This window comes from Typopeltis vanoorti, chromosome 23, assembly GCF_054136105.1.
Source record: "Typopeltis vanoorti isolate ZY-2024b chromosome 23, IOZ_Tvanoo_1.0, whole genome shotgun sequence".
NCBI lineage: Eukaryota > Metazoa > Arthropoda > Arachnida > Uropygi > Thelyphonidae > Typopeltis > Typopeltis vanoorti.
Window position 1 is genome coordinate 80,329,937 of NC_143571.1, and position 144,179 is coordinate 80,474,115.

At 35.3% G+C, this 144,179-nt stretch overlaps 1 protein-coding gene across 1 annotated transcript; it reads right to left on the reverse strand.

Moving 5' to 3' along the window:
* Positions 1–29,684: 29,684 nt before the first annotated feature.
* Positions 29,685–118,056, reverse strand: LOC150094027 (dopamine D2-like receptor). The gene is made up of 4 exons (XM_090412939.1): positions 117,625–118,056; positions 51,073–51,182; positions 31,671–32,533; positions 29,685–29,905 (listed from the first exon to the last, which is right to left on the reverse strand). Exons 1-4 carry the CDS (start codon positions 118,054–118,056, stop codon positions 29,685–29,687), a joined length of 1,626 nt encoding a protein of 541 aa, XP_090269065.1.
* Between the last annotated feature and the right edge of the window lie 26,123 nt (positions 118,057–144,179).

Genomic DNA, 144,179 nt, shown 5'->3' on the forward strand with positions numbered 1-144,179 from the left:
TTAGGTGGGAATCTATATACAGACCGAGGTATTTTGCGTGTGTCAGGTTTGATTTCGGAACATTAGCAGGTATTTTTGTTGTTAATGCAGCGGTATGTGTGATAGTGTATCGATAGTGATGCGGAGCGTATGATTCTTGGGTTGTGTATTATCAGCATCTGTGTTTTGGTGCCGTTGATTAGAATTGCGTTTTGGTGGAAGTATGTTGTGATTTCGTTTAGGTCTTGTTGTGCTTTGCAGAGAGCTGTGTTAATGTCTGTGTGGATTACTAGTAGTGCAGTGTCATCTGCGTATTGAAATATTTGACTTCTTATGGATATGTTATGAACATCGTTAATGTATATGTTGAATAGAGTGGGTGATAATATGGCACCTGGAGATACACCGTGTTTTACTTGTATACTACGACTGTGACATGTACCTATTTTTGTTACTTGTGTTCTGTTTGAGAGGTAGTTCTTGAACCATGTATGCAGTGTTCCTCTTATACCTATTGAACATAGTTTGGTGAGTAGTATGTCGTGTTCAAGTATGTCAAATGCTTTGGTTAGGTCCAGCAGTATAAGGACGGCGTACTTGTTTTTGTCGAGAGCTTTGTTTATTGTGTCCGCGATGTCTTCTAATAAAGTAATGGTGCTTTTTGTTTTCTGAAAGCCGTATTGGTTTTGTGAGATGGTGTTGTATACTTCTGTAAATAGTTCTGTAGACTGGTGGGTGTTGTTTTTTTTCCAGAATTTTTGAGATGACTGGTAGTGTAGCTATTGGTCTGTAGTTCTGAGTATCGTTTCTTTTGCCGTGTTTGTATATTGGCGTAATTACTGCAGTTTTTAGTTGTTGTGGAATAATGCCTGCTTCGAATATTATGTTCACGAGTTTCAAAAGTATTGGATTTATTTGTTCAAATTGAACAAATAAATCCAATTTTGTCTTATTTTGTCTATTCCTGGAGTGGTCTTTGGTTTCAGTTTTAGGAGTGCTTCTTTCAGTTCCTGTTTTGTTATGGGTGGAAAATACATCGTTTGTTGTTGGCTTTGTGTCGGTAGCTTTTTCTTGATCGTTGGTAGTTTGTCTTTTTTGAGTTGTATGATGTTGTTTGTGAAAGCATGGTTGAATGAGTCTGCTAGTTCCTCTTGGTTTGTGTCCTGATAGTGTGTGTGTGTGTGTCCTGATGGTGTGTGTGTCCTGATAGAAGCTTTTTGCAATACGATCTTGTGCTGAAGTTTTCTTTTTTCGGGTTACTAATTCGTTGAGAGTAGCCCATGTTTGCTTAATGTTGTCGTTATATTCCATGAATTTTTGGAAGTAGTAACGTTCATTTTGCCCTACGAATTTTTTTTTGTTAGTTTATTTCTTGTGTTTTTGTTATAAGGTTTTGAGCATGCCGAAACCCCCTGCCTCGAAATCATTAATACCACGAATACACAGCATTGCATAATACTAAATGCTATTTACAGGCCACCAAACCTAAACATGATATAATTCTTACACGAACTCAATTGCTGGTTTTCGAGCCAAGAAATATGCTCAACCGAATACCTAATGATAATTGGCGACATAAATATAAATATTGCAAGCGAAAACCAGAACAACACTGTACAATACCTAGACACGCTATCCATGCATAATCTAATACCAACAATAACATCATGTACTAGAGAAGAAATATTCGGAAATACTATCACTGCCTCCTGTCTAGATCATATAAACATCTGAGCACCACCAAACAGTTACACTGCATCTGTCATAAAGTGCAAAGTAGCAGACCATTACTTCACCGCTCTAAACCTGCACACCAAGACAATACCCATGCAATGTCCCACAGAAGAAAAACGACAGAAAGCAATAATAGACGAGGAAATAGTCAACCACGAAATAAGAAAAACAGACTGGGAACACCTGGCATCAGATTCAGCAGATATCTTATACAACAACATTAAACTCACACTGGAGGAAATATATAAGAAAGCTACAAAGAAAGTCCGCATTCGATCAAAAACAGCACAAAATCCTTGGATAACACAAAACTTAATCCTAGAAATACACAGAAAGGACGCTTTATGGAAAGAATTAAAGCGATATCCAAATAACACAACTTTAAAAACTGAATATAAGATAACAAGGAATCGCCTTACAACACAAATCAGAAATGCAAAAAGAAGCTACTACAGAGACAAACTAACCTCCGCACAAAACAACATGAACCAAACCTGGCATCTGATTAATGAGATGCTAGATTCTGTTACCAACACCACTGCCTCCGAAACCATAAAACACAGCTTCATGAAAGACGCAAAACCTATCCAACAACTAGCAAATGACTTTAACCAATACTTTGCAGACTCCATCCAAGAACTGCACAGAAATATTCCCACAATCACAAAACGAGACCCTCCACTTGGACCGCGATCAAAACAGACATTATGGTTCCCAACCATAAAAGAAGCAGAACTTCTCTCAGCAATACATCAAATCAAACCAAACAAAGGCCCAGGAATAGATGGTATCAGACCTAAAGATATAAAGCAACATGCAACTAGTTTAAGTCCTACCCTACTAAAACTAATAAATAAAATATTTAAAACAGGACAGATACCAGGTATGCTAAAGACCGCCATAATTACACCCATATACAAACAAGGAAAAAGAAATTTAAACAGCAATTACAGACCCATAGCATCATTACCAATTATCAATCAAATTATGGAGCGGATCATACTGAAGAAACTCACAGCATACACTGAGATCTTTCATATTATCCCCAAAACACAATATGGTTTTCAGAAAAATAAGGGAACAACATCTCTCTTGGAAGACTTTACAGACATAATTAATACCGCCTTAGACAAAAACAAAATTGCCATGGTAGTCTTTATAGATTTAACCAAAGCATTCGATACACTTATACATCAAACCTTCTTAGAAAAGCTGAGGCATGTTGGAATAGACGGGCCTCTTCACAGGTGGTTTACAATCTACCTCCAAAATAGAAAGCATATCAACCGTATCGGATCAAACCGAAGCAGAGAGCTACCAGTAACCTGTGGAGTACCACAGGGAGCTGTACTCTCCCCAACTCTATTCAACATTTACACGCACGATATTAATCAGTTACCACTCAAAGGTAAGATATTCCAATACGCAGACGATACAGCAATAATATCCATCCATAATAACGCAAGCATAGCCCAAACAAATATGCAACATGATATAAATCTGATCATAGACTGGCTCACGAAAAACTGCATACACCTAAACTCAGAAAAGACAAAATTAATGATATTCAGAAATCCACTGACTCGACCATTTGATAACAAATATATAACCATCTAACATCCACTTTCCAACACAAAAAACACACAGAACAGCAAAACCACTACAATCACTCAGGTTGAAACAATACGATACCTTGGAATTTACCTCGAAGCAGATATGAACTGGAATAGCCATATAAAACATCTACACAACAAACTCCGAACAATAAGTGGCAAACTCTACATTAAAAGACATAGTTCCCATACGCCTAAAAACACTAATATACAAAGCACTATGCCAAAATATACTAAGATACGCTATAACAACGTATGCTTTCCGTGCACCCTACAAATTAAATAGATTAATGTCACCACAGTACAAAATGACAAAACTGATCTTTTGGGAACAAAGAGAAAATCACGACCTTATAAACATTGCAATGGCAGAACACAAAATACTGACAGCAAAACATTTATGTCACTATGCAGCCTTGCTAAAACATTACTTCGATGCCAACTACAGGACAGTCAGAAATACATACCGTATAACAAGACCTCAGACTACTAATTATATCACATATAAATACAATAATCACTACGGAAAGGCCACGCGAAACTTCTACATCCCAGACATGATAAACAAATTACCTTTTGAATACAGAATACTTAACAAACTACAATAGCCTGAAAAGAGCTCTAAGGACATACTACGAACAAAAAACACGCACCCAAAATACCATACAAACTTAATGAAACACAATATATTCGCTCAGGCTTCCAGTTCAGCGACGCATCAGTGCATTCCAATTTATTGTGTGTGTGCGTGTGAGTGCGCGCGCGCGCGCGCGAATTTCTCAATAGTAGATTTCGTAGCATCCTAACACAGCAAATAAAAAAAAAAAAAAAAAATACATAATAACCAACTGGTGTCATCCTCAGATAAGCTTACATTTAAGCTTCGAGGATGAAAGAAAAAAAAATTGGAATACTCATCCAAGATGTATCATATGTAACGAAATGCATGTAATGTACGTATTACAAGAAAACCAATGTATGTATTATATGTAAACCAATGTACGTAATGTAAATATCACATGTAAACAAATGTAAGTAATGTATCATATGTAAACAAATGAATGTAATGTATATAATAATTGTAACAAATGTATGTAATGTATATAATAACTGTATCAAATGTATGCAATGTAAAAAAAAAAAATTTATCTTAAAAGTAAATCATGAGTTTACACCGTATGTTTGTGAAAATAAGGACACATAATATTCAGATTGCATATGTATAAATACTGTTGTATAATCACACCTTTTCAAACTTGAAAAAAAAAATAGTAAACCACAACATGTAATATTATACAACTTATGTAACTCTGAACAATATAATTGTAAATTATTATTATGATTGTTATATAAAAAAAAACTGTTATCATCATTACAATTTAAATCTCATTATACGTAGCACAAAGTGCTGAACCTTGTAAAATAATATACTGAATAGATGATCATTGTACATATGTAAATATTTGAAAGAACAATAAAAAAATAAATAAATAAATAAATAAATAAAAAAGTATTATTATTATTATTATTATTATTATTATTATTATTATTATTATTATTATTACTCTATTATTTTTCTAATTATCTGAACTATTTACTTTTTAAAAAGATGCTAATTTATAAACAACGTATTTAAAATCTAGCTATTTTTAAAATATGAGGCTAAGGATCCTTACTTCTGTTCTAGCATATCATTATGAACAAGAAATGTTTTCTTTACCAAAAGGGAAAAATAGTTAATACAATAAATGGTAATTAATTGAATCGATCTACAATGTTTCTTTCATTTAAAGACTACAGCTAGATGATTCTTATGATAAAAGAACACGGCTTTAAACGCTGACACTCGCAAATCATATTGTCGATAAGCACCCAAAACATAATTACTCAATTGACTTCAAATTAACAAATTTACAACCAAAGCGAAAAGATGCATTGATTATGAACGCAAGTAAAGCAGACTTTATTGTTGATATGGAAGCACGACGTCATATCCGTTTTATTCGACAACAAAGAAACAAGTATTTTATTATATAAAGGTTTTATTTTTTTGAATATGTCGATGGATTTAATAATAATAATAACAATAATAATAATAATATTTTTTATTATTTTATTTTTGTATTATTATTTCTCAGATAAATTACATACATTATATGAAGACAATTATGCATAACAAATACTTTCTCGTACATAAAGTTTTTTTTTAATAATAATAATAACAATAACTGTTTACAACATATATTATTATAATATTCATAATGATGATTATTATAGATGTTTCTTTGCAATTTTACACTCTATATATACAATATCAATGGATATAATCACTCTATATTGCCTACTTTTGTTACAGTTATTACATACATTTGATTACATATAATACATTACTTACATTTGTTTACATATGATACATTACATACATTTGTTTACATATAATACATAGATTACATACTTTGGTTTAAATGTGATACGTCTTGGATGAGAACTACTTTCTTTGCTTTCATCCTCGAAGCTTATATGCAAGCTTATCTGAGGATGACACCAGTTAGTTATTATTTATTGTTTTTTTTTTGTTTTTGTCGCTGTGTTGGGAAGCTACGAAATCTATGATTGAGAAATTTGTGCGCGCGCGCGCGCACACACACACACACACACACACACACACACAATAACTCGGAATGTATTAATGCGTCGCTGAACTGGAAGCCTGAACGAATATATTGTGTTTCATTAAATTTGTATGGTATTTTGGGTGCATGTTTCTTGTTCATAGTATGTCCTTAGAGCTCTTTTCAGGCTATTGTAGTTTGTAAGTATTCTGTATTCAAAAGGTAATTTGTTTATCATGTCTGGGATGTAGAAGTTTCGCGTGGCCTTTCCGTAGTGATTATTGTATTTATATGTGATATAATTAGTAGTCTGAGGTCTTGTTATACGGTATGTATTTCTGACTGTCCTGTAGTTGGCATCGAAATAATGTTTTAGCAAAGCTGCATAGTGACATAAATGTTTTGCTGTCAGTATTTTGTGTTCTGACATTGAAATGTATATAAGGTCGTTTTTGTCTCTTTGTTCCCAAAAGATCAGTTTTATCATTTTGTACTGTAGCGAGATTAATCTATTTAATTTGTAGGGTGCACAGAAAGCATACGTTGTTATTGCGTATCTTAGTATATTTTGGCATAGTGCTTTGTTTATCAGTGTTTGTTTTTAGGTGTATGGGAACTATATCTTTTAACCTGTAGAGTTTGCCACTTATTGTTCGGAGTTTGTTGTGTAGATGGTTTATGTGGCTATTCCAGTTCGTATCTGCATCGAAGTAAATTCCAAAGTATCATATTGTTTCAACCTGAGCGACTGTAGTGGTTTTGTTGTTCTATGTGTTTTTTATGTTGGAAAGTGAATGTTGGATGGTTATATATTTGTTATCAACTGGTCGAGTCAGTGGATTTCTGAATATCGTTAATTTTGTCTTTTCTAAGTTTAGGTGTATATAGTTTTTCGTGAGCCAGTCTATGATCAGATTTATGTCATGTCGCATATTTGTTTGGGCTATGTTTGCGTTATTATGGATGGATATTATTGCTGTATCGTCTGCGTACTGGAATATCTTACCTTTGAGTGGTAGCTGATTAATATCGTGCGTGTAAATGTTGAATAGAGTTGGAGAGAGTACAGCTCCCTGTGGAACTCCACAGGTTACTGGTAGCTCTCTGCTTCGGTTTGACCCGATACGTGTGATATGCTTTCTATTTTGAAGGTAGTTTGTAAACCACCTGGGAATATTTCTGTGCAGTTCTTGGATGGAGTCTGCAAAGTATTGGTTAAAGTCATTTGCTAGTTGTTGGATAGGTTTTGCGTCTTTGATGAAGCTGTGTTTTATGGTTTCGGAGGCAGTGGTGTTGGGAACAAAATCTGGCATCTCATTGATCAGATGCCAGGTTTGGTTCATGTTGTTTGGTGCAGAGGTTAGTTTGTCTCTGTAGTAGCTTCTTTTTGCATTTCTGATTTGTGTTGTAAGGCGATTCCTTGTTATCTTATATTCAGTTTTTAAAGCTGTTATTTGGATTTCGCTTTAATTCTTTCCATAAAGCGTCCTTTCTGTGTATTTCTAGGATTAAGTTTTGTGTTATCCAAGGATTTTGTGCTGTTTTTGATCGAATGCGGACTTTCTTTGTAGCTTTCTTATATATTTCCTCCAGTGTGAGTTTAATGTTGTTGTATAAGATATCTGCTGAATCTGATGCCAGGTGTTCCCAGTCTGTTTTTCTTATTTCGTGGTTGACTATTTCCTCGTCTATTATTGCTTTCTGTCGTTTTTCTTCTGTGGGACATTGCATGGGTATTGTCTTGGTGTGCAGGTTTAGAGCGGTGAAGTAATGGTCTGCTACTTTGCACTTTATGACAGATGCAGTGTAACTGTTTGGTGGTGCTCAGATGTTTATATGATCTAGACAGGAGGCAGTGATAGTATTTCCGAATATTTCTTCTCTAGTACATGATGTTATTGTTGGTATTAGATTATGCATGGATAGCGTGTCTAGGTATTGTACAGTGTTGTTCTGGTTTTCGCTTGCAATATTTATATTTATGTCGCCAATTATCATTAGGTATTTGGTTGAGCATATTTCTTGGCTTGAAAGCCAGCAATTGAGTGCGACAAGAATTTTATCATGTTTAGGTTTGGTGGCCTGTAAATAGCATTTAGTATTATGGGATGCTGTCTATTGGTGGTATTAGTGATTTCGAGGCAAAGGGTTTCAGCATGCTCAAACTGATAGGCCGTTTCTTTTGCTATTAATTTTTGTTTGATAAATATTAATATTGCACCCCCTCTTTTTGTTTGGCGGCATGATCTATGTTGTTGGAAGCGTGGAATTTGGAAAGCAGTCGCTTCGTCATTAGTTATAGATAATTCTGTAAGAATCATTATATTAATAATATCAGTGTAATTTCTCAGATAAGCCTGTAACAATAACCAATGTTTTCGGATGCTTATGATGTTAATATGCAAGATTGACAGACCTCTTGCTTGTACTGTGTGTTGTTTACATGCATCAAGCGATTTCGAAAGTACAATTACTGATGTATTCTGGTGTAATTAAATCTATCTGATGGTTCACATTCATTTTTGTTGTGTTGAGATCTTCTTATTGAACTAAGTTGGAGTCTTTTGTTTCACTCTGGCAACCTGACTATATCTTCCGAGCTTTTTTATTTGTATAGACTTTGAAGTCGGTGACTTTCTCAAGAATATTTTGCCGTCTTTGATCCATAAAAATTTATACTTTTTTCTGTTTTTTCTTTTCTTGCTTGGTTCAAAATTTTCTGATTGAAAGGTGTTAAATACTCAGATAGAAAGATTGGCGTATTGTCTTGCGATGCATTTAAATCCTTGACTACTGTTTTTTTCAGTCTGCTGGCTTTTATGAGATTGTCTCTTGTAGCCTTGCTTGTCAGACGGATTATTACTGGTGCGGGTCGTGGCAAGCCTTGTTTTTTGTTCTTCCTGGGAAACCGATTTATGGTCTGAATATCATTATGCTCTAGAGGGATGTCAATTGCTTGGCCTAACTTGAAAACTACGTCTCTGAGATTTTCTGTGGATTCAGTTTCTGGAAGACCGTTTATGGCAAGGTCTTCTTTATGTTGTTGTTGGTTTAAAACTTCGTATTGTAGTTTCAGGCAATTAAATTCTTGACGGACACGATGTGTCTTTCCGATGTGTCTTTTATCAATTTGTGCTGCCTGTCAGTTAGTGCGTTAATGCTGGCTTTAATGTCTTTTACCGTTTGTAAGACTTCTTCGACTTTTGAATTATTAAATTTAACAAACTCTTCATATTCGCTAATTTTTTTGTTATTTCTTTATTCTGTTTATCAAATAGTTCTTGGGCAAGATCTACAAAGCTGGCTTTTATATTTTCTAAACCTTTTTCTAGTAATAAATTTATGGAACTCAAATTATAAGACTCACCGGTATTTTGTTGTCTGTTCAGTTCATCGTCCGATTCTGCCTCTGGCGTAATCAGTTGCGCCGTGGGTGGCGGCGTTTCTTTGTTCTCTCTACAGTTTAGGACTTCCATTCTTCTCGTTTGGCATTGGATTTGCGTTACCATATTGTTTCTGAAAGTCCGGAACACGTAAAGTGAAGATTCCTAAGGCATTTCCTGCAGGTTATATAACATCCGTCGGACGGTAATTCCTTCAGGCACTTGTTGCACTTCATGACTCACCTTTCTTCCTTTGGACAGCTGTAAAGATGGCGACGTCCTTTGTTCTATACTCGTTAGCAACCGCGGTGTACGCTTCAATTTTTAGCACACTCAGATTTTGGATTCCACTGCTGATTTCGATGAATTATATGTCACTGTCTTCAGCGTGACAAGAAGAGTTACTTTATGACACTTTTAAATTAAAAACAGGAGTTAGAACTACATTAAAACTATAAAAGACGGGACCAGCGATACAATGCAACCGTTCGTATGCCTACACAGCGCCTATTATTATAATAACAATAATAATAAATTATTATTATTATTATTATTATTATTATTACTCTATGATTTTTCTAATTATCTCAACTATTTACTTTTTAAAAAGATGCTGATTTATAAATAACGTATTTAAAATCTAGCTATTTTTAAAATATGAAGCTAAGGATTCTTACTTCTGTTCTAACATATCATTATGAACAAGAAATGTTTTCTTTACGAAAAGGGAAAAATAGTTAATACAATAAATTGAATCGATCTACAATGTTTCTTTCATTTAAAGACTACAGCTAGATGATTCTTATGATAAAAGAACACGGCTTTAAACGCTGACACTCGCAAATCATATTGTCGATAAGCACCCAAAACATAATTACTTAACTGACTTCAAATTAAGAAATTTACAACCAAAGCGAAAAGATGCATTGATTACTGAACGCAAGCAAAGCAGACTTTATTGTTGATATGGAAGCATGACGTCATATCCGTTTTATTCGACAACAAAGAAACAAGTATTTTATTATATAAAGGTTTTATTTTTTGAATATGTCGATAGATTTAATGATAATAATGAATGAAGTATGTAAAAATAATAAATTGGTAATGGAAAAGTCGTAGACAGCATTACATGAAATTTCTCATATATCAATGGTCAAATCTAAATGTTATCCTATTCTGCCATCTGGTGTCACAACATGGCAAATAATCATCCTGTCTCCTAAAATAGCTGACATATTACTTTTTGACAGTAAACAAATATGATTTAGGGCCAAGTTTCACTTAATTAATATTCTCGTCTGGGTTTTAATTAGATAAGGATATTAGCTGATAGTTTTTGCATGTTTTGCTTCAATAAGGCTATTATTAATAATATAGTTCATCTGCATTGGGTTGGCTAACTTCCATCTTCCAACTGACCATGAACGCGCTATTAATTAAAGGAGGAAATAAGTTTGTTGGCAGTAAAACAAGGCGCTTCTCGATGATTTAATAGAATCTAATTTACGAAAAATTTAATCTCCTAAAAATAAAATTGTTAAAGCAAGCGACCTCCAGTTCAAAGGGCTTCCTGCGCTTATTTGTCAGTTGAGAAATTTTTGAATTAAAATGGACAAGTGTCCTTGTTAAATTAAACTATTGAATGCAGCTAAACATTACATTACTTTAAAGAAAAATGGAAAAGGGAATAAAGAAAAAACAAAGGCGGCATTGATTTGCTAGTTATCAAGGAAAGATGGTATGCGACTTTAGCTAGGAAGGAAAGAGAGAGAGAGATGAAGGGATGAGTGCCCTCACCGCCTTCTCTCTCTCTCTCTCTCTCTCTCTCTCTGCGTGATAGTTCCGCGAATCATTCATCATCCGAAGTGATAGATGGTCTGTGTGTGTCTCCGTGTTCTTCTGACTACATGCCTTTGATTCCAATAAATCACCACATATACAGATGGGAAGATTTTTCCCTTCTTTTCTTACACGTTTATAGCATTTTACTATCATTCTTCACGTTCTCATAGGGCGTAGGGTGAACATCTTGGAAGAGTAAAATAGTTTTGAGCGAGTGCGAATGATATTATTGGGGAAAAAGCTTGAAAAGTGTACTTGGTAAATAAAGTGAATAGAATTCTTATTCGCCTAGTTTATTATGCGTTTTCGGTTGTATTTTACTTTATGATTTCATTACTTTATATAATCACAAGGTTAAAATATACGACAATTCCGATAAATATTCTCTATATTCCACTGTAAATTTTGCTGAGTTATTTTCGCATTAAAACCTAGGGTTCTTCCGAAAGGTAAAACCCTAATTGCTTGTGTTAGTAGACTACAGTAACTTTGGAATTAATTTAGCTAAAAAAACCGAGACAAATTAAGTTAAGGGGATAATAAATCCCTCATTATTTTAAAGCCGGAAACGAAACTCGGAGATCGAAATCTAAGAGTTTCATGCCGAAGAACTATCGGCGAGTCCAGGCGTAAGTGATCACCTGGGTAGTACAACACTAGGGAAACTCGTTGCAAAGGTGGAGCAAGATCCGTCACTGTCCGTAATATTTTCTCATAATGTAAAACAGCTCCTAAGAGATGTATTACTGTTTTACATTATGAGGAGAGGTCACTACCCAGACCGGTTTCGATCTTTATTGAGGTTTCATCAGTGAGTAGGTAGACCTGGAATACCAAGGTTTAAGTGAACCGAATGTACATATACCCCCACTAACGAATTACCAGAGCGGTGTACCCATATATTATTATTACTACGATAAAGAGCCAAGAGGATGTTTTTTTCCGGCGGCGTAAATTAAGTTAAGGGGATAATAAATCCCTCATTATTTACGCCGCCAGAAAATAATAGCCTCTTGACTCTTTATCGTAGTAATAATAATAATATAGGTACACCGCTCTGGCAATTCGTTAGTGGGGGTATATGTAAGTTCGGTTCACTTAAACCTTGGTATTGGAGAAGGAGAATCGACCGTGAGATGCGGTGATTAATACCCTCCTGCCATGATCAGAGCTTTAATAGCTCAATAACACCTTATCCATACACTGTCCTCTACAGATAACGGGGAAGATAAAAAGCATTCTTGCTTCTCCCCTTTAAGCCAGTCCTTATAAGGACTACATAAGGACTATAAACCTTGGTATTCCAGGTCTACCTACTCACTGATGAGATCCCAATGAGGGTGGAAACCGGTGCGGGGCGGATCTGGCTTTGAGAGTCTCCGCTTGGAGGTAGGTTTTTGCCTGTCTCTGAGTGGGGCCACCGCTGAGATTATGGCTCTGCTTGGTGGTGGGGTGAGTCTGCCGCTGGGTAGAGCCAATGATGAGAAGTTCTTCTCGGTGATAGGGTGAGCCTGTCACTGAGTGGAACAACGCTGAGTTGGGCGATCTTTCGGGATCGTCTTATTTTTAGAGCCTGCTTCACCTATAACATAAAGGGTTGAAACCGGTGAGGGGAGAATCTGGCTCTGAGGGAGGGAGGTTTTTGCCTGTCTCTGAGTGGGGCCACCGCTGAGATTATGAGATTTTGGCTCTGCTTGTTGGGTGATCTTTTGGGATCGTCTTATTTTTAGAGCCCGCTTCACCTATACAAAGGTTGAAACCCATTTGGGTAGTGACCTCTCCTCATAATGTAAAACAGTAATACATCTCCTAGGAGCTGCGTTTTACATTATGAGTGATGGAACTTGCTCCACCTTTGCAACGAGTTGCCCTAGTGTTGTACTACCTAAGGTGATCACTTACGCCTCGACTGGCCGATAGTTCTTCGGCATGAAACTCTTAGATTTCGATCTCCGAGTTTCGTTTCCGGCTTTAAAATAATGAGGGATTTATTATCCCCTTAACTTAATTTACGCCGCCGGAAAAAAATAGCCTCTTGGCTCTTTAAAACGAGACAAAGTTTTACTATTTGGGGATTAGACACTTTCGGGAGTTCAGCGAAAATATTTTGCGTGATTTTTATTATATTTTTTCAGATCATTTTCATAATCAGTTATTGAAAAAAAATGAAACAAATATTAATTAAAGAAAATAAATCGCAATAAGATTTTTAAATAACCATATAAACTACGCTTTCCGGGAAATTTTTATATCCTAAAAGTAAGACAAAAATAGGTAGTATCTATAGGGTTTTATAGATTTATAAACAAAGCTTAGTGCACGTGTGTGTGTTTTCCTTTTTTTCTTTTCTTTCCAAAAAGTACTCTCAATATAATATAATATAATATAATATAATATAATATAATATAATATAATATAATATATATATATATATATATATATATATACACGATATTATAGAACACAAATTGTGAAATCCTTTGCCGAAGTATAATCTCCACAGAAACTACACTGTAATGTTAAGGTGCGGTGTAAGATCCCACGGATGAGCAGCCCCCAGGCCCAAGTCAGAATCTCGGAGAACCGGTAGGCTTTACACCGTGGCAGGGTCCCCCACTACCGAGCAGAGCCAGTCATTTGCATATCTCTAAGGGGTAACATCCAAGTCTCAGTTAGCTTCACAGGCTACGGCATTGCCATTCACTACCCCCATGCTCAAGCCCCAGGGTGACAGCGGGAACTTGAAAAACTTCCTATTGATATAGTGGTATCAGTACACACATTGGCATATATCGGAACTAGACAAGCTATGTTGGAAACTAAATGGTGTATATTTCCAAATTTTTGCAAGGAATTCATAACGTTATCACATTTTCCTTTGTTTTCAAAAGAATATACTCGAGATAAATATAAAATATAAAATAAAAACACAATCAATATTTTTAAAAACGCTCGGTTATTTATATTTATAATACATAATTTGTGAAATCTGTGAAATTAGCTATAATTAGCTATAGCACAATTAGCTATTTCATAATTAGCTATAGCACAAGTTATAGCTAGTTATGAAATCAAAGCAGTCACTATAGAAATTATAATAAAAACTAAATGGTATATTTCTAAAATTATGTACACATATAAATTTATTTTATAAAAATTTAAAAGTATTCGAATATCAATTCATAATTATATATATATATTATATTTTATTTAAAATGTTTTTAACGAAATGATTTATGTTATATTTTACTATTCCTTTAGTACTGTAAGCTATTGCTCTAAGTATATCGTCGTCACTCTAAATCAATAGCGTAATGGGAGCAAGCTGACCTCGTAAGGATCACCCAAAACAATTCAGATCATCTAAAAAAAAGATATTAACCATCCTGAAAACGTTGTGAAGCGTTTTAATAAACAGATGGTGACATAAGCCAATTAGGGTGTTGTTATCTTAAAAAATTACTTAGCCTAACGCTATTATTGACGAATATAAACAGAACAATAATTGTGGTTGTATTGCATCAATAAGTGTCGTTTACGCCTATCTTTCAGCCTGCATGTTACTTTAATTCAAATGAAATTAGATCTGTGAATAATTACTTTTAATTACGTTGGGGTACCTATTTCCGTTTAAATCGGCCTCGACTTGCTGCGACACACCTAAGGAAACCACTGTGTGCTACGCGTGTCTTCCGGTGTGAGTGAAATCCTCACATCAGACATCGGAAATCGTTAAATTGGGTAAGGAGTAATTTTCCAGTTAGCACCAACCACAGAGTATCCAATTCCAATAATCAATACTGATTACAGGATTGGGGAGGGGAAGAGATGATATCGTGATGGCAATAGATGAGCCAATTTAGAAATATTACAACACTCAAGTTTAAAAGTTAATTTCGATCAATGGATATTATCACTTTATCAACAATAATAAATCGCGTATTTTAGTCCCTCGTCAAAGCCGTCGGGCGCATGCAACTTTAATCCATCTGTGCTTCTTCATCTATATCACGCTATTGGTAGCATTATAACATCAGCTAAAGACATTGGCTTCATTCTTCTCTTCCAGCTCCTGCAGATATTTCCATTGCCATTGTTCAACAGAACTGGCGTCCATTATGCCTCCCGTTTCTGCCAGGTTTCTGCCTGCTACTCCCGGTCATCATCTTTCATTCCTTAGTACTGTGGAACGGCCTCCCACTTGAAGCATTTTCAAAGGACTACAATCCCCAACAGTTCAAGAAGAATATAAACAAATTATTCCTGATCCTGCCTGGCATCTATTCACTATAGCCTATTATGCCTTTCGTATGTGGGAGAAATATTTTAAAAAAATCTTAGTAGCTATAGAATACATATTAAAATGAAATAATAGGTTTTTAAAATTATATGTGTGTGTATGAATAAATTCACAATTATTTCTATAATAATTCTTAATTCTTTAAAAGTTTACTTATCTATTTTATTTAGAAAGTAAATATACCCGACATTTTTACAGGTAAAACTTCATATTTTTATTTAAAATATTTCTTTCCCTAAACAAATGTCTGCTACCTCGTGACGGACGGATGAAGTAGAAAAGTCTTCTGCCGCCTAAAAAAAAGTAACACTTTATTTAAAGATAACTCCTCAAGACAACGCTATGATCAACAAAAACTGATGATTCAAATGGAATTTTGCACTTCCGCAAATGGTTCTGTTGCAGGCTTCTGCTGCTAGTTGCTTTTATAGTTTTTGTTTTCCTTTACCTTTACGGATCATGCAGTTTGTGTGTGTGTGTGTGTGTGTGTGTGTGTGTGTGTGTGTGTGTGTGTGTGTGTGTGTGTGTGTGTGTGTGTGTGTGTGTGTGTGTGTGTGTGTGTGTGTGTGTGTGTGTGTGTGTGTGTGTGTGTGTGTGTGTGTGTGTGTGTAAGAGAGAGAGAGAGAGAGGATTTATGCAGGTAACTCGTACTTTCCAAACTGATTGAAAAATGGTAGAAAAATTGATAAGCTGATTGATTGAGTTAAAGAAAAGAAGATAAGTAGGTCACTTTTATAGTGGACAGATAGCGATAGTGAATTATGAAAGGAAACACGATAGACAAAGAAAGACAGAAAGATAGATAGAGAGAGAGAGAGAGAGAGATTAAATGATTGATGAATAAAAAGCAAGAGGATATGGAAAACATATCAAAAAGATGAGAGACAGAGGTTGAGAGAGAGAGAGAAAAGTTAGATTAATTGAATGAAGAATGCTTTATGATTGAACCCTATTATTATATTTACGCTTTATTTTAGCATCTATCATTTATCTTTTCATAACTATTAATATAATAAAATGCCCTTATACGTATACCTCTTAATAATAGCTTTGATTTTCTTCATTGCAAAATTTTATATCTAGTGAACTTCAGATAATTTTTTCGCCCCCAACACTTTTTATGGCAAAAATCCTTTATACAAGTTTCTGCAGTGCATTAAAATCTTGATCAGAAGATCGTCGTGCATTAAAAAAAAAAAAATGAATCATCGAAAAGTTGATTGCCATCGCAGCATTTGCGTACTTTTGCATCAATCGGTACAGGATTGTCTCCTCCATTTACCAGACTCTGAGCTGATATAAATGCACGTGAAATCATTACGAAAATGTTTCTGCAATTCAAGTCTGTCCATAACTCGGTTTTAATGATATTTAACGAGGCTGAATGTCGTTAAGGCATTTTGTTACTTGTCATCAACCATTCGAAAGTAGAATAACATACTTTTGGAAGAAAACGGGGAGTCTTTCGCTTGGATAATTCGTTGTCCGTGTTGAGCAAATTTAATGAAATCTTAACGATGCTAATGGATTGCCAATTTCGACGGAGTTATCGGAGACACCATTCAAAGCCACGAAACGCTAAATATCGGAGGTTGTCTTAAGCGTATTACTTCGTTGCATTCATTTGTCCATTGGCTTCTTTATTAGGACCACCACTTTTGTAATTTACATAACACGGTTTGTGACGTCATTACGAGAACAGTATAAACGACATCAAGCAAGAGCGAGGTAAAACACAATAGTCTGGATGCTTTTATGTAGTTCTATCTACAGTAATAAAATGAAGGATTTTGTTCATCAGTTTACTAGACTGGAGTGATAACAAACTTTCAATAACACCTTTGGGAAGCGGTGACTATGGTTTTCCGAGAAAATCCCTCGCTGCAGGGCTCTAGTGATAATAAAAATTTTATCCATAAAAGCTCTAGTGAGAGTTTGAAGGATTTCTTTTTCTTTTTGATAACAAAAGGTCGTTTTTTTATCTTGTAATCATCCACCTTAGTTCTATTGGCAATATCACAGTTAAAATATATTTTTATGGGGTGACGTTAAATTATTCTGAATTTTTACACAAAATATAAATATATAAATAAAGCACAACTGAAATTTTAAGTTAGCATCTTAGAACTTCTTATACAAAAAAAAGTTAAAGGTGTGTTCTATTATTAGCATTAATTTCTTTGAAAGTTTGAGAACTGTTTTATTTCTATGTAAGCTTATATTAAAATATATACTAATTATTATATGTATTAAGTACTGCTGTCTGCGCGGTTAGCCAAGTGGCTATGCACTTTGTAACCATATGCCCGGGAAAGGAGTATGCTGGGTTCGATTCCGTTGCCGACGTGAGGAGCTTAAGGATCTTTCTCAGACATAGCCAAGTTAGCCGGTCTTGGACGTGGACCGCAGGTTTTCCTCCCCAGTTTATCTGGGGTTTTTTCTCCCGCAAGCAGGTAAGCCAGCCCAGTGAACACACGCATCTGCAGACCGGGAGGCATAGGGCTAGCCACCTTATCCTCGGGTCCGGTACGGCTTAGAAAGGTAAGGATAGCCCCGTAACAGGCCACTAGGCCTGTTACGGGGCTATCCTATGAAGGGAGGAAGAAGTGCTGCTGACTTATAACAATCAAAATCGTCTTAATCTTTCCATTAACAAGTTAGGATAAATGGCCTGTCAGCCAAATAGAAATTCTATTAATGTTATGATAAAACGACTTATACTATCTGCACGATATCCTATACATAAGCAATTGAGTATAATATCATACTCAAGCTCCGTTTATCTGTTTGCGAAATGAAAAATTTTCCTGCCATATGAGGACTGCTAAAAAAATTGTCCTTGTCATAGATGGGAATCGCATTCATGACACGTCTGTTTTTTTTTCCTCTGGAGAGCTTCATCAGATGATGGCAAACTATAAACAAAAAAAAAAAAAAAAAAACACCAGTTAGATCCCAAATACTAGACATTTTTCGCATAACAGAGTAAAATGCACTGTGCTGCATAAAGGTGTGTCATCATCTCTCGTATTATGTTAGGATCATCTTGAAACCCATAAGAGATATTTCCACAGAATGTCTTTGAAACTGTCGAGGAAGCATGTGCGGAAGAAATATGTTTCAATTTTTGTTTCTAACTGATCTTGCGGTTCTGACCTTCATAATAAGCTCTCTCTTTTTTAGATTGTAGGTCCTTAAGATGACTTGATTATTGAGATCAGTCTCTTCACTGGACAAAATAGCATTTTGATGTCGCGATTGCAAGCGCTTCCATCAATCTTGGAAGAAATATCTTCTATCAATGGTAGAGATGTTCATCATCATCGCGTTATAAGAAATGCCACTAAGACTAAAATACTCTATCGCCAATTCGAAACTGTCCAAGAAGCAAGCAAATGCACCCTAATTTACTCTAGATTAGCATTCATAGTTTTTTTTTTCAAAAATAATGACGATATCAGGCTGAAGACCCTATATTCATCATTAGTAGTGCATTATCTTATATATAGTGCTGAATTTTCCCACCAGATGACTTCGTTTGTTCTTTTTTATTTCTAGTTTACAATTCAAAATAATAATTAAAATTTCATAAAAGTTTCTGTTTCCAATTTCTATTTTCTTAAGTCTCTTATAATGCCTCAGTCTGAAAGCTCAATTGGAATATTTGTGATAAGTGAACCAGAACATTTGGAAGTGGAGCATCTGATCACTAAGTAATGATGATTCGCTTAATTCTTTCAATAAAATCACAAACGAAAAGTTGTGGTTGCTATAGTAACACACTTCACGTGCATATTAGTCACGTCTATACAAGAATGCTATTTGCTATTATGATTATTTCTATAACGAAGCATTTTGCCACGTTCAGAACACTTCGAGAAGGGTATAAAGGCCTAAGTATATACGAGTACAGTAAGTATTTTCAATAAAATATCAATATAATCCGCAATCATAAACCTATTTTTGTTTATCCTCTTCCAATAATATGTCACATCTATTTTTTATTGCTAATATCACTGCTAATACCACATCCTGAATACAAATGCTTTCGATTCGCTTGCATCTAACAGAATCAGTTACACTTGCGGACGATTTATGTCTCTTTGGATGCTTTATTTTTCTGCCTTGTGTGAAGATTACCCATCTTTATGTCAGCATTACCTCTCTCTTTCTGTCCTGTCTCTGTTTGATTGTCGAACATGAATTATCCATTGATCTGACACAGTCTGAGTGATGTTTGTTGCCTTATGAAGTCTTCTCTTCCTGAAAACACCCATTAACTCTTATTGTACATAAATGAAATCCTATTCCTCGCTCTTGTTGTAAACGTCCCTGAGGAAAGACGATAGATGAGAAGATAGCTATATATATTTCGTATACGTATCGTGTGAAGCATCGGTAAACACGAATCCTTAAGAAAACATAGTATCTTTCTCCATTTGCCGTGTACCTGTTTGCTGAAGAGAGGCAATATCGCCCATTCCGATATGTCATTTTTTTCTCTTTTCTTACATTTCTACTACTTATATCAGAAAGTTACTTTCCCTGGTAAAAGCAGTCGAGTTTGCTCGCTTTTATTTGTTTGAAAAAGGTCGTGATAGCTTGCTCAGTTGCCTTGAAACAGTTCTTACTAAAAAATTACACGTTGGCGTCTGTATAAACAGACAATATTTATCTTTATCTAGCAACAAATTTTGATCCGTTTTATTATGAAAGTGTCCTAAGAAATGGCCATTTGGAAAACTTCAAGAAATGTCTAGACGCTATGTGCATTGCCTAAAATAATAAATAAATAAGGAATTAACTGTTTAAAAGGCATAGTCCTATATCTGACTTGAGATAGCGCCACGTTCGATTTTCGAAAGATTTAAACAAGATAAAATATAAGTCAGATTTATATCTTTTTACATTATAATACAGAAGAAAACTGCATAGTGATATTTCTTCAAAATATTACACCGATTTGAAGAATTTAAAAGAAATTATGGGTTTTAGGGGTACATAGGTTTTATTAATACAATGTGATGTAATGTTAATTATTATTATTATCAGACTTCGATGGAATCCAGTAACTCACAGTGTGAGGTCCCACTGTTACAGACACTGTATCATACCGTGCTTCAAATATATTCACTGTCTCCGCATTCACAACACTCTCAGGCAATGCATTCCAATCGCCCAACACTCTCTATGCAAAACGCCAGCTCCTCACTTGCTTACTGACATTCTCTTTATACAGCTTCCACGAACCTTATATTTTCTCTTTGTTCTTTCCAGTTCTATGTAAAACATCATCCACATCAATCTGGTAACAACCTCTTAATAACTTATATGTCACAATCGTATTCCCCCTATCCACTAGTCTCTGCAATTTACATTTACTTAATCTCTTTTCATACTCAACATTACAGAGACCAGAAACTACCTTAATCAATCGTCTCTGGACCTTTTCAGTTATCTCTTTATCCTTTTGAAAACCAGTTGACCAAATCCCAAATCTGTGCACAATAGTCGATGTGTGACCTGATCAAAGCCAAGACACTTAGGTCTTTATTCACAATTGCTCCATAGATCTCGCATCTCCAGCACTTCCTCCAAGATTCTGCCACCAACTGTTCTCTGCATCCAATGTCGTACTAGGGGGGGGGAGCAGAAAACTTAGAGCCAATTTTAGGGCCTAAAAGTGTAAGTACGGCCCTGTCTGCATCCCATATTTGCTTTGCAAATTTTAAAGTTTCCATTTGCAACACTGAACTCTTAAACCAATCACTTGTCCATTTAGTCAGCGTATTTAAATCCTCTTGCAAAGCCACAACGTCGGCTTCATTTTTGATTGTTCTACCCCAACTTTGTATTATCTGCAAACAACTGAATATCACTATTCAAACCCCCTCCCGATATCATTAACATACGAGTTGAACAGCAACGATCCCAAAACAGACCCTTGGGGTACACCACTAGTAACTTTCCTCTTCTGGGATATCGCTCCTCCATAACTTGTTGATACCTATGAAACAGCCAATCCCTTATCCAACCCCATTCTTTCAAGTTTAATCACCTTATCATGTGGAAATCTATCAAATGCCTTTGCAAAATCTAAATATAGCTGTGTATGCATCACCTTTATCCAATGCATTGTCACCTTAATACAGTCAAGTTATGTCTCGGATCGCAAAAATAAAGAAAGGAATATTCCATAATATTGATATGGTAATATTATACCGTGGATTGGGAAATAGTGTTCACCGAAAACTTAGATAGGTTTAAGATGTGCACCATTCTTATGTGTGTAGCCGAGATGGTAAGACTATTCCTCAGGTAATAATATTAACCAAATTATTCGTAACTTCATATTCATCGAATTATTGGTAATTTAATATTCACAGAATTATGTGCGGAATGGAAGGAGGGTGTAACACTAGTCGATGCAAAAGATGTCGTGCGATAAAAGCGACAAATCAGCTTTTGTTCCCTACTACTGTTTTAGGACAGGCCGTGGAGATAGTCGCAGCAACTTTTCAGCATTCCACACCTTTCCAAAGATCTAATAATGAAATCTTCAAAAATCAATTCATCGAATAATGCAGTGTGATCCTCTGTTTCCAACTCAAAAAAAAAAAATCGAAATTATTTGTTATTTACTTCACGTGGATTGAGAACATAAACAGAATGAACTCGCTGACGTATTCAAACGTGTTTATTTGTCTTATTATTATCTGAGTAGAACCTGTGTGTGTGTGTGTGTGTGTGTGTGTGTGTGTGTGTGTGTGTGTGTGTGTGTGTGTGTGTGTGATGTTTAGTAACTGAGACGAAATATTAGAAAAATTAAATGCTATTTTTAATCCTTTCTCAGCACTCTTTCACTCCATCAAGCATCCAGTATGAGCCAATGTATCATGTCTCACAACTGCGTGCGTTTTCAAGCTGATGAGCCTGTTTCGATGAATGAATTATTTTTGGGACTTTCATCTCCGTCTTTGACTGGCAAATTCACCTTCACCTGGAAAAGCTTTATAAAGGTTCCTCGCATCTTGACAAGATTTGAACCCGGTTCATTCCAACTGAAGGACGTTGTCGATAACAAATGAGCTTTCAAAGCTGTCTGTCGACATATTTCTTTTTTTTTAAAAAAAAAAAAAAAAAAAAAAAAAAAAAAAGATTTTTCTATCTTATTCTTTTTTTTTTTTTATATTCATTTTGTTATTTTCTAGCTTTTCTGATTTATTATTTTTGCTCTTCTTTATTTCTTTCCTGTACTTTGAGTACATTTCTAAATAAACCTTATTGAACACAGTATAATATCATGCATGGTCAAAAGCACGCAAAAATATTTGATGAATCACATTTAAATGGCATGCATATTTAACACGCTACGGTCTCAGTAGCAACACGAAGGGTGGCGGAGGTGAATAAGTGAAGCACGCATTCTCTCTCTCTCTCTCTCTCTCTCTCTCAAGATGAAGATCATCTCACTCATGGTATTAGTATTTCATAATCGAGACAGAGAGATAAAGAGAGAGAGAGAGAGAGAGAGAGAGAGAGGATGCCCACTTTTAATACTTTAATTTCTACAGTGATGCAACTGCATTTCTCCGAGCTCTTGAGACAAGTTTCTAAGTTTGAAGCGGCAGACAAAGAACAAACAAATTGAATTGTTTAGGGAATTTAACGCCTTCAACTAGTTTTAGTATGTTAAATCAAATATGCACATAAATTAAGCATAATGCAATTCGACTCTCAAACAAACAAACAAAAAAAAAACTGTCGGCATTATTCTTTCTGATAAGTTTCGGTGTGCATCTGTGCTCTTTAGTTAAAAACGTAATCGATCCTATATCGCTGTGCTAGTTCATTCCAAATCACCTGTAACTGATTCTGTTATATTTCTGATAGGAGGATGCCACATAATGCATTTGGAAACGACAAGTCCTCCACAGAATCAGAATATCATCTAGAAGCATTGACAAGAGTTTTCCAACCGAAGGTACTTGAACTCTCATATGAAAATGGCACGTTTGTTTTTTTCTTTACCAAAATTTGTATTTTTCTCTCCACCTGTAAAAGCGACAACAGACTGGAAAATACATGCACGTGACTGATATCGTGCAATAGCTTATGTCATTAGTTGTAAATTAGTTGGATTTATGTAACTGTAAAACATTCTCACCTTACTTATATGATAACAACGTTTGTCCAATAATTCTTTTCCAATAAAGGAAGCCTTCCCATACTTTTGAAACTGGTATACGCAAATCATATCATTTTTATTTACTATTTCTTTCCACTGGACACATTTTAAAAGTTTAATCTTGTGTGATAAGTTTGAGAGATGATGATTTCTCTAAAATATGCTAAACAATTGAGAGTTTGGATTTCTGGTAGAAGTTGATAAGCGACTGACACGAACCAGCGGAAAAATTGGTGCACTCACAGCTTAGCAGTACAAGCCAGTAAATGTTTACTTGGAGTGAAGCTCCAACGTTTTCTGCGATCAACGTTTTAAGATAGGTAAAGCTGTCACCAGTTGACAGGAGATTCGCTGTATTTCATCGCATCATCGGCAGAGATTTATCAAGTGTGAAATTCAATATCTGCAAAATTAAAGAAAATTGCGGTTTCGAGATTAGAAAAGAAGATTAATGTGACTCTTCCAAATGGAAATCGTTGAGAAAAATCAGAACGAATTTATCAACTATCATATGAAAGTGTTCAGAAACACCTCAAAAAAAAGAAGGAAAAAAGCAAAAAAAAAGAAATCGCTGTAGTTATTGAGAATTGTAGAATGATTTGTCTTTAATTGTTTACTTGTAGTAAACAATTCTAATTCTGAAATGTTCGAGTCTATACTCAAAATCACTTCATCCATCAACAGTTACTAAACTTTTACCCATTGTTTTAAACTCAACTGAACATGAAGTTCATTCAACGGCCGCTATAAGATTGTGGCGCTTCCGGCACTGACTGAAATAAACGTGAATCATTAAAATAAAATAAAAATTAAATCTACTAGGCTATTTTTTTATTAATAAGCCATTCTTAACGTTAATATTTAATTTAGTATATTTCAAATTATATTTTTCTTTGAAACTCAGTTTGTGTCGAACTGCAAATAGAATTCGATGCTAAAAAAAGTAAAATAATTTCTGAAGTGTTTCAAACAGTGTTTAATTTAAAGCTAAAACTGGAATCACTTCATCCTAACTCAACTTCCATTACCCTTCACTAGATTCTACTTTGCATGAAGTTGCAGCTCTTAGGGATAAAACCATTAAAACACTTTTTTTTGGACTAATGCGTTTCACTCGCTGTAATTCGATTCATCCCTTCTCGTATAGAGACGGCACAAAATTTCCTTAATGCACTTGTGATAGATGTGTTAAAAGCAAAATTAACAAACCAGCACAAAAAAGGTCATGAAAAATCCGATATTTGGACTCATAAACCTTCGAACATTGTTTTTAGGGGAAAAAAAATGAATTTATGTAGCAGATTTTGTAACCGGTCTACCAATGCATGAGTGAGTGATGTAACCAGTGATCATTGGAGTGTTATTATTAGGAAAATTCTGCCATTTTAAACCACCATAACAGAATGTTTAGACAGCTTATCGATGTCTAAATTGATTACCATTTTCTCTCTCTGTGTGTGTGTGTGTGTGTGTGTGTGTGTGTGTGTGTGTGTGTGTGTGTGTGTGTGTGTGTGTGTGTGTGTGTGTGTGTGTGTGTGTGTGTGTGTGTGTGTGTGTGTGTGTGTGTGTGTGTGTATCATTCGAATAGGTACGAACTAAACACATTCCAACAACTCTACTTTCCGCTGACTTCATCTATCAAAACTGTCAGCTAATATACGAATATGCCCAGGGGTTGGTTGTTTATTTTTCATCCAGTGGATCCCATGTCATTCGCTATTTGGAAAGGATAAGTCAGTAAAGCAACAACACGATGATAGGTCTCAATCTATACATCACGTGTTATTTTACAAATATAAGTCGCGTTTTGGTGTGAAATTCTGAAAGAGTCCTTCGCTAGCGGTTGATATTACCAAAACATGGGATATTTTTACGAACATCAAAGGCGAAATTGGATGATAGGATATTTTGAAGGGTTGATAAACATTGACTCCTCTGGGTATTCATATTTCACTGGAAGCGCATCTCTATTAAGAACTTTTGTGAAAGACAGGAATAGCTATGTAGGAATTGAGATAGGAAATGAATTTTGCAAATCGTGTCCATAATACTTAAGTTGTTTGTATTTTTCCGGTAATTCCATTTCTCACGGGGTATTCAGCTATAAATAAGTTTTGCTTACTTAAGCACCGTCGATTTAAAAACGGATTTGCCGTCATAAATCGAAACATTTTAAATGCAGACTCGCATACTGCTTAAGCTTACTACCAAGGACGAAATAATACGGTGAGTTTGACGTTCTTTTAAACATTTCACTTTCAAATTACACATTTAAAAATAATTTAAAAGATAAACTTAGAACTATTGAAATTTCTGGGGAAAAATCAATTTTAAAAGATAAAAATGGTTTAATGATGAGCACTGTTTAAATAATTAAAGAATATATTTTAAGTTTATATTTATTAAGTTGAATATTTAAATTTTTTAATTTCATCAATTTAAAAAAGCAAAGTTTTTAAATTTAAAAGAAATTCAATATTAGGATTTTACTTTCTTTAAACGTGTATTTATCAGTTCGAATAATTCGAAGAGGGTGTGAATAAGTAGAATGGGAAAGTTACAAGCGCATATATGCATTCAAAACACACTATAGTCTTCAGTCCTGGATTTCTGTATACGCCAGCTGTACAATGTAATGTCTCAGAACCAGAGGAGTGGTTGGTTTCCTAACTAGATTGCTATTTGCTTAAGTGACAATCAATGATGACTCAAATACAACTGTACGATATTAAATTTCCTAATACGCAGAGCATTGTGTCTCTAAGGTTATGCTTTGTAACTATTCCGGACATGGATGGTAAATTGCCGAAATTTCACTACAAGTTCATATTGACTTAATCTTGACTTGCTGATTAAACAATATCAAGGCATGAGTTCTCTGGTTACAGTTGGAATACCCTCTCTTGTTCTAGACGAGACAAGAGAATCCGGGAATTCAATAGAAATTTGTCCAACTAAATGAGTTCACCTACTGAATTAGTAATATGAACACATACGCTGACTGATCACTTTATTAGGACCACTACTAAGAATTAAACTGTATATGGATGGAACTGCAGTCCTAATGCAAACATTCTACGAGATATTGAAATATATCTTAGAAGGACTGCGATTTAAGAACTGAACTTTTAATGACACCACATGGATATGTGGTGTCATTAAAAGTAATCTCATTGAGAATAATCTCATTGATAATCTTCAATGCGATATTCCTTCAGAGATATGGGGACCAATCTCATCTCCCTTTTCTAATATCTCAAGGGGAATGCATTCTTTTCTGATTGGACACTTTATTCCAACTATGAAGTTAGATTTGGGTTGTTTCCTCCTTATATGGACTCTAACCGTTGGCTATTTTATCTGAAAATAAGAATGCCAACGATATAGAGGACTTCCTACATTGTGACAATTTGAGGAAATTCGTGTCGAAAAAAATTAACTGGCTTGCACAGTTTTGATTTCAATTGAGCATACTTGAGAACGAAATAAATAACAGGACAAATTAGCAACCTGACTAGCGCATCCAACAATATGTTGGGAAGTGGTTATGCTGAAAGAAGAATGGTTCCTTCAAAGGAAGAAAATGTGATCTGGATCAAAGAAGAGGCCCACACATTATCTGTGAGATATGCGCAATTCACGTTTCTCTGAAATATAATGATGTCCCTGTACTTCTGTAAATATGTGTGCGTATTAAACTAATTAGTATAGCTGAATGAATTTATACTTCAGTACTTTTACTACGTTTTTATATGAATATACTTTAGTAATCAGCTAAGAAAATAAACAAACACACGCGAGGTTAAAGATTATTATTATCATACTTAAATATACATATTTTCATTTACTTTCTTCAAACTTTGAGATTTCTGGTTTTTAATAAGCAAGAGTCGTTGTACACATGTTCACGTTAACTGGTACATTGAAGAATATTCAACCTGGAATTCAGTTGCACAACGATCGATTAACTCACAACATTAATGTCCCTTATTCAAAAATTACTACCTAGTGTTCTGATATTCAAGACGAGAACATTTCCTTCAAAAATACACAGAATGAACTTCAGGAACGATCTTAGTATCCCTTATTGAGAAATATATTTTTGTTCGTAATATTATTAAGTACATCATATTGGTTCCTGATGAGCTATGATAGGTTTGAGAATAATTCTATATAGTATCGAAGACAATAACAATCAATAAAATGTTTTAAATATAAAACAGATAAACAAATTGACTAGAAAAAGCTAAGATAAATACATAAGATTATATTCTGAAATAGCACCTAAGAAGTTGACAAAACTATTGACAAATCAAATTTAAATATCCTTCAAATTAAGGAAAGAAACAAGACATAAAAAAGTCACATATTAAAGATAAAACAAAAGACTATGAAAAAGAAACCATTCATCAATAAAAGTTTAATTTATATTGGTACTAAATATACTACAATATAATAGCAATATTCTTTTTAATTTTCAGTTTTAATTATTTTAATAATTAAATGATTTAAGAATGTAAAATAAAATTTAGTAAAGTGACCGATAACTCTATAAAAGATTCTCTGAAATATACTAATCAAAATCCTGAAATAGCATGAAGCATGAAAACGAAATATTTAACAAAATAAAGTAAAGATTATGTTTTTTTATTAAAAGAATTAGCATGACTAAAAATGCAATGACTCCTGACAACTAAAACAGAATAAAATTACAAGAAGTAAACTACACTGTTCAAAGTGAAAATTTTGGATTTAAGTTTAAAAAATGCAAATTCAGGACTATAAACTACACTGTTCAAAGTGAAAATTTTGGATTTAAGTTAAAAAAATTCACATCACATGCTGCCAAGTTCATTAAATCCTTTATTGGATGAGTGTATAAGATATATATGACACGTCCTTGCATATCGTACTTTCTCATTCCTTTGGCAACTGTACTCTTAAACGAATGACAGTCTTATATGAATTTGATAGATTATTGTATCTGTAAGCAAACGTACTTGTGCTCCTGGGAGCAATTCTTTTATCACTCGTGAGATCTGTTGCCTCTATTTCAATCCAAATATCATTGTCTGAGGGATATCAGAATTCTTTGTATGGTAGTAAAAAGGAAAGACATCATCTCCATCTGTTAATCTGGCGAACTACTATCCATTTTCTATTAGTTAAGTCAAAAAAAATTATATATATTATGTTGGTTAATGTGACAGTAACGAGCGTGAAGGAAGGGCTTGTCTTAAAAATATGCTCATCATTTTATACAAATGTTAACCTCGAAATTAACTTAATAAGCGGCTAAAATATTATGATTTATTACCATATTCGGATAATAAAACGAATGCTGCATATTTAAAAATCAGTTAATATATATATATATATATATATATATATATATATATATATATATATATATATATATATATCATTAAAACATCTCACAGGATATGCATAGGAAATGTCAACTGCATGCAATTGTTTTGAGCAGTGTAGTTCACATGTATTTAATCTTGATTATGATTGAAATATATGAAAGAAAAATCGAGCCAGCATCTAGCAAATTCAACTACTGAAAAATGTATAGTACAGAGAGAGTGAGAGTGGGCAAAGAGGTTAGTAAACATAATCAATAAGCAAAGAACAGACCAATGAAATATATATCGATCAAGTAAAAAAATAACCAAGAATTGTTGTCTTTATCAGTCAGACTAGTAGTAGTAAATCTCAATGCTTATTAAGTCACGACATTTTTTTGCTGAGTCAAGCACGTCATATAACCAGAAACATTTAATAACAAGTCACAGGAGATCTTTCTCATTTCTTTGACATCATCCTTCGATCACAAACAAAAACAGGTAATAGAGTAGTGTAGGTATTCTCTGTAATAGCATTTATACAATTAACAGTTCTTATTTCATAAAGCTGATCTTCATTTCAGATTATATCGCAAACTGTAAGAATGTCCACTAAGTGTCGCCACCTGCCGTCCAATCCATATTCGAAAATAGTCTAAAAATATTTCATTTTCCCTTCACTTTATTTACAAGATGCCATAAGGATCTTTTTGAAGGCTTTTCGAAATTCTATATTGAATATGGTATAGATGACAGGGTTGACACAACTGTTCATATACCCAATCCAGGTGGTGAGAAGGAACGCTGTTACCCCTGGTCGGAAGCTGTCATCCTTTAATTTGATGCATATAGCATCCATGATGTTGCAAGTGAAAAAGGGAACCCAACAAGCCAGGAAAACTCCTGAAAAAGAAATAGAAATTGTCAGTAACACACCTCCGTAAGAAAACAGTAAGAATTTGGTGAATTTTGTTTTTCAGCAAAAAATTATGACAAAAAAAATAACATTTGAATTACTAAAGAAAGAGCCATCCGGCATCGTTTTAGCGACGTTAATTATACAGAAATAGTGGATATTAAAGATCCGAGATTATTTCAGAGCGGAATGTATACAGATACTGTGAAAGCTTCGTAAATTTGACCACAGAGTTTACGTGAATACAATCCTAGACACCTGGTCAAATTTACGCAATTTTCATAGTTTCTGCATACATTTCCGCTCTGAAATAATGTGGGATCTTTAATATCCTCTATTTCTATATAACATTTGAATTCTTTGAATAAGAAAATGATAAGAAATCTGATAAAAAAATATATTGACTCCTAAACTTTGAAAACCAAAATGTACACACTCGGAGCCAAGGGAAGAGCATTCAGTATCTTTCAGTTCTTGATCATATTTCGTACGTGTATTATTGATATCAAAAGCTGATTATATCTGATGAGTACATTACGATGAATAAACTATAAAATGATTATCTGGTGCTTTATCATAACAATAACTTATAATGTTATATATAATCTTTGTAACAAGAGTTATTAAAGATTATATCCCAATTATGGGATTTAGATTATGACGACAGATTGCGAGTATGTGGATTGCAGACTCTGGTTAACATGAGAAAGAAGGGTGATATGATAGAGGTCTATAAATTTTTGAATGGGTATTATAGCATTTCAACTGATGATTTTTTTCGTAATATGGAAGGTGGGAAGAGAACACGGGAACATCCATGGAAGTTAAGTTTGTTCATAGTCAAGAAAAGGTTAAGAGTTAGGTTTTTCTCCCAGAGAGCAGTAAGTGAGTGGAATAATTTATCCTTGAGGGTAATGAGTCCATCTAGTGTAAACGAATTTAAGGGAAGGTATGATAGTTGGTTTGGGTGATTTATAATTATTATCTGAGACCTCCCTCGATGAGTCCTTGACTCACTGGAGGTCTCAGATAATAATAATATATAGAACTTTATAGTATATATAGTGTATAATATATAGAACTTTATAATGTATATGCTGTGTAATATATAGAACTTTATAGTGTATATATATATATATATATATATATATATATACTATAAAATTTATTAAATAAAAAACAAACACTATAAAGTAAAGGAGGCTATTTAAACTTATCCAGTGCATATTATTACAGACACGCATAAGTTGTTCCGAATACGAAAACCAGCAGCTCTTGCACTAAATAAGAAGTAGCTTTTACAGAAACTGACAATCATTATAAATAATCTGTCCTAATCATTAAAAAAACTGTTCACTGAAGGCTGGGATCATTATAATAATATTTTAAGACAACATTGTCTTGGAGTAAGAAATCTGATTGATGTTAGCGACTTCGGTTAGAAATTAGGGCAATGTGATTCCACTGATTGTGAACAAGACTCAACTCGTTAGGTTTTTTAACGTCTTATTCACAAGGAATAAAAATAAATAATTAATAGTATTATCTTCAACTTCTTTAACACTCAAAGAAAAACTGAAGATAACCTATATAAGATCACAGCTAAATTAGCCGTTAGATGGCACGTATATGTTTCCTTTGAAAGCATTGCAGATAATAAGTTCTGTACTACGCATAAATTCCACTCAAATGCTTTAAAGTACAAATAAATTAAAGTAATCTTAGCTTTAAGAGATGGAAAGTATTACTTACCAAGAACAATAGCCAATGTTTTCGTTGCTTTTTTCTCTCTACGAGCCGCATTTTTCTCCCTTTTCTTTCTGCTGCTCTTCTGGTTTCGACCTAGTTTGAACCTAGTTTTCTTTTGTTTCAAGAGCGGGGTTTCTACTTTGTTCGGCCTGGAAAGTTCTGCTTGTAAAGGTGAGGCACTGACGAATGTTGTCCCATTTAACTTCTCCTGAGTGCTCACGATTTGGACGCACTCGGGATTCTGCATACAGAAATTGGTTTCGATCACACTGGAACAGCCGACATTCCCATTTGTACTTGCGGATTCTCTTCTTGGCCTCAAATTTACCGCCACCCCATGATTCCTCGTGTTTGGAATAATATGACATCCATCTTCTTTATCCTCTGCGTTCTCCTGATCATCTTCTTCATCTGAGTTTTGGTCGCGGAGACCCTCTGTTACCTTGGAAACGGAAGCCACCACTTCCTCCTCTTTAGGGACTTTACAATCAGTCGTTGTCTGCTGCAAACCGTGCGTTTGGGCCAGGTTCTCTATAACTAAGTCTGTAGTTTGAGATGTGGCCACAGGAGGTCGCTTTCCGATCACTTTCTTTGTTCTTTCGTGAATGGCTTTGAATATCTTGTAATAAAGGTAGATCATGACAAGACAAGGAATGTAGAACGAACTTAGCGATGAATAAATGATAAAATCAGGATTGTAGAAGATACACAATCGAGGAACTCTTTCTGGAGACGTGTTCAGTCCAAGCACAATTGGTGAGCCAATAGCTGCCGACACGATCCAGACAATGGCAATTGTTAAGGTCACACGTTTATTATTATTTTTGTGCTTTGAGTATCTAATAGGCTGAGTTACTGCAATAAACCTGAAAGGGAAATAGAATCATTGGCTAATACATGTATTAGAACTCCAGTGACTTAAAAATATGAAATATTAATGTGCAAACACATCGATATAAATATAAAAATCACAGCATCAAATACAGAGATCAATTGATTTTTTCTAATGTGCTAATAGAACTAAAATTTTAAATCCTGTCTAATTTACTTGCTTATATAAAACCTTTAAGAAATATGGGGGAGGGACTAAAGAAAGGGAATCCCGGCAGAAATTTGAAGCAATACAAAAAAGTATGGCACGAATTTACTGTAATAAATTTGTTTCTATTATTACTATCTTTGTCAACCTATATATGTCTATATTTGTAAAAGGAATTGCATACTGCTTGCGATGAAGGGATGAATAGACCTCGAAATATCCGATGCACCACTGAATAGAATGCATATGCCGTATAAGTAGTCAGGGTGTCACTTTGAACAAGATCAAGATCAAGATAAGGATTCGTGAGGTGATTGGTCGGACACTTTGAACAAGATAGGATAAGGATTCGTGACGTCATTGTTTGCTAAGATCAGTAACGTCATGAGTATGGAATGCTTGGAATTTCGCTGGGGGACACATGTGTATGACGTCATGTTGTCTCATTTTGTTCACGTACGCCATTCTGGGTAGTTGTTCGCGTATGGAATTGTGGGTGATGGTTAGAGATAAGATCAGGATCATATCTCTCTGTGATGTCACGTTGTGTCTTTTGGTTCGAGTATGGAATTCTGGGTAATTGTTCGCATATGGAATTGTGAGTGACATTTCCCTGGGTGACACATCAGTCAATGACATCAAGTTGTGTCTTTGGTTTAAGAGTAGAATTGTGGGTAGAGGTTCAAGTATTGAATTCTGGGTGATGTTTAGAGTATGGAATGTGTGGAATTTCCATGGGGGACCCCGTCATTGACCACGTTTAATCTTTGGTTCGAGTGTGGAATTGTGGGTAAAGGTTCAAGTATGGAATTCTGGGTGATGGTTAGGGTATGGAATCTTGATATGAGATGAGCTCTTTGTTCTCATGTGGAATTGTGGGTAATGATTAGCGATTGGAATTCTGGGAGGATATTTGGTCAAGTTTTGGGTCTTTGGCTCGATTGTTGAACTATGGGAAAATATTTCTCAATATACCAGTAGACATTTTCTAACTTAATTAGTTACTGGATATCACTGGTGTCCTTCTCACCCCCCTCAAACACACAAACACATTTTTTCTTTCATGTTTACATTTTCTAAAATAATTAACTACTGAATATCAGTAGTGTTCCCCTCTCAGACACAACAAACACTTATTTTTTCTTTCATGTTCACGTTTTCTAAAATAAATAATTACTGGAATCTCAGTTTCACTGCTTTGTTTCTTTCACATTTTTCTTGTCAATAGATTGTAGTTAGACATTTTCAAAAATAATTAATTATAGACTATCAGTGGTGTCCGCAAAAAACACACACACACAATCTTTTTTCTTACAGGTTTTTCTTGTCAAATTCATTTAACTTTAAAAATACACATTTATTTGACTGAAATATTATTTACAAGTATACTCACAATGAAAAATTCAAACATGTAATTATAATTACCTAGAAATATTTTGCAAGATTAATCTCTCTTGCTACTTTCCTGAAGAAAGAAAAATTCCAAAGGGTTTTTGGTTTTGCTCATTTTTTTACTTTATGGGATGTACAAAACAGTACAGTACAGTACAGCATAACACAACACACACACACACACACAAGATGATCTGCAGCCTGAAAGAACAAATTGCAGTAAATAAACTGAAAATGCACTCGATTATTGTTCCTTATAGGTTTCTGTCCAATGTGACGTCATTGAGTTGAAGTGGAAAGGGGACATTATTGTCGTGGGTATGTGTGACTTCCTGTGTGTGGAATCCTGGGTAATGGTTAGAGTATGGAATTCTGACAAGTGAGATGAATTTTTTTTTTGTTCGATGTGGCATTATGGATTTTTTTCCATTCCCTGCATTAAGTTCACAGTAGTGATATTTTTTAACTCACTTATTATGTTACGTATTTTTTCCAACACAAATAAATAATTATTTCAACTGAATATGAGGTCTGGTACTATAATTTTCAACTTAATTCCTCTGTTACAGCTTCCAAAGATTATACTTTAGATTGCCGTATTTTTATTTTGCATCAGTAAGTGTTGACTGAAAGGAAATGATGCAAACTAGGATTGGAAGTAAAGTCATCACTATCCTCTTCTGTTAATTTCACACAATAGTGTAACAGATTGCACAACGACTTGATAATTTGCATCCTTAAATTTTTTTGCATTCATAACTAAACAGAAATTAAGAAATTAAACTTAAGAAGTGTCTGCTTCCCCACATTTCTTAATAAGAGATGCATTTCTCATAAAAATTCAAAATATGCTTATCAAAATCTACTTTTTATGTCTTCTTCGTTGATGAAACTAGTTTTGCTTGAAACACTGTGGGGATGAACTTGTCTCTTCTAACTATTAATTTTACCTTCGATTCCTTGTGCTTCAAAGCTAATTCTGTAGCTAAAATTTTAATATTTTTTCAAAATGTCATATTTTTCTTTAGCATTAGTAAGTTTAACTAAGAAAATGAGAAAAACAAGGATTTGGACTCTGCTAGCGTTTTCTTATTAGAAACCTCTTTTACTAGCACAAATAAATAGTTATTTATTATTATTATTTCAGATCAATATTAGCCCTGCAGTATACTTTGTTAATTTCTATGTTACCAAGTTCCAAACATTTAAAACTGTGTGTATTAAAAGTGTGTGTAAGAGTCAACGGTATCGAATAATGACTCATATCCTCCCTTTTGATATTTATGTTCAGTCCTTCTGTGATGCTAATGACACCAACGTGCTAATTGAGATTATCAGTTCTGGTTTTCGAATATATGGACGAAATGTTTGCAGATAACTCAAACAATATCAACAGCTAGCATTAGATATTTTTCTAAACGGAGGCACGGTATCATATCCAGGCTGAGACCTTATCAGATATATGGAGCTCTACTTCTTATGGTGTCCGGTCTTAAGACTCTCTTGTGTGACCAGCTATTTTGATGTAATATAATCAAGAAAGAGCGTGTAACGCTCATTTTCTTTATTGAACTCATTGGAAAATGTTAAGAGTGTAATAATATTTCAGCAAAATAAAATATACATTTGTAAACTTAAATGAACAAACGTTTTGTGTTGTTGATGTGTTTTCCACGGTAAAATGTTTACTCAGTTTAGAATTTTTATTCTGTTTAGAAGTTGATATATATAAGACCATAACTTTATACCTTAATGCAATTCTGTTTAATTATTGTAAAAAAAGTTAAAATTTCTTTAGGAAAAAGTAATTAAATTTTAAGATCTAGGAAATTATATGAAGAACCATATGTGTAAAAATCGGTAACAAAAAATCTTTAAGTAGAATAATTAACACATATGATAATGCATCATAATACAAGAAAACATAAAATAAAAAAATCAGTCCTGTGAAATTATTGCTGTAAATGGGGGAAAAATTGGGGAAAACTGGTATCCTATAATTAATTATTTTAGAAAAATGTCAAATGCTACCTATTGACATTGTTTGAGTTCTCTTTAAACATTTTATCCATATACTTGAAAACCCGAACTGAACACCAACATTCTAATCTCAATTAGAATGTTGGTGTCATTAGCATGACAGAAGGACCGTGCATAAACATCAAAAAAGAGGATATTAGTCATTATTAGACACTGTTGACTTTTACTCTCACTCTAAAGTTTTAAATGTTTGGAACTTTGTAACATAGAAATTAACAAAGTATACTACAGAGCTAATATTGATTTGAAATAATAAGAATAAATAACTATTTATTTGTGCTGGCAAAAGAAGTTTCTAATAAGAAAAATGCTAGAGCAGAGTCCAAACCCTTGTTTGTCTCATTTCCTTTTGTTAAACTTAGTAATGCTAAAGAAAAATATGACATTTTGAAAAAAAAATTAAATTTCAGCTCCAGAATTAGCTTTGAAGCACAAGGAATCGAAGGTACAATTAATAGCCAGTAGTGACAACAAATTCATTCCCACAGGTTTGCAAGCAAAAGCAGTTTCTGTATGTCAATAAAATGACATAAAAAGTAGATTTTGAAAAGCATAGTTTAAAATTTTTTATGAGAAATGTAAAAGCTACAAAGCAGTTTTCATGAATACACCAAAGTTGGGATTTTGAGCTTCAGTGGCCACCAGATTTAGGTGGCCAGATTTTGTGTGTGTGTGTGTGTGTGTGTGTGTGTGTGTGTGTGTGTGTGTGTGTGTGTGTGTGTGTGTGTGTGTGTGTGTGTGTGTGTGTGTGTGTGTGTGTGTGTGTGTGTGTGTGTGTGTGTGTGTGTGTGTGTGTGTGTGTGTGTGTGTGTGTGTGTGTGTGTGTGTGTGTGTGTGTGTGTGTGTGTGTGTGTGTGTGTGTGTGTGTGTGTGTGTGTGTTATGCTGTACTTTTTTGTGTAACCTGTAAAGTAAAAAAAAATGAGCGAACTCATAACCCTTGGAAATTTTTTTTTCTTCAGGAAAATAGCAAGAGAGACAAATCTTGTGAAATATTTCTAGGTAATTATAATTACATGCTTGAATTTTTCAATGTGAATATACTTGGCCAAGTGTTGGGGTCTTTGGTTCGATTGTGGAATTGTGGGAAAATATTGTCTATGGGTGGCAGCACGAATTACTGCTATCCCCTCTCTTATCCCCCATCAAACACATACACCTTTTTTCTTTCATGTTCACATTTTCTAAAATAATTAATATTTCAGTCAAATAAATGTGTATTTCTAAACTTAAACGAACAATTAAGGTGTTGTTCATTTTCTCGATATTTAGGAATACTTATTCTGCTTAGAATTTGTAATAAAGTTAACATTTAATTACAAAAGTAATGAAGTTTTTAAGATCCTAAACATGACACAGAAGCAGTAAAGCTGAGATTCCAGTAATTAATTATTTTAGAAAATGTGAACATGAAAGAAAAAAGTGTGTGTGTGTGTGTGTGTGTGTGTGTGTGTGTGTGTGTGTGTGTGTGTGTGTGTGTGTGTGTGTGTGTGTGTGTGTGTGTGTGTGTGTGTGTGTGTGTGTGTGTGTGTGTGTGTGTGTGTGTGTGTGTGTGTGTGTGTGTGTGTGTGTGTGTGTGTGTGTGTGTGTGTGTGTGTGTGTGTGTGTGTGTGTGTGTGTGTGTGTGTGTGTGTGTGTGTGTGTGTGTGTGTGTGTGTGTGTGTGTGTGTGTGTGTGTGTGTGTGTGTGTGTGTGTGTGTGTGTGTGTGTGTGTGTGATTAACGGGGATGAGGGGATACCACTGATATCCAGTAATTAATTATTTTAGAAAATGTGAACATGAAAGAAAAAAGGTGTATGTGTTTGATGGGGGATAGCAATAATTCGTGCTGCCACCTATGGACAATATTTTCCCACAATTCCACAATCGAACCAAAGACCCCAACACTTGACCAAATATCCTGCCAGAATTCCAAGCTCTAATCATTACCCATAATGCCACACACAAACAATAAGCTCATCTTAAGTCACTTATAAATACACCCACATCCCAGGATTCCACACTCCGACCATTACCAAGAAACGTGAATGTAAAGAAAAAAAAAAAACATTAATGGCACCATCTCTTAACTCTAAATTAGAAATTCCCATTTTTAATAACAGGAATGAAATACCACACACACGTATATTGGAAAATTCGTGCTGCCACGTATAGACAAATATTTTCCCATGATTCCACAATCGAAAAAACAAAGACCCGAACACTTGATCAAATATCCTCCCAGAATTCCAATTTCTAGACATTACCCATAATGCCACATGTGAACAAAAAGCTCATCTCGTCAATGACAAACACAGCCACATCCCAGAATTCCACACACTGGCCATTACCCACAAGTCCACACTCGAACCAAACACACAATGTGACGTCACTTCTCTAATTGTTATGTTATCTACACCTCAATCTTGTCAGAATTCTATACTTTAACCATCACCCAGAATTCCATACTCGAACCTTTATCCATAATTCCACACTCGAACCAAACATATAATGTGACGTTAGTGACAGATTTGTCACCACGAGAAATTCCAAGAATTCCATTCCCGAGCTTTACTCTAACCATCACCCACAATTCCATACGCGAACAATTACCCAGAATTGCATATGCGAACCAAAACACACCACGTGACGTCACTGACAGATGTGTCCCCCAGCGAAATTCCAAACAATACACTCATTACGGCACTGATCTTATCAAACAATGAAGTCACGAATCCTCATCTTATCTTGATCTTGTTATTAGTGTGATAATTCTATGCATAGAATATGCATATTCTATATCGATGTCATATGCACATTGCATATGCATATACCATCAAATAAGTTTTAAAAACTTATGCATAAAACTCTTTTAAATGGTTTTAAAATTACAAATTACTAAATAATTTCATTGGCTGGGTTACAGATGAAATACATGAAATACAGGTGAAAAACACATGAAATATGTTCTAACACAGCGCTTTACAAACTGTAGGCCGCGGCCCCCTTAGGGGCCGTAGGTTTTGTTGAGGGGACCGTGAAATAATGAAAACAAATTTAACATGTTTTAAGACCAAGTAGATTTTTTATCTTAAAAGAAACGTATTTAATATTTATTATTTCTTTTTTTATATATATTTTATATTTTAATGGAAAAAATCACACATTGGTGCGTGTTCACAAATTTTGCTTCCTGCGTATTTCGGCGTTTAAATGATTATTAGTAAATACATGCTTATATATATGTTTCATTTCAAAGCAGAAATCTAAGAATTACAGTTTCAAATATTTCACTTGATATTGACTTTTCATGTTGCAGTATTGAAACACATCCCTCACATTAAATTGTTATTAAACTTGTTTTATGTTTTTAATTCTTTCTTTATTACTAATCGTTTTACGTTTCATGTGCTTGTACTGCAAATGTACAATAACAAGATATCTATCTATATAAAAATATAAGATAATGTGTATATAAGATGCTAAAAATGTAATATTTGCATTTGATTTTTGCAATATTCGCTGTGTATGTTTTGTATTGAATATAAATGCAATAAATATTATAATAATATATGTCTATATTACGATTTTTTTTCGAGGGGGGGGCCGTGAAATATTTTAATTTTTCCAAAGGGACCCCTGACATCCAGTAGTTTGGGAAGCACTGTTCTAACAAATAAATCTTTTGTTGCGAAACCCTCTCAGACGTTAACACGGAACCACCGGACACGGGAGAAAAGGGGGGTGGGGGGGGTTAGACCATTGGTTGGGAACGGCTTGTGTAGAATATAAAATAAAATAATATTTGATTGATGCAGCCTAATTAGTCGAAATGTAATTCCTTCTTAGATATATAAAATAATATTTAATTCTTGCATATTAATCAATATAAAATAATATTTAATTCTTGCATATCAATAAATATAAAATAATATTTAAGCAATGCAATATAAATAGTTATTTCATATAAACTGTAAAATAATGTAATATTCTAAATGTTGTTCATTCCGAATATTTCATTATTTCGTAAATTTTTTAAATAAATTAAAAAGTTTTATAAATAAATCTTTTTCTTTTTCGAATAGAATGACAATAATAATTGATTTCGAAGATAAGCAAGTGTAATCAAGAGTGAAAGCTTTATGCTACATTTATTAAAGTCAAATAACTTTTCAAATATAAAAACGTCCAATTCTACACCAGACTCATCAACCAAAAAGAACCAATAGAAAGAAATAAAACAACAATAGCATGTTGGTTTTATTTCTGGAATGATATTTCTGGAATGATATTTCTAGAATATGATATTAATCTCTCTAAACTGATATTTTATATATATTTGATGACATTTTTCTTTAAAATGATATTTGATAATAATATATGATATTTATCATAAACAAAAGTTAACAGGAGCCATGAAGTACCAGTCACGAAAGGCATACAATACTAAGATATTTTTAATATCAGAATCTTTCCTGATACACTACCATTAAGTAGTGTATCACGAAATAATTAATAATATATTCTAAAATGTTTGGAAAACCAAAATCACATTTCTCATTATCTGGTACAATTTATGATAGTAATGGATATACCTTTATTTGATGGTCCAAAAGCAATGACATCACAAATTGACTATCTGGTAATCAAGAGTGAAAGCTTTATATTACATTGATTAAAGTCAAATAACCTTTCAAATATAAAAACGTCCAATTCTACACCAGACTCATCAACCAAAAAGAACCAACGGTGCTAAGTATTATAGAAAAACAGCAACGAGTAAATACCAGTTGCAAATTAGCATATTCAGCAAGAAAACCTTTCAAATAAATTACAGAAGATTAATTATAATATTCTATAATTTATTTAAAAAATTATATTAGCAAATCCAAATTACTTTGCACGCAGTAACAGAGTTTGGATATCATTAATGAAATGAGAAATGTTGTCATTTTTAAAAACAGAAGTAAAGCACATGTATGAAGAATTATTTTTAAATATCAAGTTACAAAAGTAATATGCCTTCATTGCTAAAGCCAGTAAACACAAAGTATAACAATGAAACGACAGCTCAGACTGAAACTGTGAGTCAAACTATTGTAGAATACTGCTTCCCAAACTTCTGGATGTCAGGGGTCCCTTTGGAAAAATTAAAATATTTCACGACCCCCCCTCGAAAAAAAATCGTAATATGGACATATGTTATTATAATATTTATTGCATTTATATTCAATACAAAACATACACAGCGAATATTGCAAAAATCAAATGGAGATATTATATTTTTAGCATCTTACATACACATTTGACATGCCACATTATCTCATATTTTTATATAGATAGACATATTGTTATTGTATATTTGCAGTACAAGCACATGAAACGTAAAACGATTAGTAATAAAGAAAGAATTAAAAACATAAAACAAGTTTAATAATTTAATGTGATGGATGTGTTTCAATACTGCTACACGAAAAGTCAATATCAAGTGAAATATTTGAAACTGCAATTCTGAGATTTCTGCTTTGAAATGAAACTTATATATATAAGCATGTATTTACTAATAATCATTTAAACGCCAAAATACGCAGGAAGTAAAATTTGTGAATACGCACCAATGTGTGATTTTTTTCCATTAAAATATAAAAAATATCAAAAAAAAAGAAATAATAAATATTAAATACGTTTCTTTTAAGATAAAAAATCTACTTAGTCTTAAAACATGTTAAATTTGTTTTCATTATTTCACGGCCCCCCTCAACAAAACCTACGGCTCCCAAGGGGGCATGGCCCACAGTTTGGGAAGCGCTGCTGTAGAATACAGTTGAAAAAAAAAAATAATAATAATGAAATATATATAACAAAATTTTATATGACGTTATTTTGGTTATTCATATAAATTAATTAGTGTTTACGTAAGAAAACAGTAAAATGATGTGAATGAAGTCTTTACTGAGGTACTGCAAAAATTATTAATTTAAGAAATATAAATTTATTAATCACGTCTGGAAGAGACAGAGATACTTCCAGCTATACCTTTCTCTCGGAATAGCTGCGGATATTTACTTTAAAGATTTGACTGCTAGAGGAGCTTTTAATCTCCTTACCAGAAACGATGATAATAAATCAAACGTCAACAAACACACCGTCAAGTCATTTAAACAACTTAGATTTTATGCATATTGATAGCTAATCTGATATGACTACACAGGATGTAAGACCAATAGTCGAAATGAACAATTTATCCATCCATCCAATTCCCGTACATCACAGACGGGTTAATTCCCTCCCGCCCCTATTTTGTGATTTTAGGAAATTAATACAGTCGGTTTGCCATTCCTATGTCGCATCCATCTAAGAGTAAATATTTTATGTATACAGATGTGCGTGTTCACGGGACCAGTTTGCCTTTGTTTGTGGGATGAAAAACTCGAATTCTCGGGAGGGAAAACCTTCCAACCCGTATGAGGTTGGCTAACTCACCCACCCACTTTCGGTTAAAAAAACCCTGATAAAGGTTCTAACCATCCTTTAATCCATGCCATAGCAATATCACTTTGTTTATAGTTGGATAAGGTTTTGTATGTTCAATGAACGCCTACAAAACTATTCGTGCAATGAGTAAAAAATTCCACTTTACACTTAAAGGCCTATAATGATTAATGTAACCTATGACGACAATGTATTTGAAGCTCCTAAAAGACTAAGAAATGTTTAGTAAATGGTTTTGTCCTGTTACGTTTTTGACATTAAAATGTAAAGAGGAAAATCGTTTAAAGTTTGTCTAAAGCAATTTTTCATGGTGTTTACTTGGATGGGACACATCTGGTAGTTTTTGCTTAAGGACAATTCATACCGAAGAAAGATTCATAAATCACAGACACGAAAACCAACGATTGTTACAATGTATTGCTTTTGGTTGCCAGGATACGTCACCTATTTCACCCGGCAAAATAAAACTGGGTCCTTTGAATATAATACAGTAATCCACTTTCCAACTATTATTCAAGTATGTTACAATCTCAAAGGCAGATGCCGATGCTGAATGGGAAAAAAATAGCAGGTCATTTAATCTCGATATATTTCGAAACTCTGCAAGATTTCTTTTTTACCGCATCTCTCTTTCTCTCTGAATTCATTTAAAATGCGTGTAAATAATACACAATTCTGTAAAGAGAAAATTATTGATAAAACAGCTTTTGTGCCAAGTGACGTTTCTGTAAGAAATTTACATGTCAACTGCTAACTGAAGATGGAAATTGCTTTCATTGTGACCACTGACAGCTAAAATAAAAGGGTTGGAATACGAAAAACACTCACTGAATAAAGACAGTTATTTGATGTGGCAATCGGGGACTTAGTAAAATGGAATTTTGGCGAAGTCAAGCTGGAAAAGCAATAATGAAAAATAATCTAAACGTGCGTGTGTGCGTGTGTGTGTTTCTGTCTATATGGTGGTGCTGCAAGCAAACTTAGACATATGATACATTTTTTTAAAAACAGGTGTTTTATTTCAATATATGTGACAATTTCTTCGTTCCTATGAAACAGGAATATTAGTAGTTTTTATGTAGATATTCCAATTTCGATATTTAAGTCCGAAAAACTAAAACCTAAATAACTAAATTATTGGTCTCACAGATAGTGTACTTCTAATTAGTGCATTTATTTACTAATGATCTTACTGACCATGTTCTCAATCATTAGTGGTATTTTTGAACGCGAGTTGCGTATATGTATTCCGACTAACAGTCTCAGTATGTTTATTAAAGGTTTATTATTATATTATATTATAATAATAATAAGGCTGGCCTGGTTGGCCGAGTGGTTAGCGTATACGCTCTCCAGTCATAAGGCTGCGGGCTCGAATCTCGCCGTGGGCATGGATATTTGTGATTGTTTGTGAAAGTACTAGGTAGATGGCGTTGGTGTAGATGATGAAGGTAGTTGCGGCTGGTGTAGACGGAGAGCTGTAGAGCAGGTCTCCTCCCTGGATGAGTCTTTGGACTCCGTGCAGGTCTCATATAATAATAATATTATTATTATGTATTGTAAAGTAGTAATTTACACAGAATGGTGTGTCTGTGTTACTCCATGAAATCTACAGATCAATAATAGAAATGTTATTGATTTTCGATTCAGTCAAATACTGGATCCGTCATTGACAGCAGATATCGTAGACCCCCACCCCCCGGAAGGAAAGCGAGAATCTTGGTGGTCCGTGACTTTCCTTAGTAAGCAAGAGACCCTTTCCAGAGGTTACAGACTGTTCCGATTTTGTGTTATTTTAGGAAAACAGACTATCACAACATTATCAGGCGAAAAAAAGCGATGCTACTAAACAGATCCCGTTTCAGATCACAACGTGTGTTCCCGGAGGCGACTCATCCTCTACAGAAGCCAGCGAACTGCAACAGAACTGCTGACTTAACCCTACACAAATTTTGGTGCCCCACCCTGTCTTCTCGTCAGCAATAACCTTAAACGATCACAGCGAAGAGCACCACCTCTATACACGTGACTGTCACTGTTCTCGATGTTATTTCAATCTCAGTCTTCGCTGATTGTGTGTCTTTAAAGTGGCTTTGAAAATACCAGCTAGAGCTGGCGAAACATCGGAGTATAAATGTTTAATTTAGCTAGTAAATTGTTTATTTTTATTCCAATTCCATGTAGTCATTATGTCCGAAACTTCAACATGGATCACTAGACTGGATTCGAACTCAATCTTTTCAACTAAAGGACATTGTCGTTACTGATTAGGTACGTGTCACTTAGACGAAGATGTCACAACAGGATTGTCACTTCGAAATACTAGTAGTTATTCAGATACCCACAGTACACGTCACAAATTTTTAAAATTGCAGTTTCCCCAATCTTAACTAAGAAATGCCTGATAATTACACTATCTGATCAAAAAATATCTGGACAACCCTTCGTAGTAGTAGTAGTATATATGACTGTATACATCACGAACATACTCATACACGTATAACAAGAAGCACACGGTCTTGTAATATTTATCAACAAACATAAACAGGAAAATAAGCCGTACTCAATTCGTAAAATTTCTGCTATGCTGCAGCTGTCACGATCAACTGCAAGTCATCTCATTGCGAATTGGAAACGCCTAGGAGAAACAACAGATCAACTGCGACTTGGTAGGCTATAAATTCCCACGATGCGTGCATCGTACAACTCGCTTGTCCTCAGTTGAAACACTCACTACTGAATTTCCGAAATTCCTTTGAAAACTCCACCTAAACTGTGCGTCGGGAGCTTACGAAAATGGGTTTTTCATAATAATCGTGCAACCTCATACAAGCAAGGGTAATGCCAAACGTCGGGTGCAGTGCTGTAAGGTTCGCTTCTACTGGATTCTAGAACAATGGAAACGCGTTCTCTGGAATGATGAATTACGCTTCACCATTTGGAGGTACGAAAGACGAATCTGAGTTTGGTGGATGCCAGAAGAACATTACCTGGCCGAATGCGTCGTGCCAGCTATCAAGTTTGGTGGAAGAGGTATCATGGTTTGGGGGGGGGGCTATTTTCATGGTTTGGGCTGGGTTCCAGTAATCAGGGATTAATGACATTCTTGACAAAATTAAGTGCTTCCAATTTTATAGCAAACAGTTCGGTGAAGGCCCTTTCCTATATCAATACAACAATTTTCCCGTCCACAGAGCGAGGCCTGTGAAGGAAGAATTTGATGAAATGGGTTTTGAAAAACTTAACTGATCTGCACTGATCCCTGATCTCATCTCCATTAAACACCGGTGGGACGAATAGGAACGGCAGTTGCGAGCCAGGCCTCGTCCTGTAATAGTGACTGACCTTACTAATGCTCTTCTGAAAGAGTGGAAGAGAAATACTGCAGCAACGCACCACAAACTGGTGAAACACATTCCCAGAAGGTTGACCCAAAGGATGAACTAAATCCATATTAATGCCTTTCATATTAGAGTGAGAGTTTGGATGAGCAGGCATCGGAATATTCTTGATCAGATAGTGTGTTCGATGCTGTGTTGTAGCATTTTATATATACATAAAGACACCTGTACAATGCCAAGGAATATAGTCATAATGGAACTGGAAACTGATTTTTCTTTTATTCTCTGTCTAAACAGGGCTTTTGGTGATGTGCAATATGCGAGTTGCCTATCTTCGCATTCCTTTCTGAAGTCGATGAGGAAGAGATTGTTCAAATTTCGTCAAGGATGTCTGAAACTTTTAATAAATCTTTTCAATGCAAGCTGAATTAGCCTTTTCATCTGCCATAATCTGGTTGTTCCCACCGACAAAGTATACAGGACAACGAGAACCCTACTTAGACAAAATGGCTGTAGGTGCTTCATCATTGATTCTAAATAATTCTAAACTTCAGTAGTTTAGAACTGCGATCCGAAATGTGTCAGCTATTTGTTGGCCACTGTCAGTTGAACTGCTTAAGAATGCTTCACAATCATACGTGTAAGATGAAAGAAGCTTATGAACTTCTAAAACTAGGAATAGCGAAGTGACTTGTAATTGTGATCGCTACAACTAAAATTAAATAATGTACCTAAAATATCCAGTGTTTACTAAAAACCGCACAGTATGATAAACAAATTCTAGATTAATCGTTAAATTACAATACAGCAGCAGCAGTAGAGATCTACAGAGCTCCTCCTGTAGATAAAGTAGAATCTGCTACTGCATACCACTACTAATTTATTTAAATTCTATTCTTTGCATTATTTAGAAGAAATACTCTGTAAAGTATGATCTTAAGGTGTTCTTTTCGATTTCCTTACTCAAAAAATGGCCATCTTCAATCGATCATTTTGCACCGTTATGACAGATGCACACTGGTAAAAATATAAAAAATATAAATAATTCCGCATAAAAGCATTTTTGATATCACAACTTTCTTTAGTAGCGAAAGATTGTCCATAGACGAGCAAAACGTCTAAATATGTGGGACGATAAATGTCCTTATTCATGAAAAGAGATGCATCACAATCCTGGAGAAAATACAACAATATTCCCTCCCAATTAGACAATGTTCGTTCGGCTTTGTCTGACTGAAAAATGATTGTTTTTCATCCGTACTCCCGTGATCTGGCATCTAGAGAGAAGGCAAGGTGATTGTCTTCTATGTCCAAAGTTGGCGCAGAACAGAAGATGATTTGATGATACATTTACGGATGGAGTTTGGGGGGAGGGGGTTATGCCTCATTCTTAATCCTGGTATTTTTGTTACAAATTTCAACAGTGCAGAGTTAAACACAATAATTCTGCAAATGCTTTCAACACTGGCAAATAGCTACGGTGATGCAATCATTGGTATGGTAAGAAAATATCGTAATCTTATATATATATATATATATATATATATATACATGCGGAAAAATTTTAATCACATCTCGTATTGTATAGGAACATGTTTATATTTGGAAAGGAATTTCTTTTTCTCTCTCTTCGTGCCAACAGCGACATATTCGAAGTTCTTCTAGAGGTAATTTTCTTACTAAAAGTAAAAGAAGTAAAGAAATTGATTTCGATACACCCTAAACATGTAGTCCAGTAGCTGAAAGAAAAGGGGTCGTGTAAACACACTGGCTGTTATTGAACAGCGGGAGTCATCTATATTAACTGTCTACTGGAGGATAATTCCGAGACACGCCTGAAAGAGTTTGAAATCACTGTAAAGAGTTGAAGAGTAGCAAAACTTCTCCTTTTGCCCTCCAGTGATTGAACAGGGACAAGTAGTTGGTCGAAGCCTTGCGTTTTGGCTTAAATGAAGTATAATAACTGTGGGCTGAACCCTCTTGACAACCGAAGTCCAGCGATGTCCACCCTTTCGTCTGTCGGTAGTACGGTGTCCGCCCTTGTGTTTGGACAGCGCCAGTGCCAATCAATCACGCACCCCCTAGACTACAGTAGAAAGTTTCGTGGGAAGTTCGTAACCTGGTTATCGATAAAAGCCTTTTGGTGGTGTCAGAGGCGCCCTTTCTGGGAGGTCTTTACTTAGTGCCGACTCCAAATGTCAGAAAACTCCAGGGAATTGAAAGTTGCCAGGAAAGTTTGTTTTTATTTAAATTGTAGCACTTTGGAAACTGTTTTAGTTATGCACGATAGTTTGTACTTTAGATACGTGCGATGAAAATTACCGGAATTCACTCACACGCATATTCTAAATAAAAAGTCTGGAAACATGCATACACGAAGATAAAATCAACTCCTTTCTAAGTATATCTAATGACAGACATTATTCTGTCGAGGAAACAATCTATGTTTGATTCAAACACAATATATAAGAACATTAATAGGTCACTTACAATGAGGTGGTAAGTCTACTGATGCTTGTACCTTTGGTAAGTATTGCAATTATTGACGACAAGCGGCAATTATAGGTCGCTTTGAACTAAAGCTTATATTATGCGAAAGAGTGTGTGCGTGCGTGCATGTGTGTGTGTGTGTGTGTGTGCGCGTGCGTGCGTGCATGTGTGTGTGCGTGCGTGCGTGCATGTGTGTGTGTGTGTGTGTGTGTGTGTGTGTGTGTGTGTGTGTGTGTGTGTGTGTGTGTGTGTGTGTGTGTGTGTGTGTGTGTGCGTGCGTGCGTGCGTGCGTGCGTGCGTGCGTGCGTGCACGGGTGCTTTACTGATAAAAAAAATTCGGAGTTTCCAAGGGAGGAAAAATGTTCTGTACCTCCTGTAAGGGGTCGCACCCAGGACTTTCTAGCCAAAGAGCATCGATATCGAACGAGCTACGAAGGCTCCCATTGCCAACCAAATGTGTTTAGTCTCAAACCGATTCGTCTGTTTTGCAGAAGAGAAAGAACGCGAATTTTCGGAAGAAACGTTCTACCACCTCCGCATGAGACAAGGTAACTCACCTTCAGTAGAAAAGTGCATACGAAGATTCTCACTTCTTAGACGGAAACCAAACTTAGGTCTTTCTAACTAGCTTTTCTAATATGTCATTCTTTTGAACATGAATGGAAAACCGATTAGTCGTGACTGGAATAATCCTTGTTCCCACGAGATGAATGGCATTCCTTTTGTAAAGGAAGCATTCCTTATTTCATCAAGGTTTGCTAATAGGCTTAGAAAAATTTCTCTTGTCTCAAATGAGATTGCACCAAAGTCTCTTTCTCAGGCAAGGGATATGTGGCGAAATTGCTCAATCTCAGAATTCCCTATTTGACGTGCATGCTAATACTGTTATCGCTTCTTGAAGAATGGTAGAAACTTTTCTTTCGTGCTAATTACATGTGGTTAATGAGAGCATTTATTTTGGGGGGGTCCGGAGAGGCAGTATTTGTCGTTCTTAGCCGTCCCATCATCTAATAATGTGTGCATGGGAATTCTCATTGAATATTTTGCAATGAATCAGTTTGGTTTCATTTAGTTCTAACGCATTTTCTCCGAAGAAAGTGCTTTGCTGGCAAATCTGTGAAAATAATGAGCTCCATGATAATGGTGGCAATTAACATTCATTCAAGAAGAACTGCCAACTGAAGATTAATAATAAAGAATACAAGACAATTACGACACGTGCAGCTAAACGATGCTGACCTCAAAACGTAGATTGCTTCAATTACTTTACAAAAGTATAAAACCTATCTGACAGTTGTCAAGTAAAGACGGCTAAATTAAGTTTTCGCTTTAAGGAAGCAAAAAATTTGAAAGTCGTGATAATTTTTAATGATAAGTATCCAGTAAGAATACTGTTCCTTATTGATAAACCACTCAGCTGGTGTTCTTAGAAATTAATATATCCGAAGTGAGCTTTTATTATTCAACTTCTACTTCTTTTAATCAGTAAATGAAATGTGTAAATGAAGCAGGTGAGTACAGCGAAGGTTGGAATTTAATCACATCATCATCATCATCATCATCAAATTCCTGTCATGTACACTCAGGAGTGTACAGGATATGATAGTACTGCATTAAAAACTTACATAACCACTAACTTTCTATTGCCAATTTTCCTCCAAATCAATCTGTTGCCTGTCAAGACTCAAACATTATCAGATCTTATATTTCTGTCTTCTAAGGCACTTTTACTGTATCAATCCACCTAGATCTTGGTCTTCCTCTGGATCTATTTTCTGCCAGAAAACACTTGTCTTGCTAATCTTTCCTCTCCCATTCTGCTTAAGTGACCATACTACCTGTGATTAGCTCTGCTAATGCATTCCTGGATGCTGACAATATTGAGTTCTTTCCTAATATCCTCATTTTTAATATGATATTGCCATTGATGCCATCTGTTCATGCCCCTAATCTTTCTCAGGACTCTCATATCTGTTGTCTCTAGTCTTTGGTCAAGTGTTTTACTTCTGACCCAGCTCTCAGATCCATAAGTTAAAACTGGTTTGAATTAGTGTTCCGACTAATTTCTCTCTTATTCCATATATTATCGAATATACTCATTCGATAATTCATATATTCGTCAAAAAATCATTTTCTAAAGTTATTTGAAAATACGTGTCAGATTTATATATTTTTAAATAACTGCTGACTTCGGTATTGCACTCCTTCGCAAATAGCACTGATATATTCAAGGTTGTCCACGTTGTGGACGCTGACAATCCTTTATTGCAAATACATTTTATTCAGGCTGATCCTTATATGTAAGGGTGAGCAGAGGAAAGAATTCATTTCAGTGGCCCATTCTTTGATGCTATGTAGATAAATTTTCTGCTTGAAAAAGGTCATTTTTTTGGACCGATAAAGATAATTTTGTTTTTAATCCAGCTACGATCAGAAGTTACTGCTTTTTCTGATCATTCTTATTCTTCCTCCAACACTGCTTAAATGCTGAAGAATTCTTATCTGTAGGTCTGTTGTAAATTGTTCTTAAGATAAATCTACCGATAGGTATAATCTCTATGTGTGTGTGCGTATGTAGAAAGAGGGAGAAAGATTCATGTCATATAAAAATAGCAAACGTTAAGTTTCTTACCTGTCTATGCTGATGGCCACAAGATTAAAGATGGATGCAGTACTGCAAGTAACATCCACAGCGATATAGAAGTCACAGAGTGTGTCACTTAACTCCCAGTCCACATTAATCTAAAGATGAACGAAATCTACATTAGACAATTCTTTAATTTTGGTATTTAAGTGTTTTAAAACTACATCATTTTCTTATGTAGTAGTTGATGAATACAAAATGCAAAATACACTTAATGGAATGCGATAGAGTTTTCTTTAAGGTATCTTTAAACAAAATGCTTTTAGGTTTTAGCTTTGCAGTTTTGTTAACTTATTTTGTCTCTAATTCAAAATGCTTTACAACATAAAGACATAAAAGACATTCGCAGCGGTTGGTTCATTATATTGATCAATGATCTTAAGCAGAGATTTTTCCACTTTTTATTATCTAAAAGTGATATTGACAATCTTAATTAGAATTTTTAAAATATTATGACTCACTTGAAGAGAGAGAAGTTATGCGAGACTTTTCCAATAGCCTTAGCAACAGTCATTTACAATTAAGTAAATAGCGTTGGCGATAGCAGAAGACAGAAATTCAGAAACCAAAGAGAAATTTACTCTTTTGGAAGATGTGTTACTCTAATTGAAATCTACAGTACTCGTTAGATAAGATAGATAATTAAATAATCTAATTAGACGATGCCAGAGCCCTCTAACGAGTTGCAATCAGTTAGAAACAGCTGTCGAGAAATTACAACATCGATAGGATAGTTACTCGTATTTGAATTACTGTTCAAAGTTAATGTTGAAATTCCAATTCAAATAATTTCAAGCCATACGTAGAACCGAACCTCCAAATATGTGCAGAAGTTATAACATAGAATAAAAGCCAAAAGGCTATTTTTGGCATTCGTATAGTGAAAGTATGTAAGTTCTTTTCACTTAAACCTTGTTATCTTCCAGGTCTACTTACTCACTGATGAGACCTCAAAAAAGGTTGAAACCGGTCTTGGTAGTGACCTCTCCTCATAATGCAATTACAGTATTATATCCCCTCGGAGCTGTGTTTTTACATTATGAGAAAATATCAAGGATAGTGAGGGATCTTGCTCCACCTTTGATACGAGTTGCCTTGGTGTTGTACTACCAAGTACAACACCAACAGTAATACAAGTTACTTACACTTGGAATAGCCGATAGTTTTTCGGTATGAAACTCATAGATCTTAGTCCTAGTTCTTAGAGTTTCGCTTACTGGCAGATAAACATCAAAGGATTTGTATCCCCTTCATTATTATGTGCAGAAGTTGTTATTGCATTCGTAATAATTCCAAGTTTTTAAGTTTATTCTGTTTCGGTCATTTTAATTTCAGGTGCTTGTTAATATATTGTATAACCAATGATATACCTGGGGCAGAATCGATTACTATAGGAAGGGCTCACCGATTGATACCTCTACCATCCTCCCTCGAAAACTGGCAGTTACACAGGAAGTTTGCCGAATCAGCTGTTGCCAGCAATCGGATGTCACACGTGTTAGGATAGCAAGTGGAACAGCTGTCCGTCAACGAATGTATGAATTCAGTGACAGTACTGGGATTATGCAAAATTCATGCCGCTGATTTATTATATACCATGAACGTTGGAAAATCATGGAGAAAGGGCTTGTTTCTTTTATAATATGTGTAGAAATGCTAATGTGATTTATGTCACCCTTAAAACAATTTGGAAAAGATAAGCTACAGCTACCTTATTATTATTATTATTATTATTATTATTATTATTATTATTATTATTATTATTATTATTATTATTATTATTATTATTATTATTATTATTATTTGATTCTATAGAGAAACCTGTGGAGAATTCATGACTAAGTTTAACACACGTGAACCACAGTAGTAGGTTTTTTATTACGTAAATATTTCGTCCTAGGTATCTTAGGACATCATCAGTACAGTAACGGCAATACTAAGAATGACAAAAGAAAGGGCGCGTACGTACAAAGGAATCCAAATTGCATGCAGTGGCGCGTTGAGGCCTGAACGTAAATTAAATTAAATCGAACTAAATTACTTAAATTAAATTAAAATTAATTACAGTTAAGTTATTATTTTACACAATTTTGTATGACAATTTCCCATACTTTAGGGATGGCAAGAACATCATTATGGTTTAGATTTGGTCTGTGCAGTAGGGATTCAAGCACTTTCTTTATATAAACGTTCATATTTATATGAAGATCTGTGTAGAAGTTTCGTCTTTTTCCAATGGATCTTGTGGTTTGGGTTTTCAACTCCGTGTTGAGCAAGGCCTGATTTATGCGGTTTGATGAGGCGGATATGGTCTTGATGTTCCGAAATGCGTTTAAAAACTGATCTGCCTGTCTGTCCAAAATAAGAGAGTTTACAGGAGTATGGAACCTCGTATACACCAGGTAGTAGCATAGGAGAAAGTTTGTCTTTAGGCGAGGGTAACAAGTTTTGGATCTGGTTGATGGGTTTGTTCGGAATGACTCCAGACAACATGATTCTTGTCTACGTTGAAGTGCGGAGAAATTGCTGTTGATGTTTTGAGATTGTAACCATTTAGAGTGGCTGTGTTTTCGATTATTTCCAATTCTTATTTTAGAGAATCCTCGGAGGAGCATAACCTGTGTGCTCTGGTTTTATTTGATGATGAGCTAAAGTATTGTGAATGTAGCGGTCTGAAAATGTAGGTTTGCGATAGACAGAGGTGGAGATGGAACCATCTTCTTTTCTTTAGATGCGTAAATCCAGAAAGGGGATTCCTTGTGGGGATTCTCTTTCTAATGTAAATCTGATGCGTGGATGAAGAAGGTTGATTTTTTTCTAAACACAGAAGTAGTTCTTGTTCGGAATGACTCCAGACTGCGAAGATATCATCGACATATCGAAGCCAGACTTTTTTTTTGGGGTTTGAATGCGAGGATTTTTTCTTCTAGATGTTCTATAAACAGATCTGCCAGATTGGGTGACAAGGGAGATCCCAAGGTCTATAGTTTCTTTATGGGGAGATATTGGTGAAGAGAGAGACGATGTCGAAACTAATTAGCATGTATGTTGTCAGCAGTTGAATGGCTTTTATTTTGGTGTGAAAATCTGTGGAGTTTTTTATTGAAGAGGTTGAATGGCCTATGTGGGGACGGAGCAGGTTCGATAAAGATGTTGATAACTTGTAGGTTGAAGGCTAATTGAATCAACGACAGGTCTGAGTGGCACGTTGTTTTTGTGAAGTTTGGGTAAACCGTATATTCTCGAAGGTCTAGCATGGTATGTTTTGAGTTTTTTTGAAGTTTCTTCATCTAACGACGGTGTTTCATTGAGTAGCTTGTTCAGTTTCTTCAGCTGTCTTTTTGTGGGATCATAGTCCAGTTTTGCATAAGTATTTCGGTCTCGGAGTAGTTCGGTTCTTGATACTGTTTCATTTTTCGGTCATATGAAACAGTATCAAGAACCACTGTAGTATTTCCTTTGTCGGCTCTGGTGATGATTATGTTTTTATAATTTTTAAGGAGGTAAGAGCTTTCAAATTGCGCGCCACTGGACGCAATTTGGATTCCTTCATACGTACGCGCTCTTTCTTTTTCATTCCTAGTATTGGCCTACTGTACTGATGATGTCCTAAGATACCTAGGACGAAATATTTACCTAATAAAAAACCTACTACTGTGGTTGACGTGTGTTAAACTTAGTTTATTATTATTATTATTATTATTATTATTATTATTATTATTATTATTATTATTATTAGCTTAATTAGCTTCCTGACTTATTCTAAACCTACAGTTGTTAATTTATGGAAGCAACGCCATGAAGTTAACCACTAACTCCAGCTAACCACTACATGATTGGTTGATTATTTTATGGGGGACAGTGGTCTTGAAGTTGTTCTCTGGTGGTGTCCCTTTATCAACACCTTTATATTTCGGTCCATATTTACAGTCTCACAGTAATCCAGGTTCCCGACAACTTTGCTTCTTCGCATATACGACTTCTATATTTTAGCTCCTAATTTAGGTCATTAGCCCAGGCTCTCGGTGCAGATCTATACTTTTTCTACTTTTCTAACTACTCCAAGCCAACACTGTGCATTCTATCCAGCCGCAGCGAGCCCATTCTTGTCTGACCTCACTGTAGGTTATCAGCATGGTTTGTCCGTTTCCTTGATGAAAACAAAGTCCTGGATAGAGAGAGAAAAACACTCCTCCTCCTCTATATAAAACCGGCTAAGTTATTTTCAGTGAAAGATATTTCTTTTATTCCGAATAAAAAAATGGAATGTTCATCATATTATCACGAGAATCGAATCCCTGTCTTTTCGAAGGGCTGCATATCTAAGTATCGATTGAATTAGTTATAGAGATGTCAAAGTACTTGCGTTGGAATAAGTTTTCTCCGAAAATACATGCATTGATATTACTGCTGATCCAAACAGAAAATTTTTCGTGCTCTCTATCCTATTAAAACTAGGGACTTCACCATATATGAGAGACCATCTTTGACTGTCTGAGGGAAGGACACGATTTATGCAACTTTCCATGATTTTGTGGGACTATGAGTGTATTCCGATCTCAGTCTAAATGTTGCAAAATAGCTTCAAATAAATCGTGTATGTACTTGAGCCAATGGGAAGGGAAAGTTACTGGTAGTGCGCAAGTGTGATCACGAGTCATGACAGTAACCAAGTCAATTACAAGAATCATTATGAGATCATTACATTATTATCAATCATTATCATCATTACAAGAATTAAAAGTTACTTGCTACTTTCGATCTGCAACTTATATTCGACAGGGTTAATAAATAGGACAAAGTTCCTTGCTTAATTTGAAGTGCTATATTCAATTAACGAAAGAATCAGCGCACTGTGAAAATATAGAATACGTTTTTGTATTCTTTCTGGCCCATTCTTCTTCGGCTCTAGAAATTCCATCGTCCAACTGATTTCGACGACCAAATTTGGAATGTGATTGATTCTTATGCCTGCGTCAGTTATGAGAGTCTCCGCACAGCTGAACAAAATGAAGAAATGGGATTGATTGTATGCAGTAAAGAGAAAGTAAAAGGATGGCGACACTACCACAATTCTCATCATTCAACTGATTTCGACAATTTATTCCTCCACTGTGTTACTTTATGTAAAAGATATCTCTTTGCAAAAAAAAAAAAAAAAAAAAAAAAAAACGTACATTTAAAATAATGAGTTAAGTAAGAAGTAAACTGGCTGCAATATTTCGAAGAGTACTTGAGAAACATCATTTTTTAATGGTTTAAGATGTAAATGTTAGTCAAGTAGCCACGACTTTTAAATGGCAGAGAATAGCAATATCGCCGATATTATATTTTTTCGTTAATTCCTAATAAAGACCGCCCTAATTTTTCAGTTCTGGCTTTGCATGATTCCTAAAATTAAACACAATATACTGCTTCATGAAGAGGACACTTTTCGACGCATAAACATTGCATCACATTAATAATCTGGGTCACAAATACGGACACCTTTGATCCCTTGGACAGACGTACAGATGGCACAGTGGGTCAAATTCTTAGCGCTCCAGTAGTTTTTAACCATCCAGAAGGCGAGGTACGGTGTACACTGAGATAAAACAGTACCCAGTAATCAGTGGTTGTGATTGGTTATTGTGTCAACCAATCCAATTGAAAGTTGTCATTTGTCATGAGTTGTGTTTTGTGTTCTGAGTTTCATGTTTTTTTGCATGCATGAAGTGAATTGACATGTTTAGGACACCGATGTAGACAAGTTTTAATATATAATTTTATATAAATAATTTATAACTTTTTAGCACGTATTTATAATTGGAAACAGTGTTGACGATCTACTGAATGTCCCGTTTTCTTCCAGAGATTTCGTGGATTGTATGATTATAGAAGAGGTTGGAACTTTTGTATAAATAAGAAAAACGAGTTATTTTAGTCTTTCTTTGGATCAATCCGGAAAAATAAAAAATTTCCCAAGTGATTACTTTTTTCGGATTTCTATAAGTATTATATGGCTGTATTTAAAAACCGTATCAAAATTCTGATTATCCGCATCTCACTCTAGTATATACCAATGATAATCTAATCTCACCACGAGCGTAAACTCTGTACTACTCACATAAACGGCGAGCGTAAAGTATAGCTATTGTTCATTTGACCTTTATGCTTTCCATATTTAAAATTATATTAAATGATCGATTAAAGTATTCAAAGTTATTTCTCGATATATATATATATATATATATATATATTATTTCAGCGATAAGATACCTCGATTATGTCATGTTCACAACTCAGGAGTTCTGTAGTACGCTATGCTGGCTTCATTGAAAAAATTTATAAGAACGCTGTTGAGATGGCCTTAGGCGAAATGCCATTAAACTTAACTGATCGTTTCGTCTAGTCTAGCTCGTAGTGTTAATAGAGGAGCATTCTCTCCAGAATTGTACAAAAATAGTGACAACTCGCTAGACGCTTTGGATTATTTCTCAAATCAAGTTACTGCGAAACTAGAAATGGATTGTTCTTTACCAATTTGTTTATAGGGTACTACGTGATCCACATAAACGAATCTACGAGCTTTAGCTCACCATCACACAACCGAAAATGTTTGCTAGTTATCCATTTACAGTTCATAGTTCTTTCTATAAGTATATATCCCTAGAGTGGGATATTTCTGTGATTTTTTTCTATTGATTTTGGAACTTTATTTTCAACTGATCCACAAATCTTTCGAAAAAGAAGGTATAATGATAACTAAGAAACATTAAGTTAATGTTCAGAACACAATGTAACGTATTTATTATCCATAACGTACAAAAATAGTAATCTTTTGGAAAAGATTATATAACGTGATCTAGTTCCAAAAAAAAGAAGAAACCCCCCCCATCCAAACTCTGCTTTTCTCTTTTTTGCTCGAAATACTTCCTCATAGTTTTGCTCTGCTAAATGAATTGGTGAATAAATAAAATACACTTTAAAATGATTCATGCTTAAAATGAAGTAGTCCTTGTTTTGATAGGAAATGGTAAGTTAAAATTAAATCTTAAATATTCATTATGAATGAATTTTTGCCAATCCTAATAAAACAAGTTTTCCGTTAAACTAGAATTAGTTCAAACAGAAAATAGATTTCTAACTTGCATCTATATTTCCATATAGAAAAATTTTTTTCGAAATCATTGTAAGGTATAATACAATGTCCATGTGCTGCTAAGTACATGAAATACAACAACAACAACAACGTTACTGGCTTGCTGGGTGAAGCATAAAATGCTTTTTATTTTCCCCTTTATCTGTGTGGAGAAGCTTGATGGGGGAGGTTGTGAGACTTATGCTCGCACTTTGTGAATTGTGGAGTTAGCTCTGTTCTGCTGAAAGCAGGATTGCCTTGGGTCTTTGGTGTTTTTGATAGTCATGTTCACTATAACTGGAAGCTTGTCTGATTAGTGGATTGGGATGAGAATGTGCCTTGCTGAAGAACTTTTCCGCATGGTCATGAAGGAGAGAACGGATGTCAGGGGTTCCGGTTTCTCTGTGGATCTGCGTGTTTCTGACGAACCATGGGGCGTCTAAGATCATCCGCAGGCATTTGTTTTGTATCCTCTGTAGTTTCTGGATGTTAGATTTGGATGTGTGACTCCATGCCGGGGATGCATATGTGATTACAGGTCGAATTACCATCTTATATAATAACAGCTTGTTGCGTTTATCCAATTTGCTGTTGCGATTGATCAGGGGATAGAGTTGGGCTATGGTTCTGGATGTCTTTGTGCCTATGAGCTTGATATGGCTGTTGAAATTTAGCTTTTTGTCTAGCTGTACTCCAAGGTATTTGGCTTCTGCCTGCCATGGTATCTTTTTTCCGAGAAGTTCAATATCATCTTGGATGAAGGCTTTGCGTCTGGTGAAGAGTATAGCTGAGCTTTTGACGGGGTTTACTTGTATCCTCCAGTCGGAGAACCATTTCTCTAGCTTTGTGATAGTATCCTGGAGACGACTGATGGCCAGGTGTGGGCGGAGAGATCTTGTCATTATGGCTGTGTCGTCTGCATATAGGGCTGTGATGGTAGTCCTCAGGTTCTGTGGAATGTCAGCCACGTAGATTGTGAAAAGTAAAGGAGCCAAAAGAGATCCCTGAGGTACTCCTGCCAGGATTTTGCGCCTAGTTGAGATGGTGCCATTTATTTTTATCTGCATGGATCTGTCAGTGAGGTATGATTTTATTAGACGGGTAAGGTTTGTTGGTATGTTGGCCTGAATGAGTTTATAGAGTAATCCTTGATGCCATACCTTATCAAAGGCCTTGGCAATATCCAGAAAAACTGCAGCTGTGTGAAGGTTCCAGTTGTATCCTTGAGTGATATGCTCCACTATTCTGTGTATTTGTTGCACTGTGCTGTGCATACGGCGGAAGCGGAATTGTTCGTTTGGGATTATTCCTAATTGGTCTGATTTTTCTTGTAGTCTTGAAAGGATAATTTTTTCAGCAATCTTTCCCAGGTTGGAGAGCAGGCTTATTGGACGGTAGCTTTGCGGGAGTTGCGGATTGTTTCCTGGCTTTTTTATTGGTATGATGTCTGCTGTTTTCCATGCAGAGGGGAAGTGTTGTATCCTCAATACTGCATTGGTTATGTTAACCAGGTGCATAATAGCCTTTCTAGGAAGTAATTTGATGATTCTGTTAGTAATTCCATCTGGCCCTGGAGCTTTTTTGTTGTTTAGATGTTTTATGATGTTGGTTATTTCAACTGGAGTAGTGGGGGTGATGCTGGCTGGTTTGTCTTCGGACTGATTTAAGGTACGCTTGACCTGCTGGTGGACTTTATATATGTGGGTGATGTTTATATTATCATATGACGGGCTGCATTGTTTTTCTAGGTTTTCTGCTATTGCTTCTGCTTTTTCTTTATCCGTGTGCGCCGTTCCATGAGCAGTTTGCATGGGCGGTAGGGGATTGTGTTTAGTGCGCAGAATCTTCAGAAATTTCCATATTGTGTGATCTTCTGGGTTGAGTGATGATAGTTTATTGTCCCAATCCTGGTTCCTGTGGATTTGAAGTGCTTTTCTGACTTGGTTGTTCAACTTGTTCAGAGTTTTCTTGTCCTGTGGGGCTCTTGTGTTGTGATATCTTTTCCTGGCTTTGTTTTTTGTTCTGATGAGGTCCATTATGTTTTCTGGGAGCCGACCGGATGGGTGGTTGGTTGCGGTTTTGGTGACTGTTTCTAGTGCTTTTTTAATTTGGCTTGTTAAATTGCTTATTGCTTCATCTATGTCTTCTTCTTTGTGGATGATTAGTACAGGACCAATGTATTCTGGTAGGATTTTAGCTAGCCTATCCCACGATATGAAGGTGTGCTGGTGGGCTAGTTGATCTTGCGTGCCAAGTTTGATCAGTATTGGGTTGTGGTCGGATGATAGTTCATTGAGCGTCTCTAGTTTGTATTGATAACTGATGTTTCTAAGGATAGCTATGTCAAGTACATCTGATCTGCCATGAGGGCTGTAATGAGTGTGCTCAGTGGGTCCTGCTACCACAACTGAGTTAAGTGTTGAATAGTTGTGTAGTATGCGACCACTTCTGTTGTTGGTGGTGCTGAACCATGCTGTGTGTTTGGCGTTCAAGTCACCTACTATGATGGTGGGGTCTGTGGTGCCGAGGACTGCATCCAGGTCTGTTGTCAGTAGAGGATTGCTTGGTGAGTTGTAGGCAGCAAATATCTTGAGGCTTCCAGCATTTTTTGTGTGGACTTGTATTCCTGTGGTTTCCAGGTTTGTAGTCTGTGGGTTGGATATGGCATTGTGGTGGAGGTATGGTTTGATGTAGATGGCAGTGCCTCCCCCTCTGGAGCTGAGTCTATCCGTTCGGTATATTGTGTATCCTCTCACTTTTGGGTTGTTGGCAGGTTTTAGGTGGGTCTCGTTGATCAGCATTATGTCCGGATTGTGTCTTTGTGCGAATTCCTGTAGTTCTAATGTCTTGTTGGTGAGGCCATTGGCATTCCAGGCTGCAATTAGAAGCGAGTTAGGTTTTACTTTTGTTTTATTCATAGTTGAGTGCTGTGAGTATGGAATGGGTTCCTTGCAGGAATCTCTTTGTGGAGGATGGAGTTGGGTTTGTTCTGCTGAATTCCTGGAGCATAGTGGCTAGCGAAGAAGTCAGTATTGCTGTGATGTTGGAGCCTATTTGATTGCTTTGTATTGTGTCTTTTGGGCGAGCTGCTTCAGCATAGGTCTTGGTGGAAGGTTGAGCCCTTTCCTGACTTTTATGGCTTGGGTTTTGATGGTTTGATGACTGTGCAGCAGAGATGCTTTGATTGGTGGTCCAGATAGGGGGAGGTTGGACGGGTCTTGTAGTTCCGTGATTTCTGGGATGTTGGCTGCATCCTTTATAGTTTGCTGGGTGGGGACCTCCACAGTTGGCACATTTGGCTGGTGTGGTTCTTGCTTTTGTGCATGTAATGGTTTGATGCTTCTCGCCACACTTCAGGCATCTGAACTCGGCTTTACAGAGTCTTTGGGCATGGCCAAACTTTTGGCAACGATGGCATTGCCCTGCTGATGCCCTTTTCCTGAGTGGCTCTGTTGATATTTTAAGTCCACAGACTGCAGTTATGTCATAAATTTGTCTTTGAGTGTTCTGTATCTCAACCAGTACTAATGGCATCGGTTGTTTATCGGATCTGTACATCCGGCTGACTTTGATAGGTGATAGGCCCTGCTGGGTAAGGTCAGCCGCGATCTCCTCGGAGGTAATGCCTTCTGTGACACCTCGCAGTACAACCTTTAGATTTCTTTCGCTGCTTAGTGCGAAGGTGTGGTACTGTAGTTTGTTGTTATCCATCATTTTTGTTATTCCTCTGTAGTCTGTGACTGTTGTTGGTTGAATTTTTACACCTTCGTTGGTGTTTTTGGCCCAGGAGTATCCAATTTGATGTTCTCTTAGGTTTCTTGCAACTGTGGTCCATTTTTCCTTTTCACGGAGAATTACCGGAGGGACCTTTTCCCTTTTTTCCGGGACTGTTTGTGAGGTAGTTTCGTTTTCCACATGATCTTCCTCGATTCGCCGTCTCTTGCCCGTCTGTTCACCTGTGAAGACCGTCTGACTGGGGCTCTCGGGCAGGGAGATGGATGTGTCATTGATCTCTTCCACTTCGCCGTCCATATCATCGGATTCTTCCGGTTGGGTGTACAGGTTTAGGAAACCTGGCCATTCAGTATCAAATTTTTTAAGCAGTAATTTAAACAATTTTAATGCTTGTTCTTTGTTTAGATGCTCTAGCAGATCAGTAATATTATCCATGTCTGCTTTATTTGTTGTTATATCTCGTAGGTAGTGATCGGAAAATTGCTTATGATCGCAATTAGAAATCCCGCAGGTCTTGAGACCTGCCAGCAGAAATTTTGTAGAGGATATTGCAGATGGAAAGGATTGCCAGCAATATCGAGCGATTAGCTAAATGTACAAATTAATATTTTAGAAAATGAAGAACGCTTACCTCTATATATATCATATATATCATATAATTCACCATCAAAAATACACAACACGAAACACTAACACGCGAGACGCCATCTTTCTCTCATATTTTTTCGAAGAGAGCTACATGAAATACGGTCTTGAACAGATTTTGAAATAAGAGCTATATGCTAAAAACAGAATGGTTTCAGAATTATTTGAACTTACCTTGTGATTACAAATTCAATAAAACAAAATAGTTTATGCAATTTAGTTCATTCTATATGATTCTAAAATTATGTATAATTTAATTTAGAAAAGTTTGTAACATTTCGGAGAAATATTAAAAAAACTTATTTTAACCGATACTCCATTTATGAGAGTTTATTATTGTATGCAATATTAACATAAGTGAAGTTCAGTTACGAGTTCGTTGAGTCGGGCAATATTACAACTCCTTTAAGATAAAGATTTATTTCGAAGCTAATCTTCGTGATCATAACAATTTTTTTTTCATTTTCAGAAGTTTCTACTCTATTATACAATTCTACTTGAAAATAGCCGGAATATTTCACTTAAATTACTTCTAAGTTAGAGAACTACACAATGTCTTCGATATCTTTCTTATTACTTGGAATATCTATAAGAAATTTTAATTTCATGCTACGCTGCTGAAGTTTTGCTCGCATAAAAGCACTAAAGAAAATCGGGATTAAAAAATGCAAACCTCTAGCTGCATGCCTGCTCATGTGAAAGAAATAATCACCAATCAGTACAGAACTATTGCAGTCAAGCGAATATGGCTGGGAGATGAAAGATGCGGAGCGTGAATAAAAATAGGGGAGGAGAGAGATTTTCGTGCACTTTTTTCCCTCTGACGATAATTATTATATTCGCCAGCATAAAACGAGCAGGTGAAAGATCAATTTATTCCTCTTCATGACAATGTATAATGATGTGAATCTTTATCACTTTCTAAGTTTGATAGTTAGCGATCTTTCTCTTCCCCCACGCTCTCTTTCTCTCTCTCTCTCTCTTTCTCTTGTTGTTATCAAAATGTAGGGACTGAAGACAGATTCTTTTCCTTCACTATTTGAGAAAAAATCTAGTCGAAAGTTATTTTATAAATCTAAATGTTTAATTCATTTTTCACTGTCTTTTTTAATACACTGAGTTTTGCCTTAATTAAGAGTTAAATGATTCATTCTGCCTTCATGCCTTAGACAAATTACTTAACTGTTTTGTTTGTTTGAAATAATTTATTAATTTCAAATAAATGAATAAAATAATTTTTCAAATGATTAGCATCAAGTTGTTATCCAAATCAATTTACTCTGTTATCCAAATAGTTATCACCAGTTTGGTGTTCTATTTATTCAAATAATTCAAAAATGAAGTTTTAAAAGTTACATTCCAAAGACTTGTTATTGAAGATAGTAAGAATTTCCCTTTTTCTTGTTCCATTCATTGATGTAAAAATCTCAATCTCAGCAATAAGTGGAATAATATTTATACTGTTCAGGAAAAACAGTGCTTTGCGCGTGTTTGTGCGTGCGCACGTCCCTAAATCTAGTGATGATATAAAAAAAGAACAATGGCTTGCCAAATTGAGGGATTCTTGCAAAAAAAAAAAAATTATATAATCTTAAAACAATCCCAAAAAAAAAAAACGGAAAGGTGCAGTCACTTTACCGTACACAAAAATATCACAGATTAAGCAGGTTTGGTGCTGAAACAGCATAACATCAAAGTAGTTTCGCACCCATGAAAAACCTTTTCTGTATACTAAGATTTACCTAGGCAACCCCATCAGCCTTTCAAGTTGCCGAGTGTTTATACAGTACATTTTTTGCTCATTTGGCATGTGCTATACGTCTGACCTTCTCTTCTACGTGAAAGAACATTTCAAGGACATCGAGAAAGAGAGAGAGAGAGAGAGAGACAGATCGTAAAAGTGTGTTCTGTCATACTGCAAATAACAGACATGAGGTAATCCGGGAGTTATCAAAAACGCCGTTTATTCAGTTTAAGATTCAGAGAAGAATCAGAGATGGACAGTGTCCAATTAAAATCCAGAGAAGACATCATCCTAAACTAGCTTTGATTCGCTCTTAAAAAAGACCTGAAATTCACAGAGCTTATGATGTACACTACGAAGTACAATCAACAATAACGAAGTACACAGCATCAACTATCATTCTTTTATACAGATTCTTTCCATCTCGGTTCATGTTTATACTTCTTGTTCCTAAAGTAATGCTCACAGCGAGTAAGAAACTAGTAGAATATAGAAAAAATAAATAAAACATTTATTTTATGTAGTTGTGCAGATTATTTTAATAGTAAGGAAGCACTTATGTCTGAAAAACTATATTTGTAGAGTTCTTATTAGCTTTAAAAGGCTTTGCTCTCGCAAATATGCCACCACACTTGCTTTCTGTTACATTTGTGACTCTGTAAAAGAACTTAATGATTTTTAGTCTTCTGAGTCTTTGATTTCCAGTATACATTAGAAGGGGTTTGCGTTGTCAAAAAAAAAAAAACAAATCTCTCTCTCTCTCTCTTGGTAATCTCCTCTCCACACTATTGACTTATTCGTGAAAGAGGTCCAATTGGGATTTCCAACGAAAAAAAGTCCCAGCCCTGCCAGCTAATTTTTTCCTTCACTGGGACTTGCTAAATCTATAGCATTTCCCTATGACATGTTGTAGAATTCTCTCTGTAATTACTTTCAAGCGTTCTTTTCCATAAAAAGGACGAATAATATAAGAACACAGTAAGGATTCCTCGCGTATCTGTGTAATGCAAAATGTCATATCGCGCAAATATAATCCCAAAGTTCAAGCAAGTTTAATTCGATTTGTGTCGTTTAATGGACTATTTGTAAAGAGTGAAATGTTTATAACACTACAATTACAAAAATAATTGCTTTTATGCGTAATATTGTATAAGCGATGATCTCTATTAATGAATTTCATAATGAACATTGGTTCATTCAACAGCTTTTTATCACTTGATTTTTTGTGTTATCACTTGACTATGTTTATTTCGTGATTATGGTACAACGGCGATGTACCATAATCACGAAATATGGTACAACGGCGATGCAGCCAAACTACATCCCAACAACAACGTGTTTATGTTAGTGGCCGATGGAAGGTTGCACAACAAACATAGCGATATACTGTACCTCACTGTGCAGATTATGTTGCAGTCTCTCGCAGGGTCTTTGTACAACAGTAGAAAATCCTACGGAATTCCTCTACGTATAAGTAAAAGCATCTCCGTGTATAGTGAACGCAATAATGATGATGATAACGCACATCTTAAGAGAACATAAACAGTAGCCTTTGACGGATCCAATTTCTACAATTTCTCTCGTATTTTACGATGCTGATAACAAGGCGAGATGGAAGTAGAAGTGTTACAATACAAGCTGGAAGTAGAAGTGTTTCCTACATATAATTCTCACTGATATCGGAGGAACAATATTTGGTTGCCACAACCGATTAGGTAAAATATTACATCCAAAGTTAGTTCGTAAATTATGAGAAAATCCAAAACCCGTTGATGACTATCGACTACTCAACTGAATCAGTTTCTCTTGTAAAATGAGCAAACCAGCCGTAGAGCGCACTCAATTATTAACCGTAACTAAATGTTTGGGAATACTGAGCATATTCTATTAGTATTTTCAATAAATCGATATACAGTATAATGGTATTGTTGTGTATATTAAAGGATCACATATTATTTTTCTTTCCCAGTTAAATTAACATTTAAATGTCGACTCGAATTTGGCTGTTTCAGATTTTAGTGGTGGCTATCAAAATGGGAAGACATTAAATGAGCATTCCATCAAAGAATGGAGATATCTTAATGAGGTTCCAAAGTCCCTAAACGAACATAACACTAATAAATATAATCTGTGCATCGTCGAAAAAGATTTCAGCAAAGTTTTTCATTAATTCTACTTCTGCTTGACAGTCGTGATCATTTAGGAAAAGCCATCATCGTCCTGAACAAATATTTCGTTCTGTATCGCAACTTAACGATGCTTATAAAAGATTTAGAGAGTGGGAAAAAAAGCGAAAATCAATCAGCAGATACAGACGATTGGACGATGCTCCACATTTGTCGCCTCCGCGGTCAGATTTCAAAACACTTAACTCTAAACTTGCTCTGATGGTGCAAATCTGGGGCACGTTACACATTTCGATCATTTATTTCGTATGACAGTAACGGCAAGATTTTTTTTCTTCACACATCGACAACGTTTACCAGAAAGTTAGCCCGAAAGATTCATCTTTTGGGAACAAATTTAGTTTGGTTTATTTTTATTACAAAAGCGTACCTTTTAGTTGAATGTTGGCAGTTAGTAATGACAGAGCTGTTAGGGATGGAGGATAATATAAAAATCAGATTCAATTATTAACAAGAATTCACAAAATGAAAACAAAAACAAATTAATATCAGAAGAACATTATTTGGTCTTATCTCAGATCTTAGAGGAATAAATGTTTTAATTTGCAATCTGGTCTGTAGCACCTTTTCTGTCCTATTTGAACTACTATCCTGCCCTAATTTACGCTCACGCGTAGACCTACACATTTGCCGTGTAGGCATTCGTAACAGAAATCCTACGGAATAGGTTGGTTACTTATTCCTGGAGGTGTCCCATGTCTGTAGATGAGTGTGTTCACGATGCCGACTTTACTGCTAACACAGTAAAAACGTTACTATATATAAAACAGATAAAAATATATTAAAAAGAAGTATAAAAGACCAGATTCACCTAAAAGCCTCTTAACTATAGTAGGGATCCTGTCCAACACACAAAAGTTGGCTTAGCAATTACTTTAGGGCACTTTAAACAGATTCGAAATTTCGCACTCTGATGTTCATCGAACTATACACATGAATAAGTCCCTTTCAAAAAATAAGTTATTAGCTTAAATTAACTGATCATTAATTTAAAAAGGATAATAAACCTTCATTTCACAATCTAATTGATGGTTCCAACCTCCATTGAAATATACCTTTCCAAAAGATTTCAATCTTGAAACACTTAGAAATTCCACAAAAGTACAAGAACTGTTGATGATAGTACCATTTGGTTCAAAGGCTTCACTTCCAAATTTTCTAAACTGATGTCTTAGATTATAAAAGAATGAAAGTCGCAGTATGTTGTAAGTTGCTGCCACTTTCCTCCGTAAGACCATCGCCAAAAACAGCAATAAATAAAGTCTTCCGTTGATTCGATTACACCATGTTTAGCACCAATCAGTCACAATCATCGGAACTTCTGTAGCTCACTCGATGATAGCGAATGCCCTTTGGTTAAAGTCTAAATTCATCGTGTAGAATGCGATGAATTTTTATAAGGACTTTTCAACTGAAGGTGAGTTAGCCAAAGTCATGTGGAAATTCTAAGGTTTTTCTTCCTGAAACTCAGAACACACCGTTATTTCGGGAGAGGGATCCAGCAGAGGAATGGCAAAGCAGTTGCATTAAAAATGTCTTTAAACCCTCTTGGAGACTTACGGACTCAACTTGTCCTTGGATGAAATATATTCGGGTCACGGACGCCCGCTTTCCCTCCATACAACCTTCAAAATGATCGGTTGCCATTGTTTTTGTTTTTGTTCTTGCCATTGCCAGCATTTGGCACGGTCAATTAATTCGTTAAATGAATTTTTTATATCGGTATTTGGAATACTGTTGACGGTCGTGGTTACTGCCGCTTGAACGTTTTCAATGGTGTCGCATCGCTTTACTTTCATCGGCAAATGAAGTCGGGGGAAGAGAAAGAAGTCAAAGGGTGTTAAATCAGGTGAATACTGCTAGTGATCCAACACGCAAACTTGGTTTTTGCTCAAAAACTGTCTCACGATGTTCGAACGATGAGGTGGTGCATTATCGTGCAAAAGTGACCAGCTGCCTGTATCATGATATTCATGCTGTACGCGACGACGTCTCGCTATCAATCGCTTCAAAACTTCGACATAAAATTCACCATTGACCATTTGGCCAGGCGGAACGAATTCTTGGATAATGCCCTTGGAATCGTAGAAACAAATCAGCATTGTCTTTACTTTTGCGACTTTTTTTCAGATGCCCCTGTTCTGGTGGTCTCCACTCAGCACTCTGACGCTTTGTTTTGGGCTCATACTCAAAACACCACGTTTCTTCACCAGTAACGTTCGTTTCAAGGAAGTTGGAGTCTTTATGAGCAGTTTTAATGAGGTCCTTGCAGTGTTCAATTCGATACATTTTTTGGTCGTCGGTCAACGTGTGGGAAACAAATCGCAAATTCAATTTACAAAGGCCCAAACTCTCGGTCAAAATGTTGTGCACAGTTGATTTTGGAATCCCTAATTCATCTTCAATCAATTTCACGGACGATTTCTGGTTTTCTTTGATGAAATCACTCACTTTTTGGATGTTAACTTCGTTCAGTCCAGTTTTTGGACTGAACGAAGTTGATCCGAATCACCGGCTAACTCACCCGGCTTTTCGTCGTCCTCAAGCGTCTCACGACCACTTTGAAACAGCTTAAACCACTCGTGATCTTGAGTACGGGATAAGCATTCATCACCGAATGCTTTTTGAAGCATTTGATGCGTTTCAGTAAAACTTTTACTAAGTTTAACACAAAAGTCAATCGCAGCTCTCTGTTTGGAACTCATTTTCCGACCATTCGTCAAAACACACTGTCACTCTTGGCACTATAACTCGGCTTCTAATGAAACAAATATCATAAACAGTTGACACAACACTAAGGAAGGTTGCCGCTTTCGACAAAAAAAAAGATACAACAAATGGCGCCACTAGGTTCTTCTATTTTCGAAAAGTTCGGTTTTTTTTTTTTTGCACAGAGGGTGTAAAAGTCGATTTAACATATAAATCAAATCTTATTTCTAATTATTTATGAAATATGAAAATATAAACAACAAAGAAATTTTACGTATCTACTAAACAGTTTTGAATAAATGTTAATGTTTCTTGCTATAGCAGACTATGAAATACACTGCTCAAAACAATTAAGGGATATTTTATTTTCTGTCGGATAATTATAAATTTCTGCAAATAATTATAATTATTGGGTACTTTAGACATGAATAAATATTTCGTACTTATGGATAGGGTGTAATTGATGAGATGGTGTTTAAATAATCGATATTTATTACAAATTGTGTTACATTTGTAAATTATTTTTATAACTTTATAATTTACAAGAAAGCCGAAATATCCTCTAATTGTTTAACGCAGTATATTTTACATGATCATCTGCTTCTGTTACAGATTAGATAGCTTACAATCGCGCGAAGGAAATAACAACAAAGAACTACTAAACAACAAAATAATTTTGAAAAATGGGCATTTCTTCAGAATGCATATTATTAGGTTTTTTGTGTTACTCACAAATACGAATAGTTATGAATGTATAGTTCATTTAGTACCGTGGATGGATTAAAAGTTAGCTATTCCCTAGAACATTCATGTTCACAGTGAAATTATTCCAACCATTTGAATAATTTCAAGCCACTTCAGGCCCCCAATAAGGAAGCAGGTTTTGAATCTCACACTGGAAAATGAAATTCATCTATCACCTGAAAGACTCACAAAATATTCATGCCCACAGTGGGATTTGAACCACAACCTATTAGTCGACGATGATAAATACTGTCCCCTCGATCAACCAGACCGAAAGAAAAAAAAAAATTGCGCTCCTGTATCGGCCGAATTACCACCAATCTTTCGGTCAACAGTCGAACAGCTGTCGATATTAAAGTATTTATTTTATCTACTATAATTAACAATTTAATATCGATTTGTAATTTATTTGAATTTTGACTGTGCATTGCATTTATCTAAGCTATTAATAAAAGTTATAAAAAAGCCAACACTTCTAACGGCTGTTTCCCATACTGATAACGCAGTAGCGTATACTACATTATGAGACGTTTTACTGGAAGATGGCGCCACCTACTATACCTCTAAAACGTGATTCCTAATAAAGCACCGAAATCGTCATTGTTACTTAGTTCTATCTGAAATCTTTTTATATGATTCCACTTAATTGCATCCTTCTTGTAATTTAATCTTTTCCCTGTCACACATATATTTAGACGACAGAGCATTTGCGTGTAGCAAGATGTTTTAGTTGTGACTTAGCATATTTTAGGTCCAGTCACCAAGCAACGCTTTTTTGTGTTGTTGAATTTTTATTCCGACTACAAAGGCAGTTTTATTTTTATTGCGTCTGCCATTCCTAATGCTTTGTTGTCGCATTATTTTGTTTTATTCTTATTTTTCGTAGATGTTCCCGAACATTATTCCAAAAAACTGTGCTCTGAGCAAACATTTTATTCGGCTACTTTTCTTCGGAATTTCAACTGAAATATTATTTTTTTTTTTGTTCAAAACTTTTCGACAAACTATTGATTGACATTATTTTCTTTTCGAATACTTAAGAAGGAAATACTTATGATGCTACAACGGTTAATGCAAGTATATATTAATAATATTATACACACTTCTTATATTTGCTTTTACATTTGCTTGTGATTAATTAAGCAAGTTTCTAATCTTTAAGGATAATTGATATTCTCTTTTGATGCAAAATATTTATTACACATAATCATCTAAGGAAGAGTCTAGACGGCTTCGATTTTTTGATGCAAAAAAAAAGGAGATTAAGAATCTATTGTTCTTCTGAGCAGAGTTAATGTCTTTTAATTAGTGCAACACGTAAGGTAATCTGATTAGTTGTACTCTCGTATGATCTCTGTTTATTTGCATAATTTTTAAATTTAGAAATATTTAGCTATGAAATTATAATAGATTTTTAATATTCTTTAAGATATTTACCAAAAAAATTAATTATTGCTTTGTTCTTCCTTGAAATAATCATTAGAGTTTATCCACCAACTAATAGTCCACTTATATAGAATACAATTGTTCTAAATGTTAATCCTTGTTTTTAATGAATAAATCCAAAAAAAAAAGTCCTTTTTAGGACTTCCAGGGTAGCGAATGGCAAAATGGCAATATGCTGTAGCTAATGAAGTTTTAACTGAAGCTCGGCTATTGCCCGTTACCTAGCCATGACTGGAGCTTTTAGCTCGATAACACTCCATCCACACAGATTCTCTTCATTTAGATGACGGGATAAAGAGTCAAGGACTGTCCATCGCCCAGTTCTTTTAAGAACTTTAAGAACCTTGTTTTTAATGATTAGGAAGGAAGAGGTTAATCCACCGTGAGATGCGGTGATTAATACCCTTGGAGGGTAATGGATGGCAATGCTGTAGCCAAGAATGCTACCCTCTTGCCGTGATCAGAGCTTTATTGTTCAATATAACACTTTATCCCTACACTGTCCACTACAGATAACGGGGAAGATGAAAAGCATTCTCGCTTCGCCCCTTTAAGCCAGTCCTTATAAGGGCCTTGTTTTTAATCCAAAGCTTGAGGTAATTCAGCTTTGGAAGTTCGGCTTTATCCAACAATTACCATCCATTGGAGGGTAATGGATGGCAATGCTGTACCAATGAAGTTTAACTGAGGTTCGGCTGTTTCTGTTACCCCCTGAGCCCAGAGATTCGAGGGTTTTGAGTTCGCTCTCTTAAGGTTTTTGCCTTAAGGGAGCAATTTGAGTCTCCGGGGTAAGTGTTCTCAGGGACTGCCCGGTGAGGGGCTTTGTCGGTGAATGCTTTTCTTCTGAATCGGAATATGAGTGGTTCTGGACGGTGGTGGTGGGTGGAAGGCCATCACTGAGTGGAGCCAACGCTGAGATGGACGGTCTTTCGCCCACTATTGAGTGGTCTAGGTATCGTCCGAATTTTTAGAGACGGCTTTACCTTTAAATAAATATGGCGTTATCCAGTACCATTGGAGGGTAATGGATGGCAATGCTGTACTAATGAAGTTTAACTGAGGTTCGGCTGTTGCTGTTACCCCCTGGGGAGCAGAGATTCGAGAGTTTGAGTTCGCTCTCTTAAGATTTTTGCCTTAAGGGAGCAATTTGAGTCTTCGGGGAAAGTGTTCTCCGGCACTGCCCGCTGAGGGGCTTTGTCGGTGAATGCTTTTCTTCGGAATATCAGTGGTTCTGCTCGGTGGTAGCGTGTGGGTGGAAGGCCATCACTGAGTGGAGTCAACGCTGAGATGGGCGGTCTTTCGCCCACAATTGAGTGACCTAGGGATCGTCCGAATTTTTAGAGACGGCTTTACCTTTAAATATGGCGTTACGTTATACGTTATATAGTCATATTTGTTCAGGTCTTTGCGCAATGTAGTATGTAATATTATTTGTATTTATTTATTTTGAATATTATATTTATTCATTTTGAATATTATATAATTTATCCTATTTTCTAGAATACGACCACACAAAAATTATACTTTTCCAATGCATTTTCGAATAAACGTAAAATTTTGGGTAGATACAACAGCTTTCATGGAATACACATAAAAACACGATGAGGAAAGTAATCATTTTCCCGTTAATAAAAACACATAATACAGACACCGATAATAAAAGCAATCCATTAGAATCGCCAAAGGCAGCGTGTTTTTATAGCGTCAAGTCTTGCTTTATATTTTTCGGTGTACAATAAATAGTACTGAAGAAATAAGTTTATAAAAGTAACCAAAAAAAAAAAAAACCTTCAATCTCAAAAAGATTTTTTTTTCACTTCCATTTAGGTAACAAGATTTCTCAAAGCATTTTACTAGGAGACGATAACTAATTCCTCTTCGTTATCCCTAAAGGATGAGGTCAATTTAGAAATGAATTTAAGGCCTTCTGTTGAAGTTAAAAATAGTTCCTTTAGATGCTAATACTGTAATTGTAATAAATAGACCAGTACCATATTTTTTAAAGGAGCCTCCTAAGCTCAATTGGTATCGAGGATGCTATTTGACTGGCAAGACTTGGGTTTGAATCCTGGCAAGGATTTTATCCCGCATTTTACCCTTCAGAACACACGCAATTTACAGACAAAAAATACTAGTGGTGGTGGTGGTGGTGGTGGGCAATAGATGGCGTTGATGTAGATAATGATGGTAGTAGAGTTTCGGTGTAGTTGGTGGATGGTGGGTGAAGACGGAGAGTTGTAGGGTAGGTGTCCCCCCTCTATGAGTCTTAGGACTCCTTGGAGGTGTCACGAAATAACAATAACAATACTACTTTAGTGCACACACCCTTGATTTTTAACGATATTTGTGACATAATGATTAGAAATATATACACGTTAGCGCAAGAATAATGTTTAATTTGACAAATATTTCGGTCTGAATATTACAGACCATCTTCAGTGGCTACATAGGAATAGTTTTAAAAAACAAAGAGGAATACGAACAATTGATCATTCACACATAGAACGAGCCGCGTGATGTAATATCGCTAAGTATTAGAAGAGTAAATATTTTGTAAAAAACATAATTAAAGATATTAATTCAGAAATTCACATAATGATCTTAAATAGCATTCTATGTGTGAATGATCAATTGTTCGTATCCCACTTTATTTTTTAAAACTATTCCAATGTAGCCACTGAAGATGGTCTGTAATATTTGGCAAATTAAACATTATTCTTGTGCTAACGTGTATATATTTCTAATCACACCGTTGAGTATTTCATCAGATCTCCTATTTATCTCATTCTGAAATACTATTGCTGACTCATTACGTTAAAAAACGCATCAATGAGTTTTTATGTCTTTGTATTTTACAAGAAATTTGAACTATGTTAAAGACTCTCGTATATTAGTCGAAGTGTTCTAAACGAGTCAATAAAGACGACAGCATCCCTTTGCTATCGAATCGCCCACTCCAATCACTTACTATCAGCTTTTAAAAGATTACAAACTTATTAAAGATGATAGTATACGGTATTATCTTACTTTGGTTTCGATGATTGTAGATGCTGGCCCGATGACATTTCAATCCTGGAGGGTTGAAGTGGGTTGTTTTAAATTACAACGAAAGAATTGGGACTGGTTAATAAATTAATAATGCCGGTTAACTGCAGGTGCGGTCCTCTAGCTAGTTTGTTTTGTTTCGCAGGGTGAAAAACCAGCTTTTCAAAGGGGTGGGGGGGGGATTTCCCTACTCGTCTATTAACAACTAACTCACCTTCAGTTTTAAAAAACCCTATAAAGGGTTTTTTAAAACTGAAGGTGAGTTAGTTGTTAACATTATTTTTTTTGCGTACTAGACGGGATGCTAATCCAGGTCTTTAACGGGCTTTAAATGTGTATAAATGCTGACATCAATTGCGAGTATGAATGTTGCCTTATTTCGATGCATTGCAGGCTCGCCCTCCCCTTTTTCCGCGATGTAATGCGTCGAGATCTTTTCTAAAATAATTTTAATTTCGTGCTCTGTGTCCAGAGGCAGAATGAATCATCTTCTAGCAAACAGAGTAAGCTCGTTACTTGTAAGCCGAGTTTCAGAGTACATACACGAAAATGAAAGAACAAATCGATATCGCAAGGAAATGTTTCCGATGTAATATCACTTCGAGATTTGTTCAACGGACTTAAAATTATTTTAATGGAATAGCGAGTCGGAAGAATCTGAAAGAGGATTATCAGATCAAAGACACAAATTCTCTGCTGTAATGAAGTTAAACAAAGCAACAATCCGCAGGCATTAAAATAAAAATAAAAATAATAATAATGATAATGATTATAATAATAATAATAATAAATTGTATACTTAAAAGACTGCAATGAAAAGTTCAGAGTAATGAGAATATCGAAATAATATTTTGTGCCGCTTGTGTATTGTTCATAAAGGCCATTTATGCGATTATGAAAGCTTAACTGCGAGTGAGGTTTTAAATAACTAGCAGTTTACTGCGTGTTCTGCATTATTGAATAAAAAAGCAACCAATGCAGAAACGATCGCACAATAATAAAAGAGGAACTTTTGTAATAACATTCTTACACAGTGACGTCATTCATTATCACATCAATAGAATCTCGAGCTGTTTTTAAGCGCCTATTAGATTAATTTTTTCCATTTGTCCATTCATCTGTAAGGCAATTCATTCCAGTACCATGAATGACCGGATTTCATTGAAATTAGGTATTTGAAACCTTACGAGCATTATCCATTTTTGCTTAAATTGGACCATTTAGGAAGAAAAAAATTAAGAAAAAAAATAAATTTTTGTCTATAATTCTTATGATAAGAAAAAAAGCTCTAAAATATGTTAAGAATATTTAAGTATTTTTAATAATTCAATTACAAAACACCTTTTATGATTTATAATAATTTCTTTACTTATAAATAATTGCAAAAGGGAACAATATCGGGGTGAGGAGATGTGAAGAAAAGTCCTTTTTAGGACTTCCAGGGTAGCTGATGCCAATGCTGTAACCAATGAAGTTTTAACTAAGGCTCGGCTATTGCCGTTACCCAGCCATGACTAGAGCTTTTAGCTCAATAACATCTCATCCACACAGCTTCATTCAGATGACGGGATAAAGAGTCCAGGACTCGGTCCATCTCCCAGTTCTCTTAAGAACAATATCGGTATAGGAAAATATGACTACTCCGTTACTTTATCCTTGGTATCACCTCTGGGTCTGGCTCCCATTGAAGAGACCTCAATAAAGGTCGAAACCAGTCTCGGTAGTGACCTTCCCATAATGCATAGCGTTATACATGTCCGCAAGGAGATGTGCTTTGCATTATGGGATACTAAGCAAGTGATGTGAAGTCATACCACGAGTTACCACAGTCCTGAAAATACTTCAGGCGCAAACTTTGTTTGCTTACACTTGGATAAAGGATTTAAACCAAGTATATAATTTCATGGCATCTTTAATTTATAATATCTGTTTCTGTTCAGCGTAGTTAGTCCGTCTTTACTTTGTCAGGTGTTAAATGAGATTCCAAATCATCTCGTTCGTTATTACCATAATTTCGAATCGTTTTCTACTTTTTGATGAAATGGTCCTGCAATGCATATTATCAAGAAACGAAAATGTAAATCAAGAAACGAAAATTTATAAAATGCTTATAAATGAATCCTTTAGTTTAATTAATAAAGGTATTTTTCCCTAAGTCTGCACTTCAACTGTTTTATTTTAAAAGCAAAGATACGGTGTAAAAGAAGATGACTTATCTTTACAGTGGATTGTAATATTTAGCTGTTAGCTGTAGGGAGGGAACCGTTAGTGAAAGAAAAGGAAATGTTTCTCAGAAGAGAGAGATTTTGTGCATTTGTAGAGGAAAAAGTCAACGTGGAAATGATGTTAGTAACAGAGAATAGTTTTTAGATAGGAAGATGGTACCTCTACTTTTCTTTCTTTAACTGTCTAATCTCCTTCATGAAATATCTGTCTGTTATGGATTCTTGCTCTATAAATATATAAAATCTATCCTCTATTAAAAAAAACAAAAAACATCCGTTTTCTTGTACTTTCTTCCAGATGTAAAAACGTCAGGAAGAACTAGTTACCGAGCAGTTTTAATGATTTAAAATAAACCGAGGTTGATTTGAATCATTGATCTAATTTAGTTGGTTATTTGACTCATCGCGGCCCAAAATTTAAAATGTAAACATCCTGAAGTTATTTGAAAATTCTCAAACTCATTTGAGATTACAGTTTGGTTATCTCACTGAAAAATATTTCAATTATTTCCATTTGATTAATCGGATTACATTCAACTTAATAAGTAAATAAATCCAATCTATTAAGGTCTAGACTTGCTTTTTCGATCAACAATTTTTTCTACTTGAAATACGATTACATTCAAGCACTGTAATTAAATCCGAGTATAATAAAAAATTGTTTTGAAATAATGCGTAACTTGATCCATAACAAATAGATTTGTTGGCTGCTAATTCTTAAATTGATTACATACTTTTTGTCTTTCGTTATTCATTATTCTTGTCGTGTATTGTTAAAGTTGATTTTTTTTTGGACTGGTATCTGAAAAAAAAATCAAATTCGTTGATTCCACTGCATTTCATTTTTATTTCTATTTGTCCATTCGAGCTGCTCTTAAGTTGTATTTCTTGTCGCATGTGTTTATCTTATCAATATTATCATTAAACATATAATTAAAACGTCATATTTTTTCAATCACGCTCAATTCCTTTGAAAACATCGCAATGAAGTTTTATAAAAATAGAATTGAGGTTATAACACACGCTATACTATCTTTTAGCATTATGTGGATTTTTCATTAATCGAATTTTTGTTCTTATGTAATCGAAATCTACAATGTTTTTTCTGTAATTTCTATGAGTAAAGGAAAATGTAACGATATTCTTTCTCTCTCTACTCTTGAGATCCTTGAGATCTTACGTCTTTTTTTTTTTCTTTTTGAAAAAGTTGGGCGATGTTTTTACAGTTCAAAATCTATTGTCTGGAAACACCTCCAACATTGCTTTCAGAATAGAGTACGATTCATGATTGATTCTACAACTCGCTCAACATTTTTGGTTGACTGTCTGAATTCCCGATGTATAATTCCTTTTCTGTCGAACAAACAGATCAACAATGTCTAGAGTTTCTGACTTCGACGTTTTAGTCTCGTAGCGATGATGGATATTTTTCTATTGTCTGCTCTGTGACATATCCAACCTTTCATTCCGGGTAGGTAAAGATTCTGCTGAGCAAGCGCGATATTGCTCGTTTTTCTTTCTTTCTTTTTTTCTTTTTTTTTTATCAAGGATTAGCACGAACCTTCCTTGTCCAAATTCCCAGTAGAAATTAATTTTAGTTGTTTTAACTCGCTTTCATTTTAATATCAATACTTCTATCATTTAAAAATTAACGATCAAATGTATATCAAGGAACCTATTTCTTAGACACAGATGATAATGAAGATCCGATCTATTGAAAAATTCAGTAAACAAAAAACTGGATAAAGGGTGTGTAATGAGTAATATCAAGAAAGTGCACATGCTGAAGATGTTGAACAGAAAGGAAAAAGGGTAAAATGTCTGAAGAAAGCTTTCTGAAAAGGACCAAACCTGAAATTAGATAGAAAACTATAGATGTTTGAATGAGTTTGAAAGAGAAATCAGTAACTGTCATCGCTCTTAAATTTACTGAAAAATCTTTATGAAATAAATGCTCAAAATTTAAACAATTTTGCCTCACATTTTATTTTGTCTGTCTTTCTGTAAGTTACTGAGTGTAGTACCTGGTAGGCTGAGTGGAGGCACAGAAAACCTTATCACTTTCATATGAAAAAAGTATAAAGGCTCTTCGCTGCCTAAGCAAGTTCGAACGCAAGTCTTTCCAACTAAAAGGCATCGTCAATAAAGACTAAGCTTGAGGGCTATGAACTCAACTGTCTGTGCGATTAGGGATAGAGACCAGCTGCCCACCGATTTCCAAAATGTTCGGCTAAAAGAGTTCTGACTTCTTCCATTGAGAATTAAAAGGCTTTGCATGATGTTTATATATTTTAAAGATCATAGTTTTCACAAGTATGACTGTAAATTTGCAGAACCAGATGCTTTTTTTATGTTTTAGTGCGGCACGCTAGTATCGATCCTGAGTTTTACTGCAACATCCTCCTTCTGAAAGTTTTAGCTGATAATATGAAACTGGATCCCGCTAGTAGTAGAAAAAAGTGTTTACTTCTCGGTATGTGCATGGATATAATACCAATATATAAAGTCAAAAAGGATCTAGTTTGTAATTTAAGAATAATATATTGAAAATATTAAAGATTATGTTTTTATAGTGAAATAATGGAATCTTCAAAAAAATTTCGAACTTTACAAGAAAGTTTATGAGAATATATATAGTAGTTGCCTCGGTTCTCATAAACTCTCTGGTAAATTTTATTTTTTATTTGATTTTTTTGCTTCTTTGGCTATAAAAAGATGATGAATCTTTCATTATCATAATTATATATTATTTATATTATTTAATTTGAAAATATTCAATATATATTTATTTATAAATTATAAACTTCAGTTACAATGCACAATTTTAAAATCATGTGGTTTTATTAATTATGTGGTTACACAGATATAGTTAATTACGAGGCGACTAAAATGGGTATCCAGGGAGGGTAACGGATGGTAATGCTGTAGCCAATGAAGTTCTAACTGAGGCTTGGCTATTGCTGTTACCCTCCTGGCATGATCAGAGCTTTATATAGCTCAATAACACCCTATCCTTACACTATTCCTCTTCAGATAATGGGGAATATGAAAAGCATTCTTGCTTCGCCCATCTAGCCAGTCCTTTTAAGGATATAGTTAATTTCTGAATATATATATATATATATATATTATAATTTTGTTATAGTTTGAGATGGTTGTCTGTTCTACTCCCATAGTAACAATAAGTTCCTCACGTTTATCAAATAAACAAAGTTATTTAAAATAAATATATAATTTTAGTACCGTCTAGAAAGTTTCTGTTAAATTCAGCGCCTCGAACTATTTTAATTAAGCGAGCCTTATTGAAAATGTTTAAAAAATGCATTACAGACAAGGTACAAAATAAAAAGGTGCCCTTACCAATTCATAAAGAAAAATGCAATTGAATCGTTATTATCTCTTGACTTTTTAAAAATCTGAACCATACTCAGTCTCAAGATAGATAAATTCGCTGTAAACACTCTAAAGTATTCATAATCACAACGAAAAAAATAGTTTCGTACATAAAGGTTTAAATTAAGCATTCGTCCGTCAACCAAAATGCATTTAGTGAATTGGGGAAGGACGATAAAAACAAATCTCGATCACCTTCTTAACGGAGATTTTTATTTTCATAAAATAAATATCGCTAAGAGTCGGATATTTTTGTTAATCCCAGTGAACTGAACATAACTCTGTTAAAAGTAATACGCTAGAAAGTTGTCTTAAAGATATTTCCAAATGAACGGTTATTTTATATTCATTTATCCATTAATATAATTGACGGATAAAAACACTTAACTTTAAACTAAAGACTCGATCAAATAATTTTAATAGAAATTGTGCTTGAAAATAATTAAATTTATTTGGCTGTAAGAATTTTAAACAAGGTCCAAGAACGTTTGCTAAGTATTTAGCAAAAAAGAAATAAAAAAACGACTTACTTTTTGCCATTTAAGTTAATTACGACATTAATAATAAAAATGCAAATCCAAAGGATTGTATTTCATTTTTATTAAGTTTTCTTTGGATTTCATTGATCTGATAGCACTCTTTCCAAATCATTAATTATGTTTAGCGGTCAAAAAGAAACAGCTAACAGTGTCACTAATGCTAACACTTAAAAGAAAATTTAGTTGTTGTTTTTTTCTTTCAGAAAAGCTATCTATATACAGGTAACCCTCTTTTAACGCGGATGTCAGGTTCCATAGAAATGCCGCGTTATATAAAGCGCGTTATGCGAGACTCAGATCACATAGAAAAAGTAGGGGTAGGTCCCGAAATTCTTTTTTTTAAAGATTATATAAATAATGACATATTCAATAAAAAAATATATTTTATTTAATTCAGGTAATTCATGTAAGTTAAGAAAACATATAAAGTATGAAACAAATACATAGTATAAAATTATAAAAAAGTATAAATTGTACGTAAACTTCATTGCACATAATGCATAAACGTTTTAGGCAAAATAAAATAAAGTGCATATTTTAATCGTCATCATTGTCTTCAAAACTAATATTTCGTAGATGTTCTTTATTTACGGATGTCGTCATCACTTGAAATCTCTTGGACATCATTTGTATAATTCTCATTGCCTACTTCGGCTGGTTTAGTTATCAAGAAGTCAGTAAAAAGACCTTGCTTACCACCATGCTGCAATTTTTTATTAAGTTCATAATATGGAGCTAAACAAATATCCAATTGTCTTTTCCGGAGCGCTCCATTGAGGGATCATTATCCGTAAAATAACTTTCTTGCCAAATTCAATCCTTCTACTAATTTCTTTAAACTGAATTCTTTAACGGATTCATCGCAATCAGAATCTTCGCCAGAACTTTCCCCGCCATTTATTTCCACGTCATCTATTAATTGTACCAGTTCCTCCTCATTTAAATCTCTTTCCCCATCAATTAATTCACTAATTTCGTTTTCAACCATACCGAAAAAGCGCTCTAAGTGGCCATTACTATAAAAATATTTTTTACATAAAAAAAGCATTACATATTGTACGTAACTCACCAGAAAATAAAGTGTTCTGCTTGAGATTAACACACTTATGATTTTTAATGCGCTTTCCTGGCAGACAACGAAGACAATTTTCAACAATAACACTTTATACGGTAAACAACTGACGTACATGCGTGCTAACGGGCATTTCCCCTAATATAAATTCACTACTTAGAACTACGGTATATGCGTGATACGGGCAGACGGAAATTTAACGAAGGTAAAATTTGATTTTTAAGTCACGTGTTGAAAAATATATGAAAAGATAAAGAGTTACTACAGTTTGTCGTCTTATATCGAAACCGCGTTGTATAAGTACCGCGTTCAACAAGGGTTACTGCAATTTGTAGACCGCGTTATATCGAAACCGCGTTGTATAAGTACTGCGTTATACGAAGGTTACCTGTATGTATTGATTTTTTTTTCTAATATAAAAATTTTCAGGTCTCCAGCGATAGATAACAAGTTTCGTACCGAGCTGATGAGTTTTAATTTCCTTCATACTCCATACCGACACCCGATTGGTAAAAGAAGCATGCTATGTACACGATTATAGCAGTTTCGGTGAACTCTGTAGGTGCTGAATTTCGGTAATGTCTGGTTAATCAGATCCTCTTGTACTTCAAAGAACTTCCAGGACTGCTAGCAGGGATATTCCTGGAAATTCTTCTAAAAGAAGACGTTAAGCCATCAAGATTTAGCAGGTTAAAAATTTCATATCACTCCAATCTAAGGTTAGCTGCCATTAAGCTGCTTCTAGCACGTAATCCCAAATGTGATATGGAATAGTTTAATAATAATAATAATAATAATAATAATAATAATAATAATAATAATAATAATAATAATAATAATAAGCAGGATTAACAAGACTGGAAAACATTGATGATCTTGAATTGACCTCTGCGATTTTTGGCACAAGTATGGAGTCAACCATTGATACTTGAAGAGATATGCAGTTAGTTTCCGAAATATCTTGCAAATAAAAATAAAGTATCATCTGTAAGACTAATACAGCATGTTAGAACAAGCTCTAGGCCGTCATACCAGCTCTGTAGATAAACAAGTCGAAGCTCGTTTTCCCAATTACAGAGACTTATTGTGTCTTGTGCAGTTCGTTCCTCTTGGTGCCAACATATCAGCTTTCCCAATTTCAGTGTTAGTAAGTAACGTGCTGTCCTCAGGTTTTTACGGTGAGAAGGGATCCAATCAAACAAACTTTACGGGAAAATGATACCATATTATAGTGAAAAGTGCATGAGTCGAAGAAAAATTGTATGGATGAATGAAAAAGTTCCAACGAGGCAGAATAAGTTTAAGTTAATATTCTTATTCCAAAAAAAAAAAACAGATGCGCCATCTGCAACAAACGGTCACCTGAAATATGACAGTTTTTGTTCTAAGAGATAACAAGAAATGAAGTATGAAGATATTTACCTCAATTTTCCTTTTTTTTTTTTTTACGAAGACCCGGCTGCAACAAATTGTTAATACAGTCGAAATATGGGTGCTCTGTTAATTCCTAAAAGTATGAATTGGAAACCCAAGTCGTTTCTGCTACCAAAAAATTTCAAACGTGCTTCCACTTGGAAAGCGACATTGATGTTTTGAGATGGATTCATCGGACTTCTTCTGGAATAGCAGGAAGAACGTGGAGTCAGTAGAACAAATTATTTTGAATGCTTAGAGAAAAGATGAAACCTTGGCAGTAAACACGGAGTATTGCTATCAAACGGTGTGATTTTGCATTGCAACAATTATCGATTTCATATAAGTCGATGTGACCACTAAAACTATTCAAGAACTTAAATTTGGTTCTTTAAATGTAGCATTTAAAGAACCAAATTTATTACCAAATGCAAAATTCAAAACAGTTAAAAAGATTGTGAGCGGATTTGAAAAATTCTGAAAAGCAAACGAACTAGGAGGATGGTCTGAAAATTTCTCGGTCTAACCATGAAAAAACGAATTTATAATTACTGTACTTTTATTTTTAACATAATCTCCCTTGAGACTAATACATTTATTCCAGCGATGCTACAGCACCATTATCCCGCCCCTGTACTGGTTCTCAGTAAGATCTGCAGAATACCCCTCTACAGCTGCAATCACCTCTTGATTCGAAGAAAAACGCTGACCAGCGAGGAAGAGTTTTTTGGGAAGAGACAGAAGTCAGAGGGAGCCAAATCTGGGGAATATGGTGGATGTTCCAACAATTCATAGTGCAGATCTCTTAATTTTCCCATTGCCAAAGCTCTTTTGTGGGCAGGTGCATTGTCCTGATGAAAGATGATTTTTTCTTCTGCAAACCGGGTCTTTTCTCACGAATTTTTTCGTCTACTGTTACCGATTACTGTTTTACCCTTTTCAAGATAATTAATAAACAAAATCCTTTAGCATCCCAAAATGCCGATGCCATGACCTTTCCTGCAAATGGAACCGACTTTGTCTTCTTTGGCACTTAACAACCGGCTTCTGTCCACTGTTTTGACTGCTCTTTGGATTCCGCTGTGTAATGGTGAATCCAAGTCTCATCCATAATAATAAATCGACACATATAATCAGTTTTATTCTTGTTAAAACGCTCCAAGCACTGTTCAGAGATTTTCATGCGAGTGCGTTTTTGATCTGCTGTGTGCAAGTGCAGCACCCACCTTCCACAAAGCTTTTTCATTTGCAATTCTTCATTCAAAATATATCCTACACGTTCTTTTGAAATGCCTATAGTCTCAGCAATTTCACGCACTTTGACTCGCCAGTCATCCAGTACCATGTCGAAAACGAAGGAGAATAGAGCTCATAAACTTTTGTGAACTTCGAATTAATTTCTTTTGGCGTTAAAACTCTACAAAGAATTTTATAACCGCAAGATACAAAACAAACTACTTGATAGAATGACTTGCAATTTCACGTAGATGCTTATGATAGATGTACCAACTTAGAAAAAAAAATCTTTCCAGTAGTGTTGCTAGCTATGGTCGAGGCAGAGAACCTTCAAGACCACCCTTGTACGTTGAAAAATAATACTAAAGATTTGTACAATTTACCTCTCTAAATTTAATAAAAATAATTTGCCCTTTTTTTCATTTAAAGAATAGAATTAGCACAAGTTTTTCTTTCAGTCTTTTCTTGTTGGTCAAATTAATTCATTTTTCATTTTTTTTACCGAAATGAAATTATTTCTCTCTATGTATGTCATGAATATTCAAATTTTCCAACGAAAAATAAATACGTTTTTAAATTATTTTTAATGACAAAATATTTTGTCTTATACCAAGTGACTTTTTTTCCAGATTACTATTTTTTTTCGCTTTACAATAATGAGCAACAATAAATGGTTCTATACTAACCAAATATTATCTGTAAAAAGACTATCAAGAGTCAAAATGTTAATTGTTAAAACAGCCAAATGAAGCATTATACAAAATGTGGTAGTCCTTTGTTCCAATTTGTTTACTAGATAGATGAATGAACAAACAGAGAGAAAAAAAAAATAGATATTATTCTTTATATATGAATCTTATACAATTTTCAAAAACATCAAAAACTAAAAATCGCAAAAAACACACCCAAAAAAAGGAAACAAACAAAACAAAAAACTTCTACATCAGCTTCACTAATCCTGAGCCTTAATATAACATTAAATATATACATCTTCACTTGCATACCTCAAAATTCCGTGTTATTATGTGCACATCTCGTATGTGCTCAGTAGAATGCTCGTGATTACATAAGGTTCGTGTTATATTTCCCCAGTTATTAAAATCCTTCATTAAGCTATTATTTGACTTAGAAAACCATTTACAAACAAAGCAGTAAATTGCTTTGCTGGTTTCTCAATCTCGTGCATGTAACAATTTGAATTTTTAACGTTGAAATTTATAAGGAAGATATTCTCACTATCTAGTAATTAGACTGCCAAAAATCAACCTTCCAGAATATCTCTCATAATTCTGATAGTTTCTGTGATTATTTATCCCCGAAGGTTGATTTCATGCAGTCTAATTAACTGAACAGCGCGATTGTATTCCTAGACTCCCATGTTTGAAATTCAAACTGACTCCCCTAATCTCACTTTCTAAGATTACAAAAGGAGAGGACTTATCTAACTTGTGTTTGCTCATTACTGACAGCAAATAATTAACACAAACTGTTCACGGATCTGCCAGAATACCGGAAATCTCATCATTGTCCCAAGACCCTAAACCTCTTCTTAACCAACTCTCCGTCAAACTACACTTTACTGTTGATGTTTTCTACTTTTGGCATCCACAACCATAATCTTATCCGTGTTTCCTTTTCTACATACCTTCTTCCAATCCATCGTATATCCTTATATCGTTTACATTGCAAAGATGACGAGGGAGATGGTTTCACTTGCATCTATTCCTCTTTCATTTGATATTTCCAAGGCGTTAGTTCGAGCCTGAAACAAAGAATTTCTTACGTGCTACCATCTTATAGTTCCTCTGCTTTCCTTTTTGATTGCGTTTTCTCCCTAGTCATTAACTGCGTTTCATGGTATATGTTTTTATCTCATTATATTTTCTGCTAATTCCGGGTACCTACTATTCTGTGCTTTTATCCACACTCTTCCGTCTATAAATTAATGGCCTTCTCTCTTTAACCTCAAATCCTATCCGTAGTTTTGCTGATGATAGCACAAGTCTTCATTTTTATTTCGGAAACCATCTTGTGGTGATCAAATGACTCAACTTTCTAGAACCTATAATAATGCATGAAACACTGACCTCCTCGCTTTTCTCAAGTGGGGCGAAGATCGTGAATTTCAATGCTACCCAAACATAATCCTGTTTTATTTCCGACGAAAAATATCTTTTCATAATATTCTGATCTTCAGGTCAAGGTTAGTTTTCTCTTCTCGGGTTGACTTTGACATCTATCTTGGCAAGCATTTTACATCCATAGACTCATCAGCCTCTAAAAAGAGACTGAGGAGTCTCATCTTGGAACATCCTTCCTGTACTGTTTTCTTCCAATGTATACAACCTCCAGATCTTCAAGAAACTCGTCAGAACATTCGTTCATTCTCCCCTAATCACTTTCTTGCATAGGCAGTATAGTTATACGTTTTTTCAACTACTCATATGTGGGATTGAGATTTAAAAAATAAATAAAAAATATCACTTTCACTGAAATTATTATAATTACCGTAGCGTATGCGCACATATTATGCTGTGTATTGTAATACTAATAGATTTTTTATTGTTGTCGGTTCAATAACAAAACTCTGAAATCATCCTCAAGTGATAATATCCAAAAGCACCGGAAATTAGCAAACCAAAATCAGGTTTTGAAATTTATAGTTAATGTATTATAATTTTAAAGCACTAATTTTTTTCTAATAAGTATTACACAAATATATATTAATTTAACATAGTATTACATAATAAATAGTAAAAAAAAATTAAAAACGATTGTATACAAAAATAAATATTTCAACCTCAATCAAATTAATTGATTCAACTAACTCATCGTGCGAAGCAGGGTTAAAATAACAAAGCTATTAATAAGACAACTGTTTACAACTTAGTAGCTTGTAAATATTCGTGAAAAGGAAAATTTTAATTTCGTCATGCACAATCTAGCACGTAACTGGCAGAGAAATTATACGAAGCCGAGAGATGAGCCAAACCCGCATCCACTCTAGTGACAAGTGAGGAAGCTTTCTGCCGCAGACATCATTTCCAATTGTTCTCTTTCAAACTAGCTCGCTAGCGTAATGATTACAAACTCTAATATCTCTGTGTTCTTTATCTTCCATAATTAAACGTCAAATCTCCAAATGGAAGCCATTGTGGTTTGTGCGTACGTGTGGTTACAACTGATTTATCATCTTAACTCTGCCCTGCAGTTTCTCTTCTTCTTAATGGACTAAGAGCGCTCGTGTCTTGAAGAAAGAAAACCCCCATCAGACTTAAACGATTGTAAGATGTCTTCTAACAAACATTAATTAAAACAGAACTTGCTTTATAACACAGTGCATCCTAGACGACGAATACCTCCCTCTTTCTCCTTCCTTCTCTCTCTCTCTCTCTCTCTCTCTCTCTCTCTCTCTCTCTCTCTTATACGACATGTAATGTAATTAATTACTGTTTACTGTGTTGAACTACAGCGCCGAGAGCTGGCTGCACTCATTTGCAGGCTGCCTTTGGCGTTCTTTCAACGATGGCAGCAAGCTATAAAGTACTGAGGTGGGTTGGGAAAAAAAGGGGGATGAAATAACGAAAATGAACGAAAATAGCTTCGAAATACGACTTTCTTGATAATGAACGAATGTCTTCATCGACTTGTTGTTCTTAAAACATCAAAATAGCTCCGATATTTTCCTTTTCAAACTCGTAAATGGACTTTAAAAGTCACGATCCGATTGAAATCAATAACCACGACTTTTTGAAAGCTTCTTACGCACTTATAAATATTGAAATAACTTGAGTTTGCATTACTCCTGTTCACTCTGTGACTTTGATGCGCAGATTAATTATTTTCACCTTATGTCCTCACCACCTCTAGACATCGCGCGCCCACACAGCAAGTAAATATTAATTTTACTTACTGTGTGGGCTGATTTTTAACTGATGGTTCATCATTACAAATGAACTTTTATTAAAGTACTGCAATAAGATTGTTCTAAAGTATACGACAATAAATTCTGTTACGTTCAAGATGTTGCCATGACAACAGGTAGATAATGTTGGTTAAAAGAATTAATTTCAAAATGAAACGACATATTCAAGCCACTTCCATCTGCTTTTTCACTTTATTTTCGACTGGTCAGCCCTTATCCGTGACGTTCAACATTACCGGAGTAACTAATATGCTGTTAATGTCCAAAATATTAGGGACGTCCCTATACCTAGTGAAATACACCAATAACATGACATTAATAATGGCAAGAGGATGGAGCCAGCTATAAATAAGCAGTACAGTGCTTCCGGAAGTCTTTCAAATGATAATGAACAAAGTAGCTAACCTGCCCGACAGACTTCGAACAGGTGATGATGATGAGAGACAAGAGTAGGAAACCATTATCATACTAGGATGGCCACATGCATGGCCACTATCTAATCAAAAATATCCGGACACTCTTCCGTAATAGTGGATATCGCTATACACATCACAGCCATGACTCATATAGGTAGGAAAGGAAGTATACGGTCTTGCAGTCTTCATAGACAAACCTGAACAGTAAAATGTGCCGTACTGATGAGTTCAGTGACTTTCGACGTAGTACTAATCAGGAAGCCTCCTTTACAACAACTCAGTTTGGAAAATTACTGCTCCGATCAACTGTATATGATGCAGTTGATCGGAGCACAGTCGCGACCTGGTAGCCTGCATAAAATCACGAAGTTCTGAAGCTGGTAGCGCGAAATAAATCGTGTGTCTTCGGGTTGAAACCCTCGCTGCCGAGTTCTGAAATGCCTTTGCAAATAACGTTAGCACATAAACTGTTCCTCAGGATCTGAAGAACATGCACAGGTTTCCATGGCTGCACAGCCGCCCACAAACCGAACATCGGTAAGGACAGTGCCAAGGATACGAGAGTGGTGTAAAGCTCGCCATCATTGGACTCTGGAGTAGTGAAAATACGTTCTCTGGAATGATGAATCACGCTTCTACATTTGACTTTCCGATGAACAAGTCTGGGTTTGGAAGATGCAAGGAGAACGCTACCTTCCGAATGTTTTGTTCAAACTGCAACGTTTGACAGAGGAGACATCATTGTCTGGGTCTTCGGACTGCATCAACACACAATTCCCCCCATGCACAAAACAAGATCTCTGTAGGAATGTTTGTTGATATTGGTGTGGAAGAACTTGACTGATCTGCACAAAGCCCTGATCTCAACGCCATTGAACACCTGTGGGATGTATTGCAACTCCCACTGTGCGCCATGCCGAATCGGCATGGCGCGCAGTGGGAGTTGCAATACAGTCACCAATCTCACTAATGCTGTGAGATTGGTGACTCTCACCAATCGCACTACACCTACGGCAGTCACCAATCTCACTAATGCTGTTTCAGAAGAATCGAAAAATTATCGTAACAGCGTGTCAAAATCTAGTTGAGCTCACAAAAGACTGAAGGCTGTTATAGCAGCAAAGAGTGGACCAACTCCACATTAATATCTCTCACATTAGAGTAAGAGTTGGAATAAGCAGGCTTCCGAATAACTTCGATTAAATACTGAGAATACGTCTAAAGTACAAATACTAAGATATCAGAAATAATACATCAGAAATTCTGATGGAAAAAGGTAATCGATCCGAAAAGTAGATGAAATGTGGAGTTCAACAGTCGTGCCAATTGATCAATGATCATGCGGCATATGTACGAAGTATGGGGGGTAATGCATATGACTCCACCTCGAGTTGGGTGCAGTCCCTAACGAAATAAAACAGTAGATGGCTTTTGAGGAATCCGTACCGCTTCAACAAAATCGAACAAGTACGGTGTATTGTGTATTTCTTTATAGGCTGAATCCTGTTATTGACTGGTAATAACACGCCAAGTCATCCAGGAATGGTTATTGGAACATCATGATGACTTTTAACGAATATCCTCCTCCTCCCTCCTCATTCACAAAAATGTCCATTTTACCGAACATCTGTGAGATATGAGAGAACAAAATATTCCTGAAATAATAAATAATCTACACTGAATAGATCTGATGGGAACTACAGGAATTCATCGTGTCTACCTGGAATAGAACCACTTTGCAAACTTTCTAGAACCTGTGAACAGTCTGTTTGGGCATACTGAGACCGTTCTGTAGACTCAGAACAGTCGAACCCAACAACAGATGTATATTCATAATAAATTATCCTCTCATTGCCTCTCTACAGGGTGATCAAAATTAAAGTATCCCTGTTTAAGGCCCAGTAATCCAAATGCTGCGAAACTTTGCAAGAATACATTGTGCGTCATATTGAAGCGATAACTGATTTAAAAAACAATAGTTCCAAAATTCGTCACTAGGTGGCGCTGTGTGTGTACTGCATGTACAGGGTGTTCGGGATAAATTTGACATATTTATAATTAATTATATTTTTCCGTAAGTTACATGTATTAACACACACTTCTCTTCATTTAAAAGTTTGGACCCTTCTTCATTCATATACAAGATGTCAGAAAGGATGGATAGCTGGAACCCACCTGAATCATGGAAGAGAATAACTTGTATCATGATGATTCGTGCCCGCCATCAAAATAAGGATATTACGACTGCTGCCCAATGCTCCCTGAATACAGTAAAAACAATCAGGCATGAACTAGAGACTTGCAATGGTGACTACGAGGATGTAGCAAGAAGAAAGATCCCTAGCAGACGATCTGATTGCGTTCGTACAGCAGAATTCCTCGCAAATCTGCAGGAACAGGTGTTGAAGAACCCTGGCATTGGAATTCGGACTTTGTTCGTGGAGTTGCTAACTGTAGTCAAGCCCTGGATAACAAGGGTAGCCAATGGTAGGCCGTATGTATGGCAGCAGGATTCGGCCCCTTGCCACACCTCTGGGAAAAGTCAAAAATGGTTCTGAAAATTTCTACGACTTCACCAGTCCAAATGTTTGGCCTCCAAACTCCCCAGACCTTAACCCCATGGATTATTTTGTATGGGGCGCAGTTGAAAAAGACACCAATCGCACTTCCAGTAATACAAAAGCCCAGTTAATGGATAAAATTAAAACAGTTTTTGCGGCCCTTCCCAGGGAGACTGTAGCATCAGCTTGTTCGAGGTTCCGAAGCAGAATTCAAGCTGTGATCGATGCTAATGGTGGTTATTTTGAGTAAATCTTGTTGATAGTATTGTAATTAACTCTGCCTGTAATGTTTTTTTGTCAATTCATTAAATTTAATAGATACAAAGAAGATTTTCTTTTTCCTTACGAAACTGTCAAATTTATCCCGAACACCCTGTAGATATGGGGTAATTTTTCTGTGTGTGTAAGAAGAAAAAAAGCGACACAGGAATAAATAACAAGTTTTTCTTCACTTGCACTGTGCATTCAAAGGCTGTACTCTTCAATGTGCTGCGCTTCCCAGTCTGCCACAAACTACATCCTTTACACAGCGTGTTCGAAACGCAGTTGCTCGGAACTGATGTTGCACACATGCTGCGTTATGGTGTCTTTCAGCGCTGGCAAGTTATCAGTATCATCCGGATAAATCCTGCCTTTGCGAAATCCTCAGAGCCAGAAGTCACAGAGGGTCAAATCATGTGAACGAGGCAAATACGTAGTGGGAAACGCAAGGCCCATCACTCTGACTTCCGTGAAACGTTTTCGAAGAACTTCCTGATCGGATCGACCGATGTGTGTAGGGATCTCATCCTGCACGAAAATGAGTGATTCCATGCATACAGGCGTTGCTGTAACTGTGGCACAACAAAATTGTTTAGCATATCGCTATACTCCCTCGGCAGTAATAACTGAGCAAGTCACAGGATCAGGCCGACGATTGTCCTCAAAAAAATAGTCAGGTGATAAAAGAAGCTGCAAATCCACACCAGACAGTAACTTTAAGTGAGTGCAAAGGAATTTATTGGATTGCATGCGGGTTTTTGTGTAGCTCCCTAGCTGGAAACTGTGGGTATTGCCCGCTCGTTCAGGTGAAGGTGGGCCTCATATCCAGACAAAATCATTCACGGCCCACGCTGCGTCCAACTCCACTCGAGCAAGGAATGGGTGTCAGTCGACTTTCAAAGTACTGCGGGTGCAGCCCTGTTGCAGGTTTATTTTGAATGGGCAGAAATACAGAATCTTCCTTAGAATTTTCCAGACAGTTGTGTAATGCACATCCATGTGTCTTGATACAGCACGTTCACTGCAGGAACCAACGGTGTTGTCCACAATGGCAGTAGCAACTTCATTCACTTGTTTTAAATTGATTGGTTTCCGACGTCTGCCAGATCTAACTCCCAAGATCCCATTTCTCCAAAACTAATCATTCGTCGCAGAGCGCAGAGCACATAGAGATAGTGGATCTCGTTGACATTTGTTCAATCGACGAAATTCGCAGAGTGCAGCAACAACATTGCAACTGTTTAGCAGCTTCACGAACAAAGCTGGGAAGGGAAACATCCATTTTATTAAACCCTCCTGACACCTACCGAGTTGTGTTGTGTGATATGCAAATACCATGTTTACAACGCACCCTGGCAATGATTTTGGAACTATTTTTTTCCGAGATATCGCTTCCGCACGCACAATGTATTTCTGCGAAGTTTCGCACATTTGGATCACTGGATGGCGCTCCACAAAGCCTTAATTTTGACCACTCTCTACTTAAACGTAACATGTGAGGAGTGATTATGCTCCTTATATATTCGCAGAGTTTTTTTGACAGATGAAGCAACCTTTAAAAGCATTTTTCACTATGTCATAATTGCGCTAATGGATGAATAGGTATGAAGCTATGATTATGCAGATCCCAAAATACAGGGTGTCCCAAAATTCACGCAAGAAGTAATTTTGATAGAAAACACAGGTTTTTAATTAAAAATTGTAATTTTTTATTGATTCATAAAGTATACAGTATAGGGTTATGCATGGAATAGCATATCGGGTAAATGGCCTCCACGGCTTTGCTGACACATACGCACTCTTTTGTCGAAATTTTCCATGCATAAATGTGGCTGAATTTCGTTGATACAGCGCTCAATTTCCTCCTTCAAGGCGTGGGTGGTCGTGGGGTTGTTGGCATAAACCTTAGACTTCAAAAAACCCCAAAGAAAAAAGTCCAACGGCGTTAAGTCACATGATCGGCGGCCAATTCTGATCACCAAAACGGGAAATTACACGACCAGGAAATGACTCATGCAGTAATTGAATTGTTTCTCGGGCTGTATGGCATGTGGCACCGTCTTGATGAAACCACATGTCGTCCACATCCATATCTTGAAATTTAGGCACAAAAAAATGGATTATCATGTCGCGATAGCGAGCATCATTAACTGTTATTGCCTTACCAGCCGCATTTTCGAAGAAGAATGGACCGATGATGCCTCCAGCCTAAAATCCGCACCAAACAGTGACACGTTGTGGATGCATTTGTTTCTCAACAATCACTCGTGGATTTTCTGAATCCCAAATGTGACAATTTTGTCGATTAACGAAGCCATCAAGATGAAAATGAGCCTCATCGCTGAAGATGATTTTGTTCGAAAAATAAGCATCCACTTGTTGTTCCAAAATCCATTCAACAAACTCTCTTCGCTGTGTGTGGTCATTTTTAATAACCCTGAACTGTCAGCTGTCACGCTGTCTTTTTTTTTTCTCGTTGGCAACACTTTACCGCACAGATGGCGCTAAATTTAAATCTTGCGTGAATTTTGGGACACCCTGTATAACTCTTTCACCTCCAAATGTCATTCGGAGGTGAAATATGGCAGATAATGGATCATTGTGTTGAAGGAGATCACTGCAACACTCAGTAATTGTAGTCTTTATCTTCATAATCTATGATTAAGAATGGATTCTAACAAGTCATCTTTTTCGTAGAACTAATGGAGTTGGACGGTTTGACCTTGCTTGTTATTAATAAGTTAAAGTCTAAAAGTTTTAAAAGTCAATTGAGAATTATTGTCTATTAATACATTTTTGTAGTGTTCAGGCTGTGCAACTCTCTAAATTGCACGGCCCGGGATGGGATGTCATGCACGACAAAGAAAACATAAAATAGAGATAAGGTGATCTAAATCCGACATGTTCCGTGAAAAACAATCTAATTCTTCGAACGATGAAGAATAAAATACAAAAAATCATTCGATCGATGTACGGTTTGGTGCTTTCATTTCTTGTTTGATTCGTATTTCATTCAACGAGACAATTTTAATTTTGTCTGTTTTGAGAGAATTCTCCAATTAATTTAGAAGCGTCCATTTTTTTTATTTCCAATGTTTTTGCAGTTTTTAATCGTGTTTTGCCGACATCCTATCTTTTCTTTTAAATGTCATACGCTTTCTGCTTCCGTGCAATCACCTTAACATTTAAAAAGAATTTTTTTTTTACTTTCTTTGTACCTTGCTACTTAAGCAAAAGGATTTGGGCATTAGTAATTATAAAGAAATCGATGAATTCTAAGAAGTCATCATTGCCGTAAAACAACTGGAGTTGTACAATGTTACCTTGCTTGAAAAATATAAACTTCCCACCAGTGGCGGCTCGTGGCTTGAAATCGTGGGGTTGCTGCAACTTTCGAAATATACATACACACTGTAAGTACAGTATATGCCTGTTTGGAGAAAATATCAAAATTATGGTAAAAATGAAAAAAAATAAACATGAAAAAATATTGTTTACTATCGATAAAATTATACAGTTTGGTATAATTCAAACTTACATAAAAATAAAATCTATTATCTTTAAATATTGTCCAAATATTTAAAGAGACGGAGTAAACACGATAAGCATTACGAACACTCTACTACTGGCGCAAACTGCATATAAGCAACAGTGGAACTGCGCGACGGACAGTGCCACATTACGTTAATAGCTCGCATATCACTATGACGTGCATATGCTTGCAAGCGTAGCAATATGGCACTGTGGTAAACACAGTGCTGCTAGTGTCCTTCGCCCTCCTAAGTGCTACAAGATGGATTTTTATTAATTTTTATACAAAATAAGAGAATTGTATAGGATTGTTGATGATAAAATTAAATATTACAAGCAAATATAAATAAATTAATAAATATATTTATATATCGAGAAAATTTGGGGGAGCAGCAGTACCGCAGTGCCTATGCAAAGCCGCCCCTTGCTTTCTACACACAACGTATGATACAATATACAATATACAACGTATGAACTCACAATATATATATATATATATATATATATATTGGAGTTTAGGATGTAAAGGTGGCTGACATTCAGCAGACAGTCAGGAGAGGAAGAACAAAATGGAAGCTGGGGCTGATTCAATGTTAGCCTTCATACCCCTGATTTATAACAGTAAAATGTATAGTGCAAGATAAAAAATAAACTGTATAAATCACTGAGAATCTCCGTAGCTCAGTCGTTATAGTTCAGAAAGACCTGCGTTCGATTCCCGTCAGTGATGTTCTTCACATCTCTTTGGTCACTTTAGATGAAAGGTGAGTTAGCCAATCTCATACGGTGGTAGGGTTTTTGTTTTCACCCGGAAACTCGGGTTTTTCGTCCCCAAGAGAACAGGCAAACCTTCCCCGTGAATACACGCATCTGCAGACATAGGATACACCGGGAGGCATAGGGCCGACCACCTTATCCTCGAAACGGTTACATGAATAAGAAACCTCTACACTGTAAAAGGTAGAAGAGGAGGATTGAGAAAGAAAGAAAGAATAAATCACTGATAGGTACATATAATGGTAACTTGAAAGATAGCCGGCAACATTTCCTTAATAACCAATCCTCGTCCAACATGCATCTCACCTGTTCCGAGAAATGACGCGACACAAATAGGTGATAAAGTAATTCCAGTTTCGATGGTGAATTCTATTTTCCTTGGTGAGGAGATTTTTCTTCCGTACTTACAATTTGTGGTACTTTAGAACATTAATGAGGAAAATTATATATTTTTGGTGTTTCTTCATGGAGGGGGGGGGGGGACTGTAGTAGGACCACTTCCGAAAAAGTTGTTATTGGAATCCTGAGCACCTCAGGCAACTTCTGCTAAATGCGACGTGTTCGTGAGCCGTGACAGAAGAGATGTCCCACCATTTCGATTCCGTCATTTACAGTACATCACAATAGGATTCGCATCATTGGGCAGTACAGCGATTTCATAAATTTCACGGAGATTCAGCCTTAGCGATCCTTCAAGCCAAATCCCAGTGAAATGGGATTTGAAATGGGACTCTCCCCCCCCCTCCTAAATTGTTTCTGATGTTGGTGAAGAGCCCCTCTTCGTTCGTGTGCAGGTCCGTCTCAGAACCAAAGAAATCAAACAGCTTCCAATACAGTCGAAACAAATATACTGGAAAAAGAATGCTTCGTCGTACCCCGAAAGAAGGTAAGTTGATACACCTGGACCCGATCTGCTTAAAGCTTTTTAGTATATTACATGTAGAAAAGCATACCACTCTGGCTTCAGCTTCGCACCGGAATTATTTTGGCTCCAAAAGGACACGTAGTTGGCTACTCTTGTTATAGAGTATCATAAAATTATATATAGAAGACACGCACGCGCGCGCGCACACACACACACACACACACACAGTATTCACAATACAAACATCACTGACGCACGGGATCAAATTATTTGGATTACTTCTGAAATTATGGGAAACACGAGGTACATTGAGGTTTTCTCGGCGTATCCTCCCACGCAAGGAGGATTTGTCCCCACCCATATTAAAGTATTCGTATGTTACTAAACTGTTTGAACTATACGGAAAGCATGGCATCGTATAACAATTCAGGCATTCTAATTAAGTATTTTCTAAATCATTTCCTACTCTTCTTTTAGACCACTGATCACATGGACAAGCGTGATATAGTTAATTAGAATAACAATTGTTATACGATGTCAATGCTTTCCGTATAGTTCGAACAGTTTAGTAACATACGAATATTTTAATATGGGTGGGAACAAACCCTCCTTGCGTGGGAGGATACGCCGAGAAAACCTTAATGTACCTCGTGTTTCCCATAATTTCAGAAGTAATCCAAATAATTTGATCCCGTGGGTCTTTGATGTCTGTAATGTGAATTGTGTGTGTGTGTGTGTGTGTGTGTGTGTGTGTGTGTGTGTGTGTGTGTGTGTGTGTGTGTGTGTGTGTGTGTGTGTGTGTGTGTGTGTCTTCTATATATAATTTTATGATAGTATATAACAGGGGGGTAGCCAACTACGCGTCCTTTTGGAGCCAAAATAATTCTGGTAAGACTCAGAAAAGCCACAACCTTTGACCAATGCGATGGTACGAGAGTGAGTGAGTGCGAGCATGGCGAGGTTGTAACGAACTTGTAAGAAGTGCTTTGACTAATTAGACACCTAATTTTAAGGAGCTTGCTAAGAAAATGGATACAAGGAAGGCCTCTACTATTAAATAAGTAACTGAAATTATTGTGTTTCGCCTTTAGAATTATTCTAATTGTTCAAAGTAAACTTCATTTAATGTGTTTCGAATTAAATTATTTTATTGCAGTAATTTTTATGAATCCTGTTTTTCTCTGTATCTTCTCTCTTTATTTTTATTTTATTCCTCTTTTTTGTTGTCTTCTCTTTTCTTTTTGTTTATTTTTTCCTGGTAGATCGTGAAGAGCCACGTGACGCGTGGACGCGAGCCGCATGCGGCTCGGGAGCCACCCCTGCTATATAATTTTATATTATACTTAATTAGTTTTATACATACATAGTTTATATGGTATTTATTTATAGTTCTCTTTACAGTTTTATATAGTTTTATTTGTATTATTTATTTATAGTTTTATTATATTATATTATTTATTTAGTTAATTTGATTAAAACGAATGTGTATATTAAGATAACTTTCCTGCGATTTAATAAATATTAACTAAATTAATAATTAGAATTATTTATGTATGAAATTCTTAACATTCAGTAGAGTATTTTATATTAAAAACTTTTAATAAATTTCTTGAATCTTACAGTGAGGAAGCTCTTGAGAATTTTTCGTAATTTTTTTGGATCATTCAAAATGCTAAACATAATCGCATAGTGGACTTGATCGCCAAATATACTGTATATGTGAAATAGTATTTTATTCGATAGTTGTTTTATGGATGTAGTAAAGAGGTTAATCTCATAAATTCTGTGTAATAGCAAAACGTTTGTCATCATTTTGAGTGTGGTGATTTCTATGCTGTTGAGTCAGTTTTTTTTTTAATGACAGAAGAGGTGCATTGGGGATCTTTTGCTATTAAACTACAAATAAGGGCTTAATGAATAGTGCAATCTGCTAAGGAAAGTTGTCCGCCGAAGTCATAATAAATGTCATTTGAATGCATACGGCACACTCGATTGTTATAATTAAAATGAATGTTTGAAAATTTAGAATGTTTAAAACTTTATTAAAATATTTGAAATTTATTATCAATTTTCTAATGTGTTAATAACAAGGTTTCGGTTTTTAAGCTATATTTGTATTTTTAGAGGAAAAAAAATTGCAACAAGACTAATACAATTGCATATAAATAATGCAATGTTTATGTTTAACGTGTCAAGAAATATTTTGGTTGTTTGTGAGGTGAAATCCACAGTGAATATAAGAAGTTTTAAAGTAATTGTTCCAAACACCAAGAAATTTATTTATTTAACATGTTCTTGAACTTAGATCTTGAAAAGGTAACCAGGATAAAGATAGTCAAAGAAACCTCAAGAGAAGTGCTAGTTCACAAACAACAAAGAAAAATATGCTTCATAAATGAAATGCATATAATGAAAGTGCAGTCCCTTAATAGCTCATAAGTAAACAAATAACGCCTTCGTATTAACAAATTCACCATATTAATCCTCAAACACCTACAAAAAACTATCTTTGTTCGAAACACATTTGAATATAACTCAAGTAAAAATCCGATATAATCATTGGATTTTTACTGTAAGAATAATCTATAGCGAGGTCATACTTCACAAGTATTATTTTACCTCATCTTCCTCTTACGTGGAAGGATCAGTTGTTTGACATGGCCAAGTAGCTTGCCTTTTTAGAAATTTTATGAATCTATCGATCAATTACATTCTCTGACCGGGTTGTCTGACTTGGGAGATGGAAAACCCGAGTTCTAGAGAGAGAGAAGACCTTTAATGAGACCATCTGACTCATCTTCATTAAAAAAAAAAAAAAACTCTCAAGTACTAACGAGATTTCAATCCAGATCTTTTCAATAGATAGGCAAATGTCGCGACTGGGCAGAGGAGTGTATGTTTCTGGTTTTTTTTTTTTTTTTTTTTTGGGGGGGGGGGGGGATTTAATGTAATGTTATGTAATTTAGCATAAATTACAAAACTGATTTTCTTGACAAAACTGCATGATTTTTCGTTATGGAACTTTTTGTCCTTGAAACCAGTCACTGGAAGATATTAGAAATAAGAATACCTTTATTTATTTCAATTCAATTTACTCTTTTTTGTGCGTCGACATGTTCGAAATATAAATTCTCGTGGTTATTAAATTTTTATTTTCTAAATCGAGTGTAATACTATAGTTGAATGAATAGTTCTGAAATCGTCTTACTTCCATTCAGAGCCTATTTTAAATATCAGAATTTTTTTCGCTTTATAAATAAAACCATTTATTGCAGAAAATAAATCTTCTCTATTGTAAGAAACAGAAAAGATTCCGTAGCTCACTCAAAGAATAAGTAGCCAAGTTACTTGTGGCCTTATTTTTTCCAGTTTAAGGAGTAAAATATGTTTTTATATATTAAGGGGATGTATTTTCATCCGTCTGGTTTTTGAGTATTGAGCAAAATTGTCAGTTACCTATTACACCAAATGGTGTGTTACAGACGGGGTGGATTAATACTTATAATAAAGGCATAGCCGCATATAATAATAATAATAATAATAATAATAATAATACCACCATTTGCTGACCTGTTAAGTGGACAGCGTCTCTACTCTTCAAACCACAGCCGCAAGTTCGAATCCCATAGCGAATGTTTAGGAATACCATTAGATAATTTTCTTCGCGTTTTTTGCGTTCTTCACGACGAGATCGATCCTAGATTTTTTCAACCAAAGGACTTTGTCAAAATCAACTGAGCTACAGAAGCTCTTTGTCTAACGTTTAGTTCATACAAATACAATTAAAACCATATCGACATAAATAATAATATGAAGTAAATAATTCTGATTTTGTTGGGAGCTACCTATCCAATTATATCTCTCACTGTTGTGAACTCCCTTATAAAAGATTTCTGCTGTGCATAAATTCCAAAATTTCAAAAGTAGCCATCGACTAGTATCAAAAGACGTCCTACAGTCCGACGCTGCTTATACTTATTATAGAATCACTGAGGCCAAAATTCGATCTCCTTTAGCTCTGTTCTAAGCTGAATATTATCGCTCCCCAACTTTTATTCGACAGAGGTATTCAATAGAACACAAGTTGCCAAACTTGAAACTTTAAATTCAATTCAAACGAAAAGCACTTGGAAAATAGTGAGAAAAATTCAGACCATCGACTGTGAGACCAGCGTCCCGCTTATTTGAGGCCTGAAGTGGATTGAAAAAGTTACATGAATACTTGATTATGTAAAAATAAATAAAAACTAATAATATATAAAATTAATAAAAATAGAAAAAATCCTCAGCCCACACACGTACTAATGTACGATACGTTTATAATCTTTCGTGGGTGAGAGTCACATAAAAAAAAAGAAAGAAAGAAAGAAATTTCAGCCAAACTGGAATAAAACGAAGGATAGCGTTGTAAAAGGGGTCTTTATTTTATTCATGCTTCTGATGCTGTCTGTTAATTGCGTATGTTCTACTGACAGATTTTCCAAACCGGGCTGCATCATCTGCTTTGACAAGTTATGTGTCAACTGTTTTGCCTACGCATCTAAAAATATAACTGTTATTTAATTAAAAAAAAAACTCACAGATAAAAAAAGAATCAGATATTTTATTAAAAATGTAAATTTTCCATCTGAAATCCAAGAAGAGCCATAACAGCAGCAGCAACAACAAGACGCATTAAAAATAATGTAAGTAAAGTAATAAGCTTCTAAATTGCAACCACCTCTTGCTTTTTCAATATTGGCTCCCTTTTTATACAGCAGTTTTTGATGAGATCCATATAAAAGCAGATGACAACTTGTCGATAGTTGCTAACTGAAACTGTCGAAGGCAGACAACGCAAGTTGCGTGCTATGGTGTCTTCTCTCGCTGTTAGAAAAATTATAAACACTTTATAGCGGAAAAACAGATATGCACATACCCAACCATGGAAATGTGCTGCACATATAAATATGTAAGGCGTGATAAAGGGTGGTGGTGATGATGATGATGATGACAAATGAAAGGGAGATAGAATTATAGACGAGACTGAATTCTATCAAATTTGAATAAACGAAAGGAACAGGAAAGGACATAATAAAATGAAAAAGATAGGGAGAAAGGAAAGGGTAATATAAACGCGGTGAATGATAGCACATCTTTCTCTTACTTTTATTTGTAATATACTGACTATTTTTTCACTAGCATGAAGCAAGGTTCCTTTTTTAAGATTCCAATTTTTCCGATATGTGCAAATACTTATTTTCCATTAACGATGCAGTCGAGCGTGTTACATAAAAAAAAAATCGAATGTACAATATTATCGCTCACATCAGGTGCATGTCTTTTGTCTTTCTACACAAAATCACATTTGGCTGGAACATTCTTCAGAAAATAAGGACGAAGCCTATATAGAAACGTTTGTTTTTTTTCACTCTCCTTGTAGGTAATCTAATTTAGCTGATCGTCTTCAGATATGCATTCGTTTTAGTTATCGAGTCTCACCAGCATCAATGCTTAATAATACAAGTTTAAAAAAATCATATGAATGACTATGATCAGATTCAAGTAATGAATAACTGGGGAAAAAATTAAACCCGATAAACTGCGACAATTATAAATGGAGAACAAGTTACGCAGAAGAGAATTAAAATTAAGTTTGACCAAATTAGAAATAAAGACCAATATGTAAAGATCAGGAGGAAAGGTCAATTAATCATGGAGCCGGTTTGTTTAGACTACCATAATAAACAACGGTACATAACAATAATATATAACAATAATAAGAATAATTAATAAATCAACAAATAAATGTGCAGTCTCAATTAAATCAACTTTTCTCACTAGCTAAACGTCGTACATTTAACTTCATTTAACGGATGGTTCACATTTTCATCTTAAATTAGACTAAGATATAAATTTAAAGGTGTGGAAAAAAGCTTAATTAATTTTCATATAATTATTGCATCTTTAATGTGAATTTTTATTTTTACTTTATGCATTATTTTATAATTATATGTATTTGTAAAGTATCTCGAAATGAATCTGCAATTTAATTTAAATATTTATAATTTGAATAAAATACAGTATATATATAATATATTATTTATATCTGATTCATTTAAACTTAGTTCGGTACTTGACTGGTAGATGTCGTCTTTGTCGAGTGCCAAAAATAAAGATCGCATTTGTGTTACTTTCCTTCGATTAGAAATAAATTAGTTTTAGTATTGTGTGAATTTAGTGTTATGTTTTTCTCTTAATAAAAAAGTAATTATTATTACTTTTCATTAAGTTAATTATTATTATTATTATTATTATTATTATTATTATTATTATTATTATAAGTTTTTATTAAATAAAAAATAAATATTTTATTACAATATTAAGTTTGTCTAAAAATGTCAAGTAATTGCATTGGAGCTTAGCAAAACTATACGTAATGATAAATTTTATTGTTACATTTAAATTGCTGTATTGAGAAAACTTCGTATCATTTATTGGTGCTATTATTAATGCTGCCAGTTTTAAAACATGTGCAAGCAATTGACTTGACACATGTTAGACAACTACGTCCGTATTATGCGAAGCTAGACAACCACATTTACCTTGCAGGCTGTATACATGTACTTTTATCACTGTTCTAGTTTTGATAGCTGAAAAATGTGCTTCTAGACAGGCCAACAAGCACTTCTACCCTGTTCGATGACACGGAGAATATTTAAGCAGAGGCAGCTTATGAGGATAACTTATGAGCTGCTATTCTTTTACGATCTCTTTCCTATGACTGATCTTAGAAAACAGCAGAGGTTTCAATTGAGATAAATGCCTTTTATGATCACGACTCTTTTCAAGTCAACCCTAATTCTTCATGATGACTTGAAATATTGTCAGAGTTTATAAAAACTGATAGAATAAACTGTCGTTTACTGTTAAAAAATATAAAATTCATCTCAGCTCTAGATTGCAAGTTCGGAATTGCATCCAAATGGAAGTATAATGCTGTTAGTATAGATTAAAAATAATGTAGGCTGGTGTTATATAGTATTATTGTTATTGCTTCTGCTGTTATTGTACCACATTTGACATTGTTGTTTTCGTAATTCAGAGAAATTTACATTCTCGACAAAGAAAGCAATAATATTGGTCAAGCAGTTTCCTAAATTGTAGCTGACTGCCCGATAATATCGACAACGAATTTTCGATTGTACTAACGTGCTATAGATTTGCAACCTTTCGTAGTAGGAGTCATGTTCACGTTAAAATAAATAAATAAATAAAATTCTAAGGTCTCCATAAACAATAATGGCTCGGTCGTCGAAAGAATCTCTTAAAATTCCAGATATCTGACAGTAGCCTATCTTGCAAGTAGCAGACACAAGTAATGCGTAGGTAGGGGCCATGGGCACTTCTTCCCAGATGATTAGTTTAATATACCGTTTTATCTATCACATCAGCACGGTCAGCCTTCACTGACCCTTCATCACACTAGCGACTCCTCCCTGCGGGGTAAGAGTAAAACTTTAGTAAGTTTTGTAGCATTTGCGATTTAATATAAGACCGGAGCATTTGATATAAATTCGTTACATCAAATTCTAGAAAGCCGTCTTGAGAAATTCCACACTCCGTATTTATATGTGGTGTGAGTTCAAGTACGTCCTGTTTGGCCTTTAGAGTATAAAAGAGGCTCTGAAATTCATCAGATAAAAGTAAAACAGATATTTCCTGTGTATGTTATAAATTAGAAAAATTCTCAATGAGTCTTAAAAAGGATTGGGAGATGGACTGAGTCTTTGACTCTTTATTCCTTCATCTGAATGAAGAAAATCTGTGTGGATGGAGTGTTATTGCTAAAAGCTCTAATCATGACTGGGTAGCGGCTAATATCCGAGCCTCAGTTAAAACCTCATTGGCTACAGCATTGCATTCTGTTACCCTGGAAGTCCTAAAAAGGACTAATTATCTTCCATCTTCCACTCCCTATCGTTTACCAATTCTTAATGACAGTCGATCCAAGAATTAATGAAATGTTCGTATACAATCATGAAAAAGGTGTACGCTTTGCAAATCCATATATATATATATATTTCTAATTTTTCTATTGAAAAAATCTTACACAGGTTGATTTACGAATTTTGCAAAATCTACCTACTTAATCACAAACAATTAAAAATAATTATCACAAATTAATTAAGAAAGAATGTTAATTTTGAGCTCAAATGTATAATCTTTTAAAACCATGGATTATTATAACCTATTAAATATAAGTTAAGGATGTATAAATGCTACAGGTTTTTACTGCCATTTAACACGTTCATTGTCGATCACGCGTTATCGCGTGGACGTCGTTAACTAGATTAAAAAAAAAGTTGGCCACCACACGAAATTCCAATTTTCAGCTTGGCAATGAACGATATCACGCGATCACGCGATGCGAGTTCTCACCAAACGGCCGATCACGCGTTATCGCGTGGAGGTCGTTAACTAAATTAAAAAATAAAAAAAAAGTTGGCCACCACACGAAATTCCAATTTTCAGCTTGGTAATGAAATTGTTGAGTTAAACAATTTACTAATTCCGAAGATATTTGTTGGACTCACAATTTGTGTGTGTGTGTGTGTGTGTGTAAAAGGGTCACCACGTATACAATAGTTTTGATTCTCGTGCAAAATACTATCTATCTATACATTCACTGGACATCCACAGATGCCATATGGTCACTCCGATGCTCGGTGATGTGCCACAACAGGCCTCGCCATGTAGTCCTGTTGTTTGCTTTTCTGGAGGCCTCAACTTTCTGAAGATCAGTCACTGCACACAGACACACCATCTATCCATCTCATTGATAGTCTACCCCTTCCTCTTTTTCCAGGAACTTTACCTTCTATTACTGTTCTGAGACGTCCTCCTTCCATCCTTTCAATGTGTCCGAAATATTTTAACTTCCTTCTGTCAATATCCTTAAGGAGCCTTAAAGTTCTACTAATCTTTTCTAACACCCATTCATTTGTACGCCTTTCAGTGTATGATATCCTCAACAGCTTTCTGTAACACCACATCTCAAAAACAGATATCCGTTTCTTATCTGACTTCTTTAGGTTCCAAGTCTCAGATACATAAGTCGCTGTTGGAAAAACTACTGCATTCAAAATCCTCAACTTTGTTCCCATGGAGATAGATCCATCCTTCCATATTTTAGACAAGTCTCTGACTGTTGTTTCAGCCATTCCGAATCTTCTTCTGACATCTTCTGAACAGCAATTTTTCACATTAATAATGTATTACAGGTACTCAAACTTGCTGACTTCCTCAATTCTTTCTCCAATTCTTTCTCTTGTTTCTCAAGAGCTTCCCTGTTTGTATTTCCTTTGATAACCATAATCGTTGTCTTGCTAGGATTGAGTAGAAGTCCTCTGTTATTACTGATCTTGTAAACTTTGTCAAGAATTAGTCCTAGTTCTCTCATGTCATTACATAGAAGTACTGTATCGTCAGAATACCTCAGATACTAATCAATCTACCAGCTATTCTAATTCTTGTCTTGAGCTCATCCAATGCTTTAGTGCATGGTATCCTCCGCATATATACTAAACAAGAGAGGAGAAAGTAAACATCCTTGCCTATCTCCTTTTCCAACTTGAAGCCAGTCAGTCAATCCAACAGCTGTTCTTACCTTGGCTTCTTGCTCCATGTATAAGTTGGCTATCAACATGATAGCGTGTTGAGGAAGACCCATTCTTTTCATTACTTCCCACAGGTTCACATGCTCAACACAGTCAAAAGCTTTAGAGTAGTCTAATAAACACATTACCAAAGGGAGTCTGAATTCTTCATATTTTTCTATAATCTGTTGTCTAAGGCAAAGGATCTGATCTCTGGTGCCCTTACTTTTCCTAAAACCTGCTTGTTCCTCGAGCATCTCTGCCTCAACTTTGGCCTCAATCCTATTTAGCATGATCTTCAATAAAATGTTGCTTTCATGAGATATTAAATTAATAGCTCTATAGTTCTTGCATGCCTTCATATCACCTTTCCTATAAAGTGGTATGAAAACCGACTTCTTCCAGTCTCTCGGCCATGATCCTGTCTTCCATATGCTTGTAATCAATCTATGAAACACTCTTATCCCTCCATCCCCTGTGGCCTTAATTAACTCTGCTGGGATTTCATCTGCACCTGGTGCCTTATTGATATTAAGCCACTTAATTGCTCTTTGAACTTCATGCCTAAGTGGAGGAGGTTCCAAATCAAATTTTCCTGGGGAGAGGGCTCCACATTTTCTTTATCCACTCTGCTGTACAGTTCCTAACAGTATTCTTTCCATATGTTTTTGATTTCCAACTCTTCTGTTAGTAATGCTCCATTCCTCTCTTTGATGGCATTCAATTTGGGCTTAAACTTGTGCTTTAAGTCACGAAGTAAATAAAACATCCTTTTATAATTGTGCCTCCTCATTTGGAACTCTATCTCTTTACATTTATTATTATAGAACTTTTCCTTGTCCTGCTTGATGGCTCTTCTGATTTCTCTATGTAATCTCTTATATTCTTCAGTCCGTGTGTCTCTTTGTTTTTCCAACCGCTTCATTTTATTAGTTCCCATGTTGAATCTGATACCAATGGGTCTCTTGGTCTTCTTATTGGGGAGAGATACTTCTTTGCTGTATCCTGTATTATCACCTTGACTCCTTCTTAAAGCATTTCTGGTGAGTTCTCCTCATTGGTCTCCAAAACATCATCCAGCCGAGTTGATGTTTCTTCTGTACTAGCAATCAAAAATACCACTAGATTTGAAATTAAAGGAGGTGGCACCCTTCCATGTTCCTGCATATATTCCTATTTATATTCTACATACAGAGATATTTTGCATTGTATATCTGTACTTTTAGCAAGTGTATTAATTATAATATGGGTCGTAAATCAACATAACGAAGAGACTGTACCTTGATTTAAATGAAAGTAAAAAAAATAACGGTAGCGCTGTTTACAATAGCATCAATTTGTGCTTTATTCTTGAGATATTCAAAAAGTAAGCGATGTTATTTTTAATAGAGGGCGTGGGTATTCAACTGTTCTTCGGCTATTGCAAACCTCAAAGGAGTTTTATAAGTTCTGGAAAACGTCGCTCGCAGGCCAAAATGGTGGCTCGGTAAAATCACTAAGGCGTGTCAAGTTAATAAACTGCAGAAGTTAAATTAAAAGGAAGCGGACTTCCATTGGCAACATATACGGGTTATATGTTTGTAGTTGGTATGAATTGGAGGAATATGATGCTCGCGAGTAAATGTAACTGTGTTCGGGTGAAATGGCTACGAGAAGCAGAGTAGTCTAAGTTTGAGAGAGTTTGACACAGTTTGAGAGAGGCGTGGTGAGAGGAGCTCATGTTGCAGGCCTATTCATTTGGGCATCACAGATCAAAAATCAGCAATACCATACTGAGATGGAAGCGCAGAGAGTTAACTGAAGGTGCTACACGTAGTGGACGACCTACACATACTCACCGAACGTAATCGTAGGGTACAACGAAGGACAATATATAAAAACTGCCATTCCTCGGCGCACACGTTGAATGCAGAGTTACAGGCATTGACTGGATCAAAAATCTGCACTAATCAGAACCAAGGCTCACAATAGGATCGCAATATGCAAACATCACATTACTCGAACCAACATGTAGCGTCGTCTCCAGTGGTGCAAAGAGCTTGTACGACGTGACGTGTAAGCTTGGAATGTTGTGTATTGTGGAGTGACGAATCATGCTACACCCTCTACCGTGCAGATGGACATGTAGGGGTGTGTCGGATGCCGGGTGAACGTCTCTCACCAGAATGTGTAACCTAACTGGGAAATTTGAAGTTGGTAGTGTGACGATATGATCCTGTTTTGGCCTCTGATCTCTATTTGTGGTGCCACCAGCACACTGAACTCCGAGAAATATTTACAAACCTAGCTAAAAAAAAGAGTGACTGCTGTGATTCTTGATGCGTATATAATAATCAAAATGAAAACAAACTAATTTAATTATATAGCATCATCTTACCTCAACAGTGAATTACAAAACTTTTTTATTGATAAGTATATTGTTTTCGACCACAAAACTAATGTAATATAAAGGGTGTCTCAAAATTCACGCAAGAAGTAATTTTGATAGAAAACACAGGTTTTTAATTAAAAATTGTAATTTCTTATTGATTCATAAAGTATACAGTATAGGGTTACGCATGGAATAGCATATCGGGTAAATGGCCTCTATGGCTTTGCTGGCACATACGCACTCTTTTGTAGAAATTTTCCATGACCGTTTTGCATAAATGTGGCTGAATTTCGTTGATACAGCGCTCAATTTCTCCTTCAAGGCGTGGGTGGTCGTGGGCTTGTTGGCATAAACCTTAGACTTCAAAAAACCCCAAAGAAAAAGGTCCAACGGCGTTAAGTCACATGATCTGGGCAGCCAATTCTGATCACCAAAACGGGAAATTACACGACCAGGAAATGACTCATGCAGTAACTGAATTGTTTCTCGGGCTGTATGACATGTGGCACCGTTTTGTTGAAACTACATGTCGTCCACATCCATATCTTGCCATTTAGGTACAAAAAACTGGATTATCATGTCGCGATAGCGAGCACCATTAATTGTTATTGTCTTACCAGCCGCATTTTCGGAGAAGAATGGACGCCTCCAGCCCAAAATCCGCACAAAACAGTGACACGTTGTGTATGCCTTTGTTTCTCAACAATCACTCGTGGATTTTCTGAACCCCAAATGCGACAATTTTGTCGATTAACGAAGCCATCAAGATGAAAATGAGCCTCATCGCTGAAGATGATTTTGTTCGAAAAATAAGCATCTACTTGTTTTTGTTCCATAATCCATTCAACGAACTCTCTTCGCTGTGTGTGGTCAGTAGGCTTCAGTTCTTGAGTCAATTGAACTTTGTAAGCATAAAGATGCAAATCTTTCGTGAGAATACGCTGTAGAGAGCTTCTCGAAATGCCCAATTCAAGACCACGGTGCGGAATTGATGTTCCTGGACGCTCAGCAACACTCTCACGAACTGCTTCGATGTTTCTGTTGAACGACTTGTAGAAGGACGTCCAGAGTGTATAAGATCACTAATTGATCCAGTTTCCTTGAATTTTTTAATTAATCTTTTCATAGTTGATGAAGTTAAATCACTATTCCGACCATATTTTGCACGAAAATTGCGAATTGTAGCTGCCAAACCGTCATTATTTTTAAAATATTGCTCAACAATGAAAATGCGTTGTTCTTTCGTGTAGCGCTCCATTTTTAATAACCCTGAACTGTCAGCTGTCACGCTGTCTTTTTTCTCGTTGGCAACACTTTACCGCACAAATGGCGCTAAATTTAAATCTTGCGTGAATTTTGGGACACCCTGTAAAAAGAACTAACACTGGGTTTATTGGTGGCAAAGATTTGATACAACTAGTTACCGACTAGTTCGTCACGTTAACTAGTTTAAGTAGTGGCTTAATCTGGGTTTGGATGAAAATACAAATATAAATAAACAACAAGCTTTGATTATGAATCAATACATTACTAAAAAAAATACTGGTTGCGTAGGAAACGTTACACAAGTACAATAGAAACACGTGAAGCGTGGATGCTGGTACATGGTCCGACATTGTTCAGCAGGTGCGTCCGATAGTTAGCAGAGAAATTAAATTCTGATGTGTTTAGAGATCTGATGAGCGACTTCCAATTGTCACACAGAATCATATGATAAGAATGTGATTTTCTGGCATCTATTAACTCCTTCCACCATAAAATCGAATTCATCCTAGAACTTGAGAATAGAGAAAAATTATCTTTCCTAGACATTTTAATTACGAAAAAAGCAGACGAGAGCATTTCTCGTAGTGCGTACCGTAAGTCGACCCACACAGGTCGTTATTTACATTTCTCCTTGTTGCATCATATTTCACAAAAATTGGACATTGTACAACGCTGAAAAAAGAGGGCGATCTCTATTATAAGAGGAACATTAACAGAAGAATTATATTCTATTCTCCAACTATTTGGTATTTTTGTTGGCGAACTTTCGAAAAAAAACTTGCTAATCACCTGAAATCTCATGACATTCAAGTGGCCTTCAAACCCATTACGACAATACCTAATCTGTAACGCTCGCTTAAGGACACAACCATTTCAACAAACATCCTGGAGTATACCTTATCTCATGTTCTTGTGGCCTTAATTACATAGGACAAACTTCCAGAAGTTTAGAAATAAGACAAAAGGAACATATTGGAGACGTCAACAATAACAGAGAGGACTGTTCAACGTTGGCATTCCATCTCTCCAACACTCACCACAACATTGAATGTTGTGGTGAGCTCAATAAGAGCTCCATGCCTTACATTGAAGAAGACTACAGCTCCTCCAACATAAAAGAGACTACAGTGGTAATCCACTCACAAGATTCCCTAAACAGAAACCAAGGAATGATTCTGTGGGACGTTTGGAAGTCGCTCATCACATCTCTAAACACATCCGAATTTAATTTCTCTGCTAACAATCGAATGCACCTGCTGAATAATGACTGACCATATGCCAGCATCCACGCTCCATATGTGTCTATTGTACTTGTGTAACGGTTCCTACGCATTCGGTATTTTTTAGTAGTGTATTGATTCATAATCAAAGCTTGTTGTTTATTTATATTTGTATGTTCATCCAATCATATGATCTGTAGGCTAGAAAAAGTTCATTTTTGTCTCTTGGGACAACTTTTTCAAGACGTTTCTTCATAATTCTCCACAAAGTCTCAGTGAGGTTTAAATCTGGTATACGTTTGCCAGCCAAGAAATTACATTGATTTCCCTTTCTTTCTTTGAGCTATCTAGTACTGGTCTTGGAAGTGTGACAAGAAGCTGAATCTTGCTGAAAAAGGAAATCACCTAAATCTTCTGATGCTAGTAACATAAAGTGCTCAAGAATTTCTTAGTACCCTTTGGAATTGACTCTTTCGTACACAAATACACAGCCTACCTTGTCTCTTTGAGGTCATACAAGCCCATACCATGATATAGATTGCAAATTTCACCAAACGCTTCATGCATTCTTTATCAAATGCTTCGTGTTAAGATGCAAAACACGTATCCCTTGATAACCATGGGAGACACACAACGTACGTTTATTGCTAAAAAATTACCTTTTTCCAGTCCTCGTGACCACACAACAGTCTTTGCATACACTCTAGCTACCTTTTGCTTGATAGTTATAAGCAGCTTTGTTTTAGGCACACGTGATTAAAACCCAATATACGAAGTCGTCTCAACGTCGCAGATTTAGACACATTCACACGTAGTTCTTTCCATCTCCTGTGAAAATACTTGCACTTCGGAAGCGTTTTCCTTCGCGATATTCCTCAGCCTCCTCTCATTGATGTAGTTATTACCTTTCGACCGCTATTGCAATGATTATTTTGAAAACTTCGGTTATTAGAATACTGTCTCAATATTCCACTCACTCTTGCTTGAGAACATTTCAATTTCTTACCTATAAAATGTTCAGTTTGGCCTTCTTTGTGTAGAGACACCATACGATACTTCTTAGCTTCCTATATGTCACTCGTTCGACCCATGTTTAGCAAATGATTGACAGCAAATCAAATCCACGTCCAAGCGATTCCTCACACACGCCAGTCCAGCAGCTACCTGATATTCTATTTCTGTGCTCTCCTCAAAACCAATCGGAAAAATTTGAAATATTCTAATATTTTGAATCTCGTTAAAAATTATTCTAATTTTGTGAATATAAATTCTAACAGTTTTCTTAGAATTTATATTAAATTTTTATGTGTTTACCTGGTTATGTAATCTACAAAGTACGTAGATAATACTAATTCATATTTAGTAATAATTATTTTCAATAAATTAAAATTTAAATCATTCAATATATTTTATTTATTATTCTAATATTTTTTAATTCTTTTTTTAAAATAAAACTGTATATCTAAAATGATAAAGTATTTTATTAAAAATAATTAATTATTTTTTACAATAATAATTATAATTGAAATTTGATTGTACACCATATACTTTTGAGTAAATTTATATAATATATAACTCAGATTATAAAAATGCGTAATTAGGGGATGAGAGAATCGACTGTGAGATGCGGTGATTAATTAATACCCTGGGAGGGTAATGAATGGCAATGCTGTAGCCAATGAAGTTCTAACAGAGGCTCGGCTATTGCGGCTACCCAGCCATGACTAGACTTTTTAGCTCAATAACACCCCATCCACGCAGATTTTTTTCATTTAGATGACGGGATAAAGAGTCAAAGACTCAGTCCATCGCCCAGTTCTTTTAAGAATGCGTAATTAAGAAACATTTTAAATTTTCTTGAATCACTAATAATCAAATTGCTTATTTTTATTATTCTAAAAAATAAACAAATTAAAACAAAGTGATTTAAGACCATATATCAATTCCCGTTTAATGCCACACAGTTCCATCAGAGTTCTCCAATCTGCAAATTGACACCCTACCCTATGCGATGCAAAAAGGAGACAGGGCGGGCATCCTCAGTTTACCAGGCCTATCTCGAAGTATCTCATGGGAAAAAATGGTAACAAATTGTATTAAATGGTAATTAAAATAAAAATATCCCTAATTGCTTTCACACAAGCATAAGAAACTGTTAGTGTAACAGAATGTGGTAACATTTTAATACGTTTTAATATAAAAGCAATATATGCTCTGCAGAGTGTTGGTGAAGCCACCTGCTTTCAATACAAAAAAACTCATTTGTGGTGAATCTTCAAGTGAAAAGCATTATGTGTATCTGTTGAGCAAAGCATAAAAGAAATATTAAAATAATTTTTGTTAAGTATAATATGCTATTCAAATAATTATTCGATCTTAATTTTTGAAACGAAATTTAAAATACTAATGAAATATAATCAATATACCTTTTGATTTTTTACAATAACTGGCTATTTCCTTTAAATTAATCAGAATCGTTTTATTATATATTATATATTTATATATATATATATATATCAATATATATATATATATATATATCAAATATATATATATATATATATATATATATCAATATATACCTTTTGATTTTTTACATATATATATATCAATATATATATATATATATATATTGTTAAGTATAATTAAGTATAAGTATATATATATATATATATATATATACACCTTTTGATTTTTTACATATATATATATATATATATATATATTGATATATATATATATGTATATATATATATATATCAATATATATATATATATATATATATCAATATATACCTTTTGATTTTTTACATATATATATATATATATATATCAAAATATACCTTTTGATTTTTTACATATATATATATATATATATATACCTTTTGATTTTTTACAATAACTGGCTATTTCCTTTAAATTAATCAGAATCGTTTTATTATATATTTATATATATATATATATATATATATAATCTTAATCTGATATCATTGTAATGTTACTTGAATGGTGCTCTTACAAGTGTTCAAAATCAAATCCTTCAGAATAGGACGGTTAACCATTCATTATGGATTTAGTATGAGACTGGTTATTGATGAGGGAGTCTTGTAACACATTATTCTTTATCACAGAAAAGAATATGTTTTATTTACTTATGCTTTAGAGGTATGGATGATACTATTCTACATAATTTCTTAAGTTTTTTTAATAATTAAAGAACTGGAAACAGTCCCATTTAAAGCAAAAATGAAATAACTAAATCAATATTATTGAAGGTCCCAAATATAGTATTATTAGTGACTGCCTGGTTGGCAGTCAACGCTATATTTGGGAGCTTCAATAATACTATATTTGGGAGAACTCACTCTCTAACTCACAGACTGTAGGTTCGAATCCTACTATGGACATGGATGTTTGTGCAATTCTTTAGGCCTAAAACTGGCCTTTAGAGGGCATAGTACTTCAAAAAGTACACTTCAGCACATCGGAGTTGCCTTCGTATTGTGATGTTTACAAGACACGAACTCTTCTCAGGAGCCCGTATGTTCTTTTATTAGTGGTTTGATTACTTTTTTTGAACTTATTCATTCTGTCTGGTCTCTGATGAGAACCAAGTTTGAAAATACGTCAGGATAGTAAAAAGACAAACATATGGGCTCCTGGACAGAGTGAGTGGGTGGCTTTTAAGTAGTTCAATACCAAAACTATTCGACAGTTCTATTCTGGTAAATTTATAAACTTCTTAATTTTCACAATTGACTAAAAAGTTAGTTAATTTTCTATAAAAATAATAATGGATTCATAATTTATAATTACTTTTCATTAATTTGAAACGTCAAATAAATTTTTTTGTTTACTTTATAAACATTATAATACACACTTTTATATTTTAAATATATTTAAAATAGAAAATTAAAGAGAAATGTATCATTAAAGGTTAAATTAAATTCTAATTTAATTTCACTTTTTTGTATTTTTATTTTTGTGCTCAGCCTTAAGGTTTCTGCTTTAAGGGAGCAATTTGAGTCTCCAAGGTGTTTTCCAGCATTGTCTCTTTCGGGTTCGTGTCGCTGTACTTTCCCCTGGCAAATGATCGATTTTGCTCAGTGATAGGGTGAGCTGTGCTGTCACTGAGTTGGACGGTCACTCGTAGGGAGTGGTCTTGGGGGGGGGGGGGGGGGGGGGGGGGGGGGTCGCCTAATTTTTAGGCCTTTACTTATACAGTGCTTTATTCAGTAGTTTAAAAATCGGACAATGATAATTTCACAGACGCAACTTGAATTATTTCACGAGGATAGGGTATAACTTCATATAATATATAAACGGTTACAGAACGTGTATGCCATCTTGTCTACCAGAGATAGTATATGCATTCGTGTCATTTCTCTTATAGATCAAACTCAGTTCGTAGGCCAGATTGAAAACAGTAGCTGCTTGAATAACTAGTAAGCATACCAAAGAAGAAAGGAGAAGTCAAACATAGCTTACGTGTAATAATTAACGCCTTCTTTTCAAATATCACTAGTGCAGTGATATTAACGCATTCCTCAAATACACTGTGGGAAGGAGAAATATCCAGGGTCTTGATACGAGCTATCGTGATGTGAATTCAACAGTTGATTCCCATTAGTTTAAAAAAATACCTTTAAAGTACTTAACTTAAAGAAATGTGTTTCTTAATATTTCTTTTTTTTTTTTAATTTAATCAACAAACAATCGTTACTGGAAGGCATCTCTTGAAATATGATAAATCTAACCCGACTTTGGCGATAAAGCTGTATGTATAAGAATCTATACTTATCTTAGATATGTTAAAATTGCCACTTAACATCCTAGAAGCTAATTATCTGCTGAATTTGTTGTATTTTTTGTACGCAATTCTGCATCCGAAGTTTTTTTTAATCTAAATAGCAAGTCTGAGTGAAAAATTTGTAAACATATGACTATGACTGACTACTTTGTGTGAATATTTCAGTTGGGTTTGGGTTTTATTTCTCACCAAATATTTGATGGTTCGAGATTATACCGAAAATTATGCTAAAACAGAGAGTATTTGTATTCATTTAACTGTCGAATTTATTCAGCAGAAGGAGATGGTGTAGAGATTATTATTACTATGTATGGGGATGGTTAGAAAGCATCTGCACTGAAGTAGTTTTGGAATATTTTTGATTCAAGTGTGTGTTACAATCGTATTTCAGAGCATTTAGATTTTAAAAAAATCTACTTGATGGCATGGTACACATGCACTGGCTGCTGATCGCTGGCAAAATGAGAGCCTTTCAAAGCTGATCTGTAACTGATTCATAGTTGGTTTATAGCTTCATTGATTCCTGTAATCATCTTATAGTTGATAATAAGTGTGCAGCTAATTCCTGGTTATTATCACAACTGATGTGAATAGGCATCTGATCTTTCTTCGTTGGTGGTACTTGTTCGACAGTTTTCGAATACGTGAATCTTCTAATATGGTTCGCAACTGTGGATTATTATCGCCATAGTGTTTTACCATTCCATAAAAATCGAATCACTGAACATAGTTCTACTTTGGCGTATACAGTAAAAAAATGGCTACATTCACTGATGATTACGAAAAACAATTGATTACTTGAAGGCCTCTCTTAAATAGCAATAAATATTCTTGCGTCACATTCAACAGCGTAAAAAGTTGAATAAAAAAAATAAAGCTTTGTGAATACTTTTCTAACTTACTTTCTGTTATCCGCAAGGTTGTATGGAGTAGAGAAGTACAATGATGCAGTTGTGGGACAGAGAAGTACAAATGATGCAGTTTTTTTTCTCATTATCGTTCCCTAGTTTTGAAATGTTCTCGATTCATGTACATATAATTGAAGAAAAGATATAGAAGGAGAAAAATAGGAAACCATTGAGGAAGAAAAGAGGAAGTGTAAACATCCCATTTTTATCTGCAAATTAACAGCATTTTTCTATCTGCATTTAACGGGCCAATGACCTGTTAATAACTAACGTAGATAATCATACTTAATTTGGTGATGGAGATATTAATCTTATCACGATAGGCCTAATATGTTCATGTTCTCTGGAGTGACGTGTGGTTTTTATGAAAGCAAATTAGAGTTTACTGAAGAAAACATTTTCCCCCTTTGTAGGAGATCAACCAACTCGCCTTTATTTGAAAAATCTTCATATGTTTCTCAGATCCATGATGCGAATCGAAGTCCTTTCCAATCGAATGCATCGTCGTGGCAAGCTATACAGATGTTAAAAGGAAATACTAAATCGCTAAATTAATATATGAGATATGAAAGTAGAAGAGACGGAAACTGTATTTTAATATTTATTTTCTTTTTTCTGTTTGTATCTTCTCCAAAGCAAAATTAACCTTTCGGCAATGAAAAGATAAAAATAACAATTCGAGCATTGGTTATCAATCAATTACATTAAAAAAAAATTATAGCAAACTGGTGTCACTTACCAAAACATAGACGGCAAAAGGCATAACTACCGCAGCTACGAGGAGGTCGGCGAAGGCCAAGCTGACGATGAAATAGTTGGTGACAGTCTGCAGACCACGTTCTTTGAAAACACTTAAAATGACGAGAATGTTTCCAAATACTGCTAGGAACGGCAGGAGCACAAGCACCAAAGCCCAGTACACCTTGTCAGGGGGAGTTTCATCGGGATTAATGAGTGTGGAATCGTTAAGGGAAGAATTGGTCCACTGACAGCCGGACATGTTGGTAGAAAAGATGCACTCGAACAACGGGAGAGGAAATTCTTTTCCTCCATCAATTGCAGGGGAGCCATTCGGAGCTCTGAAAGCCGTATCATTTAAGATCCCCAGGAGATTTGTTGCGCTTTTATCTGAGAAAGATGGTGTCCATAATTTAAGATTGTTCTCTGACATTTTCAAGTTTTCAAGTTATAGCTTGCCATCCACCTACTCATAACAAAGAAAGTTTTTCAAAGAGCGGTCGTTCAGCTATGGTGTGAATGCCGAACCCATTCATGTGTTCCGTTTTATCCTCCGACGCAGTATAATCTCGTCACTGTTTGCCCCCTCTATTCTCCCATCATCTTCGGCCTTCTCTCTTCCCGCTGGGGTCGCCTGTCTAAGAAGTAGCCATCAATTCTGTCCTCTACAGCATTCGTAGATAACCCACGTCTTGGACGATCTTTTATTAGAGTTTCGGCAAACGCTCTCTGCACCCAGCGGAACTTTAAACAGTGTTCAAAACGGCACGTCTGACAACAGGTACAGTTCTTATCTCAGGGATTCTACTACCTCCGTCACGGTACGTTAAACAGTCATCTTGATACGCTTGAAAAATTAAAACAACAGAACTTTCAGTGCATCGCATTATTTCTTCACTTCGATGAGCACACAGTGGACAAAATTCTTCACAAAGAAGTTTATATTGCTTTATCACTACACATTTAGTCACGTTTTTTCTGATGAGTAATTTAACATGTTGTGTTTATTTTAATTATGCAAATGACGAGGAACTTCTTCAAGAAGGATCTCTTTCCGTACAAGAGAAGGTTAAATAAACTCACCTAAAAACAAAAAAAAAGCAGTATAAGTTTACAGACCAATTTAAATAAGTTCATATAGTTGTCATTTTATTAATGACAGACAAACAAAACGTTCCTGTGATATAAATCTAATGTGTAATAAGGCTTTTAGCATTAAACATGTCTCAAATCCCTTGTAACTTTTAATTGAATTGAGTATTAATTTTGGTTCAAGCATGGTTACAGATTTCTCAAACCTATTTTATATATACGTCATCAGAAAATTTGCATCACATCATGTACCTTACTAAGCAACACAGACCTTTTTCTTATTACCATTATTTATAGCTCTTAACTTGTAAATTATAAATGGTGTTTTAAGATTTTTAGACAAGAAAATTAGTAAAATTATAATGTTTTAGCTTATAACAACGACTCTGGGATTCGAGTCTAGTCTTCAAAATTTCTCTTGAAAATCCTTTTTAACTCGCTATTTAAATTCAACAAGCGTGGATGGAATGTTCTGTTTGCAAGCCTCGATGGAAAATGTCAGTTACTTTATGAGGCGTTTGCAGTGCATGCTTAGACTGTTCCGATTCATCTGGCGTTTTCATTTACTGTCTGTGTTCCTGTCTTCTCGACTCTCTACATGATTGATGGCCTAGGCATCCTGCTGGCTAGCCCGGCATATTTCAAACTTGGTTTTCTTTGACCTCGCTAGTCGTATAAAAAAAAAACGCACCTTTTCGTGCTCAGCTATAAAAATTGATCTAAGTCGTACCTTGACCGCGTCGTACTAGACGTTTGTTTTTAGCTGCAAAATGGAGAAATACTCTAGAATGGTATTTCTGCAAAATGGAGAAATACTTAAAGAATGGTAGGTAATACAGTACCTACCATTCTTTAAGCTGAAAATTATGAAATACTTCATAGAAAGTCCGCGCTTTGTTATTACTTGAAAATATTGCCTACTTTACATTTTGCAGTAATGCTTTGAAGTGTTTCCTTCATATTTTCTAACTTTTAGCATAACAAATGAATTTATCACATGATGCAATAATGTAAACCATAAGAAATTCAGAGAAGAATCTCCTTTTTGCCTAGGTTCTGCTAAATGTTCCGTAATATTTTGATAGTATCAATAAATCACCTTTCAAGCCTTTCTAGATTTAAGAAAAAAGGTCAACAATGGGGGGAGGGGAGAGATATATATGAAGTGTCATTTAGCGATATATGTCATTTAGCTATAGTTCGTTCTTTGTTACCTAACTTATTTCTAGCGAATTAACCTCTATTTCTTGAAATCTGACCCTATATAAAATTGCAATATTCCATCTAACAGTGTTCAGGCCAGTATATCTATTTATGGAATGTAAAATGTTTCCATAATAGAAATACTTTTATGTGAAATCGGGTAGCTCAGCTTCAGCTGAAAAGTTCTAATGTCCTTTATAACTCTAGAAATGTATAAGAACCCTTCCACTGACAGTGTCAGTCTCATAGGTAGGTTACAGGAATTCACTCTTGGGGAAAAAATCTAAATTGACCTCCGATAATAGTTGTGGTAACGACAGAGCTGTTGATCGTATCTACATATTCTGAACTGCTCTGTCGTTATCACAGCTACATTTATATAAAAAAAAAGCTAAGTTACTTGACTTTAATAGGCCACTAGTTCTGATAGTAAAGAAAGATGAGATGAGATTATATTAAAGGCGTCTTTGCAAAACTATCATTTCCAGTGAATGATGCAATCAATCTATGATATATGTAATCTCTTTGTAATCTGCAGCAGGAAAAGGTCAGTTATTTTCCTCTGCAGAGGACGGAAATTAATGGCATAACTCATCATCGTTAATGTGAATGAGAAGATAATGGTGATTACTCTTCATTAATTTGAGTGGTTAGTCTGCAAATAATTCATCGAATTCAGCCATAGATTTTCCTGATTTTATTATAGTTCTACCGATTTATACACCCATTAGAATCTCTCTCTCTCTATCTCTGTCTCTCTCTCTCTCTCACCTAACCCACCCATCCCAACATATGCCTTTTTTTCTTAAAGAAAAGATATCTTCATCCACATATTAGGTAAAATGGTTGTTTTGTTAGCTAGTCTGTGGTAGTTAATTCTCTCTCCATATATTATTTCAGGTGCTTTGCCTGTTTTTAGGATGAAACGCATTTCCGAGAGAAAATCCCTACCGCCTCTTTATCAGATCAGCCAACATCTTCAGTTGTAAAGCCTTGTAAAAGTTTCTTACTTCCTAGATTCAGACTCGAGTCTTTCCAAACAAATTACATGTGACTTTTAAAATTTCACTGTTCTGAAAGCGCTGTATCCAACTTCTTGGCTTTCTTTAAAGACCGGATTCCATAGTACCTACAGTACTAAAAAGGAACACCATGGAATGAAGCCAATTTAAAGGTGTTAACCTGATGAGTTTGCTCCATGAAAGATGGAGCAAACTCAATTTCCTACTTGGGTAGAAAATTATATTTTATCCTTGATCATAAACCAATCAGTTTTAAAAACTTTCTTCAAAATAGTTTTGTTAATTCTATCTTCTCTTTCTTTCCTTTTCATAAAATGTAGTGTCTCTGATGCGTGTGTATACGTTGTCTTCAATATTGACTATTTCTGTAAGTAATGCTTAGCATATGAACTACAGTAGTCTGTTTGCGCGCCTATGGCTGGACACATTGAAAACAAAGGCCATCTTTTGAGGTGCCTGAATGGCCAGCAGTGGCTCACGACACCATCAATCATTCGTTCAGTGGAGAAAATAGAATTGCCAGCGCGACACGGTAGCTTGAAATTACACGAACGCAACCATCTGATATGTGCACGCAAAGCAAGTGGGATTTATTTCGCTGCTTCAAGCAGGCAACACAAATGGGCTTTCTAACGCTTGCGCTTCATCAAAAGTTCTCGATATTTGTATGTTTTCCAATAACTACTTTTCAGATTTGACAGGAAAACCATGATGACAATCTCTTTCCCTCTGTCTGTTTTTACTTCCTTCTTATAACAAGTCATTATTATGCACATAGAATAAGTAGTAAAAGTCATCCATCTCCTGCCCCTGCACAGGGGCAGGAGATGGATGATAGAAAGTCCCTGATATAAAGCCTGCTGAGCTATATTGTAATGCAGTGAAACAAGATTTACAGGGAATGACTACGTTGTTCTTTTTAAGAAATATCTTGAATGTTATCTACTTTTATGAAAGGTGTCTACAAGAAAGTAACGAAATTAATATAATATCATAAATTAAAATTGTATACCCTAAATAATTAATATATATTATTAAAATCCATAATGGTTTTATATTTATACTAATTAAATCTTGCTTTTCCATCTCTTGAGCGATATCTCGTTGTTCTGCAGAATGATTTTTGGTCAATTTGGAATGTTATCCAAATTATCATGATATTAAATGAATATTTGTTTGAGAATATATGATTTAAACGCATCGTAAAGCTGATCAATTCTGATGTAATTAGTTGTAATTAATGATTCCAATGAGTAGTAATTTGTAATGAAAACTTCCTTAATTAATTATACAAGTTAGCGAAGTTAGCTGACATAGTGGCAGCGCTTAGATAGCAATCATTTTCAAACAATACTCTGTCAGTTGGAGACACGCCAATAACCATATTCCAGGTTTGCTATAATAACTATGCTACGATAGTAGTATTATATACGACTTATAACACGGTACGCTGCAAAATACAAAAGCATTGTGACAATGCTTCTGAATCAGTATAGTATTCACTACATTGTATGAATAGAATGTTTAGAACAATGCTCTGCATTTATGTTAATTTTAATAATGGGTTAAACAGTAAAACAATATTTTCACTATCACTACTATGCAATTCAGTCAATATTTATTATAGCAATAAACTACTCGACCATGCATCACTGTATTCAACAAAGATTGTAGCCCCAATGCGATATTGCAATAAAGTATAACAGTACACATGTTATTATTTGACACCTCCAGGGAGTCCATGGACTCATCAAGGGAGGACACCTGCTCTACAACTCCGTCTCTACCATTCAATATCCAACTCACCGCAACTACACCAACGCCATCTACCGCCGACCACAGCTGGTATTCGCACAGACAGTCACAAACGATGCCCACGGCAGGATTCGAGCCTTTTGGCTGGAGAGCGGATACACTATCCACTCGGCCAACCAGGCCGGCTGAAATAATAATTATTTTAGTTTTTATTATTTTAGTTTTTAGTTTTTAATAATTATTTTAATTATTAACTAAAATAATAATAATTCTAAACATTATTTTAAATGTATAATGAACATGATTATTTAAAGGTCTTGGGGACAATTCAGCATTGTACATTCCGCACATGCATTATTCCTTTATAATAATGATCCCATACATCTGTCGTATCACTGGATTAACAATTTCAACTTTTTTTTTCGCTTGACATCTACACTGTATTTATTACAACTATGATACTAGCAAGCTGCACTGAACGTTCCAACAATGGTTTTAATAGCTGTGCACTGCATTACAACAATAAATCCAATATAATACTCGCTCTGAGAAATTTCAACAGCGTACTTACAACACAGTTCAATACCGCATTACAAAAATGTTTAGAGTCAAGTGCTTTTATACAATAATGATTGCAATAACAATTTTTCTGTAAGGTTACTGCAACGATTATAAACAAAGCTCTTCTGGATTGTGACAAGTCAATAGTATTATTCAACAATATATTATTGTTGGCCTTGAAAAAAACGGTTCTGTCCAACATATCGTATTGAAACAATAGATCTATTGCGTTACGACAATGATTCTCGATGCAGTATATTGTTGCATCCAATGGTTCTAGAAACTTGATTCAACTCTTGCATTCCAACAATGATTGGAATGACTATAAGGTATTACGCTTGAACAATAGTACATATTCGCTCCAGCAATATTTTAGCAACGGTGCCCTAAGTTCTAATATAACAATAAAATGAATGGATAAAATATTTCTTTGGCATGCAACCGAGCTGAAAAATAATGTGTTTTTAAAATCAATTTAAAATTGATATTTTTCACAATATATTTGACAGTCATATATTTCTAATGCATCATAAAATCTGGGATACAGCAGAATAAATAAATAGATGTGAATTCAAATTAATATTAAATGCGAACGACAGCCTCTGTCGGATAGTGATAGCGAATAGTATATATTGCGATAGCCTCCAGAGAACTTGGATGTATCTTTCAGAGATGCCTTGAAGCTATACGAGCGGGATTCAAACCATAAATAGAAATTTGCTTCGCAACGAACTCACTGACAACATAAAGCCCAGCCAGATCCCAGAAAGAAGGGGGGAGGGGGAATTTTCCTATATTACAAGCTGTTTGTAAACTTGCTGGCTCGAAAGGAAACAAATTCCTTTCAGCAAAAAAAGCGCTCCTTCTTAGTGCATACATATGAGGAAAGTTTTTTTTCGATTGAATTCTTTTTATCTTTAGATAACAGAGAACGAGGAAGATAAAAGAAGAATGGCCATCATCCTAAGATGTCACATTAACAAACAGTTTTTTTTTCTTTTTTACTAGAAAGTTGCGCTGGTGTAGCAATTTCAACTTCGATTTTTTTTCTTGAGATTTGAACGTTAGTTTTTGAATGAACAAATAGATTTCATAAGGAGTTCAAAGACAGTAAATATTGGACATATGTTTTAAGTTTCATATATAACTGTACATACAAAATTGGAGTTGAGTAGTTAAAAGAAATGCAACTGGGATCTTTGGGATACTTAATCAGAACTGAAAAGCAGTATGCTTTCTTACTTGCGCTAATAAAACACACAAGAAAAAAAAACAGATTCACATAAAAAATATAAATAAAAAATACAAATACAAAATACAAATACTACTCTATGCAAAGCAGGAATTCACTAACAGATCGATATAATTAACTTAATATTAAAAATTTCAAAAAGGTATACTTGCAAAATCTCTTTGTATAATTAAAATTCTAATTACTAAGAAAATCTTTTAAACAAATAATAATTAGTATATAATTTCCTTTTATGTTCTATATAAAATTTATAATATTTGCATTAAATTAGTTTAATATCATTTCTTATTTGCACAGTCGATCATGGCGCCCTCTTATCGACAAAGCAGTATTTAGCTTTATCAATAAACAATGGATTTTATGCGATTGATTTCATCGCCTTCATAGCACTACAAAAGTTATACTGATAAACAAAAAAGACTGCTTCAAGCATTCATTAAACACTTTGTTGCAATGTTAATACATTTCATGCACTTTGTAAGAAATGTGCTGTTATATTATCTTTTGTAAGTAGAGTAACACTCTTGAGGTCACAGGCTGAAAAGAAGAAACACGCATTATAGCTGAGATTTGTGATTGATTTGATTTCAGAGACAAAACGTAAGGGAAATTTTCGATATTGAAAGGCAATTTGGTATTTAAAAAGGAAGAAATTACTGTAATGACTGAATTACAACAACATGCTACACTCTCCTTAACTCGGCACCAAAAATAAAAGCTTTGCAGCTGTAAAGAATTTACTGTTAGTGATATCTTGCACTACTGTCCTGAGTATGAGGAGAATTGGGACCATCAAAGACCATTAATTTGGCACAACCACCGCTCTCTTAACTTCAAAGTTCAGATGTCCTGCTAGTTACTTGCACCTCGGGATACAGACTGTAGATAGGCACGTTTTCCTCCGAATTCTCTTTAGCCCACTCTGTTGAGAAAGGACAGAGATGCATGACAGATCTTGCTAATACAAGACCAAACTATGCAAAACCATAACACCATCTCTCGTCATCCCTATACATTCATATAGTGCTTGGCATGAATTGTCACTGTACTGCTATATTCCTCTATAACTGCAGCAATGTTCCATAGGTTTTGGCTGGTTCTTGACAGCGAACTAATCGTTGAATAGACTGCGCTTATACAAATGCAACCGCATCCCTATTATGGATCTTTCTAAATGGTCAGTATTCCAGTAGTTTCCCTATTCTCTAGATACTCATCCTGTTAACCTACAACGGTATTCGTGGGATTTTGTGTAATACACTGAAGGAATGTAATGAGGCTCTGGTTGCTATTACTGCCGTCTATTAGACTTGGCTCTGAGTTTCATAGCTTTAGCAGAATTGTGTATAGTTTCCGAGATTTGCATTGATTTCCTTTGAAATAAGTTGATGCAAAAGGAATCTGAAAGAAAATCCATATTTTTTTGTTTTTGTTTTTGTTTTCCACCAAGGAAATGTGTATGATGAAAGTCAGATTTCTTCGGAGCAATAAATTTGTTTAAGTTTTTAAGTAAAACTTTGCATAAAATAAACAATCCATATTCCTACTACACTTACAAAGAATTCCTGTTCTCCACAGTGGGAAAGAAGTGAATAAAGAGTTGCCGATTAACTACACTTATGGTACTAAATTACCGCAATATCTTTACGTCTTAAGGATGTCTTGAACTAAACCAAAATTTGTGAAAGATATGCAATGATCAAATTCCTGGAAGCATTCCAGTTATAATCAATTGCTTGGTTGGATGTGGTCATCTGAAACATTTAGAACAAGTGGCTATTTCATATCCATCTTCTGATGTGATAACAGCAAGGAATCTTTATAAAGCCTTTTTTAATTATTGAAGATGTATAATCTGTCTCAAAAGGTGGAGTTCTTAAACTCAGTTTCCCTATGCAAAACAGAACAGCCTAGAATAGACGCAGTTAACAGACATACTATGCTGACCTCAGCTTTTGTTTCATCTTTTGTAATTCTAACCAAGTTCAATCCCAACAAGAAGAAAAACTTCATAATTTACGCTTGTTTAGAATTTTTGAACCAATACTACTACTACTACTACTACTACTACTACTAATAATAATAATAATAATAATAATAATAATAATAAACGCTTTTATAGGGGAGTGGTGGAATAAAAAGATGTGCGAAAGTCATTTCGGGAAAGGTCCTGGGTCATCACTCGCAAGGAATTGAACTACCATAAGCATATACTTGAGCCCATTCGAAGTGTATCTTTTGTGAGCTCCTTTTTAGCTGAATGAACATGCAATAGGCGAACGAAGTGTCTTAACCATATGGCATATTCCCATCTCTGCTAAAACATTTAACGAACCATGTCTATTCTAGACGATTCCTGAAATATGTGCCAGCTTATCGTCGTGGATGATTCTTTTTTTTTGGGGGGGGGGGGGGGCGGGGTCTCTGTGAGCTTATATTTTGGTGGCGTTATCTGAAGATTCATGGGTTACACCGAATGGCAAGTTTTAGATAGAATCGCCAGTTGCTCAGAACCCAGTAATCTGAATAATCCGAGTAATCAACAAAGTAAACATTACCTTGTCGGCAAATTTTTGGTACGGAATTTGTGTATCAACTTCTTGGTACAGGAAAGATTGTAAATAGTTATGAGTGTCGTGTTCATAAGGATGACATCGCTTTTTTACTACCAGGTACTCTTTGATTAAGAAAATCATTGTCAATTTCTTCAAATCTGCAGGGATATTTTTGCTGGACTTCTCCATAACAACGCACCACGTGATGAGGAGTCCGACTTTATGCACAAAATCCTGAACAAAATTATTCAGGCGAATTCCTTTCTTTCTTGATTCCTCTCCCGGTTGCTCATACCTTCTCTTTTGTCTTCCATATCCGAGCATTCATCTTCTGCTTCATCATTCCACTATTCATATATATTTTCTGTCTTTCTTCGTTGCTCCTCTGCCATTTCATTACTTTTATTTCTCATACTCTCTTTAATCCTCACCATCGACTATATTTTTCTCTTCCTTCATTTTTTTCCTCTCTCTCTCTCTCTCTCTCTCTCTCTCTTTGTTGTTCTTCACTTTCCTCCTTTTGTGTTGTCTCTAAACAGCACGCTTGGAGAAATCTTAAAATGCAAGCAAGGGTGTCTGCTGCTGAATAATCCAAGTGCCTGAATTTGCAGATGACAGGCACGAAATTAAAAACTCAGCGTGTGTTTCAGCTGGGAGTGTTGTGCTTTCGCTAGGAAGAACTACGTTGCATTTAATCTGCTCGCTGACTGTTTTTTTTTTCAAGTGTTATGAATAAGTAAGGAACAAACATATTTTCCATTTACCTGTTAGCGGTTTGCAAGAGAAAACTTAAAATGTAGCCATATGTCCGTGAATTATTCATGTATCCTAATCCAAACTCTCCACAATCACTGTGAATCAGTTTGATTTAAAACATTCTTTACAATCTTTCTTCGTGAACAAATTACGATATTGCCTCAGATCTCTCAGTGAATTTTGAATGCATCAATTATACCACAATAATTTGCATTAACACTTGACATGATTTATCTTAAAGCTGGTAGAGTGATTTTGCGGCGACTCTCTGCGACACTGCATACAGGAAATAAGAATTAAAAGAATAAAAACAGTGTGATGGATGGTCGTCGGATTTTTTTCTTAGGTACATTATTAAGTGTTGGGCTAATCAGAGGAGAGAAACAAAATTGTTCATCAGTCTATGAACTCTCTGAGAGACTCTCCTTTAAATTTTTATTGAATTTAGTGGCAATTTTCTAGGACGAGCACAGGAAACAGAGAGAGAAAAATAAATGAAAAAAGATTAAACACGCATCCAATTTGAATTTGGATTCTACTATATAAAACGCATTACTTATTTGAGGTGGTATGATGACACCTGTTAAATTAACCACATATTATTGTTTGTGTGACTCCCGTACCTAAAGGACAATTTATGTTTTACTATAAACTTATGGTATTGTATTCTGGGTTCGCTAAGGGTTAGCTATTCCGGAAAACTAGCTCTGGAGTCCAAGCATGGCACTTTCTCAAATCCTTCAGTCCTCCAATAAACAGGATGATGTTATTCAACGGAGTGGTGAAATTCATCTTCCACTTAAGAGTATAATTGATATCAGATATTCACGCGGTTTATCCACAGACTGATATATTAGAATTATAGGTTTACTTGCTTCATGAGGTCACTTGAAACTTCTGCATCCTTCGAAGGTAAAACAATTACTGATATGTGAGAAAATTTGCCATAGATCATATGATGAGATTATATGAAAACATCATGAGAGAACATCTGAAAGATGTATAATACAAAAGAAGGAAATCAGCAATAGATTACCATTAACGAGAGAGCAGAACACAGCAGTTAATTTGTCCATTCACGAAGGTTTCATTTTGAATGATCATTCCTTTGAACGAACATTCAAATGAATGATTTAAGGAACTTGTTCAGGTGATCTGAATGCTTGCAGTCTAGAATCGAAACTAAATCATTTTAGATATTGTTTGGTTAACAACAACACAATTCTGCACTACTTTTAGTGCACGATTTGACGCATGTCACTAATCAAATTCGCGCACAAAACTAGTGAATAATAAAGCTAGGGAAAAACATATTTTCCTGGAATGTACAAAGAATCGCTAATAAGGATTTAGTGATTTAATCTTAATAAAGCTATCGACAGTAGAGGGTACAGGGTGAGTAAGTGTTTAATCCTACTAATCTTATGTCGTTGATATCACTCTTCATCTATTTGATTTTCTTTCTTTTTTTCAATCAGTACCTTTTGGTATCTATTCTGCCTATAGATCCCTCCTTCAGTTGCTCTTTTCAGTTTCATTGGATGTTGTTCATGTCTAAAAAGTCCTTGATCCGTTTAGGATGAGAAGGACTTTTATTAGGACTTTTAAGATAAAAGTAAGTTAACTGGTTTCCTATAAAGCTGGTAAAGGTCCCCCCCCCCTACCGAAAACTCCGTAGATTGATTTTCTCTCTCAAAACACAAACTGGCCAGAAAACACACGTTATTATTTTTTTGAGAGACCTCTTGGGAATCAGGGACTCATCGAGGGAAGCCACATACTACAAGCACCAGTTATCATACTTATTCTTGAAATCATTCAAACTGCTGGCATTCGCAACATCCAATGGCAATCCATTCCAATCACACCCTTCCTATGAGAGAACAATCTAGTCCTCACTCACTTTTTAGTGGCATTCACTCTCAGCTTCCAAGTATGCCCTCATTTACTGATGTAATATACTTATGACATATTGCCTTGATCGTAATTCCAACAAACTCTTTCTTAGTGATCTCAAACTATGTATAGTGTGAAACTAATGTTTCATTCAATTTTTGAACGATAGCCCATCTGTATTAGAGTCATTTCATTTTCCTATGGTACTTTCGCGATCTGCATAAGGATCTGCATTATCCTTAAAGGATAAGTACCTAATGATTAGCCTTTAAATAACAGGTACATAAGATTAGTCTTCAACTGCCGTGTACCTTATTATTAGTCTTCAAAGGACGTGTACCTTATGATTAGCCTTTAAAGAACATTTACATAATTATTAGTCTTCAAATGGCGTGTACCTTATTATTAGCCTTCAAATGACATGTACATAATGATTAGTCTTCAAAGGACATGTACCTTAAGATTAGCCTTTAAATGCGCATATTTTCATGATCTATATATATTATGCTCTAATGCGTGCAGAGTATTTCTTCGTTCCTCTATAAGGATAACTGATACGGATAAAAAATTGGAAATACTTTTTTAATTCAAATCATGCATATATTTTTCAGGAGCATATATTTTTCAGGAGCATATATTTGAAATTTCCATCGGTATAAAAATTATTGAAATATGCGGTTATAAACAGATAAATATGGAATCACTAGCGTAGTTTGCATTAAGCCTAACTGACTAGTAATATCAAGGTAGGTTGAGATGTTTGTCTAAGCTTATAATAACAGTAGGTGTCTGCATAAATGTACCCACCTTTGATTCGAGCTCTTAATATAATGATAAAAGTATGGCACGTTACTTCTGGCTGGTATTTCCTTTTCCAGAATAAAATCTACAGGGTACGCATGAGTTAGTACAGTTTTCCCTCTGCGAGATTCATTCCTGCGTTTGCACAAACATACACACACACAAACATACAACGAAACGTACGCACACACGCACACGCACACAAAGAAAACTTTGCAGTCCACGAGGCTACACACATTCCAGCTGCACGAAGCACAGGCAACTTGTAGAACGCGTGTCATCAAAAATGACAGCTAGGTCAGGAGTTGCCCACTCGGAGACAAGTTATCGAGCGAATAACCGCGCACTCTGGAAGAAAACGCATAAACGATTGGGAGCGCACGTCGAGGCCAATAAGCAAGAACATTGCGAACTCGTTGCTCTACCTGGTGTCAAATTAACGAATTAAATTGGATCGTGTCTGAAAGAACGTTAAGTGTAGCGTTGGTTTAACGCAATCACGGTAGCAATTTTAAGTTTGGTGTGGGTGCAAAGTAAAAAGTGTCAAGGATCTGTAGCGACACCTGGTGGTCATTTGTATATACATGTAATTACAGGAGATGTATTGGTTACTTTACGTATTTATTTTTCTTTTTTTTTTTTATTTGTTTCATATTTGAACCATTTAGAACCTCCAAGTAATAAAGCCTAAATTATAATCGTAAAGAGACGCAACACAGAAACTTAATAAATACATCAATAGTCGAATCAGAAACGTTGGCTTAATTTAAGCCGAGATAGGGATTTCAAATCTACGAGCTATGACCTAAGGAAAATTAAAACTTTGTACATGTTATAATAGCTCGTAGTTCAACGAGTACGATACAATAGGTGCGAAGATCATGGAGAACGTGTGTGTGTGTATATATATATACCATAGAATTTATTCTTCAATCAGTTTCTTTATCCACCAGACCACACACTTACATAGTGAGTCGATACGGGATATCAAATGTAAAAATATCAGTTTGTGAATTTAAAAGAAAAAAAAAACTAGCATGGTACTAATTGCATTCATCTCACAGAATAAACGAAATTGCAGATAAGGACATGCAATCAGACGATTTAAGATAAGGTAGAAAAGAATAGGAAATTCATATGGCTTATAATGACTAATTTCTTCAAACTATTATGCTAAATCCTTTACATTGTAAGTGGTTATTTGTAGTTGATCTAAATATTTTTTTTTTGGTTTTATTAGTGTTAACAGCACTTCAGTTGAAAAGAGTAACAGTATCAATTAATAGTCTTTTCTAACTAAAGAGCGTCCATAGTTCAATCCATATAGACGAAGCCTTTTGGCCGGAAAGACCTGGGTTCGATTCCTCCATGACGTGAGGAACCTTTATCTAGTCTCTTTCGACTAAAGGTGAGCTAGCCGATCTCATACGGAGGTAGAGGGTTATTTCCCCTACAAACTCGGGGTTTTTTGTCCCTCGGAATAGGCAAACTGGCCCCGTGAACACACACACACACATCTACAGACATCAGACACTCCTGGAATAAGGAGTGACCAACCTATTCCGTAGGGATTTCGGTTTCGAATGCCTACACAATAAAATGTGGGTCTACGCGTGAGCGTAAATCAACAACAACAAAAAGCTAACTAAATTTATTTCTTGAAACAATAGAAGGCCGGCTGCAAATAAATAAGCTTCTATTGCGATAGTAGATATTTTGAAAATAAAACCGTAGATTTACCTTTGAAAGCTGAATATGTTGTCTGCATACAGTGGGAAAGAGAAAGATCACGTGATAGGTGTTTTTTTGGTCAGAAAGGCCAAGATTCGGATCCCGTCAAGAAGGCGAGAAACTATCATAAACATATCTCTTACGAGAGTGGGGGCGTCCCTCCAGAAAACGGATAAACAGGCCGTAGAACGCACCCACAGAAATGCTAGTCTCCTGACCATATCTCTGTCGTAATTACAATCAAAGCCATTCTATATATATATATATATATATGGGAAATGGGAAAGAACTGCTGAATGGAGAGCGCATACGTTAATCACTCGACTAACCAGGCCAGTAATCAAATTATCAGTTATATCCGACTGATAATGTTATCATAGTATCATAGTTTTGAATGTTATCAAGAGGTAAAACAATAAAACCCCAATAATTTTTGCATCATTTTTAAAAATATATTTTCAAGACAAAGTATTAAATATCATTTAAAAGCTAAGTTTTGCGGCATCAAGACACAAGCACTTTCGGACTTAGTTTCCAGTTAAAAAGCGTATGAAAAGGATTCTAGAGTACCGTATTACCGTATCTGTTCTTATGATAGATCTTACGATAGCTGCTCATAGGATACATCGCAAGTATTGTTACATTTAAACTGCAGATGAAGAACTTCAGGAAAACAATGGCAGAAATCAAGTGGTATTAAATCATTACAAATTATGATATGACTGAACAGCAACGCAAGTAAAGAATTTTTTTGGAAAAATGAAAAGAATTCCACTTATTTGAAACGTTCTATGAAGCGCGTAACTTATCAAGCAGGACATGTATACGGTACGTGCTCACCAATGAGCTCATCGTTCTCTTATTCCAAGTCATGCAGACAGGGAAAAGTAGCTGACTCCGCACAGCAACTTACTTGGAGTACGCTGTCAGCTCTTGAAGGGTATGAGCACATTCACATAAAACAAAATGGGAAAGAACGAAAGATGTAAGTATAATGGTGACAGCGCCATCATGCACTCAAATATGTCGCTGTGAAAGAAAATAAAAGTAAAATTAAAATGTACAAAATTTATGTGAATAAACTTATTAGTCTTTGAAAACAAGTTATCCTTTGAAACCATTCTTGCACAACAAACTATTACCAAAAGTTCCGTTGGCATATAACGTGAAGCTTTACTTCACAGTAATCAAACCTAATTATAAATAATTTCAATACGTGCTTAGGTACAATAACAAAACATTTTCTTTGCTTGTGTAGAATTAATAGCGTTGTGACTCTTTCGTTGTATGTTTATCACCGTTTCAGAATTGATTTATACATGTGGAAACATTTTTTCCAGTTCATAATTCTTAGTTGCGTTTTCTTTGAATATAAAAACATTTTTTTAAAAAAATTGAAACAATTTCGACTATTAGATTCTTGGATGTCTAAAGTTATAGCGATGATTGCAGTCGCATACGGTATTCAGTCATTTATTTAGACATTTGGATGATGCATCCTTTGATTGCCTACTGTGGAATTTTGCACTGTATTTAAAGTGAAATAACTGGTTAGTTAGCATAATACTTGACTGTTTAACGAGTTAATTGATTTGTTTGTGACCGGGTGATTGTTTTAATGTGCATTAGCACACTTAGCAGAGTAAATAGTCAGTCAAATGCACTCTCCTAATTGATTAGCAAAGTATTTACTTCTACGTTAATATTTAGTTGATTACTGCAGCAGGTACCTGTAATTATTACATGAATTGGAATTTTGATCATCTTGCGTGCTTTACTTATATAATGTTCCACTTTTAATCGGACTTTTTTTACCCTCTCGCATAAAGTGTCACCGAGCTTCACTTCCACGCTTTGTATATAAAAATTAATAAAGGAAAAAGAAAATTTATTATGAATATGAGGCTTACTTATTTGCAATTATCTTCCTGAGACTTAATGAAAAACCTCTTATCGATCTAAGAAGCGAATAAGTCGTGAGAGGAAAGGTCTGTAATACACATTGTGTTGCAAACACCTAAAACCGTATTGCTGCCTAGTGGTAGAAAAGAGGCAGCCTCTTGAAGTGTAGCGCTGATCTGTTCACGCTAGTAATATTTCCAAGAAGGCGTTTCCAATACATTTTATAGAACTTTCCAAGCAGCATGCTCTTGAAGAAACCTGCGATGGGTAATTTCTTTAGAATCAAAAATCCTATCATGTTCAGTCTTCAAAGGCTGCACGGATTATGCAATGAAAATAGAAAACATTCTGATAATCTCGTGATAAATATTATTGATAATATGTTGATAAATATTAATTCAGAGATAGTTGTAGAAAATTCTTCCTGTTAATTATAAAGTATGTTATATTACACAATAGATTGCATTCTTGTTTTAATCCTTTATCCAAGCGAAAACAAAGTTTTGTGCATGAAGTATCTTCACCACTAACTACTTGTATATAGAGGCTGTTTACTTCACAGCAGTTACCTCCATCCATCTGTTCATTGGACATCAGTAGATGCCATATAGTCATCAGCTTGTTGAAATATAAAAATACCCATTACAAGAGAAACAACAGCTATAAATTAACTTGCAAACGTATTGCTTACATTTGAAGGCGTCCTGGATGTCAATAGTCGGCGTGGTTGGTCGAGCGGTTAGCGTATTCGTTCTTCAACCAAAAGGCTGCGGGTTCGAATCCCGCCATGGGCATGGATGTTTGTGATTTTCTGTGAAAATACTAGTGGTGGTGGGCGGTAGATGGCGTTGGTGTAGATGATGATGGTAGTTGCGGTTCTTTGTAGTTGGTGGGAGGCAGAGTTGTAGAGTAAGTGCCCTCCCTCGATGAGTCTTTGGACTCCCTGGAGGTTTTACGTAATAATAATGATAATAGTATTGTTGAACACGTTGACGAGGACATGATCTCGTGTACGCCAAAGCTAAATAGCTGAAGAATGACAATCAGAGAGGTTATAGCTAAGATTAGTAATAAGATGGACCGGATTGAAGACAATTTCTGTTTGATTCCACAGTTCTTCTCTCCAGCTCATCGTAGCATCTAAAATGTTTTCTGATTTGTTCCACATCACTGGATGAATGATGATCCTCAGCGAGAGCAGATTTAAGAACGTGAATAGATAGTTCACTATCAACTTTAGCATCTTTCTGAGCCCTAGCTTCTACTGATGAGACCTCAATAAATGTTGAAACTAATCTGGGTGGTGATCCTCCCACAATGTTATTGCATTATGCGATACTGAGGCAATTAATTGAATCCAACAGCCTCTGTTACAAGTAGTCTAGTCGTAAAGATACTTTATGTGCGAACTTTCTTTGCTTGGGTAAAGGATTAAACAAGAATGTGATTTCTTGCTAAGAACAAAATATTAATTCAACAAAAAAAGAAAGAAAAAAGAAAAAACGAGCTACAGTTGGCCTTCGTTTTCTGGATATTTCTGCGACATTACCTAAGAATAAATTTATTTCAGTGACACACTTTTTTTTACCAAAAGTATATACGATTCACAGCCACTAAGGTGTGCTCCATGGTTTTGAAAAATATGGGAAAGTCAGAAGGTATCAGTAATTGATACAAGTTAGTGCGAATTGCTAATGATGCGACAAACGCAGTGATTGGACAACATCGAACATCTCTTCGAATGCCACTTTGGACATGAATGTTTGTTTATGCCTTTACGTTGACTTTCACCTTCCGGTGTAAGACGACCACCCTACTTATTAGAAAGCAAATTTACATAATTTACGATCTTCCAGGGGTGGGATTCACGTGAAAAAATAAAGTGAAAATAATGTTGGCAAAAAAAAAAAAAAAAAAAAAAAAAGATTTCATGGTTTTAGCTAAAGCAAATCGTTCTGAAGTCAACCTGAGGAAGACTTTTTCCCTTAAACATTAAGGACAATCATTCTCGGAATTTCATAAAAACGGGGGGGAAGTGTTGGTTTTTGATATTATTTGAAATCTGAATGACTTAAACATAAACTTTGGGGAAAAGGTGGAGAGAATAAGCATGTAATGACAACTTTCTCTATTTGCATCTGCGGGGGTCTCAGATAACGTGTCGTGATGTGGTAATACAGCTGAATTTAATTTTGAGCAAACACGAAATTAAAACTGAAATATACAAAACTCTGTCAGCAAACCTTCGGCCCTACCAAAAGTATCCGGACATCGCTTATCTGGCAGGCCATTCATGATGGATGCAGTCAATAACATGTTAAGCCATCCTTTGCAGCAATAATCGCTGCAACAAGCGGTGGAAGGCTATCTACAAGTTGTTGACACTGTTCTTGTGGAATACGTGGCCATTCGGCCTTCAAACGCTCCAACAATTGATAGCAGTTGGTGACAGGTGGCTTGTACGGACGTATGCGGTGCTCTAGAATCCCACATCACTTTAATCGAGTTCAAATCGGGGCTCTGGGTCGGCTAAGGCAACAGGTTAATGGCAGGCTACGTGAACCACCTTTGCATTGTACGCGCAGCATAGCACAGCGTGCCGCATTTCTATGGAAAAAAACAATAGATTGCATTCGCATAGAACTCCGCCCTCGCTCCAGGCAGATGGTTAGCCAGCACCTCCTGTTATCTAGAGTCATTGAGTCTCGTGCCCACACCTGCCATAACTTCAACATCACAATCCCTCACTGTGATCACGAGACAGTCTTAGTCATATATCTCGTGATGAGAGTCGCTTCATTCTCCACCAATCGGATGGGCGGGGTCTGGAGGCTCCCTCACCAGAGATCATCACTTTCGTCCACTGGTCCAGTGCTGACGCTCTTGACACCAGCGCAGACGCCGCCGAGCATTCGCCTTCGAAATGAAAGGCTTCCCCTTCGCAGCCCGCCCGAAAAACTCCATATCATGAAGAGCACGCTGCATTGTTCACGTTAATGGGCCACACTGGAAGGAGAACCCTCTAGGTCCACTAATACAGCAGCTGTGATGGTCTGAGGAGTGGTCCCACGAGCGAGTCTTCCTGACCTCTCTGGCAAATGACTCGTTTGTTGCGGTCCGAAAGGATACGGGGTCTTGATAATGGTGGTGCGACCGTGCTTGCTTCTCGTATTTCTGTGCAACTCCATGTACAGTGAATCGTGAATACCGGGTCAGAACACTGATCTCACGGATGGACTTGCCACTTATACGGCACCCAATGATCATGCCTCGTTCAAAATCATTTAAGTATCGTGTCTTGGGCATGCTGGCCAACCGTGTTCTGCAAAACTGCTGCCTTGGATGTCTGTTACCTTCCGTTTATAGCAGATCCTATGTAATGCTTTATGGGAGATCAGAACATTATATCTGGTGGGTGCCCGGATACTTTTGGAACGGCAGTGTACATGTGTGTAAAGAACTATGGAGTAAAATCTATGTTCTGTCTGTCTCAAGAACGAGAGATTGTTTTAGAGATATTCCATATGGAACTGTCAGAAATCCAACGTAAACTCGAATCTGTGGTAAAATATAATGATGTTCTCAATTTAATATAATTTAATGTGTGCGTGTGTTATGTTATATATATATATATATATATATATATATATATATATATACATTACATTTATTTACTCACATTTCTCTTTGTTGTTAGTGGTTCTATAATTTCTTCTAAGGTTGTGTCTCTTGACCTAATACTGCAGTCTGTCTTACAGAAGGTAATGGTTCCTTTATTAATGATAAAAAGGAAATGAGATACCAGCCAAGTTTTATAATTATTTCTCTGCTGGTTCCCAGAAGAATTCTTACGTATGAAACGCGTCAATAATCTCAGGCGCTCAGCTCATTTCAGTGACTACTAAGTCCTGTCCAGTCAGAACCCGTATTTGCTGTGAGTAATTAGTTTATACCACTTCGTTATTTCTCTGTTTTTTTAAGTCTGACATGTGAATGAAAAATGCTTAAAGAGAGTGCCGTTTTTATAAGAATAATTGTGAAAGGTTCGCGGTGTTTTTAACTATAATTATATATTATTAAGACCAAAGTAGGGAGGGAGGGGGATCTCGATTTCGTCTGTTTTAACAGCTAAGAAAACCACGGAGGTTCTACTAGTTGCTACCAAAATATATCCTGAAGGGAATAAGAAATTTTTATTCTGAAAAAAAATCTATTTGATATCCGATATATGTATTTGGAAGCATGAATTTACTGTGTGATCATTTGTCCGCAAATAAAAAAAATCGCTCCCGGAAATAAATCAGATCCCGGGATCACAAATCGATCAGAAAGCAAAATACTGTGCATTTTACCGATCTAGGAAGATTTGCTTTGCAAATCTTCCTAGATCGGTAAAAAATAAACACCCGCTCTTCCATTAATTTTTTGTAAAATTATTGAACATCTTAAGAAGCGTGCTATTAATATTTCCATATCCTTGAATGGGAGGAACTTTATTTCTGCCCCTTCGGTAAGGCTAAGTGAGTCGGACTTGGACGGAGAAGGAAAAATTTGTCTTCAGCAAATGTGGGAAAAATTAGTTATTCGATTAAGGGTGAAGTATGCCACTGAAGTATCCTTCTTTAGCGCCGTAGGAAAACGCATGACACGTATCTTTCCTATACTTGTCTTTCACTTGAAATGACTAACTTTAAACCCGTTGAGAACGAGAGGAATTTTTAATAAAGGATTTTCAATTAACGGTGAGCTAACAAGTCTCATTTATTTATTTATTCTTGTGGCAAAAGGAATACAAAGCAGCTACAGGTCAATGATATCAAGTCCAGAAATCCAATCCAGGGCCTCACCGTCACCTCGTGGATGTTTTAGAAGCCATCACCATGAAATTGGCGCCTTGGGCAGTCATTCACAATATGAGTGATCGTCTGGGCCACAGGGGAACAGTCACAATAAGGATGGTCTGACAATCTCCATTTCTATAGTAGGTAGCCACATCTGCCCTGGTTAGTTCTGATCCTGTTGACAGATGATCAGATCTTCGTAGGAAGAGCAAAACCAGGTGCGGAGCACAGGGATCTTCAACCAGGAAGCTGTTTGTTGGAAGATTGTTGGACCAGTGTTGCTCTCTCCACATGTCAGGTGCTCATGGTAAGGGAACTGAAGAGAGTTCGTCTGGACCAGAAAGGGTTTCTTGATTTTTAGGCAAAGACCAGGTGGATTTATGAGAGTGTGGTGCAGGGGCAGGAGCGAGTTGCTCATTACTTTATTAAATACTTTAATCGAGGCTTGTCTTCTCTGTATATTTGGTAGAGCAATGTTAGATAGGACAGGCAGCCAGGGGAGAGGGGTGCTTCTCAGTGTCCCACTAATTGTGCTCATGGTAGAGTTTAGTTGGGTGTCTATAATGTTAGTGTGCTCACTTCTTTCCAGATGGGAGCACAGTATTCTGCTGCAGAGAATGCGAGGGCTAATGCAGACGAACTTTGGACTTCTGCACCACAACCACAAGTCTCATAAGGAGGTTGTAGGTGAAAAGTCGAGTGTTATTCCGGTAAATGAAGAAACATTAGCTGGAAAAACACACACACGCACAATGAACTATCCTCATAGACTTAGATGCTTCCAAGGTTCTTCATTCCGAAAAAAATGAAACCATGGAATTAACAGATATAATATACTGACTTCATGGCCTTTCTTCGTCCATAATTTCAACCAAAATCAATACACATGCATGTAAAAAATACGTTTTTTTAAAAAGGTGGATAAATGCTAGCTCACATAAGGATATGTTAACCTTATGTACTAATTACAAGATAAAGTAAATTTGAGCTAAGAAACAGGAGTCTGATCTGATTTTCCCTTTCAGTCGTTTTCCTCCGTATGTGACTTTGTAGGTATTGCCCACAAAGTATTCCAGGTGAGATTTCAACAGGGTAGTTCACCATTGCTTTTTCCCAATCCCTCCCCCCCAAATTTTATCCGGACTCGGGACCGGGATATGGCCGGGACGTATTCATGACTGTAATCCATGTTTGTTCATGTGGCCGGGTTGCCTGTTCGGGGACGAAAAACCCAAGTTTCCGGATGATAAAAACCATGCCTCCATATGAGGCCGGCTAACTAACTCACCTTTAGTCAAAAGAGATCAGACCTTCACGTCACTGACGGGAATCGAACCCAGGTTTTTCCGACCAAAGGGCTTCGTCTATACCGACTGAGCTACGAAGGCTCTGGAGTCTGATACGATAGCATTACTGAAAGAATATGAAAGTTGTTTCGAGCACAGTTTTCTAGTCACTACACTATTGAAACTCCACTGAAGAGTTGAATACGCACTTTCGAAATCGCATTGAAAAGCTTCAGGAAATCACTATGGTCAATATATTGTACTGTGTCTTTTGCGAAATGCAACTCACAGATTAAATTAAAATATGTAACAGTTATTACTAATTGATATGAATATAAATTGTTCAGAGTCATTCTGGGAAATGAAATATCAGGAATAAATACACCGTTTTTCAAAAGTATTGGAACATCGGAACATGTTCATGTATTATGTACAGCATAGTGTATAACTTCGCTAATGATGAAAGGGGGCGCAGAATTAAAATGTGAACAGATCGAGTACATATTAAGTACGAGTGTTTGAGCTTTGACTTTCAACATCCCAAGCACAGTTTTTTTTTTTTCTATGGGAACGTCATATACTAGTGGAGAAAGGACACCGACGTTTCACACAGAATTGGCTGCCCAGTAATTTATTGATTACGTGTTAAGTGCAAAGTGTGGAAAACAAAACAAAATATTAGCGTATTGTTTTTTTTTTTAATATAACATTGACCATAGTATAAAAATTTCTTTAAGTGTCGCGAAACTTTGGAGACGTAGTATATTCACCACGAAATAGCTGTTAGAATTTCAATTATTTACATTAAAAGTGCCGACAACGATTTCGGATATCTATATCTGTCATTTTCTTATTTATTTCTTATATCGGAATGTCTTGTATCCAATAAATCCATTGGGACTTCCGTGTAGAGAAAAACGGTACACAATTCTCAATCCTTGCACACATTTCATAAAATGGAACTGATTTTTTTTTCTTACTCGGATCTGCTATGAATCACTAAAAACTCGTTTTCCAAAAAACTGCTTGAAAGGTGTTTCCAGAAAGAAATATCCAAAAAAAGGGGGGGAAGGAGTGCTTTTTGACTGAATAAAATGATGTTCGGATACACATAGTTGCTCTCACCAACAATCCTAGACAGCGCCATTTTTTATGAAATATTTAATGCCACAACACGGTCTTTCCATTGCATCCTCGAGTCACGTCGTCGCTATAGCAACAATAAAGCGAAAGCTTTTTTTTTTTTTTTTTTTTGTTCCAAGTAAATCTACATTGAGCAGCGATTTGGGAGATTCCCCAACAGCTGTATGAAGAACTAAAATGACACATCAAAGTGAAATTGACTACTTTTGGAATGCTGGGATTTTGTCTTGCAGCGAATTCAAATTTGCATTATTTGTACAAACGTTTGCTGCATAATATTCGATATAATAAAATCTTTTATTTTACATAGTTATTCCAATATGATAAGCTATTTCCGTATTTAATTTAACTTCCCTTATTTTTCTATTTTTATTATTTAAATATTCCTTGGATATAATCACAAAACTAATTATTAACCAAAGTGGTCTTTGGTTGCTGGCGTTTAATTAAAAATTTCTATTATAATCATCATTGATTAAAATTTGCCCTCCATTACTTCAATTTAATTAAAGTTAATTAAATTGAATTAATAAGTGATGTTAGCAAGAATTAGCTCATCTGGCAATTTCATAGAATCTAAAGTAGTTCATAATAAGCTGAATGCCCACTGACTGAGCAGTTTCATTACGATCATGAGGAAGCCATTTGTGGCATCGCTTATGAAAATGATCTCGGCGAGAAAATAAAAAATACGCAGACTATTTTTGAGCCATTTAAGAATGAAAAAATCATCTATTTGTGGATAAATTTGAGAAGCACTCAAAAGTAAATTAGTATTCCAATAATTTGGAGCAATACGTTGATATATTCTGAACTACGTGTTCATTCAAAAAACTTCAAATATTTAAACCTTAAAAATCCTAATATATTTGTAACTTTTAACTAATTTTATGCAATTAGGATGGGCACAGTGATATTTGAAAACCATTTGTTACATTATTTGTCATTTTGGATGCATTTCTCAAAATGAGCGATTTCATTTCTTGTTGCATGTTTCTTCGTTTGTCTGTAACAAATTATTCATATTCTCTGGCAGGGAGTTTACTAAAATCTGGTATTTAAATTCCTAACAAAAAGGCAAAATGTGTCGAAATTATATATTCCGATAACTCCTTCCTGTTTTGACAAAAAAAAAAAAAAAAACATGAAAATCTTATTTCAATTGTCAATAAAAATATATCAAAATTTAACACAAATTGGGATTTTTGTCGATATTTCGATTGAAATTCGAACCATTTCAAACTGTGTGTGTGTGTGTGTGTGTGTGTGTGTGTGTGTGTGTGTGTGTGTGTGTGTGTGTGTGTGTGTGTGTGTGTGTGTGTGTGTGTGTGTGTGTGTGTGTGTGTGTGTGTGTGTGCGCGTGCGCTAATTTCAGTGGCGGCTCGTGACTTGAAATCGTGTGGGGGGGCTGCAACTTTCGAAATATACATACACTGTAAGTACGGTTTATACGTGTTTTGATAAAATATCAAAATTATGGTAAAAATTTAAAAAAATTAACCACGAAAAAATGTTGTTTATTATCTATAAAATAATACAGTTTGGTATAATTCAAAATTACTTAAAAATAAAATCCATTCCTTTAACTGTAATTAAAGGAATGGATTTAAAATTTTTGGACATTACAATTAAATCCTTTAATTGTAATGTCCAAATATTTAAAGAGACAGAGTAAACACGATAAGCACTACGAACACTACTACTGGCGCAAACTGCATATAAACAACATCGGAACTGCGTGACGGACAGTGCCGCATTACGCTAATAGCTCGCATCTCACCATGACGTGCATATCCTTGCGAGCGTAGCAATATGACACTGTGGTAAACATAGTGCTGCTAGCGTCCTTCGCCCTCCTAAGTGCTACAAGATGGATTTTTATTAATTTTTATACAAAATAAGAAAATTGTATAGGATTGTTGATGATAAAATTAAATATTACAAGCAAATATAAATAAATTAATGAATATATTTATATATCGGGGGGGAAAATGGGGGAAGGGGGCTGCAGGTCCGCAGTACTTATGCACGAGACGCCCCTAATTCTACTTTTTACGCAAAACGATATCTGAAATGATAACAATAACGATGATAATAATAAAATTATAATAATGATAATGATAAAATGTTACTAATAATGATAATGATGTAGCGATAGTGATAATTAAATAGTGATAATGATGATAGTGATGATATTGTCATCATCGTTATGATAACGATGATGACAATATTAAATGTTACCGATAACCCAGTTTTATTTAAACCATTTCAATTGACAAAAAAAAATTGAAAGGCAAAATAAAAGTATGTTTGCAGTGCTTATGCCAAGAACAGATTTGTCATCATGAATCGTGCCATTACAAGATGGAATTATGAAACCTTTTTTTTATGATTGTCTGCTATTATTTCCTTCCTTGTTTCGGTGCCTGTTTACAACAGGAACTGAAGATGTACCTTTTATTCTCTAAGAAATCAGTAAATTTTTATTTACTAGTATTAAGATTCCATTATGTAAATAAATCCATTAGATTTGCTATTTTTTTATTTTATTTTTATTTTGGCCCCTTCAGTGTGTGGTAAATTGAAATATATTACAAGGACACATCCATTCATATATTTTTACAATATGTCTTCATTATCCGGATACATTTACGAAACACAAGTCCAACAAGAAAATGCTCTTCTTAAAGTTCCCTAGAAAGCTCAGATGCCGACAGGAGTCAATTTTTAAATGATAAAAGCCTGCAGAGTTTGCTTACC

Excerpts from the sequence above, each read along its gene's own strand:
- LOC150094027 (XM_090412939.1), bottom strand. The coding sequence starts at position 118,056 with ATGTCAGAGAACAATCTTAAATTATGGACACCATCTTTCTCAGATAAA. Across the intron at positions 51,183-117,624 it reads CTTTTGCCGTCTATGTTTTG|ATTAATGTGGACTGGGAGTT; the intron begins GTAAGTGACACC and ends GTTCATCTTTAG. Across the intron at positions 29,906-31,670 it reads AACATTGGCTATTGTTCTTG|GAGTTTTCCTGGCTTGTTGG; the intron begins GTAAGTAATACT and ends TTTCTTTTTCAG.